A 111,621-nucleotide genomic window follows, 5' to 3' on the forward strand; every position below is an offset into this window, starting at 1 on the left:
AAAGACTTATACAAAGAAAACTACAGTACACTTCTGCAAGAAACCAAAAGAGACTTACATAAGTGGAAGAACATACCTTGCTCATGGATAGGAAGTCTTAACATTATAAAAATGTCTATTCTACCAAAAGCGATCTATACATTTAATGCAATTCCGATCCAAATCCCAAGGACATTCTTTAAGAAGATGGAGAAACAAATCACCAACTTCAAACGGAAGAGAAAGAGGCCCCGGAAAAATAAGGCATTACTGAAAAAGAAGAACAAAGTGGGAGGCCTTACTTTACCTGATTTTAGACCCTATTATACTGCCACAGTAGTCAAAACAGCCTGGTACTGGCACAACAACAGATACATGGACCAATGGAACAGAATTGAGAATCCAGACATAAATCCATGCACATATGAGCAGTTGATATTTGACAAAGGCCCCAAAACAGTTAAGTGGGAGAAAAGACAGTCTTTTTAACAAATGGTGCTGGCATAACTGGATACCCATCCGCAAAAAAATGAAACAAGACCCATACCCCACTCCATGCACAAAAACTAACTCAAAATGGATCAAAGACCTAAATATAAAATCTAAAACAGTAACGATCATGGAAGAAAAAATAGGGACAACGTTAGGAGCCCTAATACATGGCATAAACAGTATAGAAAACATTATAAAGGATGTAGAAGAAAAACTAGATAAGTGGGAGCTCCTAAAAATCAAACACCTATGCTCATCCAAAGACTTCACCAAAAGAGTAAAAAGACTACCTACAGACGGGGAAAAAGTTTTTAGCTATGACATTTCTGATCAGTGCCTGGTCTCTAAAACTTACATGATACTGGAAAAACTCAACTGCAAAAAGACAAATAACCCAATTAAAAAATGGGCAAAAGATATGAATAGACACTTGACTAAAGAAGACATTCAGGTAGCTAACAGATATATGAGGAAATGTTCGCGATCATTAGCCATTAGAGAAATGCAGATCAAAACGACAATGAGATTTCATCTCACTCCAACAAGGCTGGGGTTAATCAAAAAAACACAAAATAATCAATGCTGGAGAGGCTGTGGAGAGATTGGAACACTTCTACACTGCTGGTAGGAATGTCAAATGGTACAACCACTTTGGAAATCGATTTGGTGCTTCCTTAAAACGTTAGAAATAGAACTACCATACGATCCAACAATCCCACTCCTTGGAATATATCCTAGAGAAATAAGAGCCTTTACACAAACAGATATATGCACACCCATGTTTATTGCAGCACTGTTTACAATAGCAAAAACATGGAAGCAACCCAGGTGTCCATCAATGGATGAATGGATAAATAAATTATGGTACTTTCACACAATGGAATACTATGCATCGATAAAGAACAGTGAGGAATCTGTGAAACATTTCATAACATGGAGGAACCTGGAAGGCATTATGCTGAGTGAAATTAGTTCTAAAAGGACAAATATTGTATAAGACTGCTACTATAAGAACTCGAGACAGTTTAAACAGTGAAGAATATATTCTTTGATGGTTAGGAGAGAGGGGATGGAGGGAGGAAGGGACAGGGGTATTCACTAATTAGATAGTAGTTAAGAACTACTGTAGGTGAAGGGAAAGACAGCACACAATACAGGGGAGGTCAGCACAATTGGACTAAACCAAAAGCAAAGAAGTTTCTTGAATAAACTGAATGCTTCGAAGGCCAGCGTAGCAGGGGCAGGGGTCTGGGGACCATGGTTTCAAGGGACATCTAAATCAATTTGCATAATAAAATCTGTGAAGAAAACATTCTGCATCCCACTTTGGAGAGTGGCATCTGGGGTCTTAAATGCTAGCAAGCAGCCATCTAAGATGCATCAATTGGCCTCAACCCACCTGGATCAAAGGAGAATGAAGAACACCAAGGACACAAGGTGATTATGAGCCCAAGAGACAGAAAGGGTCACATGAACCAGCGACTACATCATCTTGAGACCAGAAGATCTAGATGGTGCTCGGCTATAACCGATGACAGCCTTGACGGGGAACACAACAGAGAACCCCTGAGGGAGAAGGAGAGCAGTGGGATGCAGACCCCAAATTCTCATAAGACTAGACTTAATGGTATGACTGAGACTAGACGGGCCACGGTGGTCATGGCCCCCAGGCCTTCTGTTGCCCTAGGACAGGAACCATTCTTGAAGCCAATTCCTCAGACATGGATTGGACTGGACAATGGGTTGGAGAGGGATGCTGGTGAGGAGTGAGCTTCTTGGATCAGGTGGACACTTGAGACTATGTTGGCATCTCCTGCCTGGAGGTGAAATGAGAGGGTGGAGGGGGTTAGAAGCTGGCGAAATGAACATGAAAAGAGAGAGTGGAGGGAGAAAGCAGGCTGTCTTATTAGGGGGAGAGTAACTGGGAGTGTGTAGCAAGGTGTATATTGGTTTTTGTGTGAGAGACTGACTTGATTTGTAAACTTTCGCTTAAAGCACAATAAAAATTATTAATAAAAAAACAGGTTACAAAACCATATGTGATAGATGATCAGATTTTTTAAAAAGTCTATTAGGTTTCTGAAAAAAAAAAAAAGATCTAAAGGGATATGCACTAGGGTATTAAGAATAGTGACCTTTGAGTGGCAAGAATATGTTTTGTTGTTGTTGTTGCCGGCATACATTTTCTATTTTTATACAATGCATGTCTCTGTAATAAAAATAACCTGTTACCATCAAGTCCACTCTGACTCATGGTGCTCCCACGTGTCACAGAGTAGAACTACTGTTCCGTAGGGTTTTCTTGGCTGTAATATTTTTGGAAGTAGATTTCCAGGCCTTTCTTCTGTGATGCAGCTGGGTGGGTTTAATCCTCCAACCTTTAGGTTATTAGTCAAGCCCAAACTGCTTTCACCACCCAGGAACCTTCTCAATAAGCCATTACCCGTAAAATAACTGATCACCAATGTTTACAATTCAGAAGATTCCACTTTTCCAGGTTTTGACGTGATCCATTTGTGGTTGCAGGGGATTATGGTATCTTTGGGCACCTCCAGGATCTAAAAAAAAAAAGGTGTAGAGCGGGCTAAAATCAGTGTAGAAAACCCAGGGATCGGACTGGAGAATGGGCAGGTATAGGACGCACAGACCCTCTTTTGCAATCACTGACTGAAGGAGGCACAGATTTTTTCTGCACAGTCCTCCATGGACCACTGAGGGAGACAGAAGCTCTGACAGCAGCCCCACCCAGCCCCTGCTTCCTTAGACCTCTGTCGCCTTCACAGTGGGGCAATAGGCAGCAACAGCATCTCTGGGCTGAAGGGAATAGTCTAGATTCCTCTGGCACCATCTGATTAGCCTGTCCCATTGAGGCAGATAGGGTTGTTTGTGCTGGCGGAACAAAAGAGCTTTTAAAAATTACTATCTAGAAGTTGGGTAAATGAGAACCACACCCTGTCAACAAGAGATAAGGCTAAAACAACCCATGAATTACTACTATCTCCTTCTTAGTGTTTTTCTAGCCCAATCCTCCTTTACAGGCTCCCGCATGCGCAGGAGAACAAAGTATGACCGCTGTTTAACCTTCCTTAGCCCTCTGAAGATGGTGATGTAGTGCCAAAGATCAGTGCACTTGCTCTATATCCCATAATAAGTGACGCCAAGGGCTGCCGAGAGGCCTCCATCTTGAATATCAACGGGTTCCATCTTAGATTCCAGATGCTCCTGCGGCCTAATTAACATGAACTGCCATTCTGAGAAGTACCCACCCCTTGAAAGAAGCTCACTAAATATTCATTACTCTGTTGTCTCCACAGAACCCATATAAGCCCTAGCCTTGCTTCCCTTTTCCAGTCAGCCTTTTTGAGAAGCTTAGATCCCTGCTGACTCCTTTTACTTGACTCAAGCAAAATAAAGCTTGCTGAAGATAAAGTTTGTATTCTTACTCAGGAAAAGATAAGGACCCTTTGTGTCAGACTAGCAATTGGTAACACCATCTTGAAAGTCGAGGACAACTGTGGAGTGCTAAGAGAGCTGGGGACTCTTTCTGGATTAAAACTTATGCCTTCTGTTGCGAATTTATCCTTCAACAGGAGTGGTCGCCTTAGTTTTCTAGGGCTGCCGTAATAAAAAGTTCAGCAAATGGGTGAATAGGGAAAGAGATACAGACCTCTTTGCATGCACCTGGGAGCTACATCTTCTTCAGCCCTTGAGGTGGCTTCTCCCTTTGTCTTGAGGACAATATATAATTCAAATATTATAGTATATGCACTTGTATCCAGCTTCTGCTGATCAACATTTTATTTCAAAGATTCATCTGTTCTGCTGTGTGTACCTGTGAGTTGCTAATTCTTAAGGCTGTGAAGTATTCATAGTAAGTATGTATGTATGTATATTATATATAAGATACATAGATAAGATAGACAGAGACAGACAGACAGACAGATAGATAGATAGATATAGACCTACTTTTGATGGACATTTGTGTTATTTCTTGTGGCTCTTATGAAGAAAACTGCTGATTCTTGCATTTGATTTCTGATGCTCATATACATGCATTTCTGTTACAAAATATGTACGAACAGAATTACTTATTAAAGTTTTCAAATTAGCTTTCTAACCTTGTGAAAAGTTACATTCCTATCATCAGAATATGGTTGTTTTAGTCATCTGTTGTTACATAACAAACCACTCCAAAACTTAGTAGCTTAATACAGGAGTATGCTATCATCTTTCACAGTTTTTTGAGTTGACTGGGTCTGGCTGGGTGGTTGTCACTAGGGGTCTCAGGATGGCAGCTGGGGATAAATCAGCTGGGTGAGGCATTCAAGACAGCCTATTCAAGTAAAAAAGTAGCTGGCAGTTAACGCTCCTATCAGCTGGGAGCTCAGCTAGAATTGGACCAGACAGGCTCCACGTGGCCTCTTTGTGTATCTTGGACTCCTCTCAGCATGGTGGCTGGGTTATGAGAGGGGGCATCAAAAGATTGAGCATTCCAAGACACCCAGACAAAAGCTTCAAAGCTTCTTGTGACCAATCCTTGAATGTTACACAGTGTCACTGTCCTCACTCTCTGGGTTTTTCTTCCCTTTTATGTCCTTTAATTTGCGTAAAACATTCATTTGTAGATTCTTTAGAATTTTCTACAACCATAATCATGGCACCTGCAAATATACCCACCCAGTGCCGTCGAGTTGATTCCGACTCATAGCGACCCTATAGGGCAGAGTAGAACTGCCCCATAGAGTTTCCAAAGAGCGCCTGGCAGATTCGAACGGCAAATACAGGAAGTTTTAATTCTTTTTTTCTAAACTGGCTGCCTTTTATTTCTTTCTTTCTATACTTCACTGTAAATAAGAGAAAAATGTTCAACAGAAGAAGTGAGAACAGATATTCTTGCCTTGATCCCATCTTTATGGGGAGAGTTTTCAATATGTCACCATCAATTACGATGCTAGAAGCAGGTTTTTCGTAGATGCCCTTGATCAGGTTGAAGAAGTTCTCTTCTAGTTCTAATTTGCTGAGTTTTTAAAAAATCATAAATGTCTACTCATTTTTTTCAAATGCTTTTTCTGCAGTAATTGACAGGCACATACGACTTCTTTCTTTTATGATGTTAAGATGGCAAATGATATTGATTTTTGAATGTTAAACCCCACTTGGTCATGATGTATCATATACATTATACATGTAGAATTAAATTTGCTAGTATTTAAGTAAGAATTTTTCTATGTTCATGAGGTGTATTGGTCAACAATTTTCTTTTTTTGTAGTGTACTGGTCAGGTTTTTGTATCAGGCTTACAGTTTGCCTCATGAAATGAGGTTCCCTCCTCCTTTATTTACTAAGAAAGCTTGGGAAAGTTTGGCATTATTTCTCCTTAAGTATTTCATATAATTCCACATGCAATGACATCATGATTAATTCAGTTATCACCTGTGGTTGATTTTGATGAAGACACTATGAAGCAAGTACATTGAAGGACAAAGTGACTACAGTTATTCATTGCTGTGGTGGCAATAATGACTACAAAGACTATGTAGAGGACTATCTGATCCTAGCTGTACTGGAAAGGTAGACACAAAACAAATTATAACCTCAGGTCTTATCTCTTAGGTCATGTCATAGTTGAAAACTACATAATTTGGATTTTTGAGGGAATATATACTATACTTCATCAGTTGCTCTAAACTATTTACCAAATTCACCCTTAAGGCTTCAAGTTTTGAAGTAATTGCAGTGCAAGGGAAAGCTCTGAAACAAGTAGAGGCTGTAGTGTAAGAAAATTTACAACTTGGGGCTTATAAGTCAGAATATCAAATCATACTTGCAGTGCCTGTGACAATTAAGAATGCTATATGCAGTCTCTGGGGAGCCCCATGGTGCAAAACTCTAGGATCTTTCTTTAAAAGTTATGTTTTGTTTTCTTAGAACACGTTGGTCTTTTTGAAAAAAGCTCCTGACTTTAGTTGACTGAATGCCTGGCTGTAGGATATCAAATGAATATATGATCTGAACTGCCCATCATGAACTAGGTGTTACATGACTCACCAAGCCAAAAGGTTAGGCATCTACAGCAGAAATCCATTATCAAGTGAAATGTGTATATGACACTAGGCTTCAGCAGTTCTGAAAGCACAAATAAGTCACATGAGTAGGTGGCACAGATTCCTACACCACCTGCTCCTAGTGTACTGCCCTATCTACGTGAAATAGTACCTACAATCTCATGGACAGTTCTTTAGGACCACTGTCTGAGGAGGAAACATTCCCATCTTGGTTTGCAAATGTCTCCTCACGATATGCTGGCACAGCTGGAAGTGGTCTGTTACAAACTCAAGCACAGTAAACCAGAAAGACAGTGCTGAAGGGAGATTACCCTAGTGGCAGAATTTCATTAGTGCATTTGGTTGTTCCTTTCGTCTGAACTCAGAGATGGCCAGAAATACAGATCCACACTGAATCATGGCTACAGATATGGGTAATATATTTTTCCATTTTGGAAAAGTATCACATTTATGGAAGTGAATTGTAAAAATGGCATGACAGCAGTGTCTGACTTCCTTTAACTTCACAAGGGGAAGGAGAATCAAGATCAACAACCCAAGGCCATTTCTATGAGGCAGAGGTCAGATATGCCTCCTCTCTCCGCCATCTTTAACAATTCTGACACCAACCATCCCTCCCACGCACGGCACTCTCTACTTTTCTACTGAATTCACTAGCTCACTGCAATGGCCACACAGAACTCACAGACAATCCTTATACGATTATGGGGTTTATCAGGGATAAGGATCCAGTTCTTCCATCAAAGACAGCCTCTTCTCAGCTGTGCCCACAGGCATGCCTCTCTCTGGACCCTTGGATTCTGCTCGCTCAGACAAGTGTTACAAAGCTTTTTTATCTCTGCTGATAGGTGCCTTGAGGCACCCCATTCCACCATTAAACCTCAGCTGGAAGCTCCCTGGGTGGCAAACCTAACTTCACCAAGTGACCTGGGGCACCCTACCCCTCCAGCAAGCCTTCTGCCTGAAAGCATTCAGCTTTCTCACCCTGTGGACCGGGAATCCCCCACACCATCTCCTGCTGGTCTCCTGCCAGTCTCCTGGTTCTGCTGCCTCTGCTCCTGCCATTTCTCTGCTGCTGCTTTTCACCATCTTGCTGTCTTCAGTGTTAAAACTCTCTCTCTCTGTTTGTCTCCTGGTGCCAGGAGCTTCTCAGAACGGGGATCCCATAGCCAAAGGAAGCACTCCATTTCTGCTTTTTTTTCCTTTGATGGTGGTGAGATTCTCTCTTTCCTGCATCTCGGATGGCTCATTTCAAGCCTAGCAAGATGGTAAAACTGACCAATCCCTTTGTTAGGGTTCCATAGACCTTATTTGCATGGTCACGCCCAATCCCTTGGGTGGGAATTACAATATCATGGCTAGAAACACCATACAAAAGCAATTCATTGCACCACATAAACAGTTTATTTTTTAATATCTTTATTTCACCTTGAGTCTTAAAACATTTACATTGAGTATTACTAAAATAATATTTATTTCTCTCAGGACATTAAGATAACATTGTACTGTATTCAGACTTTCAATATTGCTACTGATAAATCAACTGTCAGTCTAACTGTGCTCTTTTCAATATAATCTGTCCCTCCCTACCCTACCCCCGCCTCCCCAGCTAATCCTAAAAATTTCCCTTAGTCATTGTTTTTCAATGCTGTTCTTCAGTTTCACTGAAGGAACAGAACTTAGGAGATCTAAAAGGAAACTGCTAGAATTGACATGGAATATAGGTGACTGGTGAGAAATAAGGTTGGAGAGGTCTGCATGGACAAGGTCATGCAGTCTTGAATACACAGATGAAGGGCAGGAAATTTATTTGGGTGAGTCATGGAAGGGTTTTGAGACAGGAGTGACACAGACAGCTGGTGCTATGGCCTCTGGGACTTACCCCTCCAAGACTTAGGAAAAATTGCCACCATAAACTTTCTGTTCAGGGAAGAAAAAACTACCATTCACTGACCACACGCTTTGCGTCAGGACTTTTGTGAGCTGTTTCATATGTACTCTTTCATTGATCTTTCACAGTAACCTGGTTACCTGATTCCAACTCATGGTAACACCATGTGTGCAGGATGGAACTACACTCCATAGGGCTTTCAAGGCTGTCAACATTTACAAGCAGATGGCAGGGCTTTCTTGTGAGGTGCTCTGGGATGGTTTGAACTACCATCTTTGTGGTTAGTAGTCAAACAATCATTTGCAACATCCACGGACTCCATATAACCTAGTTACATAAACCTTATTTTCCTGCTTTACAGAGCAATGAAGCGAGGCACAGAGATATAAAGTGACTTGCTCGATAAGTGACATAGACTCAGGTCTCTTGGATAGAAATCCACATATGCCAGAGCATTCATATAATACATTACCAAGAAGTCCATTCAGTTTTAAAGAATCAAAACCTGAGAGATACCATGTACTTTCCACTCAAGGCTGTGACTTTGAGCACTTTCTCATTTGTGTGTCTTTATCTCTGCATATTAGTGTCATTGTCCTCCTGTTCCTGCAGCCTCAGCTTCTTAAAGTTGAGGAATGCATAGTGGAGCTCTTGTTTCTCTCTTGATATAGGTCCAGCCCCAGCAGGGGCTCGGTGGTCTGAAGGTATCCCTATCTGGTGCCAGTGTCCCTGAGGGTAAGGAAGAGAATGGATTCAGATCAAGGCAGTAGGGTCTAAGACAAAGCAGCCAAGCACTAGGAAGAAATTGGGAGTGATGAAACTTTTGTCATTTCTCCATTCATTTATTCCAAAATACATAATAATTCAGCCTGGCCAGCCCTCAGTGAGTGCTTGTACTAATCACACTATGTTCTCAAAAAATGCTGTAGAGTGGGTAGTCTTATAGTCATTTTACAAATTAAAAAAAAAAAAACCTGAGACTAAGAGAGTTTATACACATTGCTTGAACACACACACACATATAAAAGTACCATTGATTCCTGAGTCAAAACCAGTTTTTTCCATCGACAGAGTCTGCCATCCTATTAATTGCCTGGTAGTGTGCTCAGTGTTGGATGTGGAGCAATGGTTAAAGTAGACACAGTCCCTGACATTGTGCAGCTGACGGCTTTCTAGGAGAGGCACTTATTAAATAAACAGAAAATAAATGCATTTCAAGTTGTAAATTTGTGATGTTAGAAATTTTGAAACAGAAATCAGGGGTAGAGGTGGCATAACTGGTTCCTGGACAGGTACTAGAAGACAGGCAGAGACCAGGCCCTGCAGTAAAGGTGATAACCACGTATCTTTTCCTATATTTGCCCATCCCTTAGTACCTTACAGAAGAATGTATAGAAACTGTGGAGTAAGAGCTTCAGAAAATCTTCAGTGACTTCCTTGAGTCTTTGGCTGCACATTCAGCTGTGCATGCATGCTATGAGATGCCATAAATCTGAGAAAAAAACATGCTATTTGAGAAAGAACAATTATGGGGAAGATAGAGTAAAGGTTAATCTAAACTCACCCTCACAAGCTTTTATTAAAAGCTTTGAATGGGTCAAGATAACCCACAAGTAAATTGACTGCCTGCCAGTGGAGAGCTCAAGAATGTTTCAAGGAATACTAGAATATCCAGATAATCAACTGTATAACATAACATCCAGCATCCTTCCCAAAATTACTAAATAGGCAAAGAAGCTACAAAATGTCAGCCATGACAAGAAGAAAAATAGTCAATAGAAACAGGTCCCAACATTTCAGAAATAATGCAATTTGAAGTCATAATTTTTAAAATACCTATTAATAAATATGTTCAAGGAATAAACAGAAGCAGAAGCTCCATACAGAAATCATGAAATTAGACAACCACTTCATGCAATACAAACAACTCATCTCTAGAATAACTAAGACCTAAATTATCTAAATGTCAAAAGCAAAAAAAATTTAAATTTCTGTATAAAACATAGATGAATATGTTTCTGATCTTAGAGTAGGAAATATTTTCTTTAAAAAGACACAAAATCACTCAATATAAAAGTTTTAATTAATACAACTGTATCAAAATTAAAGACTTAGGAGGCAGGGATAAGATGGCGGAATAGACAGACACTTTTGGCAAGCCCTCTTAGAGCAAAGATCCAAAAAAAAATGAGTGCAATGAATATATTTATGACAAGCTAGGAGCTCTGAACATCAAAGGCAAAGTTAGAAAACAAACTGAGAGGCAGGGGGAGGAAGAGACAGTTCAAAAGCAGAGAGGAGTTACCAGACCTGAGTTGCCGGGAGCCCTCAGGCACCATTCCCGGGAGCAGCTGCAGAGGGCTGGTACTAGCACTGGGCTGCAGCTTCCTCAGGGAGGGGCAGCCAGCCACACAGCCTACTCAAACCTCCGGAACCAGAAAAGAATGGCGCTCTTGGCAAAAGCTAAGTATTTGCATATATTTTACCGTGCCTCCCACCCCCAAGCTGACTTCAGCAGCTGTTGATTTCCCTGGGCCAGAGATTAAGTCCTGTTGAGTGCCTGGAGCCATTCTCCCAGTCATGGAGAAGGAATAAATTTGCAATTGGGGGAAAAGATAATTTGGCAGCTCCGCTAACTGGGGGAGCTCAGGACAGAAGTGGCTCCTGTCCAGGCATAAACGGTCTGTGGACTTTGAGCACCTTTCCCCCCCGTGTGGACCTGTGTGGGCCTATTTCAGGAGAATAGGCCCTTGTTGGCAGACTACAACTGTTTCAGCTGTGTGGTGGAGAGGCGGGTGTTTGATGTTTGACATCACTTTGCCTATTAAACAGGGTTCTCTCCTACCCACATCAAGGACCTGAGGACTAGTACATCCATTCAGGTCACCCAGCCACCCACAACATAGGTCCAAGGATAACTGGTACCTCCCAGTCTTCACAACCAAAAACATTGGGTGCCCAAATTCCATCTGCAGACCTCACCCACTGGTACGCTCTAGGGGAGAGGCATGCACTTTCCTCAGAGACACATGGGGGACAATTCTCAGCTCACTGCCTTGTTCAGAGCATGACCCCCTGCTGCAACCAGATACCGGTACCTACACCAATCACCCCTGCCCCTCTAAGAATGTAGGACAGAGCCTGTACCACACACTTGATGAGCAGCTACCTAGACAACTGAGCTGAGTTCATACAGGAAAAGTGAATGGACTTCTAGACTAATATACCTGATAGCAGCTCTAGCCATCTGGGGACATCAGAGCTCCAAAGGCAAAAATAATCAAGCTAGCTCACTCAAGCAACCCATTTGGGTGTATCAAAACAAAACAAAGCAAGAAGCTGTGATACAGTAAGCAAACACGAAACAAACTAGTACAATAACTTATAGATGGCTTGGAGACAACAGTCATCATGAAGTCACATAAAGAAATAGACCATGATCACCTCAACAAGCTCTCAAAGCAAAGAATCAAGGGATCTTCTAGATGAAAGTGCCTTTCTGGAATTACCAGATGCAGAATACAAAAGATTAATATACAGAACCCTTCAAGACATCAGAAAGGAAATCAGGCAATACACAGAACAAGCCAAGGAACACACAGACAAAGCAGTTGAAGAAATTAAAAAGATTATTCAGAAACATAAAGAAAAATTTAATATGCTGGAAAAATCTATAAACAGACAGCATTCAGAAATTCAGAAGATTAACAATACAATTATGCAACTCAATAGAAAGTCAGAGGAGCAGAACTGAGCAAGTGGAAGGCAGAACTTGTGAACTTGAAGACAAAGCACTTGGCACCAATACATTTGAAGAAAAATAATAAAAAAAGAATTTTAAAAAGATGAAGAAACCTTTAAGAATCATGTGGGATTCTATCAAGAGAAATAACCCATGAGTAATTGGAGTACCAGAACAGGGAGGGATAACAGAAAATACACAGGGAATTGTGGAAGATTTGTTGGCAGAAAACTCCCTGGTATCGTGAAAGATGAGAAGATGTCTATTGAAGATTCTCATGGAACTACACATGAGGTAGATTTTTAAGGAAAATCGCCAAGACATATTATAATCAAACTTGTCAAAACCAAAGATAGGGAGAGAGTTTTAAGAGCAGCTAGAGATAAACAAAAAGTCACCTACAAAGGAGAGTCAATAAGAATCAGCTCAGACTACTCAGCAGAAACTACACAGGCAAGAAGGCAATGGATAACTTATATAAAGAATTAAAGGAAAAAAATTGCCAACCAAGAATCATATATCCATCAAAACAGTCTCTCAGATATGAAGGTGAAATTAGGACATTTCCAGATGAATAGAAGTTTAGGGAATTCGTAAAAACCAAACCAGAACTACAAGAAATACTACAGGGAGTTCTTTGGTTAGAAAATCAATAATATCAGATATCAACTCAAGTCTAGAGCACTGAATAGAGCAATCAGATGTCAACCCAGACAGGGAAATCACAAAAATAAATCAAGATAAAAAAAAATGCTCAAAACAGGAAAACTCCAATGTTATTATGTAAAAGAAGACAGCATTAAAGCAATAAAGAGGGACTAAGAAATGTAGTCATAGATCTTTCATATGGAGAGGAAGACAAGGTGTTAGAAAGAAATAAAAGTTAGCTTTAAATTTAGAAAAATAGGTGTAAATATTCAGGTAACCACAAAGGAGACAAACTATCCTACACATTGAAATAAAATACAAGAAAAAGTAGAGCCTCAGCAGAAACAAAACAACAACAATGAATATGAGGAAAAGACAATATACAAAGATAAACTACTCAGCACAAAAAATTAAGTGGGAAAAAGAAACTGTCAGCAACACACAAAAAAAGACATCAAAATGATAGCACTAAATTCATACCTATCTATAATTTTACTGTATGTAAATGGACTAAATGCTCCAATAAAGAGACAGAGAGTGGCAGAATGGATTAAAAAACAAGATCCATTTATATGCTTCCTACAAGAGACACACCTTAGACTTAGAGACACAAACAAACTAAAACTCAAAGGATGGGAAAAAAACATATCAAGCAAAAAACAATCAAAAAGGAGCAGGAATGGCAATATTAATTTCTGACAAAATAGACTTTAAAGTTAAATCCATCAGAAAGGATAAGGAAGGACACTATATAATGATTAAAGGGACAATACACCAAGAAGATATAACCATATTAAATATTTATGCACCCAATGACAGGGCTGCAAGATACATAAAACAAACTCTATCAGCATTGAAAAGTGAGATAGACAGCTCCACAATAATAGTAGGAGACTTCAACACACCACTTTCCGTAAAGGACAGGACATCCAGAAAGAAGCTCAATGAAGACACGGAAGATCTAAATGCCACAATCAACCAATTTGACCTCATAGACATATACGGAGCACTCCACCCAACAGCAGCCAAGTATACCCTCTTTACTAGTGCACATGAAACATTCTCTAGAATAGACCACATATGAGGTCATAAAGCAAGCCTTAGCAGAATCCAAAACATTGAAATATTACAAAGCATCTTCTCTGACCATGAGGCCATAAAAGTAGAAATCAATAACAGGAAAAGCAGGGAAAAGAAATCAAACATGTGAAAACTGAACAAAGCCCTGCTCAAAAAGGACTGGATTATAGAAGACATTAAGGGTGGAAAAAAGAAATTCAGAGAATCCAATGAGAATGAAAACACTTCCTATGGAACCTTTGGGACATAGCAAAAGCACTGCTCAGAGGTCAATTTAGATCAATAAATGCACACATCCAAAAAGAAGAAAGGGCCCAAATCAAAGAATTATCCCCACAACTTGAACAAATACAAAAAGAGCAAAAAAAAAGAATCCCTCAGGCACCAGAAGAAAGCAAATAATAAAAATTAGAGCAGAATCAAATGAATTAGAGAACAGAAAAACAATCGAAAGAATTAACAAGACCAAACCTGGTTTTTTGAAAAAATCAACAAAATTGATAAACCACTGGCCAAACAGACAAAAGAAAAACAGGAGAGGAAGTAAATAACCCAAATGAAAAATGAGATGGACAATATCACAACAGACCCAACTGAAATTCAAACCTAGAAGAAATGGATGAATTCCTAGAAACACACTACCTACCTAAACTGACAAAAACAGAGATAGAACAACTAAATAGACCCATAACAAAAGAAGAGATTGAAAAGGTAATCAAAAAACTCCCAACAACAACAAAAAAACCCTGGCCCGCATGACTTCACTGCAGAGTTCAACCAAACTTTCAAAGAAGAGTTAACACCACTACTACTAAAGGTATTTCAGAGCATAGAAAAAGATGGAATACTCCCAAACTCATTCTATGAAGCTAGCATATCCCTGATACCAAAACCAGGTAAATACAGCACAAAAAATGAAAATTACAGACCTATATCCCTCATGAACTTAGATGCGGAAATACTCAACAAAATTCTAGCCAATGGAATTCAACAACATATAAAAAAAAATTCACCATGACCAAGTGGGATCTATCCAGGTATGCAGGGATGGTTCAACATTAGAAAAACAATTAATGTAATCCATCATATAAATAAAACAAAAGACAAGAATCATATGATTTTATCAATTGATGCAGAAAAGCCATTTGACAAAGTTCAACACCCACTCATGAAAAAACTCTCAGCAAAATAGGAATAGAAGGAAAATTCCTCAATATAATGGGCGTTTATACAAAGCCAACAGCCAACATCATTGTAAATGGAGAGAGTCTGAAAGTATTCCCCTGGAGATCAGGAACCAGACAAGGATGTCCTTTATCACCACTCTTATTCAACATTGTGCTTCAAGTCCTAGCCAGAGCATTTAGGCTAGATAAAGAAATAACGGGCATCCAGATTGGCAAGGAAGAAGTAAAAGTACCTCTATTTGCAGATGACGTGATCTTATACACAGAGAACCCGAAGGAATCCTCCAGAAAACTACTGAAACTGATAGAAGAGTTCAGGAGAGCATCAGGATACAAGATAAACATACAAAATCAGTTGCATTCTTCTACACCAACAAAAAGAACATCAAAGAGGAAATCATCAAATCAATACCATTTACGGTAGCCCCCAAGAAGGTAAAATACTTAGGAAAAAGTCTTACCAGGAATGTAAAAGACTTATACAAAGAAAACACAAAACACTTCTGCAAGAAACCAAAGAGACCTACGTAAGTGGAAAAACATACCTTGCTCATGTATAGGAAGACTTAACATTGTAAAAATGACTATTCTATCAAAAGTGATCTATAGATTTAATGCAACTCCGATCCAAATTCCAATGGCATTTTTTAATGAGAGAGAAAAACAAATCACCAACTTCATATGGAAGGGAAAGAGTCTCTGGATAGGTAAAGCATTACTGAGAAAGAAGAACAAAGTGGGAGGCCTCACTCTACCTGATTTTAGAACCTACTATACCACCACAGTAGTCAAAACAGCCAGGTACTGGTACAACAACAGATACATAGACCAATGGAACAGAATTGAGAATCCAGGCATAAATCCAACCACATACGAGCAGCTGATATTTGACAAAGGCCCCAAATCAGTTAAATGGGGAAAAGACAGTCTTTTTAACAAATAGTGCTGGCATAACTGGATATCCACCTGCAAAAGATTGAAAAAAGACCGATACCTCACACCATGCACAAAAACGAACTCAAAATGGATCAAAGACCTAAATGTACAATCTAAAACGATAAAGATTATGGAAGAAAAAGTAGGGACAATGTTAGGAGACCTAATGCATGGCATAAAGAGTATACAAAATATTATTAACAATGCAGAAGAAAAACTAGATAACTGGGAGCTCCTAAAAATCAAACACCTATGCTCATCCAAAGACTTCACCAAAAAACTAAAAAGATTACCTACAGATTGGGAAAAAGTTTTTAGCTACTACATTTCCTATCAGCACCTGATCTCTAAAATCTGCATGATATTGCAAAATCTCAACTACAAAAAGACAAATAACCCAATTAAAAAATGGGCAAAAGATATGAACAGACTCTTCACTAAAGAAGACATTCAGGTAGCTAACAGATATATGAGGAAACGCTCACAATCATTAGCCATTAAAGATGCAAATCAAAACTACAATCAGATTCCACCTCACTCCAACAAGGCTGGCATTAATCCAAAAAAAACAAAATAATAAATGTTGGAGAGGTTGTGGAGAGGCTGGAACACTTATACACTGCTGGTGGGATGTAACATGGTACAACCACTTTGGAAATCGATTTGGTTCTTCCTTCAAAAGCTAGAAATAGAGCTACCATATGATCCAGCAAACCCACTCCCTGGAATATATCCTAAAGAAATAAGAGAAGTTACATGCACAGATATATGCACACCCATATTCATTGCCACACTGTTTACAATAGCAAAAAGATAGAAGCAACCAAGGTGCCCAGCAATGGATAAATGGATAAATAAATTATGGTATAATTACACAATAGAATACTATGCATGGATAAAGAACAGTGATGAATCCGTGAAACATTTCATAACATGGAGGAATCTGGACAGCATTATGCTGAATGAAATTAGTCAGTTGCAAAAGGACAAATATTGTAAAAGACCACTACTATAAGAACTTGAGAAATAGTTTAAACAGAGAAGAAAATATTCTTTGATGGTTACAAGGGGTGGGAGGGACAGAGGGAGGGAGAGGGATATTCACAAATTAGATAGTAGATAAGAAATACTTTAGGTGACTGGAAAGACAAATTACAGTAAGGGAGAGGTCAGCACAACGGGACTAAATAAACCAAAAGCAATGAAGCTTCTGGAATAAACTGGATCCTTCAAAGGCCAGAGTAGTAGGGGTGGGACTTTGGGAACCATGATTTCAGGAGACATCTAAGTCAATTTGGCATCATAAAATCTATTAAGAAAACACTCTGTATTCCACTTTGAAGAATGGCATCTGGGGTCTTAAACGCTAGCAAGTGGCTCCCTAAGATGCATCAATTGGTCTCAACCCATCTGGAGAAAAGGAGAATGAAGACATCAAGGACACAAGGTAATTATAAGCCCAAGAGACAGAAAGGGCCACATAAACCAGAGACTACATCGGCCTGAGACCAGAAGGACTAGATGGTGTCCGGCTACAACTGATGACTGCCCTAAAGGAGAACACAACAGAGAACCCCTGAGGGAGCAGGAGAATGGTGAGATATGGACCCCAAATTCTCATAAAAAGACTGGACTTAATGGTCTGACTGAGACTAGAAACTGCCTGGTGGTCATGGTCCCCAGACCTTCTGTTAGCACAAGACAGGAACCATTCCCAAAGCCAACTCTTCAGACAGAGATTGGACTGGACAACAGGATGGAAAAAGATGCTGGTGAAGAGTGAGCTTCTTGGATCAAGTAGACACTTGAGACTATGTTGGCACCTCTTTTCTGGAGGTGGGATGAGAGGGCAGAGGGGGTCAGAAGCTGGCAGAACGGACAGGAAAAGAGAGAGTGGATTGAAGGAGCGTGCTGTCTCATTAGGGGGAGAGAAATTAGGAGTATATAGCTGGGCAAGTAAAAATTTTTGTATGAGAGACTGACTTGATTTGTAAACTTTCACTTAAAGCACAATAAAAATTTTAAAGAAAAATTAAAGACTTAGGTTCAGCAAGTCACCTTAAGAAAAACAAAATGACAAGCTACACACTGGAAAAAGTTGCTTATACTACACATAACTACACACAACTCGTATTAAAACTGTATAATGAGTTCCTACAGATTAGTAAGGAAAGGACAAACTACCAAGACAAAAATAGGCAAATGTGGTGAACAGGCATTCCATAGGGCAGGTAGACATTTACGGATTCTTAACTTTTTAAAAATACAGAAATAAAAGCAAAACACTTAGTAATCAGAAAAGTGTAAATGAAGACCTCAATGTGCTACCCCAATTTTATTAGCAAAAATGAGAAGTCTCAGGAAATCAAGTGTTGGAAAGGATGTGAATCAATAGAATTCCTTACACTTAGTTTGTGGGAATGTATATGCTCCACCACATTGGAAAACCATTGGGTATTACCCTGTTAAGATGGACACTTTTACGGTAATCTAGCATTTCAATTCTTAGGTATATGACCAAGAAAGTCCCGCTTATGAACACACTGAGATATGAAATAATAATGTTCATAACAGCCACACCTGGAAATAATCTAAATGATCATTAACATGAGACCAGGTAAATAAATTGCGTGGTAATAACATGATGTATTTATCATGAATGAACTACATCTACATATAACAATGCGGATGGATCTTAATGATATAACATGGAGTGAAAAAACCAAGTCCCAAAAGACTACATTGAACATAACGCCCTTTTTAGAAAGTCCAAAATAAGCAAATTTTATCAATATATTACTGTTGCTGTCGAGTCGATTCCAACTCATAGCGACCCTATAGGACAGAATAGAACTCCCCTATAGGGTTTCCAGAGAGCGCCTGGTGGATTTGAACTGTTGATCTTTTGATTAGCAGCCATAGTTCTTAACCACTATGTCACCAGGTTTTCCAATCAGTATATTGCTTAGGTGTAATTCCATGAGTTGGGGCGTGGGGAGAGGTAATGGCTATGGCATGATAAACAGAATTCGGGATAGAGGCTACTCAAGATGGAGCTAGCTAGAGGGTTGGGAAGAGAAGGAACACACAGGTAGATGTAAGCTATTGTCAGCATTTTCATTCTTGGATTGAGTAATGGGTTAATGGTCTATATTATAAACAAAAAAAATAGAATAGGTCCATGAGTAGATAGATTATGACAGAATATCATGAACCAAGCATCACTGCAGATTGAATGACTGATGTAATTGACCTGAGATGAATTAAATATACACATGCACCTATGAGAAGGGGCCCTAGCGGCACAGTGGTTAAAAGTTTGGCTGCTAACCAAAAGGCTGGCATTTCAAATTCGCCCGCCATCCTTGGAAACGTTATGGGGCAGTTCTACTTTGTCCTACATAGTTCCTATGAGTCAGAATTGACTCAGTGGCAACAGTTGTTTCTTCACCTACGAGGAGGAGCCCTGGTGGCGAAATGGTTAAGTACTCACCCACTAACAGAAAGGTTGGAAGTTCAAACCCACCCAGGGGCTTTGCAGGAGAAAGACCTGACAGTCAGCTCCCATAAAGATTAAAGCCTAGAAAACCCTATGGGGAAGTTCTACTCTTCACATTGGGTCACAATGAGTTGAAATTGACTCAATGGCATCCTACAACAAGAACATATAAGAAAGGCAATGGGAACAGGGTGCACTGAGTGAGACCAACAGGAGCCTGTATCAGACCTGACCCTTCATCTTAAGGAGACACCAGCATGGCAGGAGACAGGCCTGTGTTTGCAATTATGACATGGTGAACCTCACAAAACAGGGATGTACCCTGGCATGTAGGGACACAGAGGAGAGGGTAATAGCCTCTTGCTGGGAAGGGGTTGATCATGGTTTTCACAGAGAAAGGATTATATTTCATTTGCATCTTGAATAATGAGCATGATTTTGCCAGTAGAAGTAGTGACCTAGTTAGTGGCAAATCCAGAGGAGGGGACATTGTCACTGCTGTTCGGGACCTGATTAGGAAAATGAAGAACAGTGAGGTGGAGCACAATGCAAAGGCGTGGAGGGGAGGAAACAGATGGGAAAGGGCGTGATACCACGCCAAAGCATTTGGTGTCTTCTCCAACCATAGGGAGCTAGCTGAGACATCCAAATCTTACAAATGATGGAGGGACTAAATAATTATTTCTGAAAGATTTTCCCAGTGGCTTGTGTTGAGAAGAGACAGGGGCAAGAATGTGAGTGGGCCCAGGGATCCAGGAGAGAGATAATGAAACTTCAGTGAGCAAAGGAGTAAGATAAGGCCAAGGAGGCCAGTCTGAATTCTATCTGGAAAGAAGGGTAGACAGAATTTGATAATTTAAATGCTACAAGGAATGAGACTAAAATGAAAACAACTCTCAGGTCTCCAGATGTGGGACTCTTGGGTGGAGAATGATAAGTGTTGAATGCTAATAAGGAAGGGCCTAAGGGTGGTGTCCAAAAGGGGTAATGCTGAATGGGAGGTGAACCTATCACTCACCCAAGATCCTGAACCCAAGAACAGGTTCGTATCATTCGTGCCTTCCACTGTCTTAGCTGCTTTCTTCCTCTGAGTCTTCGCTCTGAGGGGAGATCCCAGGGATTTTCAGCCTTGCTATGTAGGACATGGAGTAGGTAGACCATCCCCCTACTCCCTATGAAGAGCATGGAAATGGTAGCTGGGGTAGATGGACGAGGGCCTAGTCTCCAGGTGCTCCTCCTAACCAAAGAGCTGGACTAGAAGTTGAGAAGAGACCCCACATTGGTCCAACTGATTACAGGTGGAAGTTTCCTGGCCCTCCCAACCACTCCAGGTTTTTCCAGCTCAGGTTTTCTGAGATTGTACAACCTGCATAACCTCTCCACCCCAGGTGCCTCCCTCTACCCCAGGAGCCCACTCACTCCCACCTGAAGATGAGGAAAAGGCAGAGACAAAGCAAGGCCATTCCACTAGCTCCTCCAGCAGCTCCCAGGACTTCTGAACATGATCTGCGTTCTGGTTTCCCTACAGATAATTCAAGGTTCAATTAAATGCCAATCCCAACACATGGCATCCTCCCAACCATCCACTCCTCTCGGCCCTCAATTAATGTGTCTGATGCCCACCCAGGACTCAGTCACTTGGCATCCCTTTGCTCTGTAGACCCTGAGCAACCTCTTCACAGCACACCACACATTCCCACCAGCCAAAGGACTGAGGGTCTTATCCCCAGCCACTCCTGTCTTGGCCTTGAGTGCCTATTCTCCATGCTCCATCTCTCTAGGGATGACGCTCCTTTTCCCTTGAAGACCCTTGACCTGGCAGCAGCAGGACAGTGATGCTCTGGGCTCCACGGACACTCTGAATCTCACAGCAGAGTCCAAAGCTAGCACTGAGCCCAGCACTGAGGCTCAGGTGCTGTTGGCCCAGGGTCCAGACGAGCTGGAGGTGACTATGAGGGAGGTGTTGCTGATACTGCCCTCCACCAGCCTGTCCCCAGTACGCCAGTGTAAGGAGGCAGCCCACAGTTCTTGTACAGAGCAGCTTCAGCCCACACCCTCGGCCTCCCAGGAGCAGAAGGGACTGAGAAGCTGTGGGGGATCTGTGGGGAGGAAGGAGAGGGCTCAGCAGGGGAACTCTTGTGTCTCTAATACCATGGAGTCCTTCCTCAGCTGCCTCCAAACTCACAGTGAACAGAGACATTCAGAAGAACATGCTGGGAGCCCAGCTGGTTTTGAGCTTAGCAAGTGAACACTCCTTCTTCTGCAGTCCCTGCTTGAGGCAGCTCCATGTATCCAGTGTTGGAGATAACAGAGGCATTCAGGCTTGGGGACTCCCAGAACCAGCTTAGTTCTGCAGGGGGATTGCTGTCAGCAACACAGACCAGATGCAGGGACTGCCCCTCCAGGATGGGAAGAGATGAGGCGTTTCCCAAGATCTTGAAGTCTTTGGGAGAGAGAAGTATATGGAAAGGGAGAAAAAGAAACATGGAGAGAGAGAGAGAAATATGGTGGGAGAGAGACACGGAGACAGAGAGATGAAGAAAAAGAGAAATATGGAGAGAGACATGGTGAGAGATATGGAGAGAGACAGAGAAATTGAGCATTTTGGGACACCGACAGCCCTGCCCTCTTCTCTCTCCCAGAGTCAAGCCTATTGTCCCTCTCCTCCTCTGGTATCCACAGTAACCCGGGGGAGGCCTCAGGCCTTCAGAAGAGGCCCAGATCATTTTTCTAGAGTTTCCCAGCTCTCTGACTGATGGAGGACAGAGGTCCTCAAACAGGCGTACAGTAAACAAATGCAGTTAATGGGCCAAGAAGGAACTTAAGGAACATCAGGAGGAGGAAAAACATCAGAGAAAAGGGTGAAGTGAGAGAGATAGGACGGCTTCTGTTGGAACTGGCAAAACAGAATTGTGGGTGAGCAAAACACTGACTTCCAGGAGTTGGTCAGGAGTGGGGGCTTTCTCCCTCTGCTCACCCCACATCTGGCCTTGTTAGCTGATGTTAAGGATTGAATTGTGTCCCCCAAAAATATGTGTTGTAAATCTAACCTCTGCCTGTGGCTATAATACCATTTATGAATGAGCTATGTTTGTTATCTTAATGAGGCAGGATTAGGTTTTGTTCAAGAGGATTAGGTTATATTTGTTATGTTAATGAGGTTGGATTGGGGTATATCTTGAGTCAATCTCTTTTGACATACAAAAGAGAGTAAACAAGTAAGCTAAATAGCAGAGATGGGGAGCCGAGATGCCAAGTCATATGAAGATCTCCCAGGACAGAAGCTCAAAAAGGAAAGGACATGACCAGAGCCACTCCAGAAGAGGGAGAAAGCCTTCCCCTAGGGTCGGCATTCTTAATTTGGACTTCTAACCTCCTAAACCATGAGAAAAGAAATTTCTGTTTGTTAAAGCCACCCACTTGTGGTGTTTCTGTTCTAGAAGCACTAGATAACTAAGACAGCAGCTTTCTCATACCCCATACAGTCCTTGGTTAGTTGGAGCTCTGGGGCCTGTCCTAAGCTGGCAGAGACTCCACTTCCACCCCAGCCCTGGAGAGGAGAGGTTCTTTCCTACCTGTGCTGTTTCCTTGGAAGACTCTGATGACCATGTTCTGTGGAGCATCTGGAACAGAAGATGTGGCAGCCTCATCATCCATGACGAGAAATGATTGGGCATTGGGCCTTTCCCTCAGAAGCCATGGAAACAGGTAAGAAGGCTCTTTCCTGCTTGGCTTCCATGTCCCAGTCATCAAGCTGTGGCCCAGCCCCACGAAGGCCCCACACCCTCAGTGACCCAGGTGACCCCACTCAGCACTCACAGGAGACATTAAGCTGGACAGTCCTCTTCACAGTCACACCAACTGCGGGGAAGGTCACCTGACATGTAAGGCTGGTGCCATGGTCCTGGGGTCTTGGGGAGAGGGTGAGCACCGAGGAAAGGTGGGTCCGGGGACCCAAGGAGGTAAGGGCAGCTGAGCTCCAGGAGAAGATGGGGAGCGTCCCCTGCTCACAGGCCCAGGGCACAGTGCAGGTCAGGTTCCTGGGGCGCCCAGACTCCAGGATTCCTGGGATCTGGATGTCGGGTGGTTGAGTCAGGGCTGGGGAGGAGAGAGGAGAGATGAGAGCCCCTCAGCATGTTGTCAGCCAGCCCCAGGGTCTTGTCATGATTGTCCCCACCCCCACGAGGAACAGAACCATCTATTTTCTACTTCTGGTGCACCACACCCTAGGACCTTTTTTTCTGGGCCCCTACCATACCTGTCACCTTCAGAGAGATCATCTTATCTTTAAATGTGTATTTCCCAAGAAAATTCTCCATTCGAAGGAAGTACATCCCACTGTCTGCCATGTTGGCATCTCTGATGCTCAGGGAGCAGTCGTTGATCCGAAGATCCCTGAGGAGGAGGAATCAGCCCTGGGTCCTTTCCTGCACCTTCCGTCCTGGTTGGTTTGTGGCCAGTGGAAGATCACGGTGTATGTCCGCCCCTGACCGAAACCAAGACGTGTAGAGGTATCCATAGGAACCGATAGAATAGGGAAATTTACAGGGCACAAGGACACACAAGCCCTCCTGCACTGTCATGGATTCCTTTAGTTCCAGCTCGATTCTCCAACTCTGAGTCGGGACCCCTGGGGGAGGGAGAGACTCAGCTTCAAGCTCTAGAAACTCCCCTGAGTGGAATCCCACACCCTATCACCCCACTCACCTGCCCACAGCAGGGACAGCAGCAGCAGTGGCGGCAGCATCTCTGGCCCCTACCTGAGTCAGCCTGACTTCCAGAGTCCCTCTGAAAAGGAATGGAAAGCCACAGATTTAGGAGGGCAGTGGAAGCCTGGGCAGGAAGACAATGGTCATAACAAAATGTTAAAAAAAGAAAAAAAAACGCAAAAGAGGAACTTTAGACTCAGCAGAGATTGGTCAAGATTATCCAATTCCATTTGTGCACGTCACAGATGAACTCTGAGGGTAAGAGGAGGCAAGAGGATTGGCAAGACAAGAGCCCCCAAGTCCTGCCTCCTGATCTTTTGCACAGTTGTCTCTTCTGGGGAAGCAGGTACCACCTGGCCAGACCTCTGGGAGTCACAACCTCTGGACCCTCGTGAAGGTCAGCCTGCCAGGGGTGGGACTCGGGATGGCCTGTCTGAGTATCAGAGGCATAGAAGAAAGATTTAGATGAGGTAAGGGAAGCAGTGCTTCACTCATTTCATTCATTCATTCACAAACTAGGGGATTGTTATGGACTGAATTGTTTTCCCCAAAAAGATATCTTGAACTCCTAACCCCTCTCCCCTGAGAATGTGAACTTGTTTGGAAATAGGGTCTTTGAAGATGTTATTTAAATTTGCATGAGGTCATACTGGAGTAGGGTGGGTCCTAATCCAGTAGGACTGGTGTCCATATAAAAAAGGAGAAGAGACATGGTGACAAACAGAGAAGATGACCATGTGAAGATGGAGGTAGAGATTGAAGTGATATATCTACTAGCCAAGAAATACCAAAGATAGTCAGCCATCACCAGAGTGTAGGAGACAGGCATGGAACAGATTCTCCCTCAGAGTCTCAGAAGGAATCAAAATGGTCGATGCCCTGATTTTGGACTCCCAGCATCCACAACTGTGAGACAACACATTTCTGTTGTTTTAAGCCACCCATTTGCTGAACTTTGTTATGGTAGCCCTAGGAATCTAAAGGAAACCCCGGTGGCGTAGTGATTAAGTGCTACAGCTACTAACCAAAGGGCGGACAGTTCAAGTCTGCCAGATGTTTCTTGGAGACTCTATGGGGCAGTTCTACTCTGTCCTATAGGGTCACTATGAGACAGAATTGACTGGACGGTTTTTTTTTAGGGAGCTAATTTCTCTCTAGGGCTTTTTCCTATATTTCACAAAATATCACTCCATCCAAAAAGAGTATGCCCTACTTTCCCACATCGTGGAAAATCTGATGCTCAGAGAGAATAATTGTGGGTCTTCGTGTTGCTAAGGCTGCTGAGTGGGTCCCAGGTCCTCTCTTCCATATTCCTTTGAAGTTTAAGTCAAAAGTGTGTAAAATAGACCTAATGAGGACAATAACTGAACACAATGCGTGGTCCTGGATTCCTTATTGGTTTGGACAAATGCTATAAGGGCATTTAGAGGTCAATTGAAAAAATTAGAGTATGTGTGAATATGGGCAGAGTATTAGACGAGAGGGAAATTTACTAAGATGGAAAGTTCAGGATCATTAACTAAAACAAACAGTTTATAAAACCATATGTACTAGATGATTACATTTTAAAAAAAGTCTTAGGTTTCTGGGAAAGAAAGATCTAAAGGAGTGTACACTACGGTATTAACACTAGTGATGTTTGAGTGGCAGGAATATGTTTTCTTCTTGTAGTAGCTGGCACACATTTTCTATTTTTATATAATGCATGTCTCTGTAATAAAAATAACTTGTTACATCACATCAGTTCTGGCTCATGTTGATCCCACGTGTTACAGAGTAGAACTACTGTTCTATAGGGTTTCCTTGGCTATAATATTTTTTGGAAGTAGATTGCCAGGCCTTTCTTATGTGGTGCTGCTGGATGGGTTTAATCCTCCAACGCCTGGGTTATTAGTCAAGCACAAAGTGTTTGCACCACCCAGGGACCTTCTTAATAAGCTATTACCAATAAAATAACTGATCGCCAGTGTTCACAATTGAGGAGATTCTACTCTTCCAGGTTTTGATATGATCTTTTTGTGGTCACAGGGGATTATGGTGTCTCTTGCTGACCTCCAGGATCTGAAGGTGTAGAGTGGGTTAAAGTCAGTGTAGAAAACCCAGGGATTAGGCTGGAGAATGGGCAGGTGTAGGATGCACAGACCCTCTTTTGCCATCATTGACTGAAGGATGCACAGATTGTATCTGCACAGTCCTCCATGGACCACTGAGGGAGACAGAAGCACTGACTGCAGCCCCACCAGCCCCCTCTCCCTTAGACCTCTGACGCCTTCACCATGGGACAACAGGCAGCAACAGCATCTCTGGTCTGAACGGAATAGTTTAGATTCCCCTGACGTCATCTGATTAGCCTGTCCCATCTTGAAAGTTGGGGACAACTGTGGAGTGCTAAGAGAGCTGGGAACTCTTTCTGGATTAAAACTTATGACTTCTGGTCCACAAGAAAGGTCGCCTTAGTTTTCTAGGGCTGCCATAACAAAGTTCAACAAACGGGCGAATGGGGAAGAGATACAGAACCCCTGTGCATGCCCCTGGGAGCTACATCTTCTGCAGCCCTTGAAGTGGCTCTTCCCATTGGCCTGAAGACAATACTTTATATAATTTGAATATTACAGTATATACACTTTTGTCTGGCTTCTGGTTATCAACATCTTATTTCTAAGATTCATCTATGCTGCTGTGTGTACCAGTAATTCCTAATTCTTAATGCTGTGAAGTATGTCTAATAAGTATGTATGTGTGTACATGATAGACAAGATAGATAGATACATAGACAGACAGACAGATAGATAGACAGGTAGGTACTGACCTGCTTTTGATGGATATTTGGGTTATTTCTAGTTTGGACTCTTAGAGAACTGCTAAAAAGACTGTTGTATTTGGTTTCTGATGCCCGTATATACGCATTTCTGTTACAAAATATGTAGGCACAGAATCACTTAGGAAAGCTTTCCAAGCTGATTTTTGTTAAACCCCACTTGGTCATGATGTACCATATACATTACACATGTTGAATTAAATTCACTAATATTTAAGTAAGAATTTTTCTATGTTCATGAAGAGTATTGGTCTGCAATTTTCCTTTCTTGTAATGTTCTAGTCAGGTTTTTGTATCAGGCTTACACCTGGCATCATGAAATGAGGTTCACTTCTCCTTTATTTACTGGGAAAGTTTGGCATTGTTTCTTCCTTAAGTGTTTCATAGAATTCCACATGCAATGCCATCATGATTAATTCAATTATCACCTGTGGAGACTGTGATGAAGAGACTATGAAGCAAATACCTTGAAGGACAAAGTGACTACTGTTATTCATTGCTATGGTGGCAATAATGACTACAAAGACTAAGTGGTAGACTGTCTGATCCTAACTGTACTAGAAAAATAGACACAAAGCAAATTATAAGTTCACTTCTTATCTCTTACATCACATCATAGTCCAAAAGTGCATAATTTGGATTTTTGAGGAAATATATACTATATTTCATCAGATGCTCTAAACTGTTTACCAAATACAATCTTAAGGCTTCAAGTTTTAAGTTAACTGCAGTGCAAGGAAAAGCTCTGAAACAGGTCACGGCTGTAGTATAAGAAACTTTACAACCTAGGGTTTATATGTCAGAATATCAAACCATACTTGCAGTGCCTGTGACAGTTAAGAATGCTATGTGCAGTCTCTGGGATCTTTTTTAAAAGTTACGTTCTGTGTTGTTTGTTTTTAGAACACAGAGGTCCTTTTGATTGAAGCCCCTGACCCTGGTGGAGACTGAACTCCTGGCCATAGGATATCAAATGAATATATGATCTGAACTTCCCATCATAAACTAGGTGTTACATGACTCACTGAGCCAAAAGCTTGCGCATCTATAGCAGAAATCCATTACCAAGTGAAATGTGTATATGACACTGGGCTTCAGCAGTTCCAAAAGCACAAATAAGTCACCCGAGTAGGTGGCACAGATTCCTACACCACCTGCTCCTGGTGTACTGTCCTATCTATGTGAAATAGCAACTCAAATCTCATGGGCAGTTCTTTATGACCACTGTCTGAGGAAGAAAACATTCCATCTTGGTTTGCAAATGGCTCCTCACAATATGCTGGCACAGCTGGAAGTGGACTGTTACAAACTCAAGCACAGTAAACCAGAAAGACAGCGCTGAAGGCAAGTTCTCCTAGTGGCAGAATTGCATTCGTACATTTGGTTGTTCTTTTCATCTGAACTCAGAGACGGCCAGAAATACAGATCCACACGGAATCACGACTGAAGATTTGGGTAACATATTTTTCCATTTTGTAAAAATATCACATCTATGGAAGTGAATTGTAAAACTGGCGTGGCAGCAGCATCTGACTTCCTCTAACTTCACAAGGGGAAGGAGAATCAAGGTTAACAACCCAAGGCCATTTCTATGAGGCAGAGGTCAGATATGCCTCCTCTCTCCATCTTTACCAATTCTGACACCAACCATCCCTCCCAGGGTGCTCTCTACTTCTCTACTGAACTCAATAGCTCATCGCAATGGCCACACAGAACTCACAGACAATACTTAACGATTATGGGGTTTATTAGGGATAAGGATCCAGTTCTTCCATCAAAGACAGCCTCTTCTCAGCTGTGCCCACAGGCTTGCCTCTCTCTGGCCCTTTGGATTCTGCCCTCCTCAGACAAGTGTTACAAAGCTCTTTTATCTCTGCTGATAGGTGCCCCGAGGCATCCCACTCTGCCAGTAAGCCTCGCCCTGAAGCTCCATGGGTCCTATCAGTAAATCTAGCTCAATCAACTGTTCTGAGGCACCCTACCACTCCAGCAAGCCTCCTGCCTGAAGGCACTCAGCTTTCTCACCCTGTGGACCAGGAAGCCCCCACTCCATCTCCTGCTGGTCTCCTGCCAGTCTCCTGGTTCTGCTGCCTCTGCTGCTACCATTTCTCTGCTGCTGCTTTTCACCATCTTGCTGTCTTCAGTGTTACAACTTTTTCTCTGTCTGTCTTCTGGTTCCAGGAGCTTCTCAGCACAGGGATCCCAGGTCCAAAGGATGCACTCCATTCCTGGTTGTTCTTCCTTGGTGGTGGTGAGATCCTCTACTTCCCGCCTCTGAGATGGCTCATTTCAAGCCTACCAAGATAGGAAAACTGACCAATCCCCTTGTTAGGGTCCCATAAACCTTATTGGCACGGTCCTGCCCAATCAGTTGGGTGGGAGATACAAGACTATGGCGAGAAACGCCGTACAAAAAGCAATCCATTGCACCACGTAAATACTTTTTAGTTTTTTATTTCACCTTGAGTCTTAAAACATTTTCATTGAGTATTATGTAAACTAACATTTATTTCTCTCAGGACACTAAAGATAACTTTCTATTGTATTCAGACTTTCAATATTGCTACTGATAAATCAGCTGTCAGTCTAACTGTGGTCTTTTCAACATAATCTGCCCCTCCCTGGCCCTCCCTTCTACACCCCAAACTAATCTTAAAGAATTTCCCTTAGTCATTGTTTTTCATCGGTGTTCTTCAGTTTCACTGAAGGAACAGAAGCTAGGAGATCTAAAAAGAACTGCTAGAATTGATATGGAATATAGGTGACTGGTGAGAAATGAGGTTGGAGAGGTCTGCATGGACAAAGTCATGCATGTAATCTTCAATAGAAAGATGAAGGACAGGAACTTTATTTGGGGTGAGTAATGGAAGAGTTTTGAGATGTGAGTGACACCAACAGCTCATGCTATGGCCTCTGGGACAGCTCATGCTATGGTCTCTGGAGCATACCCCGTAAGACTTAGAAAAAATCATCACCATCAACTTTCTGTTCAGGGAAGAAAACTCTAGCATTCACTGACCACATGCTCTTTGTCTGGGCTTTTGTGAGCTGTTTGATATGTACGCTTTCTTTGATCTTTCACAATAACCTGGTTACCTGTTGCCGTCAAGGTGTTTCCAACTAATGGTGACACCGTGTGTGCAGAATACAACTCCACTCCATAGTGTTTTCAAGACTGTCAACTTTTGTCAGCAGATCACCAGGGCTTTCTTGCGAGGTGCCTCTGGGTGTGTTTGAATCACAAACCTTTTGTTTAGTAGTCAAACAATAACTTTTTGCACCATCCAGGGACTCCAAATAAGCTTGTTATATATAACTTATTTTCCTGCTTTACAGAGCAGCAAGGTGAGGCACAGAGATACAAAGTGACTTGCTCAATAAGTGACATTGACGGATTTCAACTCAGGTCTCTTAGACAGAAATCCACATATGCCAGAGCATTCATATAATCCATCACCAAGAAGTCCATTCAGTTTTAAAGAATCCAAACCTGAGGGAAACCATGTACTTTCCACCCAAGGCTGTGATATTAAGCACTTTCTCATTCGTGTGTCTTTATATCTCCATATTCAGTGTCAGTGTCCTCCCATGCCTGCAGCCTCAGCTTCTTAAAGTTGAGGAATGCATTGTGAAGCTCTTGTTTCTCTCTTTAGGTAGGGCCAGCCCCAGCAGGGGCTCGGTGGTCTGAAGGGATGCCTATCTGGAACTGGTGCTGGTGTCCCTGAGTGGAATGAAGAGAATGGATTCAGATCAAGGCAGTGGGATCTAGGATAAAGCAGCCAAGGGTCAGAAAAAAATTGGGACTGATAAAACTTTTGTCATTTATCCATTCATTTATTCACAAATACTTAATAACTCAGGTTGGCCAGCCCTTAGTGTGTGCTTATACTAATGACATGTTCTGAAAAAATGCTGTACAGAGGATAATCTTATCATAGTCACCTTACAAATGAAAAAACCCAAAGCTAAGAGAGTTTATATACGTTGCTTGAAGACACACACATATATAAATGCTCCACTCAGTCCAGAGTCAAAACCAGTTTTTTCCAACTACAGAACATGGCATCTTACTAATTGCCTGATAGTGTGCTCAGTGTTGGATGTATAGTGCTGATGAAAGTAGATCCTGGTATTGTGCAGTTGATGGCTTTCTAGCAGTTATTTAATACATAGAAAATAAATGCATTTCAAGTTGTAAGTTTGTGATGGGAGATATTTGAAACATAAAACAGGGTTAGGGTGGCATAACTCGTTCCTGGACAGATACTAGAAGACAGACAGAGACGAGGCTCTGCAGTAAAGGTGATAACCAAACACCCTCTCCTATATTTGCCCATCCCTTAGTATCTTACAAAACAATGGATAGAAACTCTGGAGAAAGAGCTTCAGAAAATCTGTATAGTAATTTCCTTGAGCCTTTGGCTGAATGTTCAGCTGCACATGCATACTATGAGATGCTATAAATCTGAGAAAAAAACATGCAATTTGAGAAAAAACAATTATGGGGAAGATAAAGGTTAATATAATGCCCACCATCCTTCCCAAAATTACTAAATATGCAAAGAAGCTACAAAATGTGAGCCATGGCAAGGACTAAAGCAGTCAATACAAACAGGCCCCAAAATATCAGAAATGAAAGAATTTGAGGACAAAATTTTTAAAATGTCTATTAACAAATATGTTCAAGGAATAAACAGAAGCAAAAGCTGCATACAGAAACCATGAAATCAGACACCTACTTCACGTAATACAGACAACTCAACTCTGGAATAATTAAGACTTAAATTACCTAAATGTCGGAGCGGAGCCAAGACGGCAGACTAGGCAGACGCTACCTCGGAGCCCTCTTACAACAAAGACACGGAAAAACAAGTGAATCGATCACATACATAACAATCTACAAACCCTGAACAACAAACACAGATTTAGAGACGGAGAACGAACTAATACGGGGAAGCAGCGATTGTTTTCAGATCCTGGAGCCAGCGCACCAGTCAGGTACGGCACAAGCACAGACAGCTGCTCCACCCCCCTGAACTAACCCCAGGAGGGGGACGAGCCGGTTCCGCGGGCGGCGTGGGATGCAGCCGGTAGAAGAAGTCCCCGGGAGGCAGTGACTGGTCTTGGAACGGGGAGAGCAGCATCCCAGCCAGGGAACCATCCCACCGGGATTTGGACTGGAGGCAGCGGATTTTCTGGAAAAACTAGTTTCCCAGTGATGGCTCGGAGACAACAATCCATATCAAACCACTTAAAGAAGCAGACCATGACAGCTTCTCCAACCCCCCAAACAAAAGAATCAAAATCTTTCCCAAATGAAGATACAATCCTGGAATTATCAGATACAGAATATAAAAAACTAATTTACAGAATGCTTCAAGACATCACAAATGAAATAAGGCAAACTGCAGAAAAAGCCAAGGAACACACTGATAAAACAGTTGAAGAACTCAAAAAGATTATTCAAGAACATAGTGGAAAAATTAATAAGTTGCAAGAATCCATAGAGAGACAGCATGTAGAAATCCAAAAGATTAACAATAAAATTACAGAATTAGACAACGCACTAGGAAGTCAGAGGAGCAGACTCGAGCAATTAGAACGCAGACTGGGACATCTGGAGGACCAGGGAATCAACACCAACATAGCTGGAAAAAAATCAGATAAAAGAATTAAAAAAAATGAAGAAACCCTAAGAATCATGTGGGACTCTATCAAGAAGGATAACCTGCGGGTGATTGGAGTCCCAGAACAGGGAGGGGAGACAGAAAACACAGAGAAAATAGTTGAAGAACTCCTGACAGAAAACTTCCCTGACATCATGAAAGACGAAAGGATATCTATCCAAGATGCTCATCGAACCCCATTTAAGATTGATCCAAAAAGAAAAACACCAAGACATATTATCATCAAACTCACCAAAACCAAAGATAAACAGAAAATTTTAAAAGCAGCCAGGGAGAAAAGAAAGGTTTCCTTCAAGGGAGAATCAATAAGAATAAGTCCAGACTACTCAGCAGAAACCATGCAGGCAAGAAGGGAATGGCACGACATATACAGAACACTGAAGGAGAAAAACTGCCAGCCAAGGATCATATATCCAGCAAAACTCTCTCTGAAATATGAAGGCGAAATTAAGATATTTACAGATAAACACAAGTTTAGAGAATTTGCAAAAACCAAACCAAAGCTAAAACAAATACTAAAGGATATTGTTTGGTCAGAGAACCAATAATATCAGATATCAGCACAACACAAGGTCACAAAACAGAACGTCCTGATATCAACTCAAATAGGGAAATCACAAAAACAAACAAATTAAGATTAATTAAAAAAAAAAATACACATAACAGGGAATCATGGAAGTCAATAGGTAAAAGATCACAATAATCAAAAAGAGGGACTAAATACAGGAGGCATTGAACTGCCACATGGAGAGTGATACAAGGCGATACAGAACAATACAAGTTAGGTTTTTACTTAGAAAAATAGGGGTAAATAATAAGGTAACCACAAAAAGGTATAACAACTCTATAACTCAAGATAAAAGCCAAGAAAAATGTAACGACTCAACTAACATAAAGTCAAACACTATGAAAATGAGGATCTCACAATTTACTAAGAAAAACGCCTCAGCACAAAAAAGTATGTGGAAAAATGAAATTGTCAACAACACACATAAAAAGGCATCAAAATGACAGCACTAAAAACTTATTTATCTATAATTACCCTGAATGTAAATGGACTAAATGCACCAATAAAGAGACAGAGAGTCACAGACTGGATAAAGAAACACGATCCATCTATATGCTGCCTACAAGAGACACACCTTAGACTTAGAGACACAAACAAACTAAAACTCAAAGGATGGAAAAAATATATCAAGCAAACAATAAGCAAAAAAGAAGAGGAGTAGCAATATTAATTTCTGACAAAATAGACTTTAGACTTAAATCCACCACAAAGGATAAAGAAGGACACTATATAATGATAAAAGGGACAATTGATCAGGAAGACATAACCATATTAAATATTTATGCACCCAATGACAGGGCTGCAAGATACATAAATCAAATTTTAACAGAATTGAAAAGTGAGATAGATACCTCCACAATTATAGTAGGAGACTTCAACACACCCCTTTCGGAGAAGGACAGGACATCCAGTAAGAAGCTCAATAGAGACACGGAAGATCTAATTACAACGATCAACCAACTTGACCTCATTGACTTATACAGAACTCTCCACCCAACTGCTACAAAGTATACTTTTTTTTCTAGCTCACATGGAACATTCTCTAGAATAGACCACATATTAGGTCATAAAACAAACCTTTGCAGAGTCCAAAACATTGAAATATTACAAAGCATCTTCTCAGACCACAAGGCAATAAAACTAGAGATCAATAACAGAAAAACTAGGGAAAAGAAATCAAATACTTGGAAAATGAACAATACCCTCCTGAAAAAAGACTGGGTTATAGAAGACATCAAGGAGGGAATAAGGAAATTCTTAGAAAGCAACGAGAATGAAAATACTTCCTATCAAAACCTCTGGGACACAGCAAAAGCAGTGCTCAGAGGCCAATTTATATCGATAAATGCACACATACAAAAAGAAGAAAGAGCCAAAATCAGAGAACTGTCCCTACAACTTGAACAAATAGAAACTGAGCAACAAAAGAATCCATCAGGCACCAGAAGAAAACAAATAATAAAAATTAGAGCTGAACTAAATGAATTAGAGAACAGAAAAACAATTGAAAGAATTAACAAAGCCAAAATCTGGTTCTTTGAAAAAATTAACAAAATTGATAAACCATTGGCTAGACTGACTAAAGAAATACAGGAAAGGAAACAAATAACCCGAATAAGAAACGAGAAGGACCACATCACAACAGAACCAAATGAAATTAAAAGAATCATTTCAGATTATTATGAAAAATTGTACTCTAACAAATTTGAAAACCTAGAAGAAATGGATGAATTCCTGGAAAAACACTACCTACCTAAACTAACACATTCAGAAGTAGAACAACTAAATAGACCCATAACAAAAAAAGAGATTGAAACGGTAATCAAAAAACTCCCAACAAAAAAAAAAACCCTGCCCCGGACGGCTTCACTGCAGAGTTCTACCAAACTTTCAGAGAAGAGTTAACACCACTACTTCTGAAGGTATTCCAAAGCATAGAAAAGGACGGAATACTACCCAACTCATTCTATGAAGCCACCATCTCCCTGATACCAAAACCAGGTAAAGACATTACAAAAAAAGAAAATTATAGACCTATATCCCTCATGAACATAGATGCAAAAATCCTCAACAAAATTCTAGCCAATAGAATCCAACAACACATCAAAAAAATAATTCACCATGATCAAGTGGGATTTATACCAGGTATGCAAGGCTGGTTTAATATCAGAAAAACCATTAATGTAATCCATCACATAAATAAAACAAAAGACAAAAACCACATGATCTTATCAATTGATGCAGAAAAGGCATTTGACAAAGTCCAACACCCATTTATGATAAAAACTCTTACCAAAATAGGAATTGAAGGAAAATTCCTCAACATAATAAAGGGCATCTATGCAAAGCCAACAGCCAATATCACTCTAAATGGAGAGAACCTGAAAGCATTTCCCTTGAGAACGGGAACCAGACAAGGATGCCCTTTATCACCGCTCTTATTCAGCATCGTGCTGGAAGTCCTAGCCAGGGCAATTAGGCTAGACAAAGAAATAAAAGGTATCCGGATTGGCAAGGAAGAAGTAAAGTTATCACTATTTGCAGATGACATGATTATATACACAGAAAACCCTAAGGAATCCTCCAGAAAACTACTGAAACTAATAGAAGAGTTTGGCAGAGTCTCAGGTTATAAAATAAACATACAAAAATCACTTGGATTCCTCTACATCAACAAAAAGAACACCAAAGAGGAAATCACCAAATCAATACCATTCACAGTAGCCCCCAAGAAGATAAAATACTTAGGAATAAATCTTACCAAGGATGTAAAAGACCTATACAAAGAAAACTACAAAGCTCTACTACAAGAAATTCAAAAGGACATACTTAAGTGGGAAAACATACCTTGCTCATGGATAGGAAGACTTAACATAGTAAAAATGTCTATTCTACCAAAAGCCATCTATACATTTAACGCACTTCCGATCCAAATTCCAATGTCATATTTTAAGGGGATAGAGAAACAAATCACCAATTTCATATGGAAGGGAAAGAAGCCCCGGATAAGCAAAGCACTACTGAAAAAGAAGAAGAAAGTGGGAGGCCTCACTTTACCTGATTTCAGAACCTATTATACAGCCACAGTAGTCAAAACAGCCTGGTACTGGTACAACAACAGGCACATAGACCAATGGAACAGAATTGAGAACCCAGACATAGATCCATCCACGTATGAGCAGCTGATATTTGACAAAGGACCAGTGTCAATTAATTGGGGAAAAGAAAGCCTTTTTAACAAATGGTGCTGGCATAACTGGATATCCATCTGCAAAAAAATGAAACAGGACCCATACCTTACACCATGCACAAAAACTAACTCCAAGTGGATCAAAGACCTAAACATAAAGACTAAAACAATAAAGATCATGGAAGAAAAAAATTGGGACAACCCTAGGAGCCCTAATACAAGGCATAAACAGAATACAAAACATTACCAAAAATGATGAAGAGAAACCCGATAACTGGGAGCTCCTAAAAATCTAACACCTATGCTCATCTAAAGACTTCACCAAAAGAGTAAAAAGACCACCTACAGATTGGGAAAGAATTTTCAGCTATGACATCTCAGACCAGCGCCTGATCTCTAAAATCTACATGATTCTGTCAAAACTCAACCACAAAAAGACAAACAACCCAATCAAAAAGTGGGCAAAGGATATGAACACACATTTCACTAAAGAAGATATTCAGGGAGCCAACAGATACATGAGAAAATGCTCTCGATCATTAGCCATTAGAGAAATGCAGATTAAAACTACGATGAGAGTCCATCTCACACCAGCAAGGCTGGCATTAATCCAAAAAACACAAAATAATAAATGTTGGAGAGGCTGCGGAGAGATTGGAACTCTTATTCACTGCTGGTGGGAATGTAAAATGGTACAACCACTTTGGAAATCTATCTGGCGTTATCTTAAACAGTTAGAAATAGAACTACCATACAACCCAGAAATCCCACTCCTCGGAATATACCCTAGAGATACAAGAGTCTTCACACAAACAGATATATGCACACCCATGTTTACTGCAGCTGTGTTTACAATAGCAAAAAGCTGGAAGCAACCAAGATGTCCGTCAATGGATGAATGGGTAAATAAATTGTGGTATATTCACACAATGGAATACTACGCATCGATAAAGAACAGTGACAAATCTGTGAAACATTTCATAACATGGAGGAACCTGGAAGGCATTATGCTGAGCGAAATGAGTCAGAGGCAAAAGGACAAATATTGTATAAGACCACTATTATAAGATCTTGAGTAACAGTAAACCTGAGAAGAACACATAATTTTGTGGTTTCGAGGGGGGGAGGGAGAGAGGGTGGGAGAGGGTTTTTTATTGATTAATCAGTAGATAAGAACTGCTTTAGGTGAAGGGAAAGACAACACTCAATGCATGGAAGGTCAGCTCAATTGGACTGGACCAAAAGCAAAGAAGTTGCCGGGATAAAATGAATGTTTCAAAGGTCAGCGGAGCAAGGGCGGGGGTCTGGGGAACATGGTTTGCGGGGACTTCTAAGTCAATTGGCAAAATAATTCTATTATGAAATCATTCTGCATCCCACTTTGAAATGTGGCCTCTGGGGTCTTAAATGCTAACAAGCGGCCATCTAAGATGCATCAATTGGTCTCAACCCACCTGGAGCAAAGGAAAATGAAGAACACCAAGGCCACACGACAACTAAGAGCCCAAGAGACAGAAAGGGCCACATGATCCAGAGACCTACATCATCCTGAGACTAGAAGAACTAGTTGGTGCCCAGCCACAATCGATGACTGCCCTGACAGGGAGCACAGCAGAGGACCCCTGAGGGAGCAGGAGATCAGTGGGATGCAGACCCCAAATTCTCACAAAAAGACCATACTTAATGGTCTGACTGAGACTAGAGGAATCCCGGCAGCCATGGTTCCCAGACCTTCTGTTGGCACAGGACAGGAACCATCCCCGAAGACAACTGATCAGACATGAAAGGGACTGGTCAGCGGGTGGGAGAGAGACGTTGATGAAGAGTGAGCTAATTATATCAGGTGGACACTTGAGATTGTGTTGGCAACTCTTGTCTGGAGGGGGGATGGGAGGATAGAGAGAGAGAGAAGCCGGCAAAATTGTCACGAAAGGAGAGACTGAAAGGGCTGACTCAAGAAGGGGAGAGCAAGTGGGAGTAGGGAGTGAGATGTATGTAAACTTATATGTGACAGACTGATTGGATTCGTAAACGTTCACTTGAAGCTTAATAAAAGTTAATAAAAAAAAAAATTACCTAAATGTCAAAAGCAAAAAATTTTTAATTTCTGTATAAAATATAGGTGAATATGATTCTGATCTTAGAGCAGGAAATATTTTCTTGAAAAGACAAAAAATCACTCTATATAAGAGGTTTAACTAGTGTGACTGTATCAGAATTAAAGACTTGGGTTAGGCAAGTCATCTTAAAAAAAAAAGTCATCTTAAGAAAAGAAAAATCACAAGCTACACACAGGAAAAAAGTTTTAATACACATAGCTAAGATAAGCTGGCATTAAAACTATGTAATGCTTTCCTACAGATTAGTAAGGAAAGGACAAACTACCAAGACAAAAAATGGGCAATAGCGGTGAACAGGCATTCCATAGAAGAGGTCAACATTTATGTACTCTTGACTCCATAAAAATACATAAATAAATGCAAAACATTTAGTAATCAGGAAAGTGTAAGTGAAAACCTCAATGTGGTATCCTAATTTTATTAGCAAAAATGAGAAGGCTGGGGACATCAAGTATTGGAAGGGATGTGAATCAACAAAATTACTCAGACGTAGTTCCTGGGAATGTATATTGGTCCACAACTTTGAAAAACCATTGGGCATCACCTTGTTAAGATGGACATTTTTACTGTAATCTAGCAATTCAATTCTTAGATATACGACCAAGAAACTCCTGCATATGAACACAATGAGAAATGAAACAATAATGTTCATAACAGTCACAGCTGGAAGTAATCTAAATGATCATCAACATGGGACCAGATAAATAAACTGTGTTGTAATAACATGATATGTTTTTTATTTGGCAGTAAAAATTAATAAACTATATCTACATATAATACTGTGGATGGATCTTAATAATGTAACCTCCAGTGGAAAAATCAAGTCCCAAAAGACTACATTGAACATAATGCCCTTTTTAGAAAGTCCCAAAATAAGCAAATGTAATCAATATACTGCTTAGGTGTAATACCATGAGTTGGGAGAAAAAAAAAGAGGTAGCAGCTAAGGAACGATAAACAGAATTCAAGATAGAGGCTACTCAAGATGGAGATAGCAAGAGGGTTGGTAAGAAAAACACACGGGTAAATGTAAGCTATTATCAGCATTCACGTTCTTAGATTAATGGCTTCTATTATAAACAAAAAAAGAAAGAAAATAGAAGAGGTCCATGAGTAGCTCAATCATAACAGAATATCATGAACCATGCATCACTGCTGATTTAATGACTGATGTAATTGACCTGAGATGAATTAAATATACGCATGTACCTATGAGAAGAGGCCCCAGTGGCGTAGTGGTTAAGAGTTCGGCTGCTCCTCATACCAAAACCAAGTAAAGACACCACAAAAAAAGAAAATTACAAATATATATCCTTCATGAACCTAGATGCAAAACTTCTCAACAAAATTCTAGCCAATAGAATTCAACAACATATCAAAAAAATAATTCACCGTGACAAAGTGGGATTCATACCAGGTACGCAGGGATGGTTCAACATCAGAAAAACAATTACTCTATCCCATCACATAAATAAAACTAAACACAAAAATCACATGATTTTATCAATTGATGCAGAAAAGGCATTTGGAAAAGTTTGACACCCATTCATGATAAAAACTCTCAGCAAAACGGATAGAAGGAAAATTCCTCAACATAATAAAGGCCATTCTGTCCAAAGCCAATAGTCAACAATATCGTAAATGGAGAGAGTCTGAAAGCATATCCCTTGAGATTGGGAACCAGACAAGGATACCCTTTATCACCACTCTTACTGAACATTGTCCTGCAGGTCCTAGCCAGAGCAATTAGGCTAGATAAAGAAATAAAGGACATCCAGATTAGCAAGGAAGGAGTAAAAGTATCTCTATTTGCAGATGACATGATCTTATACACAGAAAACCGGAAGGAATCCCCAAGAAAACTACTGAAACTGATAGAAGAGTTCAGGAGAGTATCAGGATACAAGATAAACATACAAAAATCAGTTGTATTCCTCTACACCAATAAAAAGAACATCAAAGAGGAGATCACCAAATCATTACCATTTACAGTACCCCCAAGAAGATTAAAAAATTAGGAACAAACCTTACCAGAGATGTAAAAGACTTATGCAATGAAAATTACAAAACACTTCTGCAAGAAACCAAGAGACCTGCATAAGTGGAAAAACATACCTTGCTCACGGATAGGAAGACTTAACATTGTAAAAATGTGTATTCTACCAAAAGTGATCTATAGATTTTATGCAATTCCAATCCAAAGTCCAACGACATTTTTTAATGAGTTGGAGAAACAAATCATCAACTTCACATGGAAGGGAAAGAGGCCCTGGATAAGTAAAGCACTACTGAAAAAGAAGAAGAAAGTGGGAGGCCTCACTATACCTGACTTTAGAACCTATTATGCTGCCACAGTAGTCAAAACAGCCTGGTACTGGTACAACAACAGATACATAGACCAATGGAACAGAATTGAGAATCCAGACGTAAATTCATCCACATATGAGCAGTTGATATTTGACAAAGGCCCCAAATCAGTTAAATGGGGAAAAGACGGTCTTTTTAACAAATGGCGCTGGCATAACTGGATATCCACCTGCATAAAAATGAAACAAGACCCGTACCTCACACCATGCAAAAAATGAACTCGAAATGGATCAAAGATCTAAGTATAAAATCTAAAATGCAAAAGACTATGGAATAAAAAATAGCAACAATGTTAGGAGCCCTGATACATGGCATAAACAATATACAAAACATTACTAAAAATGTAGAACAAAAACTAGATAACCGGGAGCTCCTAAAAATCAAACACCTATGCTCATTCAAAGGCTTCACCAAAACAGTAGAAAGGTTACCTACAGATTGGGAAAAAGTTTTTAGCTACGACATTTCCGATCAGCATCTGATCTCTGAAATCTATATGACACTCCAAAAACTCAAATACAAAAAGACAAAAACCCAATTAAAAAATAGGCAAAAGATATGAACAGGCACTTCACTAAGGAAGACATTCAGGCTGCTAACACATGCATAAGAAAATGCCCATGATCATTAGCCATTAGACAAATGCAAATTAAAACTACAATGAGATTCCATCTCGCTCCAACAAGGCTGAAATTAATGCAAAAAACACAGAATAATAAATGCTGGAGAGGTTGTGGAGAGGCTGGAACACTTACACAATGCTGGTGGGAATATAAAATGGTACAATCACTTTGGAAATAGATTTGGCGCTTCCTTCAAAAGCTAGAAATAGAGCTACCATAGGATCCAGCAAACCCACTCCTTGGAATATATCCTAGAGAAATAAGAGCCATTACAGGAAGAGATATATGTACACCCATGTTCATTGCAGCACTGTTTAAAATAGCTAAAAGATGAAAGCAACCAATGCACCCAGCAACAGATGAATGGATAAATCAATTATAGCGTATTCACACAATGGAATACTATGCATCGATAAAGAACAGTGATGAATCTGTGAAACATTTCATAACATGGAGGAACCTGGAAGGTATTATGCTGAGTGAAATCAGTCAGCTGTATAGGACCACTATTATATCGAGATAGTTTAAACAGAGAAGAATATATTCTTTGATTGTTAGGAGAAAGGGGATGGAGGGAGGAAGGGACAGGGGTATTCACTAATTAGATAGTAGATAAGAAGTACTTCAGGTAAAGGGAAAGAAACACACAATACAAGAGAGGTCAGCACAACTGGACTAAACCAAAAGCAGAGAAGTTTCCTGAATAAACTGAGTGCTTCGAAGGCCAGCATAGCAGCGGTGGGGGTTTGGGGACCATGGTCTCAGGCGACATCTAACTTAATTGGCATAATAAAATCTATTAAGAAAACATTCTGCATCCCACTTTGGAGAGTGGCGTGTGTGGTCTTAAACACTAGCAAGTGGCCATCTAAGATACATAAATAGGTCTCAACCACCTGGACCAAAGGAGAAGGAAGAACACAAAAGACACAAGGTAATTATGAGCCCAAGAGACAGAAAGGGCCACATAAACCAGAGACTACATCGGCCTGAGACCAGAAGAACCAGATGGTACCTGGCTACAACCAATGACAGCCTTGACAGGGAACACAACAGAGAACCAGGAGGGAGCAGGAGAGCAGTGAGATAAAAAAATACAGACCCCAAATTCTCGTAAAAAGACCAGGCTTAATGGTTTGACTGAGACTAGAAGGATCCTGGTGGTCGTGGTCCCCAGACCTTCTGTTAGCCCAACACAGGAAACATTCCTAAAGCCATCTCTTCAGATGGGGGCTGGACTGGACAATGGAATAGAAAATGATGCTGGTGAAGAATGAGCTTCTTGGATCAAGTAGACACATGGAAGTATGTTGGCATCTCCTGTCTGGAGGGAGGCTGAGAGGGCAGAGGGGATCAGAAGCTGGTGGAATGGACACGAAAAGAGAGAGTGGAGGGAAGGAGTGTGCTGTCTCATTAGGAGTAGAACAACTAGGAGTATATAGCAAGATGTATACAAATTTTTGTATGAGAGGCTGACTTGATTTGTAAACTTTCACTTAAAGCAAAACAAAAATTAAAAAAAAAAATGTTCAGCTGCTAGCCAAAAGGTTGGCAGTTCAAATTCACCAGCCATCCTTGGAAACCCTATGGTGCAGTTCCACTCTGTCCTATAGGGTTCCTAGGAGTCAGAATCAACTCAATGGCAATGGGTGTTTCTTCACCTATGAGGAGCAACTCTAGTCGCAAAATGGTTAAGTACATAGCTGCTAACCAAAAGGCTGGAGATTCGAACCCATCCAGCAGCTCTGCAGGAGAAAGACCTGGCTCTCTGCTCCCATAAAGATTACACCATAGAAAACCCTATGGGGAAGTTCTACTCTGTCACATTGGATCTCTATGAGTTGAAATCGACTCAATGGCATCCTACAACAACACATATGAGAGGAGATGGAAACAGGGTGCATTGAGGGAGACCAACAGGAGCCTGTATCAGACCTGGCCCTTGCTCTTGGGGAGACTCTACGGTGGCAGGGGACAGACCTGTGTTTGCAAGTATGACATGGTGAGCCTCACAAAACAGGGATGTACCCTGGGATGTAGGGACGCAGAGGAGAGGGTAACAGCCTCTTGCTGGGAAGGGGTGGTCATGGTTTTCACAGGGAAAGCATAATATTTAATTTTCATGTGGAATAATGAGCATGATATTTGCCAAGAACTAGTGACCTAGTTAGTGACAAATCCAGAGGAGGGGACATTGTCACTGCAGAGCCAGGCCCATTTAGGAAAACGAAGAACAGTGAGGTGGAGCACAATGCAAAGGCATGGAGTGGAGGAAACAGATGGGAAAGGGCATGACACCATGCCAAAGCATTTGGTATCTTCTCCAAACATAAGAAGCTAGCAGAGACATCTAAACCATCCAAATGGTGAAAGGAATTAACAACAATTATTTCTGAAAGATTTTCCCAGTGGTCTGAGTTGAGAAGACATGGGCGCAAGAAAGTGAGGTGGGCTCAGGGATCCAGGAGAGAGTTGATGAAACTTCAGTGAGCAAATGAATAAGACAAGGTGAAGGAGAAAAGTCTGACTTCTATCCAGAAAGAATGATAGACAGAACTTGATAATTTATAGGCTCCAAGGAAGTACACTAAAATGAAAACAATTCCCTGGTCTCCAGATGTAGGACTCTTGGGTGGAGAACGCTAAGTGTTGAATGCTAGTAAGGAAGGGCTTAAGGGTGGTGACCCAAACGGGTAATGCTGAATGGGACGTGTCTCTGTCACTCACCTATGATTCTGAACCCAAGACCGGGTTCATTTCATTCATGCCTTCCACTGTCTTAGCTGCTTTCTTCCTCTGAGTCTTCACTCGGAGGGAAGATCCCAGGGTTTTTCAGCCTTGCTATTTGGGACCTGGAGTAGGTAGACCATCCCCCTACTCCTATGAAGAACATGGAAATGGTGACTGGGATAGATGGATGAGGGTCTAGTCTCCAGGTGCTCCTTCTAACCCAAGAGCTAGACTAGAAGTTGGGAAGAGACCCCACATTGGTCCAACTGATTACAGGTGGAAGTTTCCTGGCCCTCCCAACCACTCCAGGGTCCTCCAGCACAGGTTGTCTGAGATTATACAACCGGTGTACCCTCTCCACCCCAGGTGTCTGCCTCCACCCCAGGAGCCCACTACCCTCACCTAAAGATGAGGAAAAGGCAGAGACAAAGCAGGGCCATGCCGCCAGCTCTTCCAGCAGCTCCCAGGACGTCTGAACCTGACCTGGGTTCTGGTTTCCCTACAGATAATTCGAGGTTCAATTAAATGCCAATCCCAATGCACATCATCCTCCCAACCACCCACTCCTCTTTGCCCTCAGTTAGTGTGTCTGATGCCCACCCAGGACTCAGTCACTTGGCATCCCTTTGCTCTGTAGACCCTGAGCAGCCTCCTCACAGCACACCACACATTCCCACCAGTCAAAGGACTGAGGGTCTTATCCCCAGCCACTCCTATCTTGGCCTTGGGTGCCTCTCCTCCATGCTCCATCTCTCTAGGGATGAGGCTCTTCTTCCCTTGAAGATCCTTGACCTGGCAGCAGCAGGACAGTGATGCTCTGGGCTCCATGGAACATTCTGGGTCTCACAGCAGAGTCTGAGGCCAAGGCTTAGCCCAGCACTGAGGCTCAGGTGCTGTTGGCCCAGGGCCCAGAGGCGCTCGAGGTAACTGTGAAGGAGGTGTTGCTGCTATTTCCCTTCACCGTTCCGCCCCCAACCTTCCAGCACAAGGAGGGGGCCACCTAGGCTCAGACAGAGCAGCTGCAGCACAGACCCTCAGCCTCCCAGGAGCAAAAAGGACTGAGAAGCTGTGGGGAATCTGTGGGGAGGAAGGAGAGGGCTCAGCAGGGGACTTCTTGCATCTCTAATACCACGGAGTCCTTCCCCAGGTACCCCCAAGCTCACAGTGAACAGAGACATTCAGAAGAAAATTCTGGGAGCCCAGCTGGTTTTGAACTCGGCAGGTGAACACTCCTTCTGCAGTCCATGCTTGAGGCAGCTCCGTGTATCCAGTGTTGGAGATAACAGAGGCATTCAGGCTTGGGGACTCCCAGAACCAGCTCAGCTCTGCAGTGGGATTGCTGTCGGCAACAGAGAGCAGATGCAGGAACTGGCCCTCCAGGATGGGAAGAGGTGAGGCATTTGCCAGGATCTTGAGGGCTTTGGGAGAGACAGAAAAAAATGGAAAGGGAGAAATGAAATACGGAGAGAGAGGAATATGGAGAGAAAGATGAAGAAACAGAGAATTATGGAGAGAGAGAAGACAAAGAGTGATGATGAAAGAGAGGAATATGGAGAGAGAAAGGTAGAGAGAGATATGGGGAGAGAGAGAGAGAGAATTAGCACTATTGGACACTGACAGCCCTGTCCTCCTCTCTCTGCCAGGGTCAAGCCTAGTGTCCCTCTCTTTCTGTGGTATCCATACTAGCCTTGGGGAGGCGAGTAGAGTCCAGGCCTCAGGCCTTCAGAAGAGGCCCAGATCATTTTCCTAGAGATTCCCTAGCTGTCTGACTGATGGAGCACAGAGGACCTCAAACAGGCGTACAGCAGACAAATGCGGTTAATGGGCCAAGGAAGAACTTAAGGAACATCAGGAGGAGGAAAACATCAGCGAAGAGGGTGACGTGAGACGGATAGGACTGCTTCCATCGGAATTGGCAAAAGAGAATTGTGGGTGAGCAAAAGACTGACTTTCAGGAGTTGACAGGAATGGAGGCTTTCTCCCTCTGCTCTCCCTCATCAGCTGGTATTATGGATTGAATTGTGCCCCCAAAAAAGATGTCTTGTAAATCTTAACCTCTGCCTGTGTTTATAATCCCATTTGTGAGTGGCTATGTATGTTACATTAATGAAGCAGAATCAGGTTATGGTAATGAGGATTAGGTTATTTTTTTACCTTAATGAGGCTAGATTAGCATGCATCTTGAGTCAATCTCTTTTAAGATATAAAACAAACTAAACAAGCAAGCTAAGCAGCTGAGATGGAGGAAGAGAGATGCCAAGTCACATGAAGATTGCCCAGGAGCAGAAGCTCAAAGATAAAGGGCATGAATAGAGCCAAGCCAAGAGAGACAGAAAGCCTTCCCCTACAGCCAAAGTCTGAATTTGGACTTCTAGCCTCCTAAACCATGACATACAAAGTTTTGTTTGTTAAACCCACCCACTTGTGCTATTTATAGAAGCACTAGATAACTAAGACAAATGGTTTCTCCTACTCCATGCAGTCCTTGGTTAGTTGGAGCTCTGAGACCTAAGGTCTGTCCTGAGCTGGCAGAGACTCTGCTTCTATCCCAGCCCTGCAGAGAAGTTCTTTCCTACCTGTGCTGTTTCCTTGGGTGACTGTGAGGACCATGTTCTGTGGAGCATCTGGGATAGAAGATGTGGCAGCCTCATCATCCATGGTGAGAAATGAGTGGGCATTGGGCCTTTCCCTCAGAAGCCATGGAAACAGGTAAGGAGGCTCCTTCCTGCTTGGCTACCAGGTTCCAATTGTCAAACCCTGACCGAGCCCAACCATGGCTCTACACTCTCAGCCACCCAGGTGACCCCACGCAGCACTCACAGGAGATATTGAGCTGGATGGTCCTCTTCACAGTCACACCAACTGCAGGGAAGGTCACCTGACAGGTGAGGCTGGTGCCATGGTCCTGGGGTCTTGGGGAGAGGGTGAGCACTGAGGAGAGGTGGGCCCGGGGACCCAAGGAGGTGAGGGCGGCTGAGTTCCAGGAGAAGATGGGGGGTATCCCCTGCTCACAGGCCCAGGGCACAGTGCAGGTCAGATTTCTGGGGTGGCCAGACTCCAGGATTCCTGGGATCTGGATGTTGGGTGATTGAGTCAGGGCTAGGGAAAAGAGAGAAATCAGAGCACCTCAGCATGTTGTCAGCCAGCCCCAGGGTCTTGTCATGACTGTCTCCACCCCCATAAGGAGCAGAACCATCTTTTTTCTACTTCTGGTGCACCACACCCTAGGGCCTTTTCCTGCGTCCCTACCATACCTGTCACCTTCAGAGAGAACATCTCATCTCCATATAACTATCCCTGAAAGGCCTTATCCATTTGGAAGAAGTACATCCCACTGTCTTCCATGTTGGCATCTCTGATGCTCAGGGAGCAGTTGTTGACCCAGGGATCCCCGAGCAAGAAGAATCGGCCCTGGGTCCTTTCCTGCACCTTCTGTTCTGGTTTGTTTGTGGCCACTGGAAGACACTGGTTTGTATTTGCCCCTCCCTGGAACCAAAACATGGGGCGGTATCCATAGGAACCCCTAAGGTAGGAAAATTTACAGGGCACAAGGACACACAGGCCCTCCTGCACTGTCACGGATTCCTTTAGTTCCAGCTTGATTCTCAAACTCTGAGTCCGGGACCCTGGGGAGGGAGAGACTCAGCTTCAAGCTCCAGAACCTCCCCTGAGCAGAACCCCTCACCCCCTCAGCCCACTCACCTCCCCACAGCAGGGGCAGAAGCACCAGCAGTGACAGCAGCATCTCTGGCCCATGCCTAAGACACCCTGCCTTCCAGAGCGCCTCTGAAAAGGAAAGGAAAGCTGCAGATGTAGGAGGGCAGAGGAAGCCTAGGCAGGAAGCCAGTGGTGATAAAGAAATGTAAAAAAAAAAAAAAAAAAACCCTTAGAAGGGGAACTTTAGACTCAGCCAAGGATTGGTTGTTTGAGATTATCCAATTCCCTTTCTGCAGGTCACAGGTGACCTCTGAGGCTCAGAGGAGGCAAGAGGCTTGCTCTGTAAGGCAGCAAGGAAAGACAAGAGCCCTCAAGTCCTGCCTCCTGGTCTTGTGCACAGTGGTCTGTTCTGGGGAAGCAGGGACCACCTGGCCAGACCCCTGGGAGTCGTAGCCTCTGGAAGGTCAGCCTGCCAGGGGTGGGACTCAGGATGGCCTGTCTGAGTACCAGAGGTATATGAGAAAGATTTAGATGAGTTAAGGGAAGCAATGCTTCACTCATTTCATTAATTCATTCACAAACTATGGGCTTACTATCAACTGAATTATTTTCCCCAAAAAGATGTCCTGAACTCCTAACCCCTGTTCCCTGAGAATGTGAACTTGTTTGGAAATAGGGTCTTTGAAGTTGTTATCAGCTAAGTTCATGTGAGGTCATCCTGGAGTAGGGTGGGTCCTAATCCAGTTGAACTGGTGTCCATATAAAAAAGGAGAAGAGACACAGAGGGAAGACGACCATGTGAAGAAGGAGACAGAGATTGAAGTGATATATCTACGAGCCAAGAAACGCCAAAGATAGCCAGCCATCACCAGAATCTAGGAGACAGGCATGGAACAGATTCTCCCTCACAGCCTCAGAAGGAATCAAAATGGCTGACACCTTCATTTTGGACTCCCAGCATCCAGACCTGTGAGACAACACATTTTTGTTGTTTTAAGCCACTGTTTGTTAAGCTTTGATATGGCAGCCCTAGGAAATTAATACCTCCTCTCTCTAGGGCTTTTTCCTGGGGCACCACACTAATCATATTCAGCATATTCAGAGACATTGTCATATGTTTGAAACTATATTTCACATAATATCTTTCCATCCAAAAGGAGTATGCCTCACTTTCCCACATCATGGAATATCTGATGCTCAGAGAGGACAATTATGGGTCTTTGAGTTGCTAAGGAAACCCTGCTGGCATAGTGGTTAAGTGCTACGCCTGCTAACCAAAAGTTCGGCAGTTCAAATCTACCAGGCACTCCTTGGGAACTCTATGGGACGGGTCTACTCTGTCCTGTAGAGGCGCTATGAGTCGGAATCTACTCCATGGCAATAGGATCTGTTTGAGTTTTGAGTTGCTAAGGGCACTGAACGGTCCCCAGGCTCTCTCTTCCAGGTCTGTTTAATTTTTAATCAAAAATGTGTTACAGTGACTTCATGAAGACAATAACTGAACACAATGGGTGGTGCTAGAGTCCTCACTGGTTTGGGCAAATGCTATAAAGGACTTTTGGAGGTCAACTGGAAAAATTTGAATATGTGGAATATGGACAGAGGATTAGATGAGAGGGACGTTTACTAGAATGGAAAGTTCAAGATCATTAACTAAAAAAAAGCAGGTTACAAAACCATATGTGCTAGATGATCACATTTTTTAAAAAATCTGCATGTTTCTGAAAAAATAAAAAGATCTAAATAGATATGCACTAGGGTACTAAGCAGTGATCTTTGAGTGGCGAGAATATGTTTTGTTGTTGCTGTCATACATTTTCTATTTTTATACAGTGCATGTCTCTGTAATAAAAATAACCCGTTACCATGACATCAGTTCTGACTCACAGTGGCCCCATGTGTTACAGAGTAGAACTACCGCTCCATAGTCTTTTCTTGGCTGTAATATTTTTGGAAGTAGATTGCCAGGCCTTTCCTCTGTGGTGCTGCTGGGGGGTTAATCCTCAAACCTCTAGGTTATTAGTCAAACGCAAACTGCTTGCACCACCCAGGGACTTTCTTAATAACTATTACCAATAAAATAACTGAAAGCCAATATGTACAATCAAGGACATTCCACTCTTCCAGGTTTTGACATAATCTGTTTGTGGTCACAGGGGATTATGGTGTCTCTTGGCCATCTCCAGGATCTGAAGGTATAGAGTGGATTAAAGTCAGTGTAGAAAATCCAGGGATCGGGCTGGAGAATGGGCAGGTTTAGGGCGCACAGACCCTCTTTTGCCATCACCGACTGAAGGAGGTACAGATTGTATCTGCACAGTCCTCCAGGGACCACTGAGGGAGACAGAAGTGCTTACTGCAGCACCACCAGTCCCCGCTTCCTTAGAACTCTGTCACCTTCACCGTGGGGCAACAGGCAGCAACAGCATCTCTGGGCTGAAATGAATAGTCTAGAGTCCCCTGGCACCATCTGATTACCCTATTCCTTCTTGGAAGTCGGGGACAACTCTGAAGCGCTAAGAGAGCTGGGGCCTTGTTCTAGATTATCATTTACGGCTTCTGTTGTGAATTTATCCTTCAACAGGAATGGTCACCTTAGTTTTCTAGAGCTGCCATAACAGAGTTCAACAAATGAGCCGCTAGGGGAAGAGATACAGAACCCCTGTGCATGCCCCTGGGAGCTACATCTTCTCCAGCTCTTGAAGTGGCTCCTCCCTTTGTTCTGAGGAGAATGCTTTATGTAATTCGAATATTACAGTATATACACTTGTATCTGGCTTCTGGTGATCAACATTTTATTTCTAAGATTCATCTACGCTCTTGTGTGTACCAGTAATTTGCTAATTCTTAATGCTGTGAAGTATTCCCAATAAGTATGTATGTATGTACATGATAAACAAGATAGATGATAAATGATAGGTAGATAGGTAGACAGACAGACAGATAGATGGATATGTTTGGGATCTTATAAAGAAATCTGGTATGAAGATTCTTGTACTTTATCTCTGACGCCCATATATATGCATTTCTGTTACGAAATATGTAGGAACAGAATCACTTAGTAAAGTTTTCAAAAAAACTTTCCAAAGTGCTTGTGAAAAGTTACATTCCTGTCATCAGGATGTGGTTGTTTTAGTCACCTATTGTTACATAACAAACCACTCCAAATTTAGAAGCTTAAGAGAAGAATATCCTGTCATCTTTCACAGTTCTTTGAATTGACTGGGCTTAGCTGGGTGGTTGTCACTCGGGGTCTCGAGATGGCTGGGTGGGACATTCAAGACCGCCTATTCAAGTAAAAAAAAAATAGCAGTTAATGCTCCTATCAGCTGGGAGCTCAGCTAGAATTGGACCAGAGAGACTACACATGGGCTCTTTGTGTATCTTGGACTCCTCTCAGCATGGTGGCTGGGCTGTGAGAGGGGGCATCAAGAGACTGAGCATTCCAAGACACCCTGGCAAAAGCTTCAAAGCTTCTTGTGACCTGTCCTTGGATGTTACAGTGTCACTGGTCCTCACTCTCTGGGTTTTTCTTCTCTGATGTCTAATTCGCATACAACATTCTTTTGTAGATTCTTCAGAATCTTCTACAACCGTAATCATGTCACCTGCAAAATAAAGGAAGTTTTAATTTTTTTTTCTAAACTGACTGCCTTTTATTTCTTTCTTTATGTATTTCACTGTAGATAAGAGAAAACTGTTCAACGGAAGAAGTGAGAACTGATATTCTTGCCTTGATCCCATCCTTAAGGGGAGAGTTTTCAACATTTCACCAATAACTATGATGCTAGAAGCAGATTTTTCATAGATGCCCTTGATCAGATTGAAGAAGTTCTCCTCTGGTTCTAACTTGCTGAGTTTTTTTAAAAAATCATAAATGTCTACTAACTTTTTTTCAAATACTTTTTCTGCAGTAATTGACAGGCACATATGGCTTTTTTCTTTTATGATGTTAAGGTAGTGAATGATACTGATTTTCGAATGTTAAACCCCACTTGGTCATGATGTACCATATACATTATACATGTTAAATTAAATTTACTAATATTTAAGTAAGAATTTTTCTATGTTCATGAAGAGTATTGGTCTGCAATTTTCTTTTCTTGTAATGTCCTGGTCAGGTTTTGGTATCAGGCTTACACTTGGCTTCATGAAATGAAGCACCCTACTTCCTTTATTTACTAAGAAAGCTTGGGAAAGTTTGGCATTGTTTCTTCCTTAAGTGTTTCATAGAATTCCACATGCAATGCCATCATGATTAATTCAATTATCACCTGTGGAGACTGTGATGAAGAGACTATGAAGCAAATACCTTGAAGGACGAAGTGACTACTGTTATTCATTGCTATGGTGGCAATAATGACTACAAAGACTAAGTGGTGGACTGTCTGATCCTAACTGTACTGGAAAAATAGACACAAAGCAAATTATAAGTTCACTTCTTATCTCTTACATCACATCATAGTCCAAAAGTGCATAATTTGGATTTTTGAGGAAATATATTTCATCAGATGCTCTAAACTGTTTACCAAATACAATCTTAAGGCTTCAAGTTTTAAGTTAATTGAAGTGCAAGGAAAAGCTCTGAAACAGGTCACGGCTGTAGTATAAGAAACTTTACAGCCTAGGGTTTATATGTCAGAATATCAAACCAGACTTGCAGTACCTGTGACAGTTAAGAATGCTATATGCAGTCTCTGGGATCTTTTTTAAAAGTTACGTTCTGTGTTGTTTGTTTTTAGAACATAGAGGTCCTTTTGATTGAAGCCCCTGACCCTGGTGGAGACTGAACTCCTGGCCATAGGATATCAAATGAATATATGATCTGAACTGCCCATCATAAACTAGGTGTTACATGACTCACTGAGCCAAAAGCTTGCGCATCTATAGCAGAAATCCATTACCAAGTGAAATGTGTATATGACACTGGGCTTCAGCAGTTCCAAAAGCACAAATAAGTCACCCGAGTAGGTGGCACAGATTCCTACACCACCTGCTCCTGGTGTACTGTCCTATCTATGTGAAATAGCAACTCAAATCTCATGGGCAGTTCTTTATGACCACTGTCTGAGGAAGAAAACATTCCATCTTGGTTTGCAAATGGCTCCTCACAATATGCTGGCACAGCTGGAAGTGGACTGTTACAAACTCAAGCACAGTAAACCAGAAAGACAGTGCTGAAGGCAAGTTCTCCTAGTGGCAGAATTGCATTCGTACATTTGGTTGTTCTTTTCACCTGAACTCAAACTCAGAGATGGCCAGAAATACAGATCCACACTGAATCACGACTGAAGATTTGGGTAACATATTTTTCCATTTTGGAAAAACATCACATTTATGGAAGTGAATTGTAAAACTGGCGTGGCAGTAGCATCTGACTTCCTCTAACTTCACAAGGGGAAGGAGAATCAAGATTAACAACCCAAGGCCATTTCTATGAGGCAGAGGTCAGATATGCCTCCTCTCTCCATCTTTACCAATTCTGACACCAACCATCCCTCCCAGGGTGCTCTCTACTTCTCTACTGAATTCACTAGCTCATTGCAATGGCCACATAGAACTCACAGACAATACTAACGATTATGGGGTTTATTAGGGATAAGGATCCAGCTCTTCCATCAGGAGAGCCTCTTCTCAGCTGTGCCCACAGGCTTGCCTCTCTCTGGCCCCTTGAATTCTGCCCTCCTCAGACAAGTGTTACAAAGCTCTTTTAGCTCAGCTGATAGGTGCCCTGAGGTACGCCACTCCGCCAGTAAGCTTCGACCCAAAGGCACTCGCCTCAAGCTCCTTGGGTTAGCAAAACCTAGCTCCACAAATTGTCCCGAGGCACCCTACAACTTCAGCAAGCCTCTTCCCCAAAGGCACTCAGCTTTCTCGCCCTGTGGACCAGGAAGGCCACCACGCCATCTCGTGCCAGTTTCCTGCCAGTCTCCTGGTTCTGCTGCCTCTGCTGCTGCCAGTTCTCTGCCATTGCTTTTCACCATCTTGCTGTCTTCAGTGTTACAGCTCTCTCTCTGTCTTCTGGTTCCACAAGCTTCACAGCACAGGGATCCAGGTCCAAAGGACACACTCCATTCCTGGCTGTTCTTCCTTGCTGGTGGTGAGATCCTATCTTTCCCACCTCTGAGATGGCTCATTTTAAGCCTAGCAAGATGGCAAAATGACCAACCTCTTTGTTAGGGTTCCATAGACCTTATTTGCATGATCCCTCCCAATCAGGTGGAAGTTACAAGACCATGGAGATAAAGGCCATACAAAAGCAACCATTGCACCACATGAATAGTTTTTGTTGTTTTAAAAATACCTTTATTTCACCTTGAGTCTTCAAACATTTTCATTGAGTACTACGTAAACTAACATTTATTTCTCTCAGGGTGTTGAAGACAACGTTCTATTGTATTCAGGCTTTCAATATTGCTACTGATAAACCAGCTGTCAGTCTAACTGTGGTCTTTTCAATATAATCAGTCCCTCCTCATCCCCTCCCACCCTCCAGCTAATCTTAATAATTTCACTTAGTCATTATTTTTCATTGGTGTTCTTCAGTTTTACTGAAGGAACAGAAGCTAGGAGATCTAAAAGGCAACTGCTGGAATTGACATGGAATATGGGTGACTGGTGAGAAATGAGGTTGGAGAAGTCTGCATGGACAAGGTCATGGAGTCTTGAATAGAAAGATGAAGGACAGGAACTTTATTTGGGTAAGTCATGGAAGAGCTTTGAGATGGGAGTGACACAGACAGCTAGTGCTATGGCCTCTGGGACTTACCCCTCCAAGACCTAGGAAAAATTGTCAGCATAAACTTTCTGTTCAGGGAAGAAATAACTAGCATTCACTGACCACATGCTTTGTGTCAAGACTATTCTGAGCTGTTTTATATGTACTCTTTCACAGTAACCTGGTTACCTGTTGCCATCAAGCCGATTCCAACTGATGCTGACACCATATGTGCAGAATAGAACTCCACTCCATAGGGTTTTCAAGGCTGTGAACTTTCGGAAGCGGATCACCAGGGCTCTCTTCAGAGCTGCCTCTGGGTGGGTTTGAATCACCAACCTTTTGGTTAGTACTCAAACACTTAATCATTTGTGTCATCCAGGGACTCCAAATAACCTTGTTACATAGAACTTATTTGCCTGCTTTACAGAGCTATAAAGAAGGCACAGGGATATAAAGTGACTTGCTCAATAAGTGACATAGGTGGATTTGAACTCAGGTCTTTTGGACAGAAATCCACATATGCCAGAACGTTCGTATAATCCATTACCAAAGTCCATTCAGTTTTAAAGAATCAAAACCTGAGAGAGATCATGTGCTTTCCACTCAAGGCTGTGACTTTGAGCACTTTCTCATTCGTATGTCTTTATCTCTGTGTATTCAGTGTCAGTGTCCTCCTGTTCCTGCAGCCTCAGCTTCTTAAAGTTGAGGGATGCATAGTGGAGCTCTTGTTTCTCTCTTGAGATAGGGCCAGGCCCAGCAGGGCCTCGGTGGTCTGAAGGGATGCCTATCTGGAACTGGTGCTGCTGTCCCTGAGCGGAAGGAAGAAAATGGATTCAGATCAAGGCAGTGGGGTCTAGGATAAAGCAGCCAATGGTCAGAAAGAAATTGGGACTGATGAAATTTTTGTTATTTATCCATTCATTTATTCAAAAATACTTAATAATTCAGATTGGCCAGCCCTTAGCGAGTGCTTATACTAATCACATTGTTCTCAAAAAATACTGTAGAGAGGATAATCTTATCATAGACACCTTACAAATAAAAAAAACTGAGCTTAAGAGAGTTTATATACATTGCTTGAAGACACACACAAATATAAATGCACCCAGTCAAGAGTCAAAACCAGTTCTTTCCAACTACAGAGCCTGCCATCTTATTAATTGTCTGGTGGTGTGCTCAGTGTTGGATGTAGAGTGATGATGAAAGTAGACACAGTCCCTGATATTGTGCAGCTTATGGCTTTCTAGGAGAGGCGCTTATTAAATACGTAGAAAATCAGTGTGTTTCAAGTTGTAAGTTCATGATGGGAGATATTTTGAAACATAAATCAAGGGTAGGGGTGGCGTAACTGGTTCATGGACAGATACTAGAAGACAGACAGAGACCAGACCCTGAAGTAAAGGCGATAACCAGACACTCTTTCCTATACTTGCCCATCACTTGATACCTTATAGAAGAATGGATAGAAGCTCCAGAGAAAGAGCTTCAGAAAATCTGTATAGTGATTTCGTTAAGTCTTTGGCTGAATATTCAGCTGCATATGCATACTATGAGATGCCATAAATCTGATTAAAAAAACATGCTATTTGAGAAAGAACAATTATGGGGAAGATAGAGTAAAGGTTAATCTAAACTCACCCTAACAAAGCTTGTATTAAAAACTTTGAATGGGTCAAGATGATCCAGAAGTAAATTAACTGCCTGCCAGTAGAGAGCTCAACAATCGTTAAGGGAATTCTAGAATATCCAGATAATCACCTATATAACATAACGTCCAGCATAACTTCCCAAATTACTAAATATGAAAAGAAGCTACAAAATGTCAGCCAAGACAAGGGGAAAAGCGGTCAATAGAAACAGGACCCAACATTTCAGCAATGATGCAATTTGAAGACAAAATTTAAAAAAAACAGCTATTAATAAATACGTTCAAGGAATAAACAGAAGCAGAAGCTCCATATGGAAATCATGAAATCAGACACCCCCTTCATGCAATACAGACAACTCAACTCTAGAATAACTAAGACCTAAATTATCTGAACGTCAAAAGCAAGAAATTTTAGATTTCTATATAAAATATAGGTGAATATGTTTCTGATCTTACAGCAGGAAATTTTTTGTTTAAAAAGACACAGAATCACTCAATATAAAAGGTTTAATATGACTATATCAAAATTAAAGCCTTAGGTGCAGCAAGTCGCCTTAGGAGAGCAAAATGACCAGATACACACTAGAAATAGTTGTTTATAATACACATAACTAACGTAAGCTGGTATTAAAGCTATATAATGACTTCCTACAGATTAGTAAGGAAAGGACAAACTACCAAGAGAAAAAATTGGCAACAGCGGTAAAGCGGCATTTCATAGAAGGGGTAGGCATTTATATATTCTTGACTCTGTAAAAGTACATAAATAAATACAAAGCATTTAGTAATCAGGAAAGTGTAAATGAAGACCACAATGTGCTATCCCAATTTTATTAGCAAAATTGAGAAGTCTAGGGAAATCAGGCATTGGAAAGGATGTGAATCAACGAAATTCCTTAAACGTAGATGGTGGGGATGTATATTGGTCTACCACTTTGGAAAATCATTGGTCATTACCTTGTTAAGATGGACATTTTTTATAGTGATCTAACAATTCAATTCTCACATATATGACCAAGAAACTCCTGCATATGAACACTGTGAGACATGAAATAAAAATGTTCAAAACACATACCTGGGAATAATCTAAATGATCATGAACGTGAGACCAGATACATAAATTGTGCTATAAAAACATGACATATTTATTACATGGCAGTAAAAATTAATGAACTACATCTACATATAACAATGTGGATGAATCTTAATAATGTAACCTGGTCCCAAAAGACTAGATCAAACATAATGCCCTTTTTACAAAGTCTGAAATAAGCAAATTTAACCAATACATTACAATACATGGAGTCGATTCTGACTCACAGCAAACCTATAGGACAGAGTAGAACTGCCCCATACAGTTTCCAAGGAGTGTCTGATGGATTCAAACTGCTGATCTTTTGGTTAGCAGCCGTAGCTCTTTACTACTACGCCACCAGGGTTTCCAATCAATATATTGCTTAGGTGTAACTCCATGAGTTGGGAGTGGCGGAGAGGGGAGGGTACGGGGGGAAATAACAGCAATGGAATCATAAACAGAATTCAGGATAGAGACTACTGAAGATGGGGGTAGCTAGAGGGTTGGGAAGAGAAGAAACACACAGGTAGATGTAATCTATTATCAGCATTCTCATTCTTGGATTGAGTAAGGGGTTAATGGCTTATATCATAAAGGAAAAAAGAGAGAAAAAAATAGAAGAGGTCCATGAGTAGATCAATCATAACAGAATATCATGAACCAAGCATCGCTGCTGATTTAATGACTGATGTAATTGACCTGAGATGAATTAAATATACACGTGTACCTATGAGAAGGGGCCCTAGCGGTGCAGTGGTTAAGAGTTTGGCTGCTAGCCAAAAGGTCAGCAGTTCAATATCACCAACCACTCATTGGAAACCCTAAGGGACTGTTCTACTGTGTCCTATATGGTTCTTATGAGTCAGAATCAACTCAATGGCAACTGGTGTTTTTTCAGCTATGAGGAGGAGCCCTGGTGGCAAAATGGTTAAGTACTCAGCTGCCAAAGGAAAGACTGGAGGTTCAAACCCACCCAGCAGCTCTGCAGGAGAAAGACCTGGCCCTCCGCTCCCATAAAGATTACGCCTAGAAAACCCTATGGAGAAGTTCTACTCTGAAACATTGGGTCGCTATGAGTTGAAATTAACTTGATGGCATCCTACAACAACAAAACATATGAGAGGTGATGGAAACAGGGTACATTGAGTGAGACCAACAGGACCCTGAATCAGACCAGGCCCTTGTTCTTGGAGAGACCCTAGCATGGTGGGGGATGGGCCTGTGTTTGCAATTATAGCATGGTGAGCCTCACAAAACCGGGATGTACCCTGGGATGTAGGTACAGAGAGGAGAGGATAACAGCATCTTGCTCAGAAGGGGTTGGCCAAAGTTTCTACAGGGAAAGGATAATATTTCATTTGCATCTTGAATAATGAGCATGATTTTGCCAGTAGAACTAGTGGCCTAGTTAGTGGCAAATCTAGGGGAGGGGACATGGCCACTGCTGAGCCAGACCTGTTTAAGAAAATGAAGAACAGCTACATGGACCACAACGCAATGGCATGGAGGGGAGGAAACTGATTGGAAATGGCGCAATACCACACCAAAGTGTTTGGCATCTTCTCCAACCATTAGGAAGCTAGCAGAGACATCTAAATCATCTAAACTATGGAGGAACTGGATGATAATTATTTCTGAAGGATTTTCCAGGTAGCCTGTGTTGAGAAGAGATGAGGGCAAGAACCTGAGGTGGACTCAGGGATCCAGGATAGACGAAAAAACCTCAGTGAGCATAGGAGTAAGATAAGGAGAAGGAGACCAGTCTTACTTCTATCCGGAAAGAAGGATAGAACTTGATAATTTGTAATCTCTAAGGAATGAGACAAAAATAAAAATAACTCCCTGATCTCCAGATGTGGGACTCTGGTGGAGAATGCTAAGTGTTGAATGTTAAAAGGTAAGTGCCTAAGGAGGGTGCCCAAAAGGGGTAATGCTGAATGGGAGGTGTCCTTATCACTCACCCATGATCCTGAACCCAAGACCGAGATTGTATCATTCACGCCTTCCATTGTACTAGCTGCTTTCTTCCTCTGAGTCTTCACTCTGAGGGAAGATCCCAGGGATTTTCAGACTTGTTATTTGGAACCTGGAGTAGGTAGCCCATCCCCCTACTCTCTATGAAGAACGTGGAAATGGTGAGTGGGATAGATGGATGAGGGTCTAGTCTCCAGGTGCTCCTCCTAACCCAAGAGCTGAACTAGAAGTTGGGAAGAGACCCCACGTTGGTCCAACTGATTACAGGTGGAAGTTTTCTGGCCTTCCCAAACACTCCAGGTTCTTCCAGCTCAGGTTTTCTGAGATTGTACAACCTGCATAACCTCTCCACCCCAGGTGTATCCCTCCACCCCAGGAACCCACTCACTCCCACCTGAAGATGAGGAAAAGGCAGAGACAAAGCAAGGCCATTCCGCTAGCTCCTCCAGCAGCTCCCAGGACTTCTGAACATGACCTGGGTTCTGGTTTCCCTACAGATAATTCAAGGTTCAATTAAATGCCAATCCCAACACATGGCATCCTCCCAACCATCCACTCCTCTCTGCCCTCAATTAATGTGTCTGATGCCCACCCAGAACTCAGTCACTTGGCATCCCTTTGCTCTGTAGATCCTGAGCCAGCCTCTGCACACCACATCACACATCCCCACCAGTCAAAGGACTGAGGGTCTTATCCCCAGCCACTCCTGTCTTGGCCTTGAGTGCCTCTCCTTCACGCTCCATCTCTCTAGGGATGAGGCTCTTCTTCCACTGAAGACCCTTGACCTGGCAGCAGCAGGACAGTGATGCTCTGGGCTCCACGGACATTCTGGGCCTTACAGCAGAGTCTGAGGCCAAGGCTTAGCCCAGCACTGAGGCTCAGGTGCTGTTGGCCCAGTGCCCAGTGGAGCTGAAGGTGAGGTGTTGCTACTACTCCCCTCCACCATCCCATCCCCAACCTTCCAGCACAGGGAGAGGGCCAGCTGGGCTTGGGCAGAGCAGTTGCAGCACAGACCCTCATCCTCCCAGGAGCAAAAGGGACTGAGAAGCTGTGGGGGATCTGTGGGGAGGAAGGAGATGGCTCAGCAGGGGATCTCTTGTGTCTCTAACACCATAGAGTCCGTCCCCAACTGCCTCCAAACTCACAGTGAACAAAGACATTCAGAAGAACATGCTGGGAACCCAGTTGGTTTTGAGCTTGGCAGGTGAACACTCCTTCTGCAGTCCCTGCTTGAGGCAGTTCCATGTATCCAGTGTTGGAGATGAGGGAGGTGTTCAGGCTTGGGGACTGCCAGAACCAGCTTAGCAATGCAGGGGGATTGCTGTCAGCAACACAGACCAGACGCAGGGACTGGCCCTCAAGGATGGGAAGGGATGAGGCATTTCCCAAGATCTTGAAGGCTTTGGGAGAGAGAGAAAAATATGGAAACGGAGAAAAAGAAAAATGGAGAGAGAGGGAGGAATATGGAGAGAGAGATGAAGAAAGACAGAAATATGGACAGAGATAGAAGGAGATATGGGGGGAGAGAGAGAGAGAGTGAGCACTATGGGACACTGACAGCCCTGTTCTCCTCTCTCTGCCAGGGTCAAGCCTAGTGTCCCTCTCCTTCTGTGATAGCCACACTAGCCCTGGAGAGGCGGGTAGAGTCCAGGCCTCAGGCCTTCAGAAGAGGCCCAGATCATTTTCCTAGAGATTCCCTAGCTGTCTGACTGGTGGAGGACAGAGGACCTCAAACAGGCATGCAGTAAACAAATGCAGTTAATGGACCAAGGAAGAACTTAAGGAACATCAGGAGGAGGAAGCACATCAGAGAAAAGGGTGACGTGAGACGGATAGGACTGCTTCCGTCGGAATTGGCAAAAGAGAATTGTGGGTGAGCAAAAGACTGACTTCCAGGAGTTGACAGGAATGGAGGCTTTCTCCCTCTGCTCTCCCTCATCAGCTGGTGTTATGGATTGAATTGTGCCCCCAAAAAAGATGTCTTGTAAATCCTAACCTCTGCCTGTGTTTATAATCCCATTTGTGACTGGGCTGTGCATGTTATATTAATGAAGCAGAATCAGATTATGTTAATGAGGATTAGGTTATTTTTTTACCTTAATGAGGCTAGATTAGCATGCATCTTGAGACAATCTCTTTTAAGATATAAAAGAAACTAAACAAGCAAGCTAAGCAGCTGAGATGGAGGAAGAGATGCCAAATCACATGAAGATTGCCCAGGAGCAGAAGCTCAAAGATAAAGGGCATGAATAGAGCCAAGCCAAGAGAGACAGAAAGCCTTCCCCTACAGCCAAAGTCTGAATTTGGACTTCTAGCCTCCTAAGCCATGAGATATAAAGTTTTGTTTGTTAAACCCACCCACTTGTGCTATTTCTGTTATAGAAGCACTAGATAACTAAGACAACTGGTTTCTCCTACTCCATGCAGTCCTTGGTTAGTTGGAGCTCTGAGACCTAAGGTCTGTCCTGAGCTGGCAGAGACTCTGCTTCTATCCCAGCCCTGCAGAGAAGTTCTTTCCTACCTGTGCTGTTTCCCTGGGAGGCTGTGATGACCATGTTCTGTGGAGCATCTGGGATAGAAGATGTGGCAGCCTCATCATCCATGGTGAGAAATGAGTGGGCATTGGGCCTTTCCCTCAGAAACCATGGAAACAGGTAAGGAGCCTCCTTCCTGCTTGGCTACCAGGTCCCAATTGTCAAACCCTGACCGAGCCCAACCATGGCCCTACACTCTCAGCCACCCAGGTGACCCCACGCAGCACTCACAGGAGATATTGAGCTGGATGGTCCTCTTCACAGTCACACCAACTGCAGGGAAGGTCACCTGACAGGTGAGGCTGGTGCCATGGTCCTGGGGTCTTGGGGAGAGGGTGAGCACTGAGGAGAGGTGGGCCCGGGGACCCAAGGAGGTGAGGGCGGCTGAGTTCCAGGAGAAGATGGGGGGTGTCCCCTGCTCACAGGCCCAGGGCACAGTGCAGGTCAGATTCCTGGGGTGGCCAGACTCCAGGATTCCTGGGATCTGGATGTTGGGTGATTGAGTCAGGGCTAAGAAGGAGAGAGAGATCAGAGCCCCTCAGCATGTTGTCAGCCAGCCCCAGGGTCTTGTCGTGACTGTCTCCACCCCCATAAGGAGCAGAACCATCTTTTTTCTACTTCTAGTGCACCACACCCTAGGGCCTTTTCCTGCGTCCCTACCATACCTGTCACCTTCAGAGAGAACATCTTATCTCCATATAAGTATCTCTTATAGGCACTATCCATTCCAAAGGAGTACATCCCATTGTCTTCCACGTTGGCATCTCTGATGCTCAGGGAGCAGTTGTTGACCCAGGGATCCCCGAGCAAGAAGAATCGGCCCTGGGTCCTTTCCTGCACCTTCTGTTCTGGTTTGTTTGTGGCCACTGGAAGACGCTGGTGTATACTCGCCCCTCCTCGGAACCAAAACATGTGGCGGTATCCATAGGAACCCCTAAGGTAGGAAAATTTACAGGGCACAAGGACACACAGGCCCTCCTGCACTGTCACGGATTCCTTTAGTTCCAGCTTGATTCTCAAACTCTGAGTCCGGGACCCTGGGGAGGGAGAGACTCAGCTTCAAGCTCCAGAACCTCCCCTGAGCAGAACCCCTCACCCCCTCAGCCCACTCACCTCCCCACAGCAGGGGCAGAAGCACCAGCAGTGACAGCAGCATCTCTGGCCCATGCCTAAGACACCCTGCCTTCCAGAGCGCCTCTGAAAAGGAAAGGAAAGCTGCAGATGTAGGAGGGCAGAGGAAGCCTAGGCAGGAAGCCAGTGGTGAAAACGAAATGTAAAAAAAAAAAAAAAAAAAAAAAACCGTAGAAGGGGAGCTTTAGACGTAGCCAAGGATTGGTTGTTTGAGATTATCCAATTCCCTTTCTGCATGTCACAGATGTCCCCTGAGGCTCAGAGGAGGCAAGAGGCTTGCTCTGTAAGGCAGCAAGGAAAGACAAGAGCCCTCAAGTCCTGCCTTCTGGTCTTGCGCACAATGGTCTGTTCTGGGGAAGCAAGTACCACCTGGCCAGACCCCTGGGAGTCACAGCCTCTGGACCCTGGTGAAGGTCAACCTGCCAGGGGTAGGACTTGGGATGGCCTGAGAATCAGAGGTATAGGAGAAAGATTTAGATGAGGTAAGGGAAGTAGTGCTTCACTCGTTTCATTCATTTATTCACAAACTAGGGGATTGTTATGGACTGAATTGTTTTCCCCAAAAAGGTATCTTGAACTCCTAACCCCGTTCCCTGTGAACGTGCCCTTGTTTGCAAGTAGGGTCTTTCAAGATGTTATCAGTTAAATTCCCATGAGGTCATACTGGAGTAGGGTGGGTCCTAATCCAGTAGGACTGGTGTCCGTATAAAAAAGGAGAAGAGACACAGAAAGACACAGAAGGAAGATGACCAAGTGAAGGTGGAGGCAGAGATTGAAGTGATATATGTAGGAGTCCAGAGATGCCAAAGATAGCCGGCCATCACCAGAATGTAGGAGATAGGCATGGAACAGATTCTCTCTCAGGGCCTCAGAAGGAATCAGAATAGCTGACGCCCTGATTTTGGACTCCCAGCATCCAGAACTGTGAGACAACACATTTCTGTTGGCTTAAGCCACCTATCTGCTGAACTTTGTTATGGCAGCCCTAAGGAAACTAATACCTCTTCTCTCTCGTGCTTTTTCCTGCAGCCCCTCACTACTTATTATATTCAGAGACAGTGTCATATATTTGAAACTATATTTCATGTGACATCTCTCCATCCAAAAGGAGTATGCCCCACTTTCCCACATCGTGGAAAATCTGGTGCTCAGAGAGAACAATTATGGATCCTTGAGTTGCATAGTGGTTAAGTGCTATGCCTGCTAACCAAAAGTTCAGCAGTTCAAATACCAGGTGCTCTTTGGGAACTCTATGGGGCGGTTCTACTGTGTCCTGTAGGGGCGTTACGAGTTGGAATCAACTCCACGGCAATGGGTTCTGTTTGGGTTTTGAGTTGCTAAGGGTGCTGAATGGTCCCCACATTCTCTCTTCCAGGTTTGTTTGATTTTTAATGAAAAATGTGTTAAAGAGACTTAATGAAGACAGTAACTGAACGCAACGCGTGGTCCTGGATTCCTCATCGGTTTGGACAAAAGCCGTAAAGGACATTTGGAGGTCAACTGGAAAAATTTGAATAGGTGTGAACATGGACAGAGGATTAGATGAGAGGGACGTTTACTAGGATGGAAAGTTCAAGGTCATTAAGTAAAAAAAAGCAGGTTAGAAAACCGTATGTGCTAGATGATCACATTTTTAAAAAAGTTTGTATGTTTCTGGAAAAAAAAGATCTAAAGGAATATGCACTAGGGTATTAACAGTAGTGATTTTTAAGTGTCGAGAATATGTTTTATTATTGTTGCTGTCGTATGTTTTCTATTTTTATACACTGCATGTCTCTGTAATAAAAATAACTCGTTACCATAACGTCAGTTCTGACTCATGGTGATCCCACGTGTTACAGAGTAGAACTACTGCTCCATAGTCTTTTCTTGGCTGTAATATTTTTGGAAGTAGATTGCCAGGCCTTTCTTCTGCGGTGCTGCTGGGGGGGTTAATCACCCAACCCCTAGGTTATTAGTCAAGCACAAACTGCTTCCACCACCTAGGGATCTTCTTAATAAGCTATTACCAATAAAAATCTGATTGCCAATATTTACAATTCAGGAGATTCCCTCTTCCAGGTTTTGACATAATCTGTGGTCACAGGGGATTATGGTATCTCTTGGCCACGTCCAGGATCTGAAGGTGTAAAGTGGGTTAAAGTCAGTGTAGAAAACCCAAAGATGGGGATGGAGAATGGGCAGGTATAGGATGCACAGACCCTCTTTTGCCATCACTGACTGAAGGATGTGCAGACTGTATCTACCCAGTCCTCCAGGGACCACTGAGGGAGACAGAAGCTCTGACTCCAGCCCCACCAGCCCCCTCTTCCTTAGGCCTCAGTCGCCTTCCTGGCAGAGCAACAGGCAGCAACAGCTTCTCTAGGCTGAAAGGAATAGTCTAGATTCCCCTGACTTATCCCATCTTGGAAGTCGGGGACAATTGTGGAGTGCTAAGACAGCTGGGGGCCCGTCCTGGATTAAAATTTATGGCTTCTGTTCCAAATTTATCCTTCAACAGGAATGGTCACCTTAGTTTTCTAGGGCTGCTTTAACAAAGTACCACAAAGTCATTGACTTTAAACCACATAAATTTATTGTCTCACAGTTCTGGAGTCCAGAAGTCCATATCAGGGTGTCAGCCATGTTTATCATTTCTAAGGGCTTTGAGAGAGAAACTTTCATGCCTCCCTGACAGCTTCTAGGGATTGCTGACAATACTTGGTGTTCCTTTGTTGCTTGTAGATGTACCTTCTCATGGCATCTTCCCCTGTGTGACATTGTCTCTGTGTCCATTCTCTCCTTTTATAAAGACACTACTCAGAAGAGATCAGGACCCACCCTACTCTGGTATGACGTCATTAACTGAAAACAAAACAAAAAACCGTATTTCCAAACAAGATCACATTCTTACGTACAGGTGTTAGGACTTTGACATACCTTTTTGGAGGACACAGTTCAATCCATAACAATAGCCCCTCTGCCCAGATCATCACAGAAGAAGTGAAAGATGATCTCTTCTCACCTCAGACCACAGCAGCCTAGGCCCCTCCTTCCTCCTCTACTCTCAGATACTGCTTCTCACTCGCTCCCTCAAGAAGGATGGGAGTTTGGGGGCCTATTTTCCCCAGATGGGTTTCATGGAGACCCTCTCATGGGGCCAGAGAAGTAGAAAACCAAGACTGTTCTGGAACTGAATCCTCTCTGTCTTGGACCCGGCCCAGGTTGGGGCACATAGGGGGCTTCAGGAAGCATTGGGATAACTCTTGAACTTGTCTGTGCAGAGAGATCCAATGGACAGTGGCTGGAACTGAGCCTGGAGCCCCAGCCTCAAACTTGGGTGAGCTGGTTGGGCTCAGGAAGAGGTGGAACTTGTGACTGGGTCTTTTCCCCTCCCCCTATTTCCTGTGAGTCCTGCAAATGCACTTGCAGAATCCCTCTCTATGACTTCTCCACATTTCCTTCACCTGCCACAATTCCTCTCTGTTGTGAGGTGATTGCCTGATTTCCCTCTGCTCGCCCTACTTTGCTTTTGTAGTTAATAGCCTGCTAGGTCTCCCCTTGACAACTATCCATGCCTGAGGCCACAGAACCCTTTTTCCAGTCTAAGTAAGGTCCCTCAGTGCCTAGACACTTGGAATATCTTCCATTATGTTCAAAGATGATGACTTAGCCAGCCTGCTGATATGTCAGGCCTTCATTTATTCAACAGACATTGAGACATATATTAAAAATCTTTTAGGCTTTGGCACACATCCAGGGACAAAAAAGGACCATGAGTCATGTTCTCTGTCTTCTAAAGCTCTATCTGGGTACCAGGCAGAGAGAAAGAGGAAAGGGGGCCTCATATACGTAGGAAGTGAAAGACAGGGGTGGAGTCTTTTCCAGACAAGGGAGGGTTTCCTGCAGCAACTGACGTCTAAGAACCAAGAGTGTGTGAGATGTCCCTCTCTGATGTAATATGAGGCCCTTCCTTCTGGGGTGACAAGGAGAGACAGAGAAGAGCAGACTAGGACGTTTTCCATACTCAGTCCCCAAAACCAAAAAACCTATCTCTGTTGAGTCGATTCCTACTCATAGTGACCCTGTAGTACAGGGTAGAACTGCCCTATAGGGTTTCCAAGGAGCACCTGGTGGATCCGAACTGCCAACCTTTTGATTAGCAGCCGTAGCTCTTAACCACTACACCACCAGGGTTTCCTTTCAGTCCCCAAACCTCCTCCAATTCTCTCATCAGCGTCTGCCCATAGTGGGTGCTGTTTCAGACCTAGGCACTTTCTAGCCCTTGGACAGCCCCAGACATCAGGGACAGCGCTGTCCATGGTTCTGCATGTGGATTGGGTCCTGGGTTTAGGAAAAATTCAACTGTTCAAAGGGGCCTGAGTAGACAGGAACTGGATCTGGGCCTCAGGCCAGGAGAGGGATGATCAGAGGGACTGGGCCCGCCTGGGAGGGAGAAAATCAGGGAGGGGTGGTCCTCTGGTGTATTCGTTTCCTAGGGCTGCCATAACCAAGTACCACAGATTGGGTGGCCTGTAAGAACAGAAGTTTATTCTTTCACAGTTCTGGAGGCTAGAAGTCCAAATTCAGGATGTTGCATGGCCATGTTCTCTCCAAAGCCTCTAGAGGAAGATCATGTCTTGTCTCTTCCAGCTTCTGCTGCTGCAAGCCTGGATTTTCTTGGCTTGCAGCTGCTGAATCACATGGTATTCTTCCCTCTGTGTTTCTTCTCTTTTATAGGACACCACTCATATTGGATTACCAGTTGCCCTCAAATTGATTTGACTCATGGCCACCCCATCTGTTTCAGAGTAGAACTGTACTTCATAGGGTTTTCAATGGCTGTAATCTTTTAGACCCCCAAGTGTTTGTCAGTTTGTCATACTGTGGGGGCTTGCATGTTGCTGTGATGCTGGAAACTATGCCACCGATATTCAGATACCAGCAAGGTCACCCATGGAGGACAGGTTTCAGCTAAGCTTCCAGACTAAGACAGACTAGGAAGAGGGATCCAGCAGTCTACTTCTGAAGAGCATTAGCCAGTGAAAACCTTATGAACAGCAGCAGAACATTGTCTGATATAGTGCTGGAAGATGAGCCCCCTAGCGTGGAAGGCACTCAAAAGATAACTGGGGAAGAGCTGCCTCCTCAAAGCAGAGTCAACCTTAATGACGGAGATGGCGTAAAGCTTTCTGGACCTTCATTTGTTGATGTGGCACTACTCAAAATGAGAAGAATCAGCTGCAAACATCCATTAATATTCGGAACCTGGAATGTACAAAGTATGAATCTAGGAAAATTGGAAATCATTAAAAATGAAATGGAATGCATAAACATCGATATCCTAGGCATTAGTGAGCTGAAATGGACTAGTACTGGCTGCTTTGAATTGGACAATCATCTAGTCTACTATGCTGGGAATGACAGCTTGAAGAGGAATGGTGTTGCATTCATCATCAAAAAAAAACGTTTCAAGAGCTATCCTGAAATACAACTCTGTCAGTGATAGGATATCCATACACCTACAAGGAAGACCAGTTAATACGACTATCATTCAAATTTACGCACCAACCACTAGGGCCAAAGATGAAGAAATAGAAGATTTTTATCAGCTGCTACAGTCTGAAATTGCAATCAAGATGCATTGATAATTACTGGTAATTGGGATGCAAAAGTTGGAAACAAAGAAGAAGGATCAGTAGTTGGAAAATACAGCCTTGGTGATAGAAACAATGCCGGAGATCAAATGACAGAATTTTGCAAGACCAACGACTTCTTCATTACAAATACGTTCTTTCACCAACATAAACGGCGACTGTACACATGGACCATCTCCAGATGGAACATGCAGAAATCATATTGACTACATCTGTGGAAAGAGACGATGGAAAAGCTCAATATCATCAGTCAGAACAAGGCCGGGGCCGACTGTGGAACAGACCATCAAATGCTCATATGCAAGTTCAAGCTGAAACTGAAGAAAATCAGAGCAAGTCCACGAGAGCCAAAATATGACCTTGAATACATCCCACCTGAATTTAGAGACCATCTCAAGAATAGATTTGACGCATTGAACACTAGTGACCAAAGACCAGACGAGTTGTGCAATGACATCAAGGACATCATCCATGAAGAAAGCAAGAGGTCACTGAAAAGACATGAAAGAAAGAAAAGACCGAGATGGATGTCAGAGGAGACTCTGAAACTTGCTCTTGAACGTCGAGCAGCTAAAGCAAAAGGAAGAATTGCTGAAGTAAAAGAACTGAACAGAAGATTTCAAAGGGTATCTCCAGAAGACAAAGTAAAGTATTATAATGACGTGTGCAAAGTGCTAGAAATGGAAAACCAAAAGGGAAGAACAGGCTCGGCATTTCTCAAGCTGAAAGAACTGAAGAAAAAATTCAAGCCTCAAGTTGCAATAGTGAAGGATTCTATGGGGAAAATATTAAACGACACAGGAAGCATCAAAAGAAGATGGAAGGAATACACAGAGTCATTGTACAAAAAAGAATTAGTCAATATTCAACCATTTCAAGAGGTGGCATATGTTGAGGAACCGATGGTACTGAAGGAAGAAGTCCAAACTGCTCTGAAGGCATTGGCAAAAAACAAGGCTCCAAGAATTGATGAAATATCAACTGAGATGTTTCAACAAACAGATGCAGCACTGGAGGTGCTCACTTGTCTATGCCAAGAAATACGGAAGACAGTTTCCTGGCCAACTGACTGGAACACACCCATATTTATGCCTATTCCCAAGAAAGGTGATCCAACCGAATGTGGAAATTATAAAACAATATCATTAATATCACACGAAAGCAAAATTTTGCTGAAGATCATTCAAAAATGGCTACAGCAGTATATTGACAGGGAACTGACAGAAACTCAGGCCGGTTTCAGAAGAGGACGTGGAACCAGGGATATCATTGCTGATGTCAGATGGATCCTGGCTGAAAGCAGAGAATACCAGAAGGATGTTTTATTGACTATGCAAAGGCATTCGACTGCGTGGATCATAACAAATTATGGATAACATTGGGAAGAATAGGAATTCCAGAACACTTAATTGTGCTCATGAGGAACCTTTACATAGATCAAGAGGCAGTTGTTCGGAGAGAACAAGAGGATGCTGATTGGTTTAAAGTCAGGAAAGGTGTGCATCAGGGTTGTATTCTTTCACCATACCTATTCAATCTGTATGCTGAGAAAATACAAGAAGCTGGACTATATGAAGAAGAACGGGGCATCAGGATTGGAGGAAGACTCATTAACAACCTGTGTTATACAGATGACACGACCTTGCTTGCTGAAAGTGAAGAGGACTTGAGGCACTTACTAATGAAGATCAAAGACCACAGCCTTCAGTGTGGATTGCACCTCACAACATAAAGAAAACAAAAATCCTCACAACTGGACCAATGAGCGACATCATGATAAACGGAGAAAAGATTGAAGTTGTCAAGGATTTCATTTGACTTGGATCCACAATCAACAGCCATGGAAATAGCAGTTAAGAAATCAAAAGATGCATTGCATTGGGTAAATCTGCAGCAAAGGACCTCTTCAAAGTGTTGAAGAGCAAAGATGTCACCTTGAAGACTAAGGTGCGCCTGACCCAAGCCGTGGTATTTTTAATCACATTATCTGCATGTGAAAGCTGGACAATGAATAAGGAAGACTGAAGAAGAATTGACGCCTTTGAATTGTGTTGGCAAAGAATATTGAATATACCACAGACTGCCAAAAGAATGAACAAATTTGTCTTAGAAGAAGTATGACCAGAATTCTCCTTAGAAGCAAGGATGGCAAGGCTGCATCTTGCAAACTTTGGACATGTTGTCAGGAGGGATCAGTCCCTGGAGAAGGACATCATGCTTGACAGAGTACAGGGTCAGCGGAAAAGAGGAAGACCCTCAACGAGGTGGATTGACACAGTGGCTGCAACAATGAGCTCAAGCATAACAACGATTGTAAGGATGGCGCAGGACCGGGCAGTGTTGTGTTCTGTTGTGCATAGGGTCACTGTGAGTTGGAACCAACTCGACAGCACCTATCAACAGCAACAATCTTTTAGAAGTAGATCACCAGGCCTTTCTTCTGAGGCGGCTCTGGGCAGATTCAAACTGCCAATCTTTTGGGTAGTTGCCAAGTACTTAACTGTTTGTGCCACCCAAGTAACCCTCATATTGGATTAGGACCTACATTATTCCTGTATAACCTCAAGTTAACTTCAGTGATAACATCTTCGAAGACCCTATTTTCAAATAAGGACATGCTCACAGGTATCAGGGATTAAAACTTTGATGAATCTGTCATGGATTGAATTGTGCCCCCCAAAATGTCTGTGAACTTGGCTAGGTCATGATTCCCAGTGTTGTGTGATTGTCTGCCATTTTCTTTATTTATTTTGTACTTTAGATGAAGGTTTACACAACAAACTAGTTTCTCATCAAACGGTTAGTACACACATTGTTCTATGACATTGGTTAACAACCCCACGACATGTCAACACTATCCCTTCTCAACCCTGGGTTCCCTATTACCAACTTTCCTGTTCCCTCTGGCCTTCCAGTTCCTGCCCCAGGGCTGGTGTGCCCCTTCAGCCTTGTTTTGTTCCATGGGCTTGTTCAATCTTTGGTTAAAGGGTGAACCTCAGGAATGACCTCAATACTGAGCTGAAAGGGCGTCTGGGGGCCATACTCTCATGGTTTCTCCAGTCTCTGTCAGGCCAGCAAGTCTGGTCCTTCTTTTTGAGTTAGAATTTTGTTCTACATTTTTCTCCAGCTCTGTCTGGGACCCTCTGTTGTGACCCCTGTCAGAGCAGCCAGTGGTGGTAGCTGGACACCATCTAGTTTTACTGAATTCAATCTGGCGTCCACCATTTCATGTGATTTTCCTATGTGTTGTGAATCCTACCACTATGATATGATGGGATGTATTGGCGGCAGTTGTGTCAATGAGAGCTTTAGGAGTGGATAGTGTCTTGAGCTAATCTCTTTTGGGATATAGAAGAGAGAAGCAAGTGGAGAGACATGGGGACTCCATACCACTAAGAAAGAAGTACCAGGAGCACAGTGCATCCTTTGGACCTAAGACTTCTGTGCTGAGATTCTCCCAGACCAAGGGAAGGTTGCTGCATCAGAAGGACCTTCCTCCAGGGCCACAGAGAGAGAAAGCCTTCCCCTGGAGCCAGAGCCCTGAATTCGGACTTCTAACCTACTGGACTGTGAGAGAATAAACTATTCTTTGTTAAAGCCATCCACTTGTGGTATTTCTGTTACAGCAGCACTAGATAACCAAGACAGTATCTTTGGGGGAGGGGGGTATAATTCAATCCATAACAGGCCCATTCAATAAACAAAGTTTACTGAGCACTGCTGGAGGATCTAGATGATACCCAGCCCCCTACCCTCTTAGAGTTCACTAGAGGTGGGAATGAGGCTGCCATAGGCAAGGGCAGTGGGGAAAGATGTCAAGGTTGGTGAATGGTCAACAGCAAAAAATGTGTCAGAGAGGTGTGGGAGGCAAGGCAGAAAAGCAGCCTTGGATTTGGTAATGAGTTGTGCAATACAAGCAGGAATAGTGGGGAGAAGCCTGACTATCAGGACTGAGGATTAATGGGGCTTCTCATGGCTCACCTCAGCCCCCCAGGATTTGAGCTTTGAGACCCCACCTCACAACTGTACTGGTAGAGACTCTGAGTCTCACTAATGGCCAAAAACGTATGTGTGATTTTTCAGGCCCGGCCATAGGCAATAACAAAGGCTTTACCTGGCACGTCTTGTGGGGGGAGGCTCCCCTCCCCACACCAGACTTGGTAGATAGCCAGTGCATTGCAGTCTCTGAAGGTAGCTGTAGTCAATAACTCTGTCCCCTCTGGCCAGCTATACTCTTTCACTTATCTGCATTCTCAGCCCAACCAGCCACCCAGTTACCGTTGTAGATTCCAGCTCATGGCAAACCCAGGTGTGTTAGAGTAGAACTGTGCTCCATAGAGTTTTCAATGGCTGAGTTTTCAGAAGTAGATTGCCAGGACTTTCTTCCAAGGTGTCACTGATTGGACTAGAACTGCCAACCTTTCAATTAGCAACCGAGCACTTAACTGTTTCCACCACTCGGGGACTCACAGCCCAGGTACCTGTGATTGGAGGCCTCTTTATCAGGGGCCTTTGTCAGGCACCTCTATCAAGATCTCCTTATCAGGGGTGGCAGTGGAAACTTGAAGACAATTTTCTCCACTCTGACTCAGTACTTCTCCCTTTCCAGCCCTTCCCCCTCACCCTATCCCCAGTCCCTGGGTCCATAAAACCGCAGGAGACTTTTGTTGGGAGATCCCTTGGCAGTGAGACAATTTCCCACATCTGTGCTGACTCACCTGACCTTCACTTGGCACTGTTCCATGTGGAAAAAATGGAACTACGGGGGAGTGGGTGTTTTCTCTAGGTTAGTCTTATGCTTATATTACAACAGTAAGTGATTACAGCCTTGACTGTTACTTTCATTTTGGCTTGGTATCTTAAGCAACCAACACCTTTGACATGTGACAGCTCAGTTCTCAGCTCTGCTCTTGACAGATTCCGACCTCATCCCAGCCCCAGAGATGTTGTCTTCTACCTGGGCCTCTTCCTTCGATGGCAGATGGCCTGATTTTTTGGCATACCTGGGACAGGAAAATTTCCATTCTTAGGGGGTGCTCAGGGAGTGGCCTTTCATACCTCCCTCTGAGCCACAGAGGTAGGACTAAGCCTTTCCCAGCCAGGTCTCCAGGTCCCCAGCACAAATTACTTCTCCCTCAATGGCCCAGCCCTCAGGAGTCAAGGTTTCATGGCCCATCACTGTTTCTCTTGTGGTCACACCAACTCTAGGATGGAGTTGGTGCTGTGGTCCTGGAGCTACAGATAGAGGCTAAACATCAAGAAGCAAGATATCCAGGACCAAGGAAGAAAGGGATGGTCCATTTCTAGGAAAAGGTGAGGGGCTTTCCTACTCGCAGGCCCTGAACCTGGTGCTGGCCAGGTTCCCAGGGCAGCCAGACTCCAGGGTCTGCAGGATGTGGATGTCTGTGTCTAGGTCAGAACTGGGGGAGAGGGAGGCAGCACCCAGGCCTGGAGGAAGGGGGACCTCAGGTGTGATCTTGGGTGACTTCTGCAGCAGTTCTTCTCATCCCAAAAACTCTTGTTTGCTTCCCTCCTTCCACATCCCCTTAGATGGAGAACAGGGGTTGCTTTTAACTGGGGATCATCTCCTGGGAACCCTATTCAGAAACAATGTCTTCTTTTTCTGACTATGGCCCCCTTTGTCCTGGCCCATTCACCACCATCACCACCCACTGATCTAACTAGCTTTCTGCCCCCAAACTGTCCCTTCACGGGGAGCTCCCACTACTGTCAAGGGAAGTAAAGCAAGTTCTCTGTCCCCAGCCCAGTGACTCATAGCAGGGTGACCCTCTCCTCCCCTGTCATCAGGTCCCTGAAGCTTCTCTTCTAAAAAACTTGAGAGTTAGGAACTTTCTCTTGCCACGCAAGTTCCTTGGAGCTTCTCATGAAGGGCAGGAGGATTGGGTAACTGGGCCCAAGCTGAGACTGAATCCTGTTTGTCCCCAGCCCCAGCTCAGTCCTGGTAAACAGTAGGCATTGGAAACTGTTAGCTGAGCCCTTAAAATTGGAACAGAAGCTGGGATTCCAATCCCAAATTTGGATTTTCCTGTGCCTGCGTGGGGCTTGTGGACAGGACTCAGGCCCTCCCTGCATTTCCCACAAGCCTCACCAGCTCTAGTTAGTTGATGGGGAATCCACCTTGGTGCCAGCATTCCTGACCCAGTCTTGTGTTGCTCTCACCATGCAGTCCTCCTGCCTGACCTTCCCTTCTTCTTCCTGAGGTAACCTAGCCCAGCAGTCAGTAGCACCCATGGAGTGTCTCTTCCAGAATTCTTCACCTTACTCCAACCCCTCCAAGCATTCTCTTGCTGGAAACACAATTAAAACTCTTGACCCCTTGTCCCTCTAGACTGTTACCCATCTTTTAGTTCTCCAAGGCCACAGAATATATTTTTACAAACCTGAGAACATAACCTCATATGACTGAAACCCAGATTTCCTAAAACTAATTACCCAACCAGCTTCCATGTTCTTCCATCTATTATTCAACAGGCATTGGGCATTTGTTGACTTGTCCCAAGGCTTGATAGTGACAGGAAAGAAAAATAATATGAGACCAAAAGGGAGATCAGAACACTGGAGAAGTTTTGACTGTAGGGGGTAAGGGAAAAAAGGAGTTGGGAAGAACCAGTCCGAGAAGAATTGTGAGTTCAGAGAGGTGGGATGGCAGTGAAAAGCACAGCTTTCTAGAAGTGAGGAGAAAGAACTTGCCTTTAAGTAGGGGGTTAGGGAGGCCCATGTGAGGAGTGACTACCTGGCTGGAGCTAAAATTCCCAGGAATGGTCCCCACGTGGTGGCAGAACAGAGTAAATCCAGGTCTGAGAAAGGAGGACACTCTGGGGGGTCTTGGAACTCCTGGCCAGTGTCTGTATTCTGTGGGTTCAAGATTTGCCCAGAACTGCCTCCAAGCTCCTTCCTGAAACTGGTTAGGACACCACCTCCAGGTCTTAGGTGCATACTAACCTGTTGCCCTCGAGTCAATTCAACCCACGGTGACCCCCTGTGTTACAGAGTAACTGCCCCATAGAGTTTTTTGGCTGTAATTTTTATGGAAGCAGATCATCGAGTTTCACAGCCCAGCACTGTTTCTCTTATGGTCATACCAACTCTGTGATAGCTGACCCATCTTCTGCGGCATTGCTGGGTGGGTTTGAACCACCAACCTTAAGGTTAGTTGCTGTTGTTGTTAGGTGCCGTTGAGTTGGTTCCTACTCATAGAGACCCTATGTACAACAGAACAAAACTCTCCCGTCCTACACCGTCCTAACATTCATTGCTATGCTTGCATACAATTCATGTTCTGGTTACTAAAGGATGTTTGCAGCTGTTTCTTCTCATTTTGAGTCATGCACATCAGCAAATGAAGGTCCCAAAAGCTTTCCTCCATCCATGTCATTGGAGCTGATTATACTTTGAGGAAGCAGCTCTTCCCTCTTTGTATTCTGAGTGCCTTCCAACCTGAGGCGCTCATCTTCCAGCACTGTATCAGACAGTGCTTCTCTGCTATTCATTAGGTTTTCACTGGCCAGTTTTTTTTTTTTTTTTTCAGAAGTAGATCACCAGGTCTTTCTTCCAGTCTATCTTAGTCTGGAAGCTCCATTGAAACCTGTACACCATGGGTGACCCAGCTGGAATATGAAATACCAGTGACATATCTCCCAGCATCCCAGCAACACTCAAGTCACCACAGTACAACACATTGTCAGACAACTGGTTAGTAGTTGATCACAAACCACTTGTGCCACCTAGGGACTTATAGGTACATACTATTTTTCCCATATAACAGAAAAACCCCTCACTACCTTAGAGAGTCCTCTGAGCCTTCCCGCCCCACATTAAGTGCTGTCTAAAGCTAGGCCTCATTCCTGGTCTCCCCAGGTGAGAATCACAGATATTACACCCCTAGTCAGGGAGCAATGAGATGAAGAGACAGAACAGATGTGCTCTCCAAAGCCCAGCACGTTACCGACATGAGAAGCCTCCACTCCCAGAAGCATTCTCAGACCACGCTTCTAATCAGTTGTATTGGCCTCTCATCCGCCTTGACGGGATCCTGGGAGTCGGATGTTTGTGCACCTCCAAACACCCTCACCTATTTAGAAAAGACTTCCAATGGACTAAAATCTTACCCCTCACGTCCAGTCCCAGCACGGAGGAGCCCAGACAGTTTCAGAAATACAGAGTGCAACTAAATGTCATCAACACTTATTTTCTCACGCATGGTTCTAAGTGTTTAACACACACTGGCTCATTTACTTCTCACAATAAACTGGTAAGATAGGTAATATTATAATCTTACTTTTATAGATGAGAAAGTCAGGACAAATAAGTTAAGTTTGCAGAGAGTAGATTAGAACCAGGAATCAAATCCAAGAATGTGGCTCCTGAGCCTGACTACTCAAAGATTATGCTATTCTGTTTCTCAGATGTAGTTATAATGGCATTTTAAAAGAATTTTTTTTAACTTTTAATTCAGAAAAATTAAAAATACATACAAAGTAAAGATAGTAATATAATGAATACCCATGTACCCATCTCCCAGTTTCAGCAAGTATCAACACGCTGCCATTCTTGTTGCATCTCTACCTCTACCCACTTCCAACCCCCATTCTGTCTTATTTTCTTAGTTTTCTTCTTTTTTAGGTAAAATTCATACATATTAAAATGTGAAAATCTTATACAATTTTTACACTGTTTTTTCTTATGATAAAATATATATAACAAGATTTACCATTTCTAAATATACATTTCAGTGGCATTAATTACATTCATAATGTTGTGCAATCACCACTATATTTCCAAAATTTCTTATCACCTCAAACAGAAACTCCAAACCCATTAATCTATTTCTGTCTGGCTTACATCACTTAGCATAATGTTTTCAAGGTTCATCCATGTTGTAACATGTATCAGAACTCCATCTATTCATCTGTTGATGTACACGTGGGTTCTTCACCTTTTGGCACGTTTTAAAATCCATTCTGCCAATCTCTGCCTTTTTTAAGTAGAGCTTAATCTATTTACATTTAATTACTGATAAGGATAGTCTTCTGCCATTCAGCTATTTGTTTTCTGCATTATTATATGCTTTTTGTTCCTCAGTTCTCCCTTAGTGCCTACAACTCACCTATAGCTCCTGTTATGCAGTGAATTCTGAGCAAACTACAGAACTGAGAGTATATCATTCAGGTTGCTGGCACTTAAAATAAATTTAACATTCCACAATAAGGAGGATTATCATTAATATAATTTTCAACAAACTTTCCTGTAAATAATTTGGTAACAATCTTCCTTGTAATACTTTCTATAAAAAGGCTTTTCCCAATATATTAGCCAGGATTGAATTTTATAATCCTTAACAAGGCTAGTACAAATAAATGAACGATTTCCTTCTTTCAATGTATTCATAAGAGTTCTTTTCTGAACAACTTCCTTCACATAAAATATGAGACTTTGTGATGTGCTTATATATCCAATGCATTCCTAGAGTTTTCTTCTGAAGCATGAATTCTATAATGTCATTAGATCTGACACGAGAAGATTTTCTTCTATTCAACAGAGTTTATCTCATTTATGAATACCCTGATGCATACTGACAATTGATTTCTGGGCAAAGCGTTTCCCAGAATCACTGCATTTGTAAGATTTATCTCCTGAATGAGTTGTCTTGTGTCTATTGAAATTTGACCGCCCAGTGAAGGCCTTCCCACATTCAGCACATACATAGGGTTTCTCTCCCGTGTGAATTCTCTGATGCTCTCTGAGTTGTGCCCTGGAAACGAAGGCTTTCCCACAGTCACTACATTGGTGAGGCTTCTCTCCAGTGTGAATTCTCTGGTGCATGATGAGTATTGATTTCTGATTGAAGGCTTTCCCACATTCTCTGCATTCATGTTGTCTTTCTCCAGTATGAATTTTCTGGTGTATGTTGAGGTGTGTCTTTTGAGAGAAGGCTTTTCCACAGTTACTACATTCATAAGGTTTCTCACCTGTATGAATTCGGTCATGTGCATGGAGCCGGGACTTGGAGATGAAGGACTTCCCACAGCTGCTGCACTGATAAGGCTTCTCTCCAGTGTGAGTTCTCTGGTGTATAATCAAGTGTGCCCTCTGGATGAAGGCTTGCCCACATTCAATACACACATAGGACTTCTCTCCTGAATGGATTCTCTGGTGCATGCTAAGTGTTGACTTCTGGGAGAAGGCTTTCCCACATTCACTGCATGCATATTGCCTCTCTCCTGTATGAATATTCCTATGTATATTGAGGTCTGATTTCTGGGAGAAGCCTTTCCCACATTCACTACATTCATAGAGTTTTTCTCTAGTATGAATTCTCTGATGCCTGAAGAGAGATAACATCTGGCAAAAAGCTTTTCCACATTCATGGCATTTATAGGGTTTCTTTCTAGTGTGAGTTGTCTGGTGTGTAATGAATTCTGACCTCTGAATGAAGACCTTCCCACATTCAGTACATATATAAGTTATTTCACCTGTATGAACTGACAGATAAACACTGTGTTGTGGCTTAGGAGTGATGGCTTTTCCACATTTGCTGCACTCATGTAGGTTTTCTACACTATGAATTCTCTGTTGGGTAAGGAAGGATGACTTATGGGTGAAGAATTTCCCACACTCAGTACATTCATTGGATTTTTCTCCAGTATGAATTTGATGATGCATAAGTGCTTGTTTATGGCTGAGGACTTTTCTACGTTGATTATCTCTGCAGAAGTTCTCTTCTAAATGGATATTCTTACAGCTACTATTAGCACTATGACTATATCCAATAGTCTTATCAAGGTGTTTTGTGGCATTACTTTCATTTTGACTATTTACTTCTAGGTTATGTTTCAAAGTTTTTGCAAATGAGCAAGATCTAAGAGATCGTGTTTGTGAAGTAACAAGGTGGGGCCTCAGATGAATGATTTTTCCAGTGCCGTTATAGTCACGATCTCTCTCTATATTCAGTCTTTGCTTGTTAAGGAAAGCATCATGATGCACAGGTTTATTTTTATTTTCCTGATCTCTCTTTCTCTGGTCAGCATCCTGCCACAGTTCTTCCCCAGTGGAACACCATAAGCTGTCTCTTATCACTTCACCCACCATCTCATTGTGAAATGCAGCCTTTTCAGAAATTTCCCATTGTGGGGTTTCAAGTCCAAACTTCTCAGCTAAAAAGAGAAAGAGAAGATGAAACAGACACAATAAACAGCAGAGAATAGAGGGGAAATCATATGGAGCTGATGGAGACCAAACACAGGGAAATTGCTGAATCATGTAATAGTGGTGATGATGATGGTGACAATGAGAATAAACACATAGCCCTTGTTATAAGCCAAGCACTTCCATAGGGCACTTAGGATGTGTCAGGCAATATTCTATGTGTTGCACATAGAAACTCTTTTAAACCTTACAACCTCATGAGGTAGTTACAATTATTACCACTGCTTTACACATGAGGAAAATAAAGCACAGAATGGGTAATTGGCCTGAATCACTGTGCAAATCCAGTGGGAATGATTAGATTTGAATAAAGCCAACATGGTAGTCTAGATAACTAGAAGCAGTAGGATAACTAGAAGATAAAACAGACAAAGATATTACAAGGAAATATCTGTGGATCGCCAAAGCCTAAAGGAGGTGGCTCAGAGTATAGATCTTCATTGGCTTCCAGATCTAAAGCCTCATTAATCTCCCTGCTTCCTCTCACTTGTTAGAAACAATGTTAAATTCATCAGCCCTACGTGTCTCTTCAGAAAACTATTAAATCTTCACCTTCCTGACATGGCCAAGTAGTGAAATAATGCCTATGCCCAAACTCTCCAACTCTCCATGAAGCTGCAATGGTTTTTCTTAAACTTATGAATATATATATATACACTGAGAATAGTATACTGCAAGACTGGCTGTTCCAAGAATGTTTTACCCTTCTTCCATAGAAGTAGACTTGTGGCCAGGCACATAACAGTTCCCAATGTCCTTTGCAATAAGATGTGACTATGAGACTCTGTTTTTGCTGATGGAATGTGCCTAAAAATGCTATGTACCAATTTTGGACCAGGATGGTAAGATGGCTGGCACAGTTTCTCAATGCCCTTCTCCCCTTTCCTGCATAGGAGAAGCTGGCTTTGGAGACCATCCAGATTCAAATCATGCAGATCAACAATATCGTAAGCGATGGTGAAGCAATGACTTGAGAAAAATTTAAATACCTGAATGAGTACAAGAAGCAAGACTTCTTGTTAGCCTTTTTTGGAAGTGTTTTATAGGAGAAAAATAGTTCTAGGTTACTTGAGCTACTGAACCTTAGTCTCCATTAGAGCTTTCAGCTTTATGCTACCAAATATACCATTTTGGTCATGAATGCAAGTATTGATCATCCAATTTACTAGTGCAATGCCCAAGGTATAGCAGAGTCTCAATAAAAATAATAGAATGACTAAATGATACCATTATTTTAATCTACCAGAGATTTAAACACTGAGTATAATATAATTGTCATATCTAGTATCTTTTCTCTTTCAGTTTGATAAATTATATTCCAGACCCTTGCCCAATCCAAAAACCTCATTCATCTTTTAATTTTATATAGCAATATATATATATTTTATACCCTGGCTTTCATTTATCCTGGGGATTTTACACACTGGGTCCCTAGGCATAAACTTGGAACATTTTTAATGTTCCACTTCATTTAGCTTATAAATGCTGAGCCTAATACTATTTAAATTACTGCCAGTGTAAAACATATACTCCTGTGCTGAAAAGCTTATCTATAACTCTCCCATACAGCTTAACAACGTTGCCTCAAAAAGAGTCCAGTTTATTCCCAAATCTACACATATATACTCATATCCTCTACAGCCACTGAAGTTTGTTTTATCTTCTCCTTCGTTCCAATTAAAAATTGCTTCATGGAGCAGTTAAGAGACCTGTACACTTAAAATTAACGCCCACCTCACCCCACCTCTATGGGGACTTCAAAAGCAGTCACTCTCTGGGCCCTCATTCCAATGCTTATTTTTTGAATAGCCTTCCATTAAAATAGACGTGTTAACATACAAACGCTGATGTTTTTAACATCCCATGCCAGTGTCCTCTCCATCCAATGACAGTCTCTGTTCCTTGGAATTTACCCCAGCATATATTGAAAATATCCTTCTAAAATAGAGTAAAATATACTCTCCTGCTTGTTTTCATAAATTCAGTCTCTTTTTTTTTTTATATTCTAAGTGGTTAGCATTGACATACACTAAGCTGAAAATACAAATACAAAAATACTCGAGTCTTCACAAGAACACCAACTCAAACACAGCAAACTCATTAGAACAGCTGCCACGGTGGGGGAGGACAGACGGATGGGGCATGGAGATAAAAGGAATAAATCAAAAAAGTCTGCAGGTGGGAGGGGCCTCATCTGGAGTGCTGATGCTGGTCTGCCCTGCCCTGGGAACTGCAATGAATTCATCACAGGATGCGCAAACAATAGTAACAGAAATACTTCCACTAAGCAGACCCTCAGGGTGGGTCACTCAAAGCACATTGAAAGGAAAGGTCAAGAGGTTGTTAGTAATATCAAAAAGAGGGGGAAAAAGCACAACAAAAGGTAAGTCAGTGACTACAAAGTCAACTGTGGGGAGAGTGGCCTGGAGAGAAGGGGAGCTGGCAGTGAGTGAGAATTCTGATGGATCTGGTACAGACAGAATACCATGTGAGGCTGGCTGTCAATGATAGCTTGAGACATCTCACAGTGAGAAGGAGAGAAAAGGAAAAGGAACTCACAGCAGCAAGAGTGTGCCACACAGTGATTTTGAAAGAAGGCAGGTCTATGCACACATATAAAGAAAGAATCAAAGACCACGGGACAGTAAGTAGAATAAAAATGTTACAGGGAAAGAGCTGAAAGTAATGAGGGGGCAGACTGGTATACTACCCAGAGTAGAGATGAGGGCTGTTCTCCTTCCAAAGAGCCAAGCAAGGAAGAGAGCCCCAGTGGCAAAGGGCCCCCAGTGGAGATGGCAATTCGATATCTGAGGGGCCAAAGTCAACTATCCTTAAGCAGTTCATAAGGTTTATTACCTTCTGTTGTTGTTGTTGTTAGTTACTGCTCCACTGGGTTTTCAATGGCTGTGACCTTTTGAAAGCAGATCGCCAGGCTTGTCTTCCAAGGAGCCTCTGGGGGGGTTTGAACTGCCAACCTTTAGGCTAGTAGTGAGCGCTTAATTGTTTGTGCCACCCAGGGACCTTATTACCTTCTGCTTTGCTTAACATAATTTCAAAGGCATCAGCTTCTCCCAGCACAGCTGAGTGTTGTTCCTGTATCTCCCATCCACCCAGGTAACACTCACCTTGACAGCTCCAACATGGGAGTTTAAGCTCCACCGTCCATGGCTCCTTCCCTTTTTCCAGCCTGAAGATCACCTCTGGTTTGGGAAGGTCATACCCTGTTAACGAAAAAAGATATCAGGTTCGGGTGTAACAGTTTGGGTTTTAGAGAGGTCTTTCAATGAAGCTTTCTATTTGCTCATCAGAAAAGTCAACACCTTTCAATGGGGACAATGAGGCCAAAAAGAAAGAACAATCTGGCACAAACCATTACATATTTAAGATGTCCCAACTGCATTCCACAAGAAGGAAGGAAATCCCTTCAATGAGGCCCATCTGATATTCCCAGGTCAGCTGTGCTCACCCATGGACAGGAAGTGGCTGTAGTTCTCCAGCATCACTTCCTTGTACAGGTGTCTCTGGACAGGGTCCAGCTGCTGCCACTCCTCCCTGCTGAAGTCCACAGTCACGTCCTCAAATGACACTGGTCCCTTAACACCACATTCCTGCTCAATATAAATTAGTCAGCATTGGTGGAAGGGGAAGTTACATACAGGGAGTTATTTTTAATAACTTTTTCCCATGATGCATCACATAGTTGTTGTTGTTAGCTGCTGCTGAGTCAGCTGCTGACTCAGGACAGCCCCACGCACAATGGAACAAAACACTGCCTGGCCCTGTGCCATCTCCATGATCAGTTGGGGATCAGAGCATTGTGATCCACAGGGTTTTCAGGAGCTGATTTCTGAAAGTAGATCACCAGGCCCATCTTCCTAGTCCATCTTGCTCCAGAAGCTCCACTGAAACCTGTTCAGTATCATAGCAACATGCAAGCCTCCACTGACAGATGGGTGGTGGCTGCACAGGAAGTGCACTGGCAGGGAATTGAACCCAGGTCTCCCACAGGGAAGGCGATAGTTCTATCACTGAACAACCACTGCCCTGTGCATCACACAGAGGTCCCACTAAATACTTGTTTCACATTATCCTTCTGAGGATTAAAAAAACAACTTATAGAGATATCTTGCCATTCATTGTAGACTACATTGATTCAGTCATTCTTTTGTCAAAAATGAGGACTGAAATAAGTTCTCTAGCTAACTTAGAAATAACCTGCATTAGGTTTATTAAGCAACTACAATGCCAGACATTATGCTGGGTCCTGGCGACTTGACATAGAATTAAATAAGCTCTAACCCTCCCAGCAACTTGGAGGTTTGGAAAGGAAGCAAATATACAAGTTCAGCTCCGGATAGAAATACATGCAGAGCAGACCACACTGGAGGTTCAAATTAAGGAACAGCAAATTCTACTTAAGAGTGGAAAGTTATGCTCCTGAGAGCTGGTAAAACTTAGACTGGAAGTGAGAAGTTTGAAATCCAAATGTTAGTATCTGTTGGCAATTTGGAAACACTATTCCAGGGTATTTTTATTCCTCTTTTAAACAGGAAAAATCACATGGCCCTTAAAAGCCTGTTCTTACTTACTCCCTGTGACTCTATAAACTATGGAGAAAGGGAATTTTCTGTACCTCAGCAGGATAAAAGAGAAATGAGCCAATCTCAAAGACCAAGTAGGAGTCTTGAGAGGACCGGCTAAGAATCTGAGGATCAAGCTGAGCCTATGCTGAGCAGAGGAGGGGCTACGATTTCCCTGCCTGTTGCTGGGGCTTCCCACCCAGACCAGGCACCTAGCTTCCTACAGAGAGCCAACCCTTCATCCCAATCCACCTTGCTTCATCAGCTGGTTCAGTTTCCTCTGTAACACATGTGGCCTCCAGGTGTGGGGACATCAGCCACATGTGGATCACTCTCAGCAAGAAGATCAAGACGATCTCCGAGACACGGAGTCCATAATCTTCCTGTGTCTGCCCCCCCAGTTCTGGAGAACTGTCCCTAGGTCTGCTCCTGCTTACCTTACATGATCGGTCCTGTTCCTCTGGACTTAGGACCTGGGGCCTCCAGGGCAAATTCATATCAACAGGCATGGCCCCTCTGGGCTTCAACTTCTGGTCTCTCTTGCTGACCACTCCACTCTTCCCAGGGTCCTGAAGCTGGGTGGGCATATGGAGGATCCAACCAGAGCTGCTGGGGAGAGGCAGGCTGGGCTGAAAAAGGGAGATCCTGGAACCTCCGTGATATGGCCAGACCCAGGGGCTCTGCAGAGATGCCAAGATGCCCTGGAAAGGCAGTGACCAGTGGTCAGTCATTCAGCATTTATTCCACACATAGTTCCTGGAGGTCCTCAGGTCAAGGTCGTTGTGCTAGACACTATGGATAAGGAGCAGAAAAACGTCAGAAAAATCTAACTCTAGTTATCAGTCAGGATAAAAGAAAAAGACCATGAGATTTGAACTAAACTTAATGAAGGTTTAATCGCAGCTCTGTCACTTCTAGTTATGAGAATACTGAGATACTAGCTCCTGGGTAAGGAGCCCTGGTGGTGCAGTAGTTTAGCACTCAGTTGCTAACAGAAAGGTTAGCAGTTCAAACTCACCAGCCACTCTGTAGAAGAACGATGTGACAGTCTGCTTCCATAAAGAAACCCTATGAGGCAGCTCTACTCTGTCGTACAGGGTCACTATGAATCAGAATCGACTGAACAGTAATGGGTAGTCCTCTGGGTACAAACGGTTAAGCGTTTGACTACTACTACCTGGAGGCTGGTGGTTCAACCCAGCCAGTTGTGCCTTGGAAGACAGGCCAGGTGATCTGCTTCAGAGAAGTAACAGCCTCGAAAACCCTACGGAGCACAGTTCTATTCTGCACACACACAGTCACCATGAGTCAGAATCTACTCCACTGCAATAAACAACAATGATCAATTAAGGTTCTAAACAAATGCCTTTGTCTCATCTTTCTTTTTGCACACCTCTCACCCTAGAAAGCGAATTGGAGACAGGGTAGAGATCACGGTGAAGGAGCTTAGACTTGGGATAAAACTTGATGATGTAGAGCCATCCTTTTTATTTTTACATTTTCAGCACCACTCTACTGACAGGAGGAGTCCCTATATAAAAATGGCATGGTTGTAGCAGACTTCCTCATCTAACTTCACAAGGCAGAGGACAGAGAATCAAGACCAACATCAGCCCAAGGCTGATCCCTATAAGGTGGAGGTCAGACATACCTCCACCTTCCAACTTTTTTCTTTTTTTTTTTTTTATACCAATTCCTACACCAGTCATCCCTCCCATGGCACTCTCTACTGAGTTCGATAAATCATTGCAATGGCCACACAGAACTCACAGACCATACTCACACTTATGGGGTTTATTAGGGAAGTAATAGGTTACAGTTCAGGTTCAGGAACATCCAGAATACAGCTCTTTGATCAGGACAGCCTCTTCTCAGCTGTGCTCACAGGCACACCCTTCTCTGACCCTTGGCCCTTCAGCCTGGCTTCTGCCATGCTTGGGCAAGTGTTACAAAGCTCTTTTAGCTCTGCCGATAGCACCCCATTCCGCCAGTAAGCCTTGGCTCAAAGGCCAATCATTGGTCCCCCCGAATGCGTTACAATGTGACCCTCGGTGTCCTCCAATCCCTGAAGCTCCCTGCTCCCAATCAATCACTGACTCCCACAGTCCACCAAGCAGTTAATCTCTTCCCCAAATGTCCTCCACTGTCACCTACTAAGGCCATCTTAAAATGCACATTCAGTGTCCTCAAGTGGACATGTTCCACAGGCCAACAATATAAAACCTGATGTTGAAGTACACTTGGAATTTAACAATTACAAAAATACTTATATACGTATATAATAAAACACACAAGGGGTTGAAGATTAATGAGCCAATCATCCAACTTAATTTTAAAAACGCCACTCACCCTACAGCCCGGTCACTCAGACATCCCATTACTCACCTCACAAACAATGCCATCACTTACTGTGCAGACTCCCATAATTCAACCCACAGATGCCCCAATCGCTCACCCCACAGAGACCCCCACTCACGGCACACTCTACTCATCTCAGAGACCCCATCATTCACCCCACAGACATGCCAAGATACCCTCATCACTCACCCCACAGACCCCCATCACTCACCCCTCAGATGCACCCATTTCCCCCACAGACCCCCCACAGATGGCCTCATTACTCACCCACAGACCCCCATCACTCACCCCCCAGACCTCCCATCATTCACCCCCCAGACAGCCAACAGATGTCATCACTCACCTCAGGCCCCCATCACTCACCTCACAGACCCCCCACCACTCACCCCACATAGCCTCCGCTTAGCCCACAGACCCCTCCGCTCGACCCACACACCCCCACCGCTCACCCTACAGACCCCCCACTTACCCCAAAGACGCTCCACTCACCCCAGACTTCCCATTACTGAACCAAAAGAACCCCATCAATCACTCCACAGACCTCGCATCACTTATCCCAAAGACCCACCTTCACTCACTCACCCTACAGATGTTCCCATCAGTCACCTCACAGATACCGCACGGAACCTCATCACTCACCTCAAGCCGACCTCCCATCACTGACCGCACAGAACCTCCATCACAACCACCCCAAATCACTTCATCATTCCTCACCAGTTTCTAATATGGGTTAGAAACTGGTGGCCACGTTAGTGAAATGGTCGCTATGGGCCACCCGGTTTGGGTCATTTCCTGTCAAGGATTCGTTACCTCTGTGGACATATGCGCATGCTCACTAGCTTTTTTGAAACTACTGGGGCCAACAGTTATCACGGCGCATTACGGGATTTCTCTATTCTCGTTCACTTTTTTTTTTTCTTTAGCGGCTTTGTCGGGAGAACGACATGGCCGCGCCCACAAAAAGCTAACCACTGGAGGCCGCCATCTTCAAATAACTTCCATTCCGTACAACTGAGAAAGGCCCATCCAATCTCAGTGGTGGGGTAGTCTCAGAGAACAAAGCCTGTGGACTGTCCCACATTGGCAGGGGACTTATTCAGTGCTCGTGTATATACCTTGCTAGGAGAAACTGACATTGCATATTCTGAAAAATATCCTTTTCCTATATTATCATGCTTATTTAAGGGCTACCTTTTTTCTTCACACAAAAAATTTTTTATTTATTTTTTTACTAAAGAATACGCTGTATCTAAGCTAATAGTGTTACTGGAAAAGGTATGTTCTCTATTACCTGTGTTATTTCCATGAAAGACACAGATGATCATGTTCTGTGGAGCATCTGAATTCACGAATACATCCCTCTTCAGTTTTGAGGGCTACATGGGGTTTAGCATACTTCTAGTCCCCTTCCCCTGCCCAGATTCCAGCACCCAGGTTCAAGTATCCCAGGACTCAACCGTCCCTCCCACAATGACTTCCACTGCCTGCGATGATGGCAGTATCCTGGCCCAGCATTCACAGGAGACATTGAGCTGAACAATCATCTCTGGGGTCACACCAGACCTCAGAAAAGTCACTGGGCAGGTGACATTGGTGCTATAGTCCCCAGGTCATAGGATGATGGTAACCCCTGAGAAGTGAGGACCAAGGGAAATGAGGGTGCCCCATATCCAAGAGAAGATGGGGGACTTCCTCCCTTTACAGGTGGCTGGCATGGAGAAGGTCAGTTTCCCAGGGTGGCCAGACTCCAGAGTTGCTGGGACTTGGATGTCAGGTGTTTCGGTGAGAGCTGGGAAAAAGAGAGGGAGAGAGACCCAGGCCCTGGGGAGGGGACACCATGGTGTGAATCCAGGAGTGGTCCCAGAGGTGGCTCTTCCCCTCTCAGCTCCAGCCTCCCTACACACCAACCCTCACACTGACTCCCACCCAAAGACTGGTGTCATGGATTGAATTGTGTCCCCCCAAAATATCTGTCAATTTGGCTGGACCATGATTCCCAGTATTGTGTGATCATCCACCATTTTGTCATCTGATGTGATTTTCCTGTGTTGTAAATCTTATCTCTATGAAGTTGATGAGATGGGATTAGCGGCAGTTATGTTAATAAACCAGGACTCAATCTACAAGATTAGATTGTCTTAAACCAATCTCTTTTGAGATATAAAAGAGAGAAGCAAGCAGAGAGACAGGAGGAAGTCATACCACCAAAAAAAACAAGAGCCAGGAGAACTGCGCATCCTTTGGACCCCGGGTCGCTGCACTGAGAAGCTCCTGGCTCAGGGGTAAGATTGATGACAAGAACTTTCCTCCAGAGCTGACAGAGAGAGAAAGCCTTCCTTCCCCTGGAGCTGACACCCTGAATTTGGACTTCTGGACTGTGAAAGAATAACCTTCTGTTTGTTGAAGCCATCCACTTGTGGTATTTCTGTTATAGCAGCACTAGATGATTAAGACAACTGGGATGGGAGCAGTGACCCTTGCCTCACCTGTCACATTCAGAGACAGCGTCTTACACGTGAAATTGAATTTTATCACAGGCCCCCTCTTCAACTGAAAGAAGTATGACCCGCTGTCCCTCTTCCTGGTGTCTCTGATGCTCAGGGACCGGTTGTTGGTCTGGGGGCCTCCAAGGAGGAGGAACTGGCCCTGAGTCCTCTCTTGCAGCTTCTGGTTGGGTTTGTTTGTGGCCACGGGAGGATCATAGTGTACGCTGGCCCCTTTCAGGAACCAGAAGACTTAGAGGGGGCCTGAGTGATTCCATCCATCCCTGGGGTAGGAGAAGGTGCAGGTCATTAGGACACACAGGCCCTCCTGCACAGTCACTGACTCTGGTATCTGCAGCACATACCCTGGGTGCTCCTCCAAGAACCCTAGGGCGAGACCAGCATTTAGCTCTGTAGCTGCAGTTGCTCCCAACTCCCCTTCTGTCCCAGACCACTCACCTCACCACAGAGGGGCAAAAGCAGCAGCGACAGCATCTCTGAGGCTGGTTCCTCTGGGGCCCCCAACACCATCTGATTAGGTCCTCCTAGCAGACATCTGGCATCTATTTCTGATTTTCTGCCTCAAGTCCCTGCCTCTATCAGGAATGCCCAAACCACTGTAGGGCAAATGAGCCCAATCCACCCCAGAGTCAGAGACACCCCAGCAGGGGTCCTTCCTGCTCCCCCTACTCAGACCTCACCACCCACCTCTGGAGACCACCCTCTTCAACTTCCCTCAGGAGAGCTTTGGAATTCAATTCAGGCTATTCTCCCACCATGCAGGGAAGGAGATGTTGGGAGCCAGGACCCACCTGGGACCCAATTCACCCACCCCATGTTCACCCTCAACCCAGGTATAATGGTTAATTTTAGGTGTCAACTTGGCTAAGCTATAGTACCCAGTTGTTTGGTCAAACACAAGTCTAGGCTCTGTTGTGAAGTAGTTAAAGCAAAACCTAACCTGTTACCGTCAAGTCGATTCCAACTCGTGGTGACCCTTTGCATACAGAGTAGAACTATTCCACAGGGTTTTCAAGGCTGTGACCTTTCAGAAGCAGATCACCAGGCCTGTCTTCCCAGGAGCCTCTGGATGGATTCATACTCCCAACCTTTCAGCTAGTAGCCCAGCGCTTATCCGTTTGCAACACCCAGGGACTCTATGAAGTCATCAGTTGCCAACGAGTCAATTCTGACTCAGGCCAACTCCATGTGTTGCAGAGTAGACTGCACTCCATAAGCTTTTCACGGCTGTGACCTTTCAGAAGCAGATCCTTGGTCCTTTCTGGGTGGTTTGGAACTGCTGACCTTTCAGTTAGCCTCTAAGCACTTAACTGTTTGTGCCACTCAGGAGCTCCTATGAAATGAAATACAGGTAGTCCAACTCATGATGCATTTGAGTTACACGAACCGCACTTACTTTTTTGTTGTTGTTGTCGTACGTCTCGTTAGTAACGTGTACTACGTACAACGCTGCAGTGCTAATTTGCTGATGTTATTGTTCTCAGATGTAATGTTTCCTACCCCAAAAGACAAAGATCGGATTTATAAAGGTACAGATAATAAAAGGCAATAATAATGAAAACTTAAAAAAAAAAAATGAAGTATTCGACTTACGTCAGAATCTACAATGAAACCCTGTCACAAGTCAGGAACTACCTGTAGTTACACGTGACTAAGTCAGTTGGACTTATGTAAAGCAGATGACGCCCCATGATGTGGGTGGGCCTCATTCAGTAAGTTAAAGGTCTTAAGAGCAAAAAGGGTATGTTCTGCCTCGAAACTGTACATAAACATTTTGCTAGGACTCCCTCACTCTTCCTGTCACCTGATCTATGGATTTTGGCACACAAGATTGCAGGCATCTCCAGCCTGTAGCCTGAATCACAGATTTTGGACTTGCCACCCCCAAAATCATGTGAGCCAATTCCTTAAAATAAATCAATCTCTCTATCTACCTATCTTATCTATCTACCTACTTACCTACCTACATCTCTCTACCTATCTACTCTCTATTTATTTAGCTATCTCTCTGAACCAATTGTCATCGAGTTGATTCTGACTCATGGCAACTCCATGTGTTTCAGAGTAGAACTGTGCATAAGGTTTTCAATGGCTGCGACCTTTTGGAAATAGATCTCCAGGCTTTTCTTCCCAGGTGCCTTGGGTGGATTCTAACTGCCAACCTTTTGGTTACTAGCTGAGTGTTTAACTGCTTGCACCACCATACACCTATCACTGTTACCGTTTCTCTAGAGAACCCTGACTAAGACACTGGGCTGGCTCTGGAGTCAGACTGGCTGGATTCCTCGCCTCCTAGCTCTGCCCCTTGCTAGACGTTTGTGGCAAGGGATTTAACCTCTCTGTGCTATGAGTCAGAATTGGCTCAGTGGCACTGGGTTTGGTTTGGTGTTTTTGGTGCATTCATTTCCCCAGCTGCACAATGGGCATAATCATAGTCCTTACCTTGGGGACTCATTGGCAGATTCAACCGTGAATGTGTGCAAAGCATTAGAATGGTGACTAAATGAATAATTTCTTTTATAAGGATCAACATCAAGGCTGGTTCCTATGAGACGGAGGTTAAAGATGTTCCAAATTGCCCAACTTTTCCAAACTGCTGTACCACTCCATCATCTCTAACATCAACTGCTCCCTCTCCCCTCAGTACTCTCCCTCCCATCTTTGGGTTCCCTAAATCGCTGCAACTTCTCACAGAACACACGACCCATATAAAGGAAATGGTTCACGTGATTGTGGAAGGTGGAAAGTCCCAAATTCTTGAGTCAGGAGTAGGCTTCTCCTGATCCACTTGGCTGCAGGGCCTGATGAACCTGAACCAGCAGTTCACACCACAGGCTGCTGGCTCACAGGGCTGAGAAAGCTGGCAATCAGGTCCACCTGTGTGGCTGTGGAGGCCAGCGAATCCCAGAATCAGCAGGTCAGGCTGCAGGCCTCTGGCTCAAGTCCCAAAAACTGGAGGTCAGTTGATCATGAACCAATGAACCAGACATGGGTCCAGATGTAGCGAGAGAGAACCCCATCAGGACAAATATACTTTAGATGCAGGCCACACCTCAGGGAAAGGTGTAACTTGAGTAAGGGTGGGACTTGAGTCATGCCCTCCTGTAAGGTTGGGACCCAAGACACACCCTACACCAATCCTGACTCATCAACATGTAGAGGTTAGGATCCACAACACATAAAATGGAGGGCAACCACAGAATACTCAGAATCATGGCCTAACCAAGTTGACACATAACCCTAACCATCACAGGTTTCACATACCTTATTTGCATAGTCCCACTCAATCACTGTGTGTGTCACAAAGACCATGGCTATAAGAGCTATATTAAATAATTCATTATACTGTAGTGACTAGTCACCACCAATACTACATAAATGCTCTTTACTGCTTACTAAAAATAAAATTTCATTAAATCTTAAAGTTATTTTCAGAATTTTAATTTTGTTATTCAGATGAAGTCTCAATCAGAAGTTCCCTCCCCCACACTACTTACCATGAAATGTTGGTACCCATTTTAAGAGCATTAGCTTGAAGGAATATTTTCCCTGCACTAATTTATGTCTGTTAAAAAAAAAAGGACCTCTTGAACAAGGTTGTTGAATAACTGAATGAGGGAATGAATGAATGAGTGGAAATCAATAGATGGGATTTAGGGATGGCAGTGAGGAGACGCAAGTTACATGAACTCTTCTTTAATAAGAAACCAGGTGGGAAGGATGGGGGGGCTGCCCCGCAGCTTTGGTCTTAAGGTCTCCACTCTGGCCTCCAGAGACCCCTCAGCTTGACACAGGGGCTCCTGGGACTGAGAAGTTGATGTCCACGGTGAGGTTGGTGTAGAGGGGCCGCTGCTCCTTGGAGAGCAGCCTGTAGGCCAATGAGTTTATGCGATCACGCCGCCACCTGCGGCGGATCCGTGACAGAAGGCCAGCCCTGGGGGTGTGGGGAGTAACAGCCATGTGAGCTTGATGATCAGGGATGGCCCAGGACTGGCCAACCCACTCCAACCCTGACTCACCTCCCGGGATTCTGCTCATGGCCAGATTCTGGTCCCCCCTCTAGCATGTGGTAGCGGCCAAAGAGCAGGTGGGGCCGTGAGAGTAGCATCCCACTTAGTTTCACCCTTCCGGAGAGAGGGAAGAGAGCAGGGAAGTTAGACACCTGTATCCTCAGACTGGACTCTCATCCAAGGCCCAGCCCCCCAAACTGAGTGGCCAGTGTTTCCTCTACATCAGAGCAGACCCTCATGCTAGGCTCCCCAGAGCAGGTCCCCTCACCTGGCAGCAAGGTCTTCATCCTCACCATTCCAGCCTTTGTAGGTGTTGGGGAATCCATTTATCCTCAGGTAGTGAATGGGGCGCAGGGCAAACACCCCTCCAAGGTACCCTCTGTAGGGCAGTCTAGGCAGGCAGGGTGGGGCAGAAGCAGAAGGAATTTCAGGTAACACAGGCCTTAGCCCTGTCTTGGATAGGGTCTCCAAGGTCCATTTCTGGGTTATCCCTTCCCACTTACCCTGTGATAGCTCCTCTCCTGACCCCTGAGATGTGCCCTCCTCTGAATCATCTGTCAGGCCATTGTGTGGCCCCATTAATAGCCTCTTCTCCCCCAACCCCTAATCCCTAGTTGCCCTTCCTCTCTTATGGTACCTTTTTCTGGCCTCCATAACGTACCCTTTTGCTCACCACTTTATTAAATGCTTCCTCTGACCCCCCCCCATTAATAACCACCCCCACCTCACTTGACACCCACATCCAGAGGAAGGCTCTTCACTGTTCACAAGGGCTTTTCCCAGGCCCCATCATCCCCTCCTTGCCTCAACTCAGTGATCAGGGTCTGGGCTATTGACCCCATCACACAGGTGGGAAGGGCGAGGTCCAGGGAAGGACAGAACCTGGCCAACAGTCTCCCACAGGAGGTCCCCTCCCTCTGCCTACTTGTAGTTGAACTTGTCAATGGCCACGGACACATGGGCAGGGAAGATGTCACAGATGTAGAGGTTCCGGTCATCTTCCGGGAGCAGGTCCACATCGTGGAAGAAGATGCAGTCCCAGTCCTCCTCTTGCATGGCCTCCCAGAACCCCACGTTGCGCAGTTTGCCCCGACTGAAGGCAGCATTTTGCACCTGGAGTGGACACACTTCTCAGTGCTGCCCCATCATTGGTAGTAGTGTCCCCCTACCTGCCAGACCAGGCCGGTCCTCCCTCACCTATTTGAGTGCCATTTCCCTACCCAGAACGCTTTCTCATTCTTACTGTGGGGCTGGCAAACTCACCCAGGAAGATACAGTTCAAAGGTTACCTCCTCTGAAAAACATTTTTGCACCCCCACTCCCATCCCAGGCTATCTCCTCTGGACTCTCCTTCCTCTAGCAATCTTCAGGTTCTCAAGGATCATCACCTTCAAGGTGTCATCTGAGGTAGGCAGAGGTTAGGGATAATCAGGAGATGCCTGTGTCTCTACCTGTCTCTGCTCCTATGAGACTCTACTCACTGCAACTGAAACTGGGTCTGATGTCCAAGGATAAGCACAGGGTTTGGCTCTCCTCCTCCTCCTCTCCTCCCATCATCATTATCTTCTTCATCTTCGTCATCACCACCATCATTGTTACTATCATCATCATTACCATCATCACCATCGTTACCATCATCTTCATTATCAGCATCAATATCACTATCTTCATCTTCAACACCACCGGTACTACCACCTCATCACCATTATCAACATCATCATGGCCATCATCACTACGACCATCATCACCATCACCTTCAATATCATCATTTTTATCATTACAGTCCCACTGCCATCATCAACATCTTCATCATTACCATTATCATCTCATCTTAATCACCATTTTCACCATCACCATTATCACTATCTTCATCTTCAAAACCATTATCATCACTTCACCTCCATCATCACTATTACCAACATCATCACTGTCATCAAAATCATCTTCATCATCACTACCATCACCATCATTATCATCTTCATTACCACTACCATCATCACCATGATCAACACAACTATCATCAGTAGCAGCAGCATTTTCCTCATATGGTCATTATCAGCATCATCACCATTATCACGTTCATCATCACCATCAAAACCATCATCACAATCATCATCATCATTGATCTTGCTCATTGAGCACCTAGTATGTGACAGGCATCTAACTGTTTTACATTCATTAACTCAATGAAGTCTTCCCACAACTCAATGACAGAGGAACTGTGGCATATAGGATAAATTCTCCAAGTTCATACATAGTCATGTTGTTGTTGTGTGTCTTTGAGTCAGTTCTGACTCATAGTAACCCTATAGGACAGAATACAACTGCCCCATAGGACAGAATACAACTGCCCCATAGGGTTTCCTAGGCTGAAAACTTTATGGGAGCAGGTTGCCAGGCTTTTTCTCCTCCTGAGTAACTGGTGGGTTCAAACCACCAACCTTTCGGTTAGCAACCCAGTGTTTAATCATTGGGCCAATTCATCTTTGCCCCTTACAGCTAGTAAGGGGCAAATCTAATTCAAACTGACATCTAGCTGACCCCAAACTCAGTGCTTTAATTTACACTGTAACCTTACTGCCCAATCTGGCCAGCCGCGGTCTCAGAGAGTTCCAGACCCAATCAGACTGTAATCTCTGTAGCCTGTGCCTCAGACAGTCACTCAAGCTGATCCAAGACTCAGCCAGGCCTGACTAAATCTATAACTCATGACTCTGAATTCCCCTAGTTCAAGATCTTCTTGACTAATAAATTCAGTATCCCAGATATTCCCTGACCCACACACTTTCACCTCATAGTCGCTGAAGTCCTAACTCTCAAAGGCGTTGCTCAGACCCCTCTGCTCTCCCACCTCTGGTCCTCCCCATTCCTTTGCACCTGGTTCACCACGTAGATGGCATAGTGCAGTTGCTGGCGCTGCAGGAAGGGATGCAGGTGGAAAAGCAAGTATTGAAGGTGCTGGGCTTGTCCATAGTAGGGTACCACTACTGCTGTGTGATGCCGTGTCCAGCAGTCAGGTGGCCGGTATTGGCCTCCCATCTCCACCAGCAGGTTCTTCTTCTCCACCTTCTCCATAGTCAAGTTCTCTGGGATTATCACCTTCAAGGGGCCATCTGAGAGAGGAAGAGGCCAGGGATGGTCAGGGACGTAACCCCTGGCAACTTCACAACCCAACACAGACAGCTTTGGGCCACCCATATTGATTCAAGTATATCCTACCTTCCTGGTTTTCCCTCTAAAAAAAAAAAAAATCCCTCTACCTCTCAGTAATTCCTTCTCTGACTCTTACCACACCTGCCTCTCTGATTATATACGGTCCTGGAGGACTTGTCCTGGATCCCATGTTTCTCACTCTTCTCTCTCTCAGCAAGCTCATCACTCCTGTTGCTTTTCTATGTAAAATGGTCCTAGATCTATCTCCTGAGTTCTGGCCTTGTGCATCCACCTGCCTCCCCAAATGTCTCCTCCTGGGTGGTTCCCAGGCCACATGTTTTTGCTACATCTCAGACTACTCCTCTTGGTTCCCCATACTCTTGAGGGCTCCACCATCCACCCACTCCCTTCAGTCTTGCCTCTTTCCTTTCTTTAAGAGGCCATATTTTTTCCAAAGATGAATGCAACAATATCTCTTATCCAACATGCTCTCCTTACGATATGATCTTGACACTCCTCCTATTGACAGGCAGATCTATGTCCCCACCTCTTAAAATTGAGTGGGCTTTTGTGACTTTTCCAATGACTGGAGTATGGGAGAAGTTATACTATGGGACTTTGGAGGCTAGATCATAAAAATCCACACAGTATCTGCCTTCTTTACTAGAATACTTGCTCTTGCAGTCTTCAGCTGTCATGTAAGCATTCTAATTGCTCCGAGGCCACCATGCTGTGAGGAAGCCCAAACTACATGGAGAGGTCCTGAGATTTCATGAAGAGAAGGAGATGCCCAGCCAGCTCCTAGTTGCTTCATTCCCTTGTTGGTCCAGATCCAGCCATATCTCACTGCAACTGCATTAAAACCTTGAACTACAACCATCCAGCTGAGCCCTTCCTCAAATTCCCAACCCAAAGAAACTTTGTTAATAATTCTTGTTAAGCCACCAAGTTTGGGGGTGATTTGTTATGAAGCAGAAGCAGATCATCAGAACACTCCCTATCCTCCCCAGTCACTAGGTCTACTTAATTCCTTTTCTAGATTCTGCCCAACTCAGTAGTCTTTCCCAGCTCCTCAGAGCCTAAGGTGGAGTTAGAGACATAAAAGGCCCACCTCCCAGGCTTACTGACGTAAGGTGAGACGATGGGGCAATTGGGCAGATCCTCAGCACTGTTGTTCACAGGATATATCTGGCTGAGGTTGGAGTAGACATCCCGGTAGGGGATTCCTGGAGAGGAGACTTGGACCAAAAATGGCAGCTCTTCTCCCATCTCTGGCCTATCTTGTATTAGGAGGTGCGAGGAGAAGATGAAGCCATGGTGGTGCTGGCTTTGGTAGAGGAAGAGCCCCACTAGCAGTAGTTCCATGCCCAGGAATAATAACAGGAGCCCCCTCTTCTGTGCCATTCTGGGGAAGCAAACAGAGGGTCACTCCTTCCATTCTACAAACTCCACACTTTTGCCCACAGTCCCATGTGGTTGAGTTCCTGTACCCATCCTTCCCTAATTGGCTTTGCAGAACCTACAGAGGGGAGACCAGAGTGAGGGACTAGCCTGAGACCACTCAATACCATACCACCTGGGGAAAGAAGCTACCTTGTGCAGCCTCATCTCTTCTTCTAGCTTGCCCCTCCCCAAACCCTCTGACATCAGCTGTGTGGCTCCCCCGGATGACTGACTTAATCTCTCTAAGTCTCAATGTCCTTGTCTGTAGGACAGACAAGGATCAACCTTGTTGGGTTGTTGTGCTAAGGTATCCAATGTGCATAGTTCAGGGAGTGAACTATGCACAGCATTATTCCAGGGCTGGGCTAGGTTCTCCCTTCTAGAAGGGACCTTCCTCACTCTTGGTCATCATTCTCGATGACCAAGCATCAAGTAGCCCCTTGGGGGCTTCCACAGTCCCTGTATTTCCTTCTACCACAATCTGATCATCCTAGATTGTGATCGTCTGTGTCAGCCTCCCCCACCAGACTAGGAGCTTTCTGAGAGCAGGTGTTTGGGTGTCCAGCATTTTCCTGTACAGGGGCTGGTACAGAGAAAGCCCCAGGAAATGGATGATGAATGAGTGAATGAATGAATGAGTGGTAGACAGATATCCCAGACAGAATACAGAGACTAAAGGACTTGGAAAAGACTCCCTGGATGAAGAGCACTTGAAGGATGAACAGGAGTTTATCAGGAGGAGAAGAACATCTTGGAGAGAAGGGTGCTATCTTTACAATGGAAACTGGAAATCTTGTGAAAAGACAGTAGAGAATGAGGTGGATTCATAAACTCTGCTCTCCAGTTTCATCCCAGGGGAAGATTTTGGGCTGGAAGTAAATGGAGCCCATGAGTAGGATTTGTGCTGGTCCATGCTGGTGTCAGTTACCATTCTGGAACCAAGCTGAAGTATACAAATATATGAATAATGAGCTTGTCAAAAGACAACTGAAAAGTTACAAGCTGGTGTCCTTTTAAGTAAATCAGTGACTCTATTTTTAGATAAACTAGAAAATCCTCTCATCAGAGTTCGCAGGTTTGGGATTAAATCACAAATTTGGGGCAATACGGTATGATCAAGGATAGAAAATCTTTAAATCTGGGGGCAGCTGAAGCACTGAAGAAGCAAGAATCCAGTTTCAGTAGCAAATTCTATTATGGTGCAGACATAAGGAAGAGCTACTTGCTAGTGGGATTCCTTCCAGTTCGTCAGCTGCAAAAGCACTAGATGTATTCTTTCATGGCATACTGTAAAAATGGAGTGGCAACGGCATATGACCTCCTTTAACTTCACCGGGGGAAGAAGAATAAAGATCGATAGCCCAAGGCTGATTCCTACGAGGCAGAAGTCAGACATGCATCTTCTCTGCACCATTTTTACCAATTCTGACACCAGCTGTCCCTTCAACAGCAGCTAAATTTTTTTTTCTTAACTTTTATTGAGCTTCAAGTGAACGTTTACAATTCAAGTCAGTCTGTCACATACAAGTTTACATACATCTTACTCCGTACTCCCACTTGCTCTCCCCCAATGAGTCAGCCCTTCCAGTCTCTCCTTTCGTGACAATTTTGCCAGCTTCCCACTCTCTCTATCCTCCCATCCCCCCTCCAGACAGGAGATGCCAACACAGTCTCAAGTGTCCACCTGATATAATTAGCTCACTCTTCATCAGCATCTCTCTCCCACCCACTGTCCAGTCCCTTTCATGTCTGATGAATTGTCTTCGGGGATGGTTCCCGTCCTGTGCCAACAGAAGGTTTGGGGACCATGGCCGCCGGGATTCCTCTAGTCTCAGTCAGACCATTAAGTATGGTCTTTTTATAAGAATTTGGGGTCTGCATCCCACTGATCTCCTGCTCCCTCAGGGGTTCTCTGTTGTGCTCCCTGTCAGGGCAGTCATCGATTGTGGCTGGGCACCAACTAGTTCTTCGACAGCAGCTAAATTTGATGATTCATTGCAATGGCCACACAGAACTCACAGGCAATACTCATGATTAGGGGGTTTATTAGGAAAGTAACAGATTACAACTCAGGTTCAGGAACACTCAGGATACAGTTCTTCCATCAGGCCAGCCTCTTCTCAGCCATGCTCGCAGGCAGTCTTCTCTCTGCCCCTGGCCTCTGCCCCGCTCTTTTAGCTCTGTCGATAAGTGCCTCAAGGCACCCTACTCCACCAGCAAGCCTCGGCCCAAAAGGGCTCAGGGATCGGCAAACCTAGCTCCACAATGTGCCTGGAGGCACCCTACTGTCCAAAGGCACACAGCTTTCTGGCTCCGTGGGCTGAGATGCCTATTTCGCTGACTCCTGCCAGTCTTTCCTGCTGCCATTTCTCTGCCACTGCTTCTCACCATCTGCAGTGTTACAGCTCTCTCTCTCTCTCCTCTGGTTCCAGGAGCTTCTCAACACAGGGATCCCTGGTTCAAAGGACACACTTCACTCTTGGTTCTTCTTCTTTGGTGGTAGTGAGATCCTCTCTTCCCACCCCTGGATGCTCATTTTAAGCCTAGCAGGAGAGCAAAACTGACCAATCCCCTTGGTGGGCCACAATGACCTTATTTGCACAGTCCCACCCAATTACTTGGATGGGAGTTACAAGACAATGTCAAGAAACGCCATGTAAAACTGATCCTCCAGGCTTCTAAGTGACGTTTCTAGATTCAGACACCCCTCCTTTAAGTGAAACAAGAAGAAATTAGACCCCAGATGGAGTAGAAATGTATCTCATTCAATCTTTGGCAACACCAATACAAGTCCTTAAAATATCCTGGTGGCTCAACAGCATTTTGTGGATGAGGTTGCTGGGCTGGAAACTGGGGGCTCATAATGATCCCCATTCCCAGATGTGAATGCTATAGGTTGTGGACAGAATCCGAGTCATGCTGTGCTAGCCAGGTGTTCAGCTGTCCTATAAGCAGGAATTGCCAACAAAGCCTCAATGGTGAGTCTACTTCTGTTTTCCACACAAGGGTGATGGAGTCTCTGGGTGTGCAAACAGTTAACGTGCTCAGCTGCTAACCAAAAGGTTGAAGGTTAGAATCCACCCAGAACACCTTGAAAGAAATGCCTGGCAATCTACTTCCAAAAAATAAGCCATTGAAAACCCTATGGGGCACAGTTCTATTTTGATACACATTGGGTTGTCATGAGTTAGAGCCGACTTGACAGCAATTGGTGGAGGCAAGAAGGAACAGTGAACTTGGAGGACTGACGATTTTTAGATTGTGTGTGTGCTCTTTGGAGCATGGCTCTTCACGCAGGAGTCAAATGCATCCAGTGGTTTCTGTGGAGCCACCAACTGAGAGCAAGTGTGTGGGCTACGTGTCATCCCACGTGACGACATCTAGACTCATACTTAACAGACTTCTTCCTGGTGCTAACACAGGAAAGGCTGGTGCTCTCAAAGTGTGGTTTGTCTTCCGGAAAGCCCAGTAAAAAGGACTCCTCTGGCTCCGCAGCAAGCATGTGAGAGGCATTTTAGACCCTGAGAGTTTTGCAGTTTCAGAAGAAATGATTGTTTTCTTATTCCTTGGTTTGTAATTCCCATTGTAATCATAGGCATTATGACTTAAGACACCAAACCCAACCAAACCCATTGCCGTTGAGTCGATTCCAACTCACAGCGACTTAAGACACAGGGCTACTGTATTTGGTACTCTTGATGGAGAAAATTTAACTATGAATAATGATCTTCAAAAAAACAACTTGTGACTATACGTGTGAAGGCATAAGGGTGTGTGCTTCTTACTTGAGCAAAAAAGAGACTCTCCATTTTACTGCTGTAGAAAAAGAAAACCATCATAAAACTGATAGGATAAAATTGCCTGCATGTTTTTTTTTTAAGTAACTTTTTCCCAAAGTTACTTAAAATACCAAGAAATAGCTTTGATATCTTAAACTAGCAGCAACTCTCATGCATATTACATGATTCCAATTAACAGAATGTGTTATCCTTGGAAACTCTATGGGGCAGTTCTACTCTGTCCTGTAAGGTCACTATGAGTCGGAATCGACTCAACGGCAGTGGGTTTGGTTTTTGGGTTTGGGTTGTTGGTGGGTGCCATGGAGTCGGCTCCCATTCATGGCAACTTTATGTATAACAGAATGTGACATTGTCCCCTCCTGTACCATCCTCACAATCTTTGGTATATTTGAGCACATTCTTGCAACCACCACGTCAATCCATCTCATGAAGGGATTCCCTTGTTCTTTTGCTGACTCTTTTACCTTTTCTAGCAATTAGTCTTTCCTTTGATAATAGTAAATGATATTCCATTTGCATTCATAATTTCATAAATGATACTTCAAAAAAATCCCTCTGGCTCCTGCAGTGTGTTTCTTCCGTCCTTAGGAACCTACTGATTTGGGGCGATTCAGGAGGGTCTCCCCCAGAGATTTCCAGGTCTGGATCTCCTGGGTCCCTTTGGAACGGTGGCCCCTTCCTCCTCCACTTCAGCTCTGTTTTCTGAGTTAGCCCGAGGGAGGCAGTGGTTAGAGGGCAAGAATGCGTAAGGCTCTCACTGCCCCAACCCAGGCTTGTCAAATTCCCCTTTTTCTCCTAAAAACCCTGTGGAGTGCAGTTCTACTCTGACACACATGGAGTCACCATGGGTTAGAATTGACTCAACAGCAACTAGCTTTTTAGTTTGGTAGGGCTTCACAGAAATTAACGGACTATGACTTAACTATTCAATCTCTGAGTAAGAATTTGAGAAGTGTTTAGCTCTGGTTGGAAACGGCTATAATGAAAAGGCAGACAGGACCCCTGACAGACCTAAGTCACACACTGCACATATTCAAATGGCCACACTGTTCCAGAACACACACAGCGCATCAGAGAAAACGTGTGACATCAAAACATCCTCTTTCTAAAGAAAATACGCTAGAAATGCGAGTTTCTTCTTTAAGTGGAGTTCCCCCTGCCACTCAGGAAAGTATCTTTCTGGCTGGATTTGTTAGGCTCTGAAATGTTGTTATTGTTAGTTGTCATCGAGTTGATTCCAATTCATGATGACCTCATGTGTGCAGAGTAGACTAACTGCTTCATAGGGTTTTCAAGGCTGTGTCCTTTCAGAAGCAGATTGACAGGCCTGTCTTCCGACGTGTCTCTGGGTGGTTTTGAACCACCAACCTTTCAGCTAGTAGTCAAGTGCTTAACCATTTGGGCTGCCTAGAGACTCTGGCTCAGAAATACATGCCCCAAATCATACTGTGCTATTGGTCTAAGGCAGCTGGTCCGTCTCACTCCCTAAACTTGCTCACTTGGTGAGAAGGTAAGAAGTGTCTTATCTCACAAAGCAGGGGTCTTCAAAGTAGGGTATGTGCACAAGGATCTGAAGACTTTCTGGGCAGCTCCCTGTATTTCTATTTCATACATTTCAATTAAGGGTTGTTAGGGATTGAACTGTGTCCCTCAGGAATATATTTTGTAAACCCTAATCCCTGTACCTGTGGATGAAATCCCATCTGGGAATAAGGTTTTCTTCATTATGTCAATGAGGCCCTATCAGTGTAAGGTGTTTCCTAAACCTAACCACTTTTGAGATATAAAAAGAGATTAGGCACCGAGAGGTAAGCACAAATGGAGAAGATAGATGCCACATGGAAATCACCAAGGAACCAAGAAAGGCTGGGGTTATAGAAGCTGGAAAAAAAAAAAGGTTTTCCCTGAGAGCTGACAGAGAAAGAGCCTTCCTGTAGAACTGGTGCCCTGCATTCGGACTTCTAGCCTTCTAAACTGTGAAAAAATAAATTTCCGTTCGTTAAAGCCACCCCTTTGTGGTATGTCTGTTACAGCAGAACTAGGAAAGCAGGATAAGGGTGAAGCTTGGCTCATGCTGGGATGTTCTGTATTCAGACCAACCAAAGCAATATAGGGTAGTAAAGCTAATTTTTAAAAATAGAACTCAATTGTTTTCTAGAACAATCAAATTTTTCAAGTTACACTGTATGAGTTACCCAAGTTAAAAAAAAACAAAATTAATGGTTTCTTTTAGAATTGGGGTGCATTACTCTCTAAGGTAATTAAAACTGATTTAATCGAGTCATGTCATGAAAGATTTATTCCCTTAACAGCCAATTCTCATCTCATGCCACCTTATAAAATGGATAGTTTTCTACCTCCTAGGAACAACAACAAAACACACTTAAAACTTGTGTTGAAATTTTTCAGATTTCAACCTAAAATGAGGGAGTTGGTACAAAGTTTTTCAAAAGTGTTTTGGGGTTTCATAAGCAAAAATGTTTTAAGATGACTACAGTAATATATACTCCCCCCACACACACATTCAGACAAACCACAAACACCCTCCTACCACAGACACATATTCAAACCCCTTATATCTTAGCTACTTTTAAGATCCATGAAACACTGTTTTATATACTCTCCTAAATCATGAACCCAGTGGGAAAATTTGGGTTGGATCAAAAGTCAACTTATTCAGCTTCTTTGTTAAAAGTTCCTTGTCCTAGCAGGGCAGGGCAGCTTTGCTATTTGCTGAGGCTTGCTTGTGATCTACAGCAGTGTTGTCCAATAGAAATACAACATATGTAATCAAAAATCTTCTAGTTGTTGTTATTGTTTGTTGCTGCGAGCTGATTCCGAATCATGACAACCCCATGTGTACAGAGTAGAGCTGCTCCATATGGCTTTCAAAGCTGGGACCTCTTGGACGCGGATCATCACGTCTGTCTTCTGAGGAGCCTCTGGGTGGGTTCAAAGAGCCAACCTTTCAGCTAGTAGCCAAGCACTTACCCTGCTTAACTGTTTGCGCCACCCAGGGACCTAGGATCCATATTGATAAATTAAACCAGTGCAATTAATATTTCACTTAATCCAGTATATCAAAAATATTATCATTTCAACATGTAATCAGCATAAAAGCTAGTGAGATATTTCATATTTTTTTATACTAAGTCTTCAAATCCAGTGTGTATTTTATACTCACAGCGTGTATTTTATAGATCTCAGTTCAGACTCTCCACAGTTCAAGGGCTCAGTAGCCACAGGCGGCAGCGGCTGCCGTATCAGACACCCACATCTAAAACACCTGTAAACATTCCATGTGTGCCTGGAAAAAATGTATATTCTCTAATCTTTGGGTACAGGGTTCCATTTACATTCTTTAGTTCAAGCATTTTAGTCATTTTGTTCAAATTTTCCAAAGCTTTACTATTTTTTTCTACTTGATTAACCACTGAGATGTGTTAAAATGTCACCCAGTGCTTGCAGAAGTGTCAATTTCTTCTTGCTATCGTGTTAAATGCAGCTTTATTTTGAGGCTATGTGGTTAGATGCATTCAAGATTAGAAGTGTTTTATCATTCTAGTTATTCCTTTTTTCATTTATGGTGTGGTAATAGTGTTTTTCAACTCAAACTTTGCCTTGTGGTTAATGTAGCTGTAAAAATGGCGTGGGGCGGCATCTGACCTCCTCTAACTTCACAAGGGGGAAGAAGAATCAAGATCAACAGCCTAAAGAAGCCCCGGATAAGCAAAGCATTACTGAAAAAGAAGAAGAAAGTGGGAGGCCTCACTCTACCTGATTTCGGAACCTATGATACAGCCACAGTAGTCAAAACAGCCTGGTACTGGTACAACAACAGGCACATAGACCAATGGAACAGAATTGAGAACCCAGATATAAATCCATCCACGTACGAGCAGCTGATATTTGACAAAGGACCAGTGTCAGTTAATTGGGGAAAAGATAGTCTTTTTAACAAATGGTGCTGGCATAACTGGATATCCATTTGCAAAAGAATGAAACAGGATCCATACCTCACACCATGCACAAAAACTAACTCCAAGTGGATCAAAGACCTAAACATAAAGACTAAAACGATAAAGATCATGGAAGAAAAAACAACCCTAGGAGCCCTAATACAAGGCATAAACAGAATACAAAACATTACCAAAAATGATGAAGAGAAACCTGATAACTGGGAGCTCCTAAAAATCAAACACCTATGCTCATCTAAAGACTTCACCAAAAGAGTAGAAAGACCACCTACAGATTGGGAAAGAATTTTCAGCTATGACATCTCAGACCAGCGCCTGACCTCTAAAATCTATATGATTCTGTCAAAACTCAACCACAAAAAGACAAACAACCCAATCAAGAAGTGGGCAAAGGATATGAACACACATTTCACTAAAGAAGATATTCAGGCAGCTAACAGATACATGAGAAAATGCTCTCGATCATTAGCCATTAGAGAAATGCAAATTAAAACTACGATGAGATTCCATCTCACACCAACAAGGCTGGCATTAATCCAAAAAACACAAAATAATAAATGTTGGAGAGGCTGCGGAGAGATTGGAACTCTTATTCACTGCTGGTGGGAATGTAAAATGGTACAACCACTTTGGAAATCTATCTGGCGTTATCTTAAACAGTTAGAAATAGAACTACCATACAACCCAGAAATCCCACTCCTCGGAATATACCCTAGAGATACAAGAGCCTTCACACAAGCAGATATATGCACACCCATGTTTACTGCAGCTCTGTTTACAATAGCAAAAAGCTGGAAGCAACCAAGGTGTCCATCAATGGATGAATGGGTAAATAAATTGTGGTATATTCACTCGATGGAATACTACGCATCGATAAAGAACAGTGACGAATCTGTGAAACATTTCATAACATGGAGGAACCTGGAAGGCATTATGCTGAGCGAAATTAGTCAGAGGCAAAAGGACAAATATTGTATAAGACCACTATTATAAGATCTTGAGAAATAGTAAAAACTGAGAAGAACACATACTTTTGTGGTTACAAAGGGGGGAGCGAGGGAGGGAGGGAGAGGGTTTTTTATTGATTAATCAGTAGATAAGAACTGCTTTGGGTGAAGGGAAAGACAACACTCAATACATGGAAGGTCAGCTCAATTAGACTGGACCAAAAGCAAAGAAGTTTCTGGAATAAAATGAATGCTTCAAAGGTCAGCGGAGCAGGGGCGGGGGTCTGGGGAACATGGTTTGAGGGGACTTCTACGTCAATTGGCAAAATAATTCTATTATGAAAACATTCTGCATCCCACTTTGAAATGTGGCGTCTGGGGTCTTAAAGGCTAACAAGTGGCCATCTAAGATGCATCAATTGGTCTCAACCCACCTGGAGCAAAGGAAAATGAAGAACACCAAGGTCACACGACAACTAGGAGCCCAAGAGACAGAAAGGGCCACATGAACCAGAGACCTACATCACCCTGAGACCAGAAGAACTAGTTGGTGCCCGGCCACAATCGATGACTGCCCTGACAGGGAGCACAGCAGAGAACCCCTGAGGGAGCAGGAGATCAGTGGGATGCAGACCCCAAATTCTCACAAAAAGACCATACTTAATGGTCTGACTGAGACTAGAGGAATCCCGGCGGCCATGCTCCCCAGACCTTCTGTCGGCACAGGACAGGAACCATCCCCGAAGACAAGTCATCAGACATGAAAGGGACTGGTCAGCGGGTGGGAGAGAGATGCTGATGAAGAGTGAGCTAATTATATCAGGTGGATACTTGAGACTGTGTTGGCAGCTCTTGTCTGGAGGGGGGATGGGAGGATAGAGAGAGAAGCTGGCAAAATTGTCACGGAAGGAGAGACTGAAAGGGCTGACTCAATAGGGGGAGAGCAGGTGGGAGTACGGAGTAAGATGTATGTAAACTTTCATGTGACAGACTAATTGGATTTGTAAACGTTCACTTGAAGCTTAATAAAAGTTAATAAAAAAAATTAAAAAAAAAAAAAAAAAAGATCAACAGCCTAAGGCTGATTCCTAAGAGGCAGAGGTCAAACACGCCTCCCCCTCCACCATCTTTACCAATTCTGACACCAACTGTCCCACCCACGGCACACTCTACTTCTCCGCTGGGTTCAATAATTCATTGCAACGGCCACACGGAACTCACAGACAATACTCACGATTGTGGAGTTCATTAGGAAAATAATAGGTTACAATTCAGGTTCAGGGAGGCTCAGGATACAGCTCTTCCATCAGGACAGGCTGTTCTCAGCTGTGCCTGCAGGCACGCCTCTCTCTGGCCCTTGGCCTCTGTCATCTTCGCTGTCACAGCTCTCTCTGTCTTCTGGTTCCGGGAGCTTCTCAGCGTAGGGATCCTGGGTCCAAAGACATGCTCCCGTCTTGGTTCTCCTTACTTGGTGCTGGTGGGTTCGTCTCTTTCCTGCCTCTGGAATGGCTCATTTCAAGCCCAGCAGGATGGCAAAACTGACCAATACCTTATTTGCACCGTCCCACCCAATCACCTGGGTGGAGTTACAAGATCATGGCCACAAAGGCCACACAAAAGCGATCTACCACACCACAGCAGCTAAACTCAGTTTTCTTTGGGTTATTTTCCCGGTATAGCTTTCCCCACCCTTTTACTTTCAAACTTTGTGTCCTTATGCGTTAGATGTGGGTCTCTTGTAGACGTTGTTCTTTTTAACTCTTCTGGTGATAAAGACAATTTTGCTAGTTCCTATTCTTTCCATGGCAGATACTATTAATTTATTTCTAACATTTTCCCCCAATCTAAGCCAATACTAAACAGTTAGGTTTTATTGACTAGGATATTCCATAAAGGGGGCCTTATCACTAGCCAAAGACCTACCCTGTGCTGGGCCTTTTCATCCCGGAAGCCACCCTTTATTTAACAGGTAAGGGCACTGAGACACACAGGAAAGCACTTGTCTGAAGTCACTCAAGAATAAGAGCTTGAAGTTGAGTCCAGGCTTGTGAGTCTGACTCCAGAGTTCCTCCATTGCCTGGTTGAGGATGTGTTGGAGAATGATGAAGTTAGTGGTCAGAGAAGGCTTCCCCAAAGATGTGGTTTTATAGATAGGTCGTGAAGGTTGAGTAGCATTCACTCCCATGCAAAGAGAAGCAAGGGCATTCTCGGCAGAAGTGTGGAAGCACAAGAGTCCGGTGTGCTTAGGAGGCAGTAGTTAAATGGTAGTCAATACCTACTGAGCACTTACTACAGGCCAAGGGCCATTTAAGCACTCATCAAGCATTATTTTTCACTCTCCAACCCAGGGTTTCTCAACCTTGACACTACGGACATTTTGGACCAGATCATTCTTTATTGCGAGGGCTGCCCTGTGTGTTGAAGGTTAGAAATATTCCTGGTCTCTACCCACTAGATGCTTTGTACCCTCATACTCAGCTGTGACAATCAAAAATGTCTCCAGATTTGTCAAATGTCCCCTGGGAAGTAAAATCACTCATGACTGAGAACCACTGCTCTGACTCTATGAGGGTTGTACTATAATTTATCCTATTTTACAGATAAGGAAGCTGAGGCCTAGGTACGTCATGCAACTTGTCCAATGATATGCAACTGGGACATGGTAGTTCCAAATCTGAACTAGGCAGTGTGGTCCCAGAGCCTTAACCACCACATCCCACAGCTTTGTGTTCACTGGGGTTGAGATAACAGAGGATAGTAAAGGAAGAGTAAACCAGGAGTAGATCAAGAATGGTCTTGAACACCTTGCACCTTCTGCACCAGGCTTTGTGCTTGGTGATTCTGGGGACCTAAATGAGAATCCAGTAGAACTCCAAAGTTGTCTCCAGATATTGCCAATTGTTCCCTAGGGGACAAAATCATCCTCTGTTGAGAAACACTGACTTAGATTATCTGTAGGCTGCCTGGGGTCTTGAAACGCTCTTTTCCCTGCTTGCTTTAAAAAAACAAAAATTAGGTCTGGCCCAGAGCAGGAAGCCATCTCTGTGAATATGAGGATTAAATGAGATGAAAATAATAAACATTTATTGAACACTTACTTTGACCAAGCGCTATTCTGAACACTTTCCATGTTAACTCACTTGATCTTAACTCAATGAGGCAGGTACTATTATAATCCCAAATTTACAGATGAGGAAACAGGATGGTACATGGGAAGTATAAAGCACCGTGTCTGGCATGCTCCAGTTGTTCATTAAGTGTTGTTTTTCGTACTAGCAGTGCTTGTGGTATCTGGGCTTCTGTAGCCCCCAACTTCTGGTTACCTCCCCAACCAGGCCAGAAGCTCTGGAGGGAGACCAGGCCTGACACACGTGTCCCCAGAGCACATCGTCTGGCACACAGTAAGACTCAGGAAATGACTATTAAATGAATGAGCCCCATGACCAGAGTTCACCACTCACAACAGGCTCACGAACCCACAGAAAGGACTGTGCTCCTATCACTCTTCATCCTCAACCCTCCCTATCACGTACCTCACAGGGGGTAGAGTCAGGAAGCTCTCAGAATATGCAGGTGGGAGCAGTTTGGAGAGATGGGACCTGGAAAGCAGGCTCTACACTTTCTCTTGGGCGTGCTCTGTTCCTTGCTCTTGGTACTCATGGTCTGGGAAACCCTTTCTCTCTGCGGCCCTCCATTCGGAGTTCTGCCTCCAACTGCACCTAGCTGGGGAGGGTACTGGTAACTGCCCCACGCCTGCGCATTAACTATTACCGTGTTCACGTCCCGAGCCCAGCGCGCAGAGATCTACAAACCGCTTTGAGCTACGCGCGTGCACAGAGAGCCCAGCCCACACAGCGTCTTAACTGTCTTTGCCCTTAGGTCTGGGCACGCATACAATTCCCACCCCTGCAGGGGGCGCGCGCGCGCGAAAGCCGACCCTGCATCCCATCGCGATACGGCTCAATCCTTGGTCTCTGTCCGCCGAACGCACTCTTTTTCATACCCCTGATCCCCCTCTGACCCCGAGGCCTGCCCACCCGCATCTCAAACCCTATCGTACTCCCACAAAAAGAGAAAATCTGAACATAGCCATTTCATCCTTGGAATAAACTGCACAACTCGCAGCATGCAGAAGTGCACAAGGTTCAAACGCTGCACGTGCTCGCGCGGAGGCGCAGACCGGAAACAGGCGGGGCCGACCTAGGGCACTCTGGGAGTTGTGGACAAAGCGCAGCAAAGTTCGCAGGGAGTTGTAGGCCAGCTTGTCCCAGAGCATTAAACGCTTTGAGCCAAGCCGCCGCATGGGGCTCTGGAGAGTAGTAGGCGGGTAGACCCAAAGCCTTCTGGGAGCCGTAGTCTTTTCACCGTATCAGCATTTCCCTGCAGCCAGGACCTCTCCGCTCGGTGTTTTGCCCACGTTAGTATCCCGTTCCGCGGCTAGATGGTACTGGCCCTTTGTCCAGATACCTCTAAAGAGTCTAGGGTCTCCGTATTTCTCTCCCACGCAGCCCGTTAGGCGTCCCTGGAGAGATGACTCGTCTCTCCGTGATCCTCCAACGCCAGTCTCCCCCACGGCCTTCCGGGCTTTAGTGGCCTAGGCAGCTCTTGACCCTGTTGAGCCGCTTTGGACACTGCAGCAGCGTCTGACTCCCCGGTCCCGCCCCTCCAAACTTGGAGCGGTCCGAGAGCACCCTCCTCTGTCCTAGTTAGAACCGAGGGTGTCAGGGCTGGCCTAGGGGGCGTTCAGGTGGCTGTGGGAGCCCAGAGGAGGCGCTAGACACAGCCCAGGGTTCATCAAAGACTTACTACGGCACAGGACCTCAAATCTAACATATTCAAACGAGATTCCAGATTCTCTGCCCTAAACCTACTCCTTTTACAATCCTTTGCCCTCTTTCCCCCCAAGTGGTTCCAGT

General features: G+C 43.6%; 4 protein-coding genes across 7 annotated transcripts; all 4 read right to left on the reverse strand.

The window, feature by feature from the left end:
* Nucleotides 1-38,202: 38,202 nt before the first annotated feature.
* On the reverse strand, nt 38,203-48,172 carry LOC100666337 (sialic acid-binding Ig-like lectin 6). The gene is made up of 3 exons (XM_023543370.2): nt 48,034-48,172; nt 47,152-47,430; nt 38,203-45,749 (listed from the first exon to the last, which is right to left on the reverse strand). The coding sequence occupies exons 1-3, from the start codon at nt 48,074-48,076 to the stop codon at nt 45,454-45,456; spliced, it is 618 nt and encodes a 205-aa protein (XP_023399138.1). The 5' UTR covers nt 48,077-48,172; the 3' UTR covers nt 38,203-45,453.
* A 4,926-nt stretch (nt 48,173-53,098) lies between these two features.
* LOC100666620 (sialic acid-binding Ig-like lectin 6) lies at nt 53,099-63,187 on the reverse strand. 4 transcript variants are annotated; one of them, XM_010586989.3, is made up of 8 exons: nt 63,054-63,187; nt 62,606-62,977; nt 62,172-62,450; nt 61,928-61,975; nt 60,552-60,806; nt 59,801-59,897; nt 59,394-59,475; nt 53,099-55,518 (listed from the first exon to the last, which is right to left on the reverse strand). In XM_010586989.3, the coding sequence occupies exons 1-8, from the start codon at nt 63,094-63,096 to the stop codon at nt 55,339-55,341; spliced, it is 1,356 nt and encodes a 451-aa protein (XP_010585291.1). In that variant the 5' UTR covers nt 63,097-63,187; the 3' UTR covers nt 53,099-55,338. The 4 variants fall into 4 exon arrangements, with proteins under 4 accessions (XP_010585291.1, XP_023399134.1, XP_023399136.1 ...); XM_023543366.2 differs by lacking the exon at nt 61,928-61,975 and having other exon boundaries at nt 53,100-55,518; XM_023543368.2 differs by lacking the exons at nt 53,099-55,518; nt 59,394-59,475; nt 59,801-59,897 and adding an exon at nt 59,905-60,191.
* A 10,188-nt stretch (nt 63,188-73,375) lies between these two features.
* On the reverse strand, nt 73,376-87,699 carry ZNF175 (zinc finger protein 175). The gene is made up of 5 exons (XM_010586555.3): nt 87,511-87,699; nt 84,951-85,214; nt 83,400-83,541; nt 83,059-83,154; nt 73,376-79,881 (listed from the first exon to the last, which is right to left on the reverse strand). The coding sequence occupies exons 1-5, from the start codon at nt 87,526-87,528 to the stop codon at nt 78,275-78,277; spliced, it is 2,127 nt and encodes a 708-aa protein (XP_010584857.2). The 5' UTR covers nt 87,529-87,699; the 3' UTR covers nt 73,376-78,274.
* On the reverse strand, nt 85,210-110,221 carry LOC100666904 (beta-1,4-galactosyltransferase 3-like). Its single transcript, XM_064294123.1, is given in 9 exon segments — nt 85,210-85,305; nt 90,772-93,190; nt 93,192-93,309; nt 93,395-93,499; nt 93,654-93,776; nt 94,311-94,498; nt 96,263-96,498; nt 97,663-97,943; nt 107,940-110,221. Coding segments are annotated over 7 exon segments (1,185 nt in total). The 5' UTR covers nt 97,943; nt 107,940-110,221; the 3' UTR covers nt 85,210-85,305; nt 90,772-93,055.
* Nucleotides 110,222-111,621: the final 1,400 nt, after the last annotated feature.

The sequence above is a fragment of the Loxodonta africana genome, chromosome 11, assembly GCF_030014295.1.
Source record: "Loxodonta africana isolate mLoxAfr1 chromosome 11, mLoxAfr1.hap2, whole genome shotgun sequence".
Classification (NCBI taxonomy): Eukaryota; Metazoa; Chordata; class Mammalia; order Proboscidea; family Elephantidae; genus Loxodonta; species Loxodonta africana.

Bases quoted from the DNA above. Each gene is read 5' to 3' on its own strand.
- ZNF175 (XM_010586555.3), bottom strand. The intron at 83,155-83,399 runs GTGAGCACAGCT...TTTCGTTAACAG, and splicing joins CAGCCACTTCCTGTCCATGG to GGTATGACCTTCCCAAACCA. The intron at 79,882-83,058 runs GTGAGTGTTACC...TTCTCTTTTTAG, and splicing joins CCCATGTTGGAGCTGTCAAG to CTGAGAAGTTTGGACTTGAA.
- LOC100666620 (XM_010586989.3), bottom strand. From the start codon at position 63,096: ATGCTGCTGTCACTGCTGGTGCTTCTGCCCCTGCTGTGGGGAG. The intron at 61,976-62,171 runs GTGAGTGCTGCG...CTTCTATCCCAG, and splicing joins CATCCAGCTCAATATCTCCT to ATGCTCCACAGAACATGGTC. The intron at 59,476-59,800 runs GTGGGAGTGAGT...ATCTTCCCTCAG, and splicing joins TGCCTTTTCCTCATCTTCAG to AGTGAAGACTCAGAGGAAGA.
- LOC100666337 (XM_023543370.2), bottom strand. From the start codon at position 48,076: ATGCTGCTGTCACTGCTGGTGCTTCTGCCCCTGCTGTGGGGAG. The intron at 47,431-48,033 runs GTGAGTGGGCTG...TCTTTTCCCTAG, and splicing joins TCTGCCCCTGCTGTGGGGAG to CCCTGACTCAATCACCCAAC. The intron at 45,750-47,151 runs GTGAGTGCTGCG...TCTCTCCCAAAG, and splicing joins CATCCAGCTCAATATCTCCT to CCCTCAAGATCCTGGCAAAT.